General features: G+C 43.1%; 1 protein-coding gene across 1 annotated transcript; it reads right to left on the reverse strand.

Moving 5' to 3' along the window:
- Positions 1-47,022: 47,022 nt before the first annotated feature.
- On the reverse strand, positions 47,023-107,880 carry DICER1 (dicer 1, ribonuclease III). Its single transcript, XM_061181209.1, is given in 28 exon segments — positions 47,023-47,934; positions 48,289-48,364; positions 48,456-48,618; positions 51,114-51,382; positions 53,332-54,232; positions 57,252-57,407; positions 60,218-60,998; positions 61,992-62,167; positions 62,605-62,710; positions 62,989-63,171; positions 64,141-64,294; positions 64,495-64,708; positions 64,936-65,115; positions 66,822-66,961; positions 67,635-67,710; positions 68,691-68,823; positions 71,406-71,560; positions 72,154-72,396; positions 73,616-73,748; positions 79,485-79,957; positions 81,268-81,436; positions 83,302-83,462; positions 83,923-84,057; positions 84,994-85,124; positions 86,117-86,279; positions 86,928-87,047; positions 87,049-87,116; positions 107,645-107,880. Coding segments are annotated over 27 exon segments (5,784 nt in total). The 5' UTR covers positions 87,076-87,116; positions 107,645-107,880; the 3' UTR covers positions 47,023-47,768.
- Between the last annotated feature and the right edge of the window lie 31,470 nt (positions 107,881-139,350).

The raw sequence follows: 139,350 nt of genomic DNA on the forward strand, positions 1-139,350 counted from the left end.
CTGCCAAGAGGAGCCGAGGACGGCCGGGGCCCTCACCCCCATGACAGCCAGGCTGCCCTCTTTCTAAGCACTGGTTACTCTTCAGAAGGACCCCAAGCAGCCTGACAGGCTGGCATGGAGTTGCCCTGAAGGGGGACAAACAAAGGAAGAGTAAGGACTCCGAGAGCGGAGCCCTGATTTCCAGGGCTGGTTCCACCATGTGACCAGCCACGTGACCCAACTTTCTTCGCACCGAGCCTGACCGCCCAGCGGATCCACTCTACAGGAAAGAGCCCCAAGGCCGGGTGCCGTCTAAGTCCCCATCGTACACTTGGGATGCCCTTGGGTGCAAAGGATAGAACCCAACCCAAACTGATTTGGGCCAAAAGAGGGTTGATGGGTACCTGTAGGGGAGTTCAAGGGTGGCTCCGGTACCGGGCACAGGCTCCCTGGGAGCCCCAGGATGTCAGAGGAACACGCCCCTCGGGCTGGACTCTGCATCCCCCCTGTGGGTTCACCCCACGCAGCTCTGGATCCTCAGTCCACCAGTGCAGCCAAGGGGACGTCCTCCTTCCGGAAGGTTCCAGCCAAGGGCTCCCATTGGCCGAGCTGGGTCATGTGCCAGAAGGAGGCTGGCCTCTGCTTTGCCTGACCTGGCTCACTGTCTGGGGTCCATGGTGGGCTCAGCCCCAGCTGAACCCTGTGTACTGAGACCGGAGAGAGGCAGGTCCCCAAAGAAACAGGCTGCTGACGCCAGGAGGACCGACATGTGCGGGGTAGAGGAGGGAAGTGGGCTCACAGGCAAAATGATGATGCTTCCAGGAGGGGACACCCACCTTCACTCTTCTGTGGGGAGGAAAAGAATTAGAGGTGTCCTTGTGGAGAGGTGTGTGTGTGTGTGTGTGTGTGTGTTTGAAAGGACATGTGTGGGCGTAGTATGGGATGGGGGTGAGCACCGGGGCGTGGGGGCGGGGGACGGGGGAGGGGGAGGGGTCTGAGGGTGGCTGCAGGTGCCCATGGTGGGAGGAGTCTGGCCAGCCAGGAGGACACGAAACAGGGTCCTGCCACACCCCCGCCTTTCCCTGAGCCTTCCAGATGGCCCCGAGGACGCAGAGCCGCAAGTGGACACAACAGGCCACCCACATGCCTCCCCGCTAGCCAGACAAGATGGGCCACGCTGCCCAAGGCTACATCTAGGAGAGGTCTGCACCATGGCCAGCCAAGGGGCTTGAAGACAGAGCTGCAGTCCTGTTCGGCCCTGGGCCACCCTATGGCCCTGTGTCCTCATCTTCAGGACAGCACGCTCAGGAGGGGACTGGGCCATCACACATCCCATCCCAGAAGAGGGGCCCCGAGAGCAGGCGGCGCAGCGCTAGATCTCAGGCTCCCAGCCCAGGTCCAGCCCAGGACCTCTGGTCAGTCAGCTCCACCACTTTCCTACGCCCAGACCCCTCACTTTTTCCACTGAGGGTTTCAGCCTCTGCTGGAAAGACCAGCTCCAGCCTAAATCCACCCCTGAGCTGGAGACTTACCCTTTGCTTCTCTTTAAACAGTACCAACCGTGCCCTCGGGCTCTCCAGGTGTTTACAGGACAGGAGAAAAACCAAACAAACATTCTAGAAAAGGAATGTGGCCCAGGCTTGAGCAGGGGTTCCCAAGCCTTTGGTCTCCCAGATAGTTTGGGCAAGGGTAGGGGGAGCGTTTGTGCTCCTGGGAGGGGTGCTGTGTGCCTGTGTGCGTGTCAGGATATGTGGCAGTACGTGGAGGGGTGGGGAATGCCGGGTCAGTGGTCTCGGGACCATCCCACCATCTCTCGCCTCCTGACTTACCACTCATAGCCCTGGACCTTGACCCTAAGGATGAGAGTGACACAGAGAGCATAGAAGCAAACACTGTTAGTCAATTTATGGTGCCTGGCTCAACACCAAAAAGGATTTGGAGCAGCATGAAAAGATGCATAACATGTAATATAAAAATGCTGTGAAGAAATCAGCCAAAGGGAACCAGAACAGGAGGAACAAGATGAAGCCCAGAGTCAGATCAGGAAATAAAGATGAAACTGAGGTCCCGAGCACTTGGGCCGTGGTGGCCTGCAAGTTGGACTTGCACCTTCCAAAGAGCAAAGTTCTCTACAAGTCCTGTCACCAGGAGCCACAGTATTTAAAACAGATGGAAGTGGGGCTGCTCTGAGTGGGGGAGGGGAGCACTCAGGAGCCCAAGCTCCACCCTCTCCGCTCCCGCTGCCCTCACAGCTGCCCTGAGCCACCCCTCAGACCCCCAGGCTCCAGGTCCCACCATCTGGAAACCTCTACACTGGTTGGCTCTGTCTCCTGTGCGCTCACAGCAAATCGCTGGGGCTGGAGCAACCCAAGCTCTGCCTGGGACTAAAGGAAGAGAGAAATGTCCCCCTTGGGTCCTCACGGGACATGCTGCCATGAGCCGATCATAACATCCTGACAACGTAGAAGTGGGTTCTAGGTCTACTTCCCCGTCCTGTGAGGCCCCTGCCGTGCCAGGCACCTCCCCATCCCTTGAGATGGGCCCTGTCCTCCCCCCCGTCAGAGAGGAGCACATGAAGAGTGACAGCCCGGGACTCAGACCCATGCCTGGCACTGCCCCCTCTCTGAGGGCTGTCCTTGGGAAAAGAGAGGCTGGTCCAGCGTGTCCTCAAACCCCAGAACTGAGACCAGGAGGGCCAGCCATGTTCACAGTCAGGACCACCCACAGCCGGGTGTCCAACACCACTGACCTAGAGCAGCACAGGGGACCAGAGGCCACAGGGTCAGGGGCTCCCACCCACCCCGAAGCCCTGTGCACCCAGAGCACAGAGGGTTTCTCCCTCCAGCGTCCCTTCACCTCCCCTTCTACCCCACACATCTCGACACCCAAACAGGAGCTCGTGCCCTTGCTGACCTGGATGCTGACCTCTCTCTGAGGTCATCTGGACCCCGCCCTGTTCATTAAAGCACAGCCATGACTCTCCACCACCAGGGGACAGGGTGCAAGGGAGTTAGTTTCCTCTGACTGGTTGCCTGGCAATGGGCATCTTTTTTATGCCCTCTCTGCGGTGCACATGTCATTGACGGGAATTCCTCTCCTTTAACAATTTGCGTTGTCAGAGGGCAAAATCTGATGAGTAGCAAATGTCTCTGAGTTCATCAGTAATAACCCCCAGGAGATCACGCTGAGGAAGTTATCTGCCACCAAATAATAAAATATCTCCATCTACTTTCAGAAGCTTTGGACGGCAAAGAGAGACCGCCAGGGGACTCTGAAAACCTTCAGACAGGATCTGTCTGGCTCGTCCAGCCTAATTCACAGTGACTTAATACATCATGGGGAAGGGGTGGCGGGGCCAGGAAGCCTAGCACAGCCAGATTTCCTTGATATAAAATACCATCAACTGAAAGATTTAACAACCATTCAGCAAGGGGCTGGGGGGGTGAGTAGCCACACAGATGCAAGATGTACCCTGACTTCAAAAACGCTGCAAAGTAGGAGGAAAGAGAAAGATCATCCATTTCAAATGAAGGAAATATGGTAGATTGCTGCCCCTTTAGACCTGCAAAGTCTTTGTTTCCAGCCCCTTTCCCTGGCTCATGCTTTTTAGAGGTCCAGTAGCCAACGTGTAGTATGAATCACACACTCTAAAAATTAAAGAGAGAATGTTGCAGGCCCAACACATCAAAGGGTCCCAGGCAGTCCAATCCGTCCCCTCAGCCCCCTGTACTGCCACCCCCATGCCTCACAGCCACCCAGCACTGTCCATGTGTCCCCGGACAAGGAGACTCTCAAGGAAATTCAAGGAAAGGGAAGAAATTAACAAGCCTTTATGGAGCACCTGCCCCGGGTCAGGCACTTGCTGGATGCTGGCGTGACCAGGCTAAATGAGATCCAATTCCTGCCCTCAAAGAGAGGAGATGAGAAGATGATGATAACCCACTGAGTGCCTGCTGCATCAGCCACTGTGCTTGGTACCATGCACAGAGCATCCCATTTGGTCCTTGCAACAGCTCCTGTAGGTAACGATTATACCCATTTTACTGGTGAGAAAATAAAGGCTGGGTGAAGCTAAGTCACTTCAAGCACAGGTCGCCAATAGAAGGTGTAGCCAGAATCTGGACTGAGCCACTGTCCCCAGAGCTTGTCTGCGTTCTTTCTACCACCCCAAGTAGCCTTTTCTCCATAGCCTCAAGCCCAGAGCGGCATCGCTTAGCCCAAGATAGTGTCAGGCCCTGAGGTACCTCCACACACGGATCACATCTCTTCCACCTCCTGACTATCAGCCTCTCCAAGCTGTCCACCTGTCTTAACTTCCACTGCCAAAGACTTAGACCAGACCCCCATGGTCATGGTCCCAGGAGGCCACCATTACCTCCCAAAGAGTCTCCTGGCTTCCCTTCTCACCGCTGTGGTCCAATATCCACACCCCAGCAAGCACGGTGTTTGTAAGACACAAACCATACAACATGTCTCTTCTGTTTAAATGCTCTGAAGCCTTCCCCTTGCCCTGGAGATAAAATGCTCCACCTATGAGGACTCACATGATCCAGCCCAACCTGACCTCCACCCCCTGGATCATGCTTCAGCACTTCTGCGTTCCTTCTATTCTTCCAAAATGTGCACTTCTTTCCAGCCTTCGAGTCTTCGCACATGCTGTTCCTGGGCCTGGAATGCCATTCCCCTCCATGAACCAACACCTCTTCATCTTGCTGGGAAAAGACTGAGGCATCCACGCTACCCGAAGTTATCTTCTCTCCCAGATCCTGGCTCTTTTCCTTAAAGGCCTTATCACAAGGTATAACTATCTATTTTCCTGTTTATTTATTAAGTATCGTCTCCTTCACTGAGCCATAAGTTCACTGGCCTCTGGAATTGGGTCTCTTCTTCACCGTTGAGTTGCTCACAATGCACAGAGTCGGTGCCAAATAAATGCGCTGGTTGAATGTGCGAATTAGTGAATAGGAAGAGTGTTGCCAATCACCATGGTATGTCCTCTGCTGACCGGCACGAGGCTTGGCCATTCCTTGTCACTGTGTCTCAGGCAACTACCACCAACTGGGCAGACTCGACAATTTTGATGGGATTTGGATGAAACAAACCATGGTACGTCCACCCCATGGACTATGCCTCGGTCATAAAAAAAGAACCAGCTTGAATGGATCTCAAGGGCATTGTGCTAAGTGAAAAAAGCCAGTCTCGAAAGGTTACATACCATATGGCTCCCTGATATGACATCCTCGAGGTGACCAAATCATAGAGATTCAGAAAAGATAAGAGGTACTGGGGGGTCTGGCACGGGGAAGGTGGGTGTCACTATCCCAGGGAAGCAGGAGAGAGTTCCTTGAGGCACACGGTCTAGATCTTGATCTTGGTGGTAGATAAACGAATCTACAAATGGGATAAAATGCCATAGAATGATACACAAAGACACACAAAAAATAAAACCACGTGAACACATGTAAAAACCGGGGAAATCCAAGCAAAGCTTAGAGACCTGGTCCCTGCAATGTGCCGAATGACGTGCTGGGTTTGATAACGCACGTGAGTTGTCACCACTGGCAGAAGCTGGGAGAAGGGTACACAGGACCTCTTGGGACTATTTTTGCAACTTCTTGTGGGTCTGCAATTATTTCAAAATAAAGAGTAAAAAAAAAATTAAAATTAAAAAAGATAGAATTGACGTGTGACCCCAGACTCACTCTCCATACCCACCTTTCTCCCCCTTCCTTCCTTGGGACACCAGGTGACACCTGCTCCAGGGGGTTGCCTCCCAGCCAGGAACTTGCAGACAACCCAGAGCCATGGACCAGGCTCCCACAGGAGGAAGGGACTGGCCCCCTCAGGCCCACCCCCCGGTGTGGTTGGATAACATGTACGTGAGTCGGGGACCCTACACAGTGTCTCATTTTTGCACCAGATTCTGAGGGAGGATCCCATATGTTTCTGGTGTGATCTGAGGTCCAGTAAGAGAAAATGCTCCTCTGATTCTTTGTTGCTCACACCCGAAGCCCTGCCTCTACGTCTCAGAAGCAGCATTTGGGGAAATGGCCACATGCAAACCCCACACTGGAAACCTTCCCTGTAGACCCCTCCCCGACAATCTAGGAATGAGGAGTCTTTAACTGAACTGCTTTGTCCCAAAGAGGCCAAAGCTTTTATCTATCAACTGTGTCACAGGCCACAGGCAGAAAAGCTGCTGGTTTTGGTTGAGGGTGAACCCTTGCCTGTGCTGGCTGCGTTAGACCATAAGAGAGATGCACACGGAGGCCTGCTTGAGTTTGTGGCTCAGAGATGGCGGGTCTGGTTTGAGTTTGGTCCAGATTCTAGTGGGGAAAACTGAAAAAGTAAAAGTAAGTTCCCGGCTTGTGGCCACACAGAGAGCAGGGGCTGCGTCTACACTGACACAGGGCTGTGGGCACAGTGTTGCCTTAACCCTTGGCTAGACTGAGCACTGATGTCTACACAGGCAAAGTGCGGGCAGAGACGGGGGTCTCCGGGGTGAAGCGAGTGACTGAGCTGGCCTGGAGTAGGAGAATGTGCACCAGATAAGGACTCCATGGGGTCCTAGCACCGGCTCTGCCCCTGATTCACCATGTTACCCTCCATAAGCCCCTTCCCCACCCTGGGCCTCAGTTTCCCCATCTTCAAAGTGCCCTGACTTCTGAGGTCCTCTTCAGAGCTAAACATATACCTGCCCCAGGGTTTCTCAATCTTCACACTGAGGACACTTTGAGCCAGAACATTCTTTGTTGGGGGGTGGGGGGAGGAATAGTGAGCCCTGGAGTATGTTTAACAGCATCCCTGGCTTCTGCCCACTAGATCCCAGGAAATATGCCCCTCTCCCCCTACAGTGTGATGACCAAAAATGTCTCCAGACATTGTCAAATGTCCCCTGGGGGTAAAATCGTCCCTGGTGGAGAACCACTGCCCTAGACTCACGGACACTCAAATCAAGGAGGATTGGAGAGTCCAGACCTGCCTGAGGGCGGAGCCTGTATACCTCCTCCATCGGACCATCTTCCTTCCATCTTGGCTCCAACATCCTCTGCTCTGGGAATTCTGGAGCAAAGTCCTTCCCTCCAGGACAACACTCCCCAGTGAAAAGGGCTCTTTGAATTGAACTGTAGTGTCCATCACTGTTTAGGACCATCCAGAAGTGGTCTGTGCAATCCCTTGTGTTCCAGGCCACTGTCTATTTGAAGAGAACCATAATTTCCCTTCTCTTGTCCAATGCCACACTTGGGAGAGGGCAGGCACATGCTGGTGGGAGGACGGATGTAGAGGGGAAGAGGTGACCCCACTGGGCTCCGGGAAGGTGAGCCCGCCCCCCTGCTCCAGAGCCTGACAACCAGAAATGGCACCCGCCTAATGTGATGGACCTGCTGCCTCACTGCTAGGTTAACGACCGACCTTGGAGGGTCACTAACAGCCTCCCTAGGTACAGTGTCCTTACCTGCCCTGCCCTCTACATGGGTCGATGTGAAGCCCTAGAAACGAGTATAAACCAAAAACACTGTAGAAATGGGTGTGATTCTTTCAGGGCTTTCCTCTTTCCCCACAGACTTTTTATTGCATCTAAAATGCCCTGATCTGGGACAAGAAATAGTCACAAACTACCCAGGACGGATGACCCAAGAAATCCTTTATGTCAGCAGGAACAAAGCGTTATTAGAGGGGCTCTGCTTGAACACTCCCAGCCTGAACTCTATCCTAAACTCTGTCCTCTCGCCCTGCTCTATCTTTCTCCTTGGCACTCACTGTCCCCTGGCAGGGAGTACACATCACATTTCTATATCTCATTCCCCCTTCAATGTCAGCTCCATGAGGTGGGGTCTTTGTCTTGTTCACAGCCGTCTCCCCAGTACCTCGAGTAGATGTGCAATACACTCTTTTTTTTCGGTATTTATTTTCTTTATTCCCATCATGAGAATTAGTTCGTGTTTCCCTTGGTGAATTTTATTTTTTAAAAATTTTTATTGGATTATAGTTGATTTACAATGTTGTGTTAGTTTCTGCTGTACAGCAAAATGGATCAGTTATACATATGCACGTACCCACTCTTTTTTAGATTCTTTTCCCATATAGGTCATTACAGAGTATTGAGTAGAGTTCCCTGTGCTCTACAGTAGGTCCTTATTAGTTATCTATTTTATATATAGTAGTGTGTATATGTCAGTCCCAATCTCCCAATTTATCCCTCCCCCCACTTCCCCCCTGGTAACCATAAGTTTGTTTTCTACGTCTGTGACTGTATTTTTGTTTTGTAAATAAGTTCATTTGTACGGTTTTTTTTAGAGTCCACATATAAGCGGTATCGTATGATATTTGTCTTTCTCTGACTTACTTCACTCAGTATGACAATGTCTAGGTCCATCCATGTTGCTGCAAATGGCATTATTTCATTCTTTTTTATGGCTGAGTAGTATTTCATTGTATATATGTACCACTCTTGTTACATGAATGCAGAGACACTGAGTGAGTTTCCATTGGGGAAATGGCCAGTGGAAGGTGGCCAAGTGAAGATGAAGGACCCAGCCTGAAGCTGCCAATGAGCTGGGGTGGTGAGGATTGGGGTGAATAGGGTGACATTTAGAACATTGGTGCTTGGGGCTTGAGACACACAGGGACAGAAGAAGAAAACATAGAATGCTAGGGTTGGCAGCAAGCTTAGAGGCTCCAGCAGCCACTGTTATGCACACGGGATTATATATGTGTCAACTACTATGGCAACATACATTAGTACATGAATCAATATATAAATACAACTTTGAAAAGCATTTAATTTATTTTAATATATGTGTGTGTATGTACACAAACCAGATGATATTAATTATAGTAGAAATAGCTCAACAAATCATTCTAACAATTACTCAATGGACGGTTGATTCTTTTTAATTGAAGTATAGTTGATTTACAATGTTAATTTCTGCTGTACAACAAAGTGACTCAGTTATACATATATATACATTCTTTTTTAAATATTCTTTTCCATTATGGTTTATTAGGAATGGACGGTTGATTTTTAACAATTGTTGAGCGATCCTTTGACCTGGCTGTTACTAACTAAATGACAGCCCTGTCCAAGCCATGGTTTGACATGGGGAACCCCCTGTCAAACTAAGGCCCTGACTAGGGACTTAGTCAGCCCTGGCTGCAATCATGAAATACCCCTGACTGGGTGGCTTAAACGACAGATATTTATTTCACACAGCTCTGGAGGCTGCAAGTCCAAGGTGCTGGTAGATTTGGTTCCTGGTGAGTCCTCTCTTCCTGACTTGGGTGTCCGTGTACATTGTGTGCTCACAGGACCTCTCAGTGTGTGAGCAGAGAACAAGCTCTGGTGACTCTTCTTAAAAGGGCACTAATCCCATCATGCAGGCTCCACCCTCATGAGCACATCTAAACCTAATCACCCCTCAAAGGCCCCACCTCTTAACACCATCACATTGGGAATTAGGGCTTCAATATACCAATTTGGTGGGGGGACACAAACAGTCCCAGGGGCCTGCCATCAAGAGACATTAGGACCCTGGTGCCAAGCAGGTGGACAGTAGCACCACCTGTGTGACCGGACCACACACCCACCTGGACACCTGACCCCACGTGACCCCACCATGTCCCTGACCTCGTGCCCATCACTGTCCCCTCACCCCACCCCTGCCTGCACCTGTCCCTTGAACTTTGCCTCCGCTGCTTCCCCTGCCTGGGGTCCTCTTCTCCCAAGTACATACATGTACTTTTACGTGGAAAACTAGGTGGGTTTTCACTCCAAGGTTAACTTCCCAGTTAAACCTGCCCTGGCCACCCTCCCTGACGCTTTAGCATCCCCACTGCCGACAGCCCCTCTGCCTCGTTTTCTCCCTGCATGGGGCCCCAGCTGGCCTTCCATGCTTTGTGAGTTGGGAAGGAAGGAACAGAGGGTGAGGCCCTCCTTTGGGGAGCCAAGTGGACGCCATAAAGTGGCCTATGGCCGCCACAAGAAGGCTGCTCCCCAAGGACTACCAGGTCCTCCCTAACGAAAATAGAACAGGATTTTAAAGGAAAGCGGAGGCCAAAGGAAAGGAACGTTCCCGAGGGCCCAGTGCCTTCTGTCTATTATCTCTTTCATCCCTCCCAAGAACCTATGAGACAGGTGTTTTCACTCCCACGTTCCAGAGGTGAAATCCCAGGCTCAGAGGGTTGAAGCTCAAGGTCACAGAGTCATTAAGCAGAGTCAGGACCAACCCCAGGTCAGCCCAGCTCTGAAGCCCAGGTCCCCTCTCTGCACAGCCTCTGCATCTGTGAAGCAACGAACACACAAGACAGAAACCAAACCCTTTCGGCAAGGAAGCCTTCCTCTATTCATGTCCAACCCGGGGATCCAAACGGCCTGGATCTCAGAGTCTTCAGAGGGATGTTGGCGGCAAAGACCTGACACTTTGGAGCCACGAGCTTGCGTCGTCCCACCGAAAGGAACCCAGACCCTGTGCCCTGCTCTGTGTTCCTGCCCGTCAAAGCTGTCTGCTCCCATCAGGACAGGGCCCCTGACGTACAAAACCCAGGCCCTGCCTCGGGCTGGTTTCAGGTTTCTACAACACAGTAAATCGGCATGTTTTTATTTCTCCATCTGTAAACAACTCTCCATCTAATACAGTAACTGCTGTTTATACAGAGCTATATAAAAACAGAGGTCAGAGCACAATAAGATTATAGTCTTACTTCAATACATCCAGCCCATAATAAAATAAAATCTTACAAACCATCCAGAGGACCCGTCGAGGCATTCTTTAAGAATTAATGTCTGTCGTATGTAAGGATTCTAGTTGGGCATAATATTTTCCACAGCTGTCAGGACCTATTTAAAAGGCAATATCCTTTTGCTGGCATTTGATTTAGACTCTGTTTATACCATGTGGAGGATTGTTAATTCTGCGACATCTGACTCAGGGGTGTTTGATTACACTGAGGCCACCGCCAAGGGGACGACGCATGATGTGGTGTGAGGTCGCGCCGCAGGACCGCGGCCCCGCTCTCGCCAGGCTCCCCCTTGCTGACGAGGTGTACCTGGGGGGATGGGACCCAGCAGCAGGGAAATGAGACAGTCTGCTTTCCAGGCAGCGTGGGCGGGTGGCTAGAGATTTGGAGCAGGATGGGCAGGATGTAATCCAGTCACATGCCGGTGACAAGCCTTGGGCGAGGTCATTTGCCACTGGGAGAGTCAGTTTCCCAGTTAGTGAGTGGGGAACAAGCCTGTACCTTACAAAGCGTTATGGGCTGAATTGTGTCCACCCCAAATTCATATATGGAAGTCCCAACCCCCAGTGCTTCCGAATGTGACTGTGCTTAGAGATAGGGCCTTTAAAGAGGTGGTTGAGTTAAAATGAGGCCATATGGGTGGGCCCTAAGCCAGGCTGACAGGTGTCTTATAAGAAGAGGACATAGACACACATGGAGGAAAGACCAGGTGAGGACACAGGAAGAAGACAGCCATCTACAAGCCAACAAGAGGGGCCTCAGAGGAAACCAATTTATGCATGTGTTTCCTACTGCTGCTGTAATAACAAATGAGCACAAAAGTAGTGATTTAAAACAATACACATTTATTCTCTTACATTTCTGGAAGTCAGAAGTCCAAGATGGGTCTTACAGGCTTCAAAGCGAGGTGTAAGCAGGGCTGGTTAGGGCTGGAGACTGTAGAGAGAATCCATTGTCTTGCCTTTTCCAGCTTCTAGGGGCCACCCACATTCCTTGGCTTGTGTCCCCTTCCTCCGTCTTCAAAGCCAGGAGTGGGGCAAGTTCTAATCTCGCCCTCCCTCTGACTCTGCTTCCTTAGGCCAGCGCCTGGCTTTCCACTGACTCTGCTTCCATTTTTGCCCCTCACAGTCTCTCCCACTAAGCAGCCCAAATGACCCTTATAATATGCATTTGGATCCTGACACTCCACTCTCCAGGGGTTCAACTCCTGGGAACTGAGATGGCCTGGGGTGGCCTAACAGCCTCTCAGCCTCCAGCTCCCGATGCCTCTGGCCTCCTCTCTTGCCAGTCACCCCTTGCTAATGCTGTTCTCCTCACGCTGGCCTCCTGGTTCTTTCTGGATCATGCCAAGCAAGTTCCACCTCAGGGCCTGTGCCCTCTGCACATTTCACCCAGAGACCCTCACTGCCTGCGGGAGTTTGCAGAAATGCCCCTTTATCGGAGAGCTCCTCCCTGACCCTACTACCTAAATAACAACCCAATCCCCCCAGCTCCCATCCCCCCACAAATCTCTCCATCCTCCTCCCTGACCGCATGTTTCTGCATAGGATTTATCATTGTCTGTCGCACATTTATTTGCTGATTGTCTTCCCCACGAGGGTGTAAGCTCCGTGGGAACAGGATGTAGTCTGGCTGCATCCCCACAGCTGGCCGGCACAGGAGGCCAGGTACACACAGTCAGGGTTGAATAGACACCTTTGAGTGATCTGTGGGTGACGTTGAAACATGAGGAAAATCATTAAGTGGTTCTTGAACCAGCGAATGTCTGAGCTGGAAGGCCCTTCAGGATCGCCCTGTCCTGCCTTGCCCCGCCTTGCCCACCCAGAAACCCCCTCAGTGCTGTGTACAGCAGGTGGTCCACCTGGCCTCAGGTTGAAGAGCTGAATTTCCCCAGCTCTCCTAGGATTCCCACAGCGGCAAGGACAGCATGGTCATCTTTTGAATGTCAGGATTCCAATAAAGAGCTTGATATAGATTGGGCTCTCAGTGTACGTTTGAAGGATAGATAGATGGATAGTTGGGTAGATGGAAGGGTACATGAATGGAAAAAAGATAGTTTGGTGAATGGATAGATGGATGTGTTAGATGGTTGGATGGATAAATGGGTGTGATGCAGAAGATAGATGGGACCCAGGCTGAGCGGCAGAAATTTGTCCCCTGTGGACAGATTGTCCAAGATGAAGAGGAGGAGAAGCTGAGCCCTGCCCGGATAAAAGATAGAGACCACGTATTTCTCATTCTCGAGGTCAAGGAGACCTTCCTGACTATATGTGAACAGAAAGGCTCCTTGGACGTCAAAAACGGAGTGATGTCAACCTACCCGTAGACCTCTTCGCTGGAATCCATCTTGGCTAAGAGATGCGTGCGCACACATGGAAGGACCCTGACATAAACCAAATACAGACTCAGAACCAGACAAAGCAAGATGATTGGCCAAAGGAAACCTGGAAGAAATGTCCCACATAAGTGATTCAAACTACCACTAGGGCGCGACTCTCTCTCTGAGCCCACCAGTGTGTCTATCCACACATACTCTTTTTCACCCTAATAAACACTTTACTTGTTTCACTACTTCCGTTTCTTTGTGGAAATTCACTTTCTGCAAAGCTGACAGGCCGAGGGTCTTGTCACTGGCCACCAGTCTAGTGGCTAGGATTCAGCACTCTCACTGCTGCAGCCTGACTTCAATTTCTGACTGGAGAACTGAAATCCTGCTTCAAGCCGCTGCAGGCCAAGGCTACCTGGAATCAGGTGGATGGATATATGGTTGGTTAGATGGATGAATGGATAGACGGATGGTTGGATGGATGGATGGATGGATGGATGAATGGATGGATGGATGGAAGGATAGGTGGGTAGATACATGGATGCATGGACCAAAGGATGGATGTTTAGATGGATTGATGCATGGATAGGTAGGTGGGTAGATGGATGGAGGGATGAATGGATGGATGGATTGATGCATGGATACATGGATGGATAGGTGGGTTGATGGATGGATGGATGGATGGATAGAAAGATGGATGCTTGGATAGATGGATGCGTGGATGGATAGGTGGGTAGATAGATGGAAGGATGGATGGATGGATGGTTGGATGGATGGATAGATGGGTAGAATGATGGCTGCTTGGATGGACTGATGAATGCATGGATGGAGAGGTGGGTGGATGGATGGCAGGTTAGAGGGTAACAGGCATGGTTGGATAGATGAATGAAAATCAGGGACATAGAGCTCATCACCTCCGAGGCAGCCCTTGTCCATTGGAGAGAAGTGATGGACACAAAGCCCTTCCCTGAGTTGCACTGGAGCCCATTTCCCTGTGTTGCACTGGAGCCCATTTCCCTGTGTGCCACACTGCTGTTGTTCCAAGAGCTGTCTTCTTTTCATTTTCAATGGATTTTTGGGCAGAAAAAGAGAGTGGCAAGGTTTGTTATCCCTCCTCTGCTCCCAGCTAACACCTCTGGCAGAGCACCACCTACTGGGCTGTGGCCCGGTAGGTGCATTTCCCCCATGCACCATGGGCTCTCAAGGTCCAGCACAAAACTCAGGACATCATGCTGCAGTCACGTAGGATAGCAAGATCCCACCCCACACCTGCCCTGCTCGTTCACCCTGTGGTGACTCCATTCTGAAGCAAGTGTCCCCGGAGGGCCATAGGGAGCCATGGGAAGATGGAGCTTGTGAGCCTATAAAAGGAAGGCAAGGTCAGATACTTCACGCCTGCCCATTCCAGGAGATCAGCAAGAATCACTGGTGTGTTTTTTTTTACAAATGTATAGTAAATACCAGGCCCACATTCTCACCCACTTAACCTTCAGAACAGACTAGTGAGGCGGCATCACTGCGCCATCCTGCAGACTGGGGAAATGGATGCTGAGTTTAAGCTGGTCCGCCCAAGGCCACACAGCTAGTACAAGGTGGAGCAAGACCTGAACCCGGCTCTCCTGCCCACTCTGTCTCCACAGCGCCACCCCGTGGGGAGGGAGGGGCGGGTCACTAGCCGGGGCCTGTAGAAGGAGCTGCAGGCAGGACAATGTGGGCCTCCGTGGGGTCCTGATTTCTGCTCTGTTCCTCTGGAGATCTTTGAATATTCCAGACAGGGAGATTCCCAAAGGCCACCTGGTACACAGGGAGACCAGCACAGATGGGGAAACTGAGGCATATAGCAGGAAAATGCCTTGGCCGTGGTCACAGAGCAAGAACATGGCAGAGGTGGGCCTAATCCCACCAGAGGTGTTTTGCCCTCTCCCTGCCCAGACACCACCCGTTTTCCTGCTCTGTTCCTACTTGCTCTGGAACCTATTTCACCCCTCACAGCTCCCTGGCTTGACCCCCTTCCTGGGCCACGCAGGAGGCCAAGAAGCCTCCATTTGAGTCCATTTCAGGTTGCCCAATCCTAGGCTCTTACTACTATTGTGACTTCCACTCCCGAGAAGATGTCTTAGTCAGGGTTTTTCAGATAAACAGAACCAATAAGATATCGATATATAAATATGTATATATATGTGAATTAACTTGCACAATTATGGAGACTGGCAAGCCCAACGTCTGCAGGGTGGGCTGGCAGGCTGGAGAACCAAGGATGCCGATGTGCAGCTCAAGTTCAATGGCAGTCTGCTGCAGAATTCCCTCTTGCTGGGGGAGGTCAGTCTTTTGTTCTAGGCAGGCCTCCACATTAAGGAGGGCAATCTGCTTTACTCAAAGTTCACCAATTCAAACGTTACTCTCATCCCAAAACACCCTCACAGAAACATCTAGAATAATGTTTGGTCACATGTCTGGACACCGTGGCCCAGCCCAGCTGACACACAGAGTAACCATCACAGAAGGTCCAATCATCCCTGCAACAAGCGGCTGATCCTCACACAACAAGCAGCTCGAGCTAAGGGTCCACCGGCAGCGCCACTGCTCGCCAGCTGTGGGACCTTGGAGGAGTCATCTCGTGTGTCCACTGAAGATGGGCGTAAGAGTCCTGTACCTTGAGGCCGGGGCGGATTGAATGTGACGGTGTTGGTAAGAGCTCGGCGGGTGGCCAGCACACAGGGACGTCCAGGAGGCGCTGTTTCTCTGCAGCAGCCGCATGGCCCCCTTGGCTACTGTGCCGAGGGCCTGCCCTCCACCCTCCACGCCCCTACTCCTCGTCTGCTGGCCCTCTTTGCGTCTCACACCTGACCTTTGCTGAGCCTTTAGCTTGACCCCCTGCCCTCCTCCTTGGGGGCTGATCCGTCCCTGCTGACCTTCTCCACTCAATTCTGGATGCTTCAGCCACTAGCTTCTGATTCAGCCAAGACCTTTGGACCCCTCCCTGGCATCTATCCATGTGGCCACCAACACAGCCACCCTGGAGCTGATCCCCATTCCCCCATCACACACATACACAGCCAACACATACACACATAGGACACGTACACAGAGGCACCTAAACACACACATGGGCACATGACCCAACACACACACACACACACACACACACACACACACACATATGCACACACAGTCCAGAATTGGGCAGCTCTCCTCTCCTGATTTCTAAAAGAAAGCGTTTGGTGTGTGAAATCCCCTTTTATCTCCAGGTTGACATGCGAGCCAGTCACATCCAGCCCTCTTAGAGGGCTGTCATCCTGGACGAAATGGTTCTAAATATTATACAGTTCCGTTCAAAAGTTGTTTACAGAGGCCTCCTGTGTGCCCGGGCCAGCGCGGCATTCTGGGTGTATAGACCCAACGGTGAGAATGCGGGACGTAATCTTCTCAGTGTCATGATGTTACTTTCAGGGGTGATGTGCGAGGACCAGACGGACGCTTAGCACAGAAAAGGGGCCGATGGCCAAGGCACTTTCCTTCATCCCGCGGTGACTGAGCCCCTACCCACGTCCTGGGGGCTTGACTGACCCCTCTGAAATTTCCCACCTGAGGATGTCATGGTCCCAGCCATGAGCTGCCCCTTGGACAGGGCCCATGGGCTGTCCTGCCCCCAGCGTTGCAGGAGCCCCAGCTCCAGGCATGGTCCGTGACCGCCTCCCTCCTCTGCCCTGGGAATGCGTCTCTGCAGAGCCATCGCCCAGAGAGCAGCAGGGCCCTAACCCCACGTCATCGATGACCGAGCATCATGAGTGGCAAATCTGTACCAGGCCCAGGGACACTGAGATGGATCACCGTGGCCCTGTCCCCAGGGAGGAGGATGGTAAACAAATCCCCTTGGATTATAGGAGGTGATCTTCAAGGCCACTCTGGCTCTATTAGTCCTATACACAGGGAATGTTCTACATTCCTTCTAGACTGGCAGCAAGCTGTAGCTTATGAAACTTTTACAGGTAACTTCATCCTAGAAAACTGCTAGAAACCATAGTGACACAAAAAAATGTTGATAGAAGAACCCAGGGTTTGTCCCAGGCATGAATTAGGGCCTCAGATGGGCACCACAGTGTGTAAGAACCCAGCCTCTGAAGTCAGACAGACCTGGCTTCTAATCCTGGCTCTGCTCCTAGCAGGCTGTGTGACCTTAGGGAAGTCACTCGACCTCTCTGGAACTCATTTCCTTCATCTGCAAAATGAAACTGATGACAATCACACTGACCACAGAAAGAGAGGTGAGGGTGAAAACATCACACAAGAACTTACTGGCAAACTGCCAGACAAATAATAAGTGTTTCCTACATGTTTGTTGTTGTTATTATTATTGAAATGTGTTCCTGGACATATTTCACATACGAAACCCCATCCACTGCAGCCAGCCAGCCACAGGGCCGAGCAGCACACGGCAGCATTTTGCCTATAAAAACATTTTGGTGCAATTTTCTGACCCGCAAAAATATTTTTACAGTGAAAACGCACGTCTGGCTTGGACTGCTTAGTCTCACTGGCTTGCGTAGCTTCTCAGGAAAATAAACAAAAGTGAATTTGCGGACACCAGGGGATGGACTCAAGTCAAACAAACGTGGCCCTGGACAGCCCCCAGCGTGGCCCCTGCCTGACCCGGCTGAGCAGAGGAATCTCAGGCCAGGTCACCCGAGCCAGGCTCCTGAGAGGCCACAGGACACAGAGCCCCACAGCCTGATGGCGGCTGGGACCCCAGGGCAGAGCCCACCTCTGGCTTCTCAGAGGAGGTGACAAAGCCCAGAGCAGGAAGGGGACCTGCCCAAGATCACACAACAAGATTGAGTCTGCTCTTTTCTTTATTTGTTTGGAGATTTGATATTACTTACTGAAGACACAATGATTTTTTAAATTAATTAATCAATTAATTTTAATTGAAGTATAGTTGATTTATAATGCTTCAAGTGTAAGCAAAGTGATTCAGTTATACATATATATATATTCTTTTTCAGATTTTTTTCCATTAAAGGTTATTACAAGATATTGAATATAGTTCCCTGCGCTATACAGTAGGTCCATTTTGTTTATCTATTTTATATATAATCATGTGTATCTGTTAATCCCCTACTCCCAATTTATCTCTCCCCGCCCTTTTCCCCTTTGGTAACCATAAGTTTGTTTTCTATGTCTGTGAGTCTGTTTCTGTTTTGTAAATAAGTTCATTTGTGTCATATTTTAGATTCCACATATAAGTGATATCATATGGTATTTGTCTTTCTCTGTCTGACTTACTTCACTTAGTATGATAATCTCTACGTCCATCCATGTTGCTGCAAATGGCACGGTTTCATTCTTTTTTATGGCTAATAGTCCATTGTATATATGTACCACATCTTCTTTATCCATTCATCTGTTGATGGACATTTAGGTTGCTTCCATGCCTTGGCTATTGTGAATAATGCTGCTATGAACACAGAGGTGCATGTATCTTTTCGAATAAGGTTTTCCGCACACCAATTTTTTAAGGAGGCCGTTCAGATCACTGTAGGGAAGGAAATGCAGTTTGGGGAGATGGCCTGATGTCCCCAAGGTCATCATGTCCAGGGTCCAAGCTTCCTTCCTTCTCTCTGCTCTTGGGAAGCCTCTGCCTTGCCCTGGATGACTGTTTCCCAATCAACCTACTTTGTCCAGAAAGACAGTGGGAAGGTGAGGAATAAGCACAAGTTAGGACAGAAAACAGTTTCCAGCAACACAGTTTATTAAATGTGTGGCCACAGACATGCTAGTAAATGCCTCTACATTCCACCTTTGTCCTTTGTAAGATGCCAGGGACAGACAAACAAGCAGTGACAGCTCTGTACAGTGGAATACTACACAGCAACGAAAAAGAACAAACCGCCCCCCACAACACACACACCCCCCCGACGTGCTGAACCTCCCAGACATGGGTGGAGTGAAGGAGGCCAGGCAGAGAAGCCTGCTCAGTTTTGTGAAACTCAAGAACAGACAGAACTCTGGGGGTGATAGGGGCCAGAACAGTGGTTGCCTCTGGGTTGGGGCAGGGGCTGAGAGGACGCCCACAGGGGGTGGGCCTGAAATACCCCATATCTGGGTCTGGGTGCTGGTTCCCTGGCTGTTACATGTGTAACAATGCGCCCAGCTCTGCCCTGAAGTTTCCTGCACTTTAGTATTTGTAAACCAGGCCTCGACACAAACAATTAAAACAAAATGACAACGACAGAAGCGGCTGCTGTGGAGAGGTCAGCGGCACTGCTGACACGCTGTGGGGTATTTCATTTATTGTCTTGATCACTACCTCGAAATCGCACATTTTTCTCCTGCGTAGATTCCTTCGTGACTCAATTGTTCGTTCATCCACTCAGTGGCCCTTGGGCTCCGCGAGGGAATTTGGTGCAAGGCACAGCGCGACCGGGCTGGCACCTCAGCCAAACCACTCTGGCGCCAGTGGAGAGGGGTTGCTGGAGGAGCCAGAGGGGAGGCTGCAGTGCTGACGGTGCCGGGCAAGGGATGCAGGAGACAGGCACACCTGGCCTCTGCCCTCCTGGCATACGCCAGTCTCCAGCAGGTGCACACGGCACTGCAATCAGCACCGTGACAAGTGCTGCAGGGGAAAAGCAGGGATGCAGGACGCGAAGGTCAGGAAGGCCTGGTCTTGTCTGGGGTGCAGGAAGGCCTCCCGGAGGAGGTGGCATCTCAAGGATGAGATAGCAATTGACCAGAGGAAAAGGGGGGTGGGGGAAGGTGCGCCAGGTGGAGGAAACTGCATGGACAAAGGCCCTGCACGGGTAAGGGGTGCGCAGGGAGCACTGGCGGATGAGAGGGGTGTGGTGCCTGCCAGCGGGGAGTGTGGGCAGAGCAGCACGAGATGAGGCAGGGCCAGCTCAGGCCAGGCCTCCAGGCCCCGGCAAGGATTTGGGTCCTTCTTTGAAGATGGTCCAAGGGGCTGGGGCTCTGAGAATTAAGCAGGAGCCTGACTTGGTGGGAACTAGAGTTTTTAGCATCATTCTGCCCACCAGGTGGAGAGTGGCCTAGAGGAGGTAGGTCTGCACAGGACAGGAGAACTTTAGGGCCTATAAGAGTCGTCCAGGCAAGAAGGAGAGGCTGACCATGGAGATGGAGAGAGAACAGACCTCCTTTACAATCCCCAGGGCTTGGTGACCAGGCTGGGTGGAAGGTCAAGAGAAGGAAGGATTCCAGGTGACGCCCAGGTTTCTGCTTGGAGCACCTGGGTGGAAGCAGCGGAGGAAGACAAGTTTGGGGCCCATGAAGACCAGAATATTCTCCTCCCGACATCAGCCCTTGCAGACCCTGGTTTGGATCGGTCACCCCAATTCCTGTGGAAAACCCAACTGAGCTAGAGGCACTGGAGAAGCAAGTCCATCCATCCTGCTACCCTCCCCATCCCAGGCCCTGTGCTTCTGCAGCACCACATGCCTGCAAGTCACTGGACATCTTGGTAAAATGCAGGTTCTTGTTAGGTAGGTCTGGGCTGAGCCCGAGAACCTGAGGTCAAACAGCCGCTGCTCTTGGTCGCCGACCACACCCAGTAGCGAGGCGTTTGCAAACTCCGCCTGGGCTGAGCTGCAGGCTGGCCGGCCCCCCGCCAGGAGCACAGTTACCACCAAACAGTTTTCCTCTTGCCTGTCCCCACCCTCAGAGACAGGCCTTCCTCTTCTCTCTCCCACCCCCCTCCTTGGCTGTCCCCGGGAGTCCCAGTAGGTTGGCAGTGACATGCTCAGGACCACGCCCTCTTGGCCACTGGGTGTCTGCTAATTTCCTGCTCACCTGCTCCAGGAGCCCGGAGCCACCACAGGAGCACGACCAGGTCCTGCTGCAGGGAAGCTGAGCTGCGGGGCCCGGGGAGCATCCAGGTAGACACGGCCAAGTGGTACTAAGGTAGGTGTGTGTGGCGGGTGTGAGCCGTGAAGGGACCTTAGCACAGGCCTGGAGGTGGATGTGTGCGTCAGTGTCCTAGGGCGGCCGTAACAAAGAACCCACACGCTGGGAGGCTTAAAACAGCAGAAGTGTATTCTCTCTCAGTTCTGGAGGCAGGAAGTTCAACATCAAGGTGTCGGCAGTGCCATGCTTTCTCTGAGGGCTCTTGGGAAGAATCCTTCCTCGCTTCCTCCATCTTCTGGTGGCTCCTGGCAATCCGTGGTAGTCCTCGGCTTGTGACAGCCCAACTCTAATCCTCGTCCCTGTCTTCACATGGTCTTCTCCTCTCTGTGTCTCTGTGTCTTGGCCTGGCCTTCTCATCAGAACACCAGTCATGGGACTTAGGGCCCATCCTACTCTGGCATGACCTTGTTCTAACTCAATTACATTTGCATAGATCCTACTTCCAAATAGGGTCACATTATCGCGTATCTGATGTTAGGACTTCAACACATTTTTGAAGGGACACATTCAACCCACATCAGTGGGAGGACCCCAGAGAGTGTGTCAAGCCAGGCAGGAGCCAGGGGCCTCCCGGTGATGCCCAGCCAGGCGGCCCCAGCGGCAAGCGTGTCCCTAAAGTGTGCGGGCCGGCTAGAAATCTGCTCTCTCCGCAGCCCCTCAGGGCCACCGGGCAGTGAAGTCCTGGCCTGTCAACTCTGCTCCGTTGGCTGTAAACTGTTTGTAAGGTTTTAAATAAACAGCCACAGTCCCGAAGTCTGGTGGCTCGCCACTCATCAGGGCTCTGGCAGTTGTCAGCAAACTCCACAGTCCCAGACCCTGAAAACTAACCAACGGGCAGAGCCACCCACAGAGGCCAGTGAGGGGTGCCCGCGGCGGCCACCCAAACCGGGCACCTCCCACGGCCCTGCCGGGGCCAAACCAGCAGTGGGGACACCACCAAGGAGACCAGGGACGGCGGGTTCCTCTCTGGTTCAGACGCTGCCTGCAGGGTGGCAATTCAGCACCTCCTTGCCCCACCGGCCTTGGTTTCCCGGGCTGCACAGGGAGGTCCCGTTCAGCCCACATGGGGGTACCAGCAAAAGGCTCCATCCCTCGGGCGGCTGGTCCAGGAACGGGTCCCTCCCTTCTCCGTGACGGAAGTCGGGGGGCCTCGGAAACACAGATGCCCGTTTACCCTTGTAGCCCCAGGGCTGGTGGCATGTCTCAGCCAGGGTCACCCGCTGGTGGGTCCTGGGCAAAATTCAGCCCCCAGATGGGGTTATTTGGGCTACTAAATGGTGGATTTTAAGCATTTTTAGATAGTGGCCAATATTTTAAAGTGAGGAAATTTCATATGGAAATCTAGATTTCAAGCTTTTCATAAAATATCCCATCTGGCCGAGTGGAGCCAGCATCACCTCCCAAAAGGCCACAAGCATCCGCCCTTGTGCTGGGGTTTCCTTCCAGCAAGCTGAGAAGACGGTGGGATGGTTCTTGCGCCCTGTGCCTGTATCAAGTGGGAAAGGAAGACATCAGTTAGAAAGGCAATGTTTCCTCCTGGGTGTATATCCGGAAAAGAGGAAAGCTCTAATTAGAAAAGATACATGCACACCAATGTTCATAGCAGCACTATTTACAATAGCCAAGACATGGAAGCAGCCTAAGTGTCCATCAACAGATGAATGGGGCTTCCCTGGTGGCGCAGTGGTTAAGAATCTGCCTGCCAATGCAGGGGACACGGGTTCGAGCCCTGGTCTGGGAAGATCCCACATGCCGCAGAGCGACTAAGCCCGTGAGCCACAACCACTGAGCCTGCGCGTCTGGAGCCTGTGCTCCGCAACAAGAGAGGCCGCGACAGTGAGAGGCCCGCGCACCGCGATGAAGAGTGGCCCCTGCTCGCCGCAACTCGAGAAAGCCCTCACACAGAAACGAAGACCCAACACAGCCAAAAAATAAATATAAAAAAATAAATTTATTAAAAAAAAAAAAAACAGATGGATAAAGAAGATGTGGTACATATATGCAATGGAATATTACTCAGCCATACAAAATGAATGAAATAATGCCATGTGCAGCAACATGGATGGACCTGGAGATCATCATATGTGAAATAAGTCAGACAAAGAAAGACAAATATAATATGATATCACTTATATGTGGAATCGAAAAAAAATGATACAAATGAACTTATTTACAAAACAGAAACAGACTCACAGACATCGAAAACAAACTTATAGTTACCAAAGGGGAAAGGGGGGGGTAGGGATAAATTGGGAATATGGGATTAACAGATACGCACTACTACATATAAAGTAAACAACAAGGACCTACTGTATAGTACAGGGAACTATATTCAATATTGTGTAATAACATATAACAGAAAAGAATCAAAAAAAAGGATATAGGTATATACATATATATGTATAACCGAATCACTTTGCTGTACACCTGAAACTAACACAATATTGTAAATCAACTATACTTCAATTAAAAAAAAAAAGAAAGGCAGTGTTTCAAAAAGAGTAGTGGGATGGGAGGGACGGCCTACAGATTTTCTGGGCTCGTAGGACTCCTTTTCAACAGCCGCAGGTGTGCCCCGCATCCACGTGGAGACTTCCTGGATTACAGCCCACCAGCGCTTTCCCCGGCAATGCGCTTTCCAGACGGTTCCACCAAGGGCACCAGTCAAAGTGGCTGTTTGCCTAGAGGTTGCAACGTGGGCTCTGACTCTGCAGGAGCCGGAATACCAGCTCCACTCTCACGGGCTGTGAGGCCTCGGGCAAGCGTGTGACCTAAACCTCAGCATCTTCATCTGTAAATAGTACCTACTGCAGGCAAACGAGAGTAAGTGAAGACCACGCATGGAAAATGGGGAGCGGGCTAATTGGCAGCTATTTTTATTGTTGTTACGGTGTTTTTCTTGCTGTTGCTGTTGGTAGGCATCCCAGGTCTTAGTTTCATTCTCCCAGAAGCAGACTCTGAGATCAGGAGGCAGATGGTTGGTGGGAAGGAAGGATCCCAAGACACACCATGAGGGGGTGGCAAGAGGAGACAGGGAGGCCAAGGCAGCCAAGAAGGGTTGCATGATTAAGCCCTGTATCACTGTGGGCAACTGCCCCCCAATCTTGCTGGGGGCTCCGGGACCAATGCAGCCCACAGGCCTCACAGTGTCCACCCTTCTCCCCACCACCCGCGTGAGCCTGGGAGCTGTGGTATTGACACACCCATGCCTGTTGCTCATAGGTTGAGCCTATTCCCAGAGACTGCTCATCTCCTGGCCTGCATGGGGGTGGGTGGGGTGGGCTTCTGCAGCCAGAGAAATGCCCGTGCCAACATTTGGGAGTTGAGTGGTCAGACCCAAAGGACTAAAGGTGAGGAGATCTGGGCAGGACACCAACCGCATCTGCTAGAGCTCATGTTACTCTTTTACGTGGATGCAAGATTTGTATTCAATTCCATAATAGGTCCGTGTTTATTTTAATATAAAAATATTTGGAAAAATGTATATATTGGGCCCCAAGAATTGAGCAAAACTGGCATTATTAAAAAGTGCTTCATTTTACCCTGCAACTCTTTTAGACTCCCTGGCACACGGATAAACACACACATACACACCCCCCAAGATATCCATGACCCAGTTTGTGAAAATAGGACCAACCTCACCTCGTGTGAACCTCACACCAATCTTGTGCATTAGGCATATTTTATCCCCACAGATGAGGAAATGGAGACCGAGGGTTTGGGGTGACTGACTTGCTTAGACCTCAGCTAGCAAGTAGGTGAAAACCTCTGGAAGGTGGCCCTGCAGCTGCAAGACCGTCTGTCACACAGGCTACAGAGGGGGGCTGCCGAGACAGGTGCCCCAGCTAGGCTCAGAAAGAGGACCAACACCAAGAGCTCTAACAAAGAATTGGCAGGACCGGGGCTCACTGGATGGGGGGGAGGGGAGGAGGAGGGAGGGAAGGAGAGGAGGAGGGGGGAGGGGGGAGGAGGGAGGGAAGGGGAGGAGGGGGAGGAGGAGGGAGGGAAGGGGAGGAGGGGGAGGAGGAGGGAGGGAAGGGGGGGGAGGAGGAGGGAGGGAAGGAGCATGCCTCCGAGGTTTCCAATTTGGAGTACTGGCTGGACAGAGGTGCCCTTAGTTACGACAGGAAGCCCAGGAGGAGCGGCTTTGGCGGGCCTGAGAAGACGATGGTGCTTCATGAGCTGACACTGAGGGCCATCCGAGGGGAGAGTCCAGGAGATGGACGGATAGATAGGTCTGGAACTGGGAAGACTGGTGGGACTGGGGACTCAGACCTGGGAAGCCCTTGCCACTGAGAGTAATTATGACCGTGAGGGTAGAAGACATCACCCAGGGAGAAGGAGGAGAGGGCAGGGGAGAGCAGACCCCGGGGCAGAGGAGCTCCCACATTCAAGGTCAGGCAGAGGATGAGCCAGTATGATGACTAAGGGTGGTCACAGTGGCCAAGGGACAACCTGGATCAAAAAGGACAAGGTGGCCGAGGGCAGAATGTTAGGGTCCCCAGAGCCTCCCTGGGGCTGGCACACAGTCTTGCTCTAAGATGACTTTTTTTTTTATTGAATGAAAAATTCTTTAAATTCTGTAGTGCTTTACAATTTTCAAGAGTTTCACACACATGGTTTCATATAATCCCATAATTACCCTTTTTTCCCCCTACCCCTGTCTTGCCCCTCCCCTTTCCCTCTCCCCACTGACAACCACTAGTTTGTTCTCTGTATCTGCGAGTCTGCTTCTTTTTTGTTTTATTCACTAGTTTGTTGTATTTTTTAGATTCCCTATATAAGTGATATCATACAGTATTTGTCTTTCTCTGTAAGACGACTTTTTTGATTGAAAAAGTGCGCGAATGAATTGCATTTCCTTAGTGCTTTGCAGCTTGCAAAGTTCTGCTGTAGCTCTGGGCCCATTTGACCCTTGGAGGGGGCAAGCAAGACTGACCCTGGGGCTCCAAAAACTTTCTGTTGGTGGCGAACTGAACTTATAGGTGCTTCATGGGGTAATTTCTCCTGCCTTCAGCCAGGCCGGACACTTGGGCCCTTCCCTGGCTCCCCAAGGCTCTGTCTGGCCCTGAGGGCAACTAATCGGTGCCCTGGGCTTAAGCGCTTTCCCAGAGCCCCCGTCTGCCCCCCTCTCACGCCCCTAAACCCCAGGCTGGTTACTTGCACCGAGCGGGGCTATTTGGTGTGTGAGAGCTGATTGGTTTTTGACAAATCCAGCCTGGCCTCTTTTTAGCACCTACTCATCCCCCAGGGGCGGGAAACCTGATATTTTAATGATTTACTCCAGACCCTTTGGGGCGTGGGGCAGTGATTGTGTGAAGCCAAATTCCCTGCGGACGCAGGCTTGGGAGATGTAATTAGCAGGTGAGGACTCTCTGGGTTGGGAAATCAGGTGCTGTCAGCACACAGTGGGCTGTGCCGTTGTTAACCCACTTCCATTCCAGCCGGAGCAACTCTTCATCTCCCAGAAGCACAGGGACAGCCTTCCCAGTCCCAGAAAGAGAGAGGCTTTCAGGAGAGGGGGCTCTTTTGTGTCATGACCGCACAAACGTTTCCTCTCTGTTTCTGTTTGTTTGGCCCCCACTTGCCTGTTTTCCCCCAACCCTTTTTCTTTCTTCCCTAAAAGATTTTCCTACATTTTGCTGATCCTTTCTTTGGATAACAGAATCTCAGAGGAAAAAAGGGGCAGAAGTTCAACCTCTTTGTTTTATACATGGAGAAACTGAGGCCCAGTGAGGATAAAAGACTTACCCAAGGTCCTACAGTGAGTTAATACGATCATTATCATCGCCACCACCATCATCGCCATCATCCCTACCATCAGCCTCACCATCGTCATCATCAACATCACCACCATCATCACCACCACCACCACCACCACCATCAGCAGCAGCATCATCACCATCATCAACAAGATCACCACCACCATCATCAACATCACCACCATCATCATCACCTCTACCACCACCACCACCACCACCATCATCATCACCATCATCATCATCAAAATCACTACCATCATTATCACTACCTCCACCACTGCCATGGTCATCATCACCATCATCCCTACCATCATCACCACCACCACCACCACCACCACCACCACCACCATCATCATCACCACCACCACCACCACCACCACCACCATCATCATCACCATCATCATCATCAAAATCACTACCATCATTATCACTACCTCCACCACTGCCATGGTCATCATCACCATCATCACTACCATCATCATCACCACCACCACCACCACCACCACCACCATCATCATCACCACCACCACCACCAACACCACCACCATCATCATCACCACCACCACCACCACCACCACCACCATCATCATCACCACCACCACCACCACCACCACCACCATCATCATCACCACCACCACCACCACCACCACCACCATCATCATCACCATCACTATCACTATCACCATCACCATCATTTATTTGTTTATACCCAACATTATTTCAAAAAGGATTTAGGGCACCTTAGCCACCATGATCTTGGGTCTACAGACTCCTTCCTTGGGGGTCCTCCTTCCCCCATCTTATCCCCCTCTCTCTTTCTGCAGGTCTTACACTGCCTCTTCCTCCCCATCCTCCCTTCCCCACACCAGGAGATGCCTTCTGTCTGTCATCTAGGAACTTCCCTCCAGTTCTCCTACCCCCTTTCCAGTTATTTCACATGTATGGCCTTCTTTTCAAATCCCCTCTGTCTCTACTTCTTCCTTTTGCTTCGCGGATGCCGAAATAGAAGGATCCTGGAGAAGAAACATATAAAACACAGAGGATGGGGGCTGGAGTGGAAATGAAGAAAGTAGCACGTGGTGTAAAGTGAAAGGGTCCCAGGCAAGCTGCTTCTTCAGCTCCACAGCCAGGTAGGTGGGGACGCGGACGAGCCACTTCCCATCTCTGCGCCTCAGTCTCCTCGTTCAGAAAATGGTCTGAGGAGAAGGAAGGAAGGACTTTGCTGGAAGATCTGCAAGCCCCATGCAGTTTTCACATTGCACGACTCCAACAGCATGAGAAGGAGGGAGGAGAGAGGGGGCCCCTAGTCTGGGCGTTCCTTGAAGAGGGCAGAGGAAACTGTCATCACAGCCCCCAGCCTCTAAAATCTGGGCTGCATCTCCACACCCCACTGGGGGATTAGGGTTTCAGCTCCCAGCTCTCCTGACAGGCCATTCCTTTCTCTGGATGCCTCTCACTGGAGCCTCCTTATGCGGGACCCAGCGGGCTCACTCGTGGAGGCATCAGTGCCCTGATCTGTGCAGGAACAGCCACCCCGGCAGGGTCACCCTCCAGGCTGTGCCCTTCTCGGCCAGCTCCTGGGTGCAGAAATCTCCAGCCTGTATTCTTCCTGCCTCCACCCTCTCCACATCCTCTTCCCTACACTCCACCCTCCCAGCCTTGCTCTTTGCAGCCTGACACTTCAAAATGCAGGGTCCAACTTCAGCTGGATTTGGCCAGAAAATATGCATCCATCACAGCTGCGTCTTTGGAAGGAGAATGAAATTCACAAACTGTCCTCCAGGAGCCTCCCAGCCGGGAGGAAGGCGGCTCCACTCTCCTCCCCAGAGTGATGAGCGAAGGGACAGATGACTTCAATCTGCCTGGGGGGGCCCCCTTGAGCCCAGGGCAAGGGGCCCAGCCAAGGCCTGAGTTATGCCGGGCAGAGCAAGTCTGACAGGCCGGCCAGGCTGCCTTCCCCGAGGCGGCCTAATGAGGCGCTTCCAGTGAACGGCTGCAAGGAGAGGAGGCCAAAGCGCTGAGGATACCGGGGGACCAACTCAGTCCTGGAACAACTGACCTAGCCATGCCTCGTTCCAGCAATCCATCCCCAGCTCAGCCTGGCAGCTCCAGTCTGCTCGGACGTTCATGGCTCCCAAGGGCTGCGCCCTTTCGGAAAAAAGAATGCAAGGTGGCCCCAAAATAAATGGAGGTGCAGCCAAGAGCAGCGCCCTTCCCCTCACTTGGGGATGAAGGAAAGGGATGCATAGTCGTCTTCCAGACACAGATGAGACTTCAATAAGGATAGGCACATTTACTGCACACGCACTGTACCAGGCCCTGTGCTGGGCACTACAACTCCTGCTATGGTGCGGTCATGGTCGCTTTCGTGTGGTGAGGTCAGACAGCTGCTAAGCAGAACAATCTGGGTTCGAACCCAGCCCCGCCTGAGTCCAAACTATGCTTCTCCCTGTTATGTCATGTCGACTCCATCTCCGACCATTCGCTCCAAACAACCCACTCATCACAGCGATGCAAAAAACCGAAGTCGGGGGTAAGTGGCTTCCACAGATCACCCAGCAAATGGATGGGGCCTAGTCCTGTGTGGCCCGCGTGAAGGCGGGTGGATGGAGAGGAGGTGAAGGAGGAAGGCTGGAGCCAGGCAACGGCGGTGATGGGCCAGCTGAGGAGTGAGCCAGGAGGCCAGGGGGCGGGGTAGGTGGGGTCGGCGCAGGAAGAAGAGAGAGCAGGCGGAAGACGTTTGAGGAGGGCTGGACGTGATCTGAGCTGTTTCTGTCCAGAAATTCTGCCAGCTGCACGGGACAGGGATGGTCGGAGAGGAAGACTAAAGACGGGGCTGCGGCTTAGGAGCCATGAGGAGGGCCCAGGTGGGCCCGAGGGGAGGGCAGAGCCCGGAATGGTCATGGAGGGAGGGCGAGGATAGGCATTTCGAGGGAGAGGTGAGGACAGGAGCAGGGCAAGGTGGCCTGATGTTTCTGGAGATGGAGAAAAGCAGGTCCATCAACCCAGCAAAGAAAAGCAGAGGAAAAATGGGTCACCTGGGCATAGGCTGGGTTTGGGGAAAGCTGGGGAGGCGTTGGGAAAATCAACCTGGGGCTTAAAGTCAGGGCTGGAATGTGGATTTAGGAGCCACTCTGCACATTCAACATTCATTCCTTCATTCATTAAATATGCATTGAAAAACCTCCTGTTTCAGGCTCTCTCTGGACTAGACAATGAGGGAGACAAAGATGACTTTGTAATGGTCCTTGCACTGCAGGAGCTCAGACGCCCCCATCCCCGCAGCAGGGATGACAGCTCAGAGTCCTCACCTTCTCCTTCCTCTGAGACAAGACCCAGGACGTCCTCATCTCAACACCCCCCAGCTCGGTCCATCCCCCTCTCCATCACCCCATAGCCATAACCCCCATATCCATTATCCCATCTCCATCATCTCCTTCTCCATCACTCCCATCTCCACCTATCCCCGTCTCTATTCACCCTCCATCACCCCCACCTTCACCTACCCCCCAACCTCCATCACCCCCTTCTCCATCCATCCCCATCTCCATCACCCCCATCTCTTACCACCCTCATCTCCATCCATCTCCCATCTAGACTCCCCCATCTCCATCTACCCCTTTCCCCATCCATCCTCTTCTCCATTCACCTCCATCTCTCTCATCCTCATCTCCCTCATCCCCATCTCCATCCATCCTCCATCTCTACCCATTCCCATCTCCATCCACCTCCATCTGCCCCCATCACCCTGTCTCCACCTATCTCCCATCTCCACCACCCCTGTCTCTATTCCTCCCCCATCTCCATCCACTTCCATCTCCATCACCTTCATCTCCTTGGTCCAGGTGTGGGTTTCGTTTCACTGCATCACTCTCTGGTTGCCTCTGTGCATCACCTCCCCAAATGGACTGGCGTCATCTCTGTGGCAGGAGCCACCCCCCCCACACACACACACACACAGGGCCCATCGCACAGTAGAAGTGCAGCAACCAAATAAGATAACCTTGATTACTATGCTGCTTCGTTCCCTAATAAAGATCCCCACTGACAAATAATCATTGAACTGTTCCAAGTTTTGTTTTTTTTTAAAAGCAATGTAACTTCCCAAATTTGTGGCTGAAGATAGCTCTTTGGGATCAGCTCCCCCATTTTGTTTTCACATTCATTCAGCAACAGACGTGGCCACCCTGAGTACAGATACAGAAATGAATCTGCCCCCAAGTGGCTGCCAGGGGGATCCAGGAATGCAAAGAGTAAGACTGATAACATGTGACAGGTGTGTGTGGCAGGCATACACAAGGAATGGTTCTGCCAAGAGGAGGAATCCAGGAAGGCTTCCTGGTGGTGGTGGTGTGTGTGTTGGGAGGGGGTTCCTTGAGAGCTGGGTAGGGCCAGCCAGGTGGAGAGAGAAAGTTGTTCTGCAGAGCAGAAGCCAGGAAGTTGAGGCTGTGACTGTGGCGTGTGTGGGGAGGCTGAAGAGTATGGATTTGCCTGTTTGGGGGGTGGGTTGGGGCATCTGCCAATCTGTTCATAACATATGGACCAAGCCAGGCTATTAGCCTTATTGGATTCTGGAGTTTCCCAATCACATTGTCATTCCAAATCAGTTCTTCTGGGCAACATTCCCAGCCCTTAAACCGTCTGGCACGGATGCCCAATTGACTTCCGGAGTCTGAGCTTCCTGGAAAGCCCGCTCCTACCACTGCCTCAGGGTCCTGCCAGCATCCACCTCCCTTCCCAGGTGCCCCCGATTCCGCCTCCACCCACCTTCCCCACAATCCATCACTCCCTTCTAACTCTGGGACTCCTTTGGTACCTCCCTTGGGGTGCAAACTGTGTTCTGGTTGGTTAGTCGGATGTTCAAATATTTCCTTACCCCTTTGTAGGAGGCAGCACAGCATAGTGGACGAGAGTGCAGGCTCTGGAGTCAGAATGCTCCAGTGGGAGGGCAAGGGAGGAGTTGGAAAGCTTCCTGGAGGAGGTGACCAAACTATGTCTTGAAGGGTGAATAGGAGTTTGCAAGATGAAGAAGGAGGGAGGAGGGAAGAAAATTCAGGCAGAGAAAGTTCCAAAAGCAAAGGGTAGAGGTATGAGAATATTTGGCATATTCAGATCCTGGTAAGAAGTTGGGTGAGGCTAAGTATAAGATGTTTGGCTGACTAGGACACGGAGTTCCTAGGGGCTGGATCAGATGAACTGCCCATAGAGTATCTAAGAAGGCAGCCACATCCGAGGCCCCCAGCAGATGCTGGCCGTGCAGCCACCTGGATGACACGATACCTTTAAATGTCTCGACCCTCCAAAAAACCCAGGCATCTCCTAAAGAGTTTTCTAACTGACCCTACCAGTGAGGAGCGTTCTGGCTGGCCCTCCTAGCCTAGCCCTCCTTCTCCCCTCCTTTCCCAGCGCTCCAAGTCTGCAATCCTATCTGTCATCTTTTTTTTTTTTTTCATTCATTCACTCAGTGATCATTATCCTCCACCCTTCCGACGCTTCAGACAGGCCGTCCATTTAATTTTGTAAAACTAAACAGCATGCCGAGTTCTTTCAGGACGCACTCGGAGTGTGCTATGTTCTGGGGAATGTTTTTCCGAGCAGTGAAAAATTTAATTTTTTCCCCCAGCATCAAGATGTGTCAAACATAATTTATGCCTGGACATAATTCATCCCTAAAGATAAATATTGAAACCCAAGAGAGGAGAGACGGCTGCAGAATTTCCAGGGGCAGGGGGTAGGAAAGGGGGTCTCCCTTCCTGATCCCACCACTGAAGGGGTGAAAAAGTGTAAACTAAACGCAAGCAAGTAGCTAACTCCAGGTCTGGTCCCAGTCTCCTTCTACAACTGCTGCAGACTTCTTTTTTTTTTTTTTTTTACAAGCCTCTTTTGTGTCTGTTGAACTGTTGCTCTGTGTTGCATAAAATCTCTTGCCATAGAAGTCTTCAATTAAAGTCACCTGCTGGTCTTTGTCAGCTGAGCTTGATGCTGTCAAATCAGGCAGAGCTCCTTAAGCCAATACAAGTCATTAAGGAGGAGGTGAATTAGAGATCCGACATGGCGGACAGGAGCCATCCATAATCAATTGATATCTTCCTCTGCTGGAGGCGGGGTCTCGGTGAGCCCCCTCCCCATTCGCCTCATCCACCGGGGCCTCTACCCCTGGATCTAATTAGGCTGAGGCTCAGCAGGTCCGAGGCTGTGCTGAAAGGCCATCAGTAGGCGAGCCCATTAATAACTCGCCGGTGCCCTGCGTATTGTAATTGTCAGGCTGCAATTTACAGTAATCCTCCGATGCAAAAGCCTACATCGCCGCAGCTGATTGGAAATTCATACACCCATTTGAAAGAGAAAAACACAAGATGCATGGGTTAAAAGGCCAAAGCATGCAAGTGTGTGTGTTGAGTGACAGACATTTTAGTACTAGCCTGGGACCATATTTTAAAAGGTCACTGAAAACTCTTGGCTTGGGCCCTCTGACAAACAATGAACGTTCCATATATTTATTTGCCATCTCTTTGTTTTTACAGCAAGCAGAATAAATGAGTTAAATGACGTTGTGCGGGCCTGCATATTGTCAGCACAGGTTATAAGTCATTATTAAACTCCATCAAATCAAACCAAACCCGGTCAAGGCAATGAGACTAAAAGTTATTTGCATTCCTTCTGTCATAAAAAATCATATCCCCTTACTCAAGACTTTCGTTTCTTTATTAAATGCAGCCACAAGAGTATTTCAGGTCTGGCAATATAAGCTCAGGGAAACCTTCTCGGTATAACTCAGTGTAACTGCTTAGACCCGATTCCACTAAAAAGTCCCAGTTGAGTGTATCTGGGCACTCAATCAAGACATACATATTACTTTTAAATAAGATTAGCCTTTATATTTTGCTGCTTAAGTTAAAACTTTTCATGTCATTCTCTACTTTTATGTAAACTCCAACATAATTCTGTTTTAGCAAAATACTTCAAACAAATTAAAAACCTCAAGTCGAGCGTGTCCTTAACAAAAACTTTCTTAATGGCATCACAGTGTGTTTGCTGACACTAAAACACTTTTAAATAAGATGGATTTTCCCTCCATTTCCCTGCATTTGTAATTACTGCCGTGCAGAGCCAGGTTGCAATGGCAAAAGCAGTTATCTGTACTGCAGGTATTATTTGACCAATAACTTAACCAGTGACCTGCAGCAACTGTGTAAAAATTCGTCTGTCCCTATCTGTCTCCAATTGGGTTCTACATTAGCTGTGAAATGGAAAGTGATGGACGGGGACCATTTTGGGGAGGGGTACCAGGAAGCCAGAGGGTAGGTAGGTGGGGAGGAGGGGCAAATGCGTCCCACTGAATGGCCCTCATGTGGCAAATCACAGGGTTTTTGATCATGGTGTCTTTCTGAACCTGGTGAATGGTTGGGAGGAGATTGGGGAGTCAAAGTAAACGACTGGACACTGCAACCATTCCCAATCCAGAAAAGATGTCAGTGGTCATTATTAAGAGTGTGAGGATTTGGAAAAGCAACTGTTTTGAAAAGCGAACTATAAGCAACTTCAGTGCCCATTCAGGTCACTGATCAAATGAAAGGGAACTGAAGATGTGTCCATGGTGTCTTCATTTTTACATCCACTCAGTGTATTCAGTGGTACCTGCAGCCCAAAGCAGGTAATACTCCCCACATCTTATACTTCCACTCAGGCACCTCTGCCTGCCCGTGGCATGCAGCACACTGCCTGGGCACCGCACCAGGGGCTGCCCAGTTTACCCCCTGATTTCCTACACATTATCTCATTGAGGCTGCCAACGTCCCTCCAAGACAGGTAGGAGTTACAATCCCCATTTGACAGCACATCAAAAGGAAAGCTAAAGAGGTGAAGAGACTTGTGTAGGGTCACATCTGTGGTGTGGCAGGCAGAATTCTAAGGTGCCCCCGGGATTCCCACCCCTTGGTATACACACCTTCTGTAATGCCCTCGTCTTGAGCGTGGGCGAGACCTGGGAATACGATGGGACGTCGCTGTCATGGTCAGGTTATGTTACATGGCAAAGGTGCAAGGATTTTGCAGATGTAATTGAGGTCCTTAATCAGTTGACTCTGAGTCAGTTGATGTTATCCTAGGTGGGTCCAAGCCTTCCCCGAAAAGAAGGACTGACGTGGGAGAGAAGTTCTCCTGCTGGCCTTGAAGCTGCAAGCTGCCAGGAGCTCTGCATCTGCAAGAAAATGAATTTTGCCAACAACCATGTGAGCCTGGAAGCACCCCGAGCCCAGATAAGACCTCAGCCCAGCCAACACCTTGATTGCAGCCTCACGAGACCTGAGCGGAGGACCCAGCTAAGCTGGTGCCCAGACTCCTGACCCACAGAACCTGATAATGAATGCATGTTTTTAAAAAAGAATTAATTAATTAGGTTGTGCTGGGTCTTGGTTGCTGCGGGCAGGCTCCTTAGTTGTGGCTCGTGGGCTCCTCATTTGAGGCATGTGTGTGGGATCTAGTTCCCTGACCAGAGATCAAACCTGGGCCCCCTGCATGGGGAGCGTGGAGTCTTACCCACTGCGCCACCAGGGAAGTCCCGAATGCATGTTGTTTTGACCCATCAAATGCATAGTTATTTGTAGCAGTAGAAAACAAACATGCATGACTAGTAATGAACTCAGGGCCTCCCGCCCACCAACCTGGTAGACTTGCCCCAACATCTAGGCTGTGGCCATATTTCCACCCCAGATGTGTACTCCTTCCTCATATTTACAGTCTACACATCAAATATAAACTTACTTTTAAGTTGCTCTTATTCAGCCATTTTCTTATCCTAAAATATACTCTGAAGTATACTAAAATCCACTTCTTGATTTGGCTATTACTGTGAATATTACCAAAGAGCTTTCTTATAATTCAAAAAAAAAAAAAAAAAAAAAAACTACAATACCTTGTCTTTTTTCATTTCAAAGGCCCGCAAACAGCAGCCTTCTTGACACCAATATGAAATTTGCTTGTTAAGCCCATAAAAATTAGTACCTTATGAGTAAAATCATACCTTTAAAAACACCTGACTAAATATTTCATAAATGCAACACACACCAAATTCCTACAGTAGATTCACTGGATTTACAACCATCAAACTATATTAAACTTACAATATCAAGATTTATCACCTATTAAATGGAGGCTCATTTTAGTAATATCTCACATTTGATCCCAAAGGATTTCAAATACCTTTGACCCTTCACCAGGGCACTGTGCCGTAATTCACAACGAGGTAATCAAAACTCTCATTGTAATGCTGCCACTGCCACATTTGGGAATTAGCTCACCTATCAAGGCAAGGTAGCCAGATCTGGGAGAGAAGGCAGCTGCTCTACAGAGTGCAGAAATGGTACCAAGATCCAGCCCTCGGGGGAAAATCCCACAGAGAACCACAGATGTAGAGTCAGAGGGTCCGAGCAGGCTTCTGGGCCAATGGTGTTCAAACATGAGTTTTGGCAGTAGGGCCCTTTCTTTCCACACAATGTTCTAAGAAAGCTCAGTGAATAGAGCAGAGCCAACTGGAATGGCTCTGGCCGAGGAAAGAAGCAGGGACCTCACCAGCATTCCGCAGCACACCGGGGAGACCCTGCTTCCGCTCCCGTGGCCCCTCACCTTGGCTACACATTAAGATCATCTGGGCAACTTTCTTTTAAACGCAGATGCCCGGGCCTCACCCCCAGACATTCTGATTTCGGTGTGATACTAACTCAGAATCACTGGTTTGGCTGAATACCGCGCCCTCCCCCCCCCCCGCCACCTCACCTCTGAGGAACCTGAGACCATGAGATTTGCTGAAAGAAGTACAGGTTTAAAGCTCCCACCCAGAAAAATATAGCCTGCTCTCAGAATGTCTGCAGGGATGTCATTAGCCACATCGACATTATAAATCTGGGTTAAAATATGTGAGTTAATTTTGAAGACTTACAGTGATCACTCCCTTTAAATAATTCCTCAAAAACATTCAGGGCTTTATGAAATGGCCATATAACATGACCCACGTCTCAGGAGCCCCCCTGGATCCATCATGCCAAAGAATTACGTGGCCTATTAAAGAGCCTGCAAATATCCACGGTGCCACGGACCAACAGCTCCCACAGGGAGACATTCTGTGAGAACTTCTACTCATCCCTCAAAACCCAGCTCAAGTATCGCCCCTTCCTTCCATAAAGGTTCCATTCATCCTCCAGCTTTTTTCCACTTTGCCCTGGTCAGTGCTTCATCGGAGAGGACACGGGATTGAAGTTATTTGGTTACACACAATTGTCCCCACCATAAGCTGAGCCCTGAATGCAGCGTCTTGTGTTTTACTCATTTTCAAGGACGTCAGCAGCATCTCTGCATATCTTTACTCATCTGTAAACCGGTGGTCGAACCTCCTCTTGTATGAACCACAGGGACAGTGCTTAGACCAGTAAGCACTCAATAAATGTTATCTATCTTGTAATCTAACCTTGGCCACACCACTCCACATGCCACTCGCTTCCACTACCTCGTTTCACTGTCTTCCAGGCAATTATTCTCCAAAACTATCAGATTTCTTTCACATCTGTCTTTCCTCCCACCCCCACCCGACTGGAATATGAGAGACCTAACTGACTGAATCCCATTGACTTCGGGCACCCGGACAGGGCTTGACCGTAGTGGATGGTGAAGCCACATTCGCGGATGATTGCATAGCTGATGAGTCGAGCGAAAGAACAAGAACATGGCCTGGGCTTCTAGGAATTCATGATCTTGACCAGCCATGACTCAGATACCTATTACTTCTGCATTTACAAGTTCAAGTTTTGTGGCTTTATCAGCTGTTGGATCCTTTACTGTATAGAGAGGAGGCAGAGGCCTTGGGAGGCTAATGACTTGGCCACAGTGCAGGCTCCCGAGCACCAGCTGACTGGCTCCTTTCAGCATCCTTGGTACAGGAGGGTTAAAGCTGGATCACCCTGGGGGCGCGTGTGGGACTCAGGAATCCCCGATGCCTAGAAATGCTCAGACCACTAGCTGACAGTACCTCCCCTTTGTCAACAGAACTGGTTTTAGTGAGCTTTAGTTCTGGAAAGCCTCGATTTTCTATTTATAAACACAGCCTCAAGCTGGAATTCTGGCTTGTTAAGAGGACTGATTCAGCCCTTTATTCCAAAATAGGTAAATGTAAGTAAAAATAACTAACCACCAAACAAAACCCAAAGTGGCCTTACGGCTCTTAAGAGAACTTAAAGCTCAAACACACTTTCCCATAAAATCAACTTGTGTCCCACAGTGTCTGCCCACATTTGAGCCTGGGCTCGGGAGCCGGGGGAACACCGAGAGCACGACGCCCCCTGTCGTGGGAGAACACGGCTGGCCGTCGCCTTGCTTGTCTTCACAAAACAGCGTGTGGGCTGCGGTTGTACCCATTTAACAGGCCGGCCCACTGGGACGTCACAGCAAAACCAGAACAAAGTTCAAAGCTGTGACTCTACTGGGCTACCGGCCTTCTCAAGAACTACCTTAACTCATTTAGGTCAGCTTCATGCCGAATACTTAGTAGCTGCTTAATGCATATCCTGGACCAAGGCGTATCGATATGCTTGTTACAGCCCATCTGATTCCCAAGATCTGTGGCAACGACTGAAGAGATGCTGTAACAGGATAGGATGGAGACTTAGGGGGATGAGGGCAAAGGGAAATGAGAAACTAATACAAACACAGGGTTTTATTCCCAGAAAGCAACTACCCGTTGGTTTGGCCGTGGAATGTTGACAGCCTGTGATGAGGACGAGGCCTTCGTGCCCCTCACAGCTCTGTCCTCAGTACCTGGAAGAGTGCCGCACACAGACCGTGCCCACAAATGTTTCAGTGAACAGGTGACCCGTAGGCCTGCTGCAAATCTGGCTCTGAGTTGCCGAGTAGTCAAAGCAAAAAGAGAAAAAAGATCAGTTACAAGATCAGTGTCCATTCAAACCAGATCTTCAGGAAAAGCACAGGTTCTTCCAGACATTTCTCGACTGGGTTTTCAGCTCTGCATGAACCAACTGTGTCCGATGGACCAGAAGACCCACTCTTCACCCCAGACTAAGACACAATAGTCAGGAGGACCCAGGTCCCATTCCCCTTGGTGAAGACATTGTGCAAAGCAGGGATTCTCCCCACTCTCTTCTCTGTTGCCTCCACCCTCACCCCTCTCCTGACCCTGCCCTTCCTCCGTCTCTTGAAGAATCATTAACACCTGCAGATAGAGGGCACACAGCACTGGGCTGAGATCAGCACATACTGAGGTTCTCCTGTGGTCCAGTGGCATCTGGGACCCAGAACACATGGTGGTGGTTAGGACACGGTCCTTTCATTCCAGAGGCTCGCAGACGTGTGGAGAGGTGGGGCAGTGGTGTGAGATGTGCTGTGAGAAGGGTAGGGGGCTGTGGTGGGGACCTGGGCTGAGGGTGGGCTGGGTATGGGAAGATGTCCCAGGGGGCCAGGGGCCCGGCTCTGTCTGCAAGGAAGGGTCGCACTGGATGAATAAAAAAGGTGGGGAGAGGGCCAGGAGAGCTTTAGGCAGAGTCAACAGCACATAGAAAGGCTTCCCTGAAAGCCGCAGACTTGGGATGATAGGGAAGACAACATCCATCATCCTGAGATGGCCAAGGTGCAGCCCTCAGCAGGAGGCAAATGTCCTGAAGTGTGTCCTGCTCTAGGACTGTCAGGGACCAACCCCTGCACAAGTAAAACTCATTTTAACAGAAAACACATCCAACAGGAGCGTGACTTCGTGACTGCCAACTGCAAGTCACGTGTAGCCAGGACAACAGGACTTGGACTCACCTATGCCTGGGGAGCCAAAGTGACACAGTGAATAAACCCTTAGGGTCCCTTCCAGTTCACCAGCCGCACGGGCTGCTTGTCACCTTCATGTGACACTGGCTGACCGACCACAGGCTGCTGGGTTCCTGGGCACTGTCAGAGACACGGTTCACCAAACGCCCGCACGCTTGGCAGGGCAAGTCTTCAAGTGTGCTGCTCAGGATCCCGGTACCTAAGATCTACTGTGAAGGTGTCTGTGGTCTAATAAGTTTGGGAAATGCAGCCCTCTCTCAGGCCCAAGGCACTTCAGCGTAACAAAGGACCTGAGAAGCCCTGCAAAGAATCCTGTTCAACTATGTTTAACCCATAAATGACCAAACTTAGCGAACCATGGAACTTTTTTTTGCCATATCACATCTATGAACATCCCTGGAATCTACTCAAGTCTCCATCGCAAAGGCAGATTCAGGCACTGATAGGAAAGTGGGGGTGGGTAGGGAGTGTTACGAATGAAAGGCAATGTTCAGAACAAAAAACCCAGGGAACACTCAGCACTAGTAAGTGGCTCATCAAAAATTATTCCCTAAAAATGTCAGAAAAAAATTTCAAGACACAAATAGCACTCTAGTACTGCTTCATCACCTGATAACTTCCTAGTTATAGATTCGAGCTTGTGCACACATCAACCACCACACTCGGTCCCCCAACCACGGAAAACTGGGAGGAGGTCACCAAGATCAGGGAACATCCCCTTCACTTCGCACGGCATAAACGCCATCATGGGCCACACTTCTGTTGCAAGGGTGTGTGTGTGTGTGTGCGCGCGCGCGTGCGTGCAAAGAACACACACTTTGGACTGCAGCTCAACTTCACTCACTCATTTTGGTCCTGTTTTAATGGCACCTTACAGCATAACGGGAGTGGCTTCACTGAGGTAAAAGGGCTTTCCTTTCTTTTCAAAATACAGTGAATGCAAAAGCAGGAGGGAAAAAAGCAAAGAGGTTAAAATAAACGCTTATTTCTTGTTGGACCAGGAAGAGTGTTATTTAAAACGGGGAACCAACGGCTTCTCTTACCAAGACTACTGGCCTCATGCACAGCCCTTAAACAGCCGCTGGGCACATCCCTAGTTTTTCAGACTAATGTGAGTTGGGTAACAGAGTAATGGTAGGTTTTAACTCGGGCTCTCTAACAAAGACCATGAATTTCTCCTCAGGAGCTACTAGGGTTACATACAAAAGAAAGAAAGAAATCCCACAACTGCCGCCCATGTTCATTATGAGTCACCATCTGGTTTTCTTCTCAACGTGAAAAATCTATGACACACATACACATACATTCACATATTTTAATTTCACCTTTATCTTAAAGGAGCCACATAAATTAGGGAATTGTTGAATGATGGTGAAACACTCCCTTTGATTTAGGCAGATGGGTGTTCAAGGGCCAGCCCTGACTTGCTGTGACCTCAGGCAAGTTACTTCCCTTCTCTATGCCTCGTTTTTCCCATCTGTAAAATGGGGATTATAGTAACAAGGAGCGTTCGTTACGGGCTTAGGATGTGTGGGGCCCTGAGCCCAGCGTTTTACACCAACCCTCACTGAAGCCAAATGACTCTCCCTCATTGTAAAGGCAAGGACGTGGGGCTAAGGGTGGCTTAACAACTTGCCTGAAGTTGCACAGTGCCGGAAGCCAGACATCGTGACCCGAGTTCTCAGTGCGATGCACTATGCTCTACTTCCCTCCAAAGGCTGCCATTTCTGTGATCGTGGTGAGGAGTAAATGGCATAAAACGTGTAAAACATTTAGGACAGATCAGGCACCTCGTACGTGTTCAATAAATCTTAGTTATCATAGGTCCGAGAGCCCTTATTTGAAATCCTTGAGGCTAACGTGTCTTGCAATTCAGAATTTTTCAAGACAGAATTTTCAAGGGAGTAAAAAGGCAACCCACAGAATGGAAAAATGTATTTGTAAATCACGAACTTGATAAAGGTTTAATATCCAAAATATATAAAGAACTCCTTACAACTCAACAACAAAAAACAACCCAATTCAAAAATGGGCAAAGGACTTGAAGAGATATTTCTACAAAGATATACACATGGCCAATAAGCACAAAACTACAATAAGATATCACCTCACACCCACTGGGATAGCTATTATCAAAAATAAAAATAAAGAGTTGGTGAGGATGTGAAGAAATTGGGATCCTTGTGCACTGGTGGCGAGAATGTAAAATGGTGCAACGCTGTGAAAACAGTATGCAAGCTTCTCAAAAAATCAAACAGAGAATTTACCGTGTGATCTAGCAATTCCATTCCTGGATACATACGCTAAAGAACTGAAAGCAGGGATTCAAACAGGTAAATGTACACCAATGTTCACGGCAGCAATATTCCCAACAGCCAAAAAGTGGAAGCGTGAAAGCAACCCAACGCCCATCGGCAAATGAATGGATAAACAAAATGTGGTCTATATATTACATATACAACGAAATGTTACTCAGCCCTAAAGAGGAAGGAAATTCTGACACACGCTACAACATGGCTGGACCCTAACAAACAAGCCAGACGCCAAAGGACAAATCCTGTCTGATTCCACTTATCTGTAAGTACCTAGAACAGTCAAATTCAGAGACAGAAAGCAGAATGGTGGATACCAGGACTGGGGGACGGAGCAGATGGGAGTTAGTGTTTAACGGGGACAGGGTTTCAGTTTGGGATGAAGAGAAGTCCTGGAACTGGATGGTGGTGATGGTTGCAGAACAACGTGAATGTACCTAATGCCATGAAACGCTATAATTAAAAATGGCTCTGTGGTGAGTTTTCTGTATAGTTTACCACAAAAAGAAAAAAAGAGAAATAAAAAAGATCTACGAGCTGTCCCCACATTGCCTCGCACACGGGTCGGGAACGCCCCTGGCCGCGCGTCTACTGTGAGGGCACTCCCTTGCCCCTGGTGTCTCCGCGGGGACCACAGCTCAGTCCACGCCGAAGCGGGCTGCTACCAGCACCCACCGTTCCATCCAGTACCTACATGATACACTTACGGATCCGCAAAAAGAAAAAAGTTCACTTCCGTCTGGATCCTTTTCATGCACATCACAACCTGCAAGCTGATCTGCCTGGCCTGGCCTGGCCTGCCTGTGTTCCCTGTTCCAGCCACAGGAAGGGAGGGCGAGGCGGCGGGAAGGGGCTGTGGCTCTCAGGCTTGGCCTGAACCACGCAGTGAATTCTGGGCAGTAACACCAACGAACGCAAGTACGTAGAACTCAACCAGATTCCTCAGGATTAAAATACGTATACTTTTTCCTCCTTCAGTTTAGAGAAGTCAGAGTGAGGGGAAAGGAAGAGATTAATTTAAACTCTTATAAAGGAAAACTGAATTTTTTTTCTCATTCTAAGAAACTTATACTCACCATCTTGTTCCTACAGCAAAGGCATTCCTTTCAAGTGCTTGGTTTACTGAGTTACAAAAAGGTTAGGTCAAAGCTTGAAATAATGGAATTCTTTCTTAACCAATACTATATTGGAAGTGTGTCCTAAAAACCTGGAAGCCGAACATTCTGTCCACTTGACTTCAGAATAACCAAATTCACTTAAGGAATGTGTCAAATGTGTCATAGATAATCCAGGACCTGGAAAACATCAGTCAGTGTGGCAGAATTTCAGGCAAACACACTGGTATTATTTAAATCAGAAAAGAACAAGGCAATTGTTAGTAGATAACTCCACCAGCAGATGGGAAGCATAACTTGGTAAACAACGTTTTATCATATTAAAGTATGCATTTTCAGATGACCATGGAATTAAAACATTTTAAAGACATTTCTGCTACAACTATTTAAACTTGACCTGAATCAAAACAAGAAAAGAAAAAGACAAAAGGACACAAAGTGAACTGACCATAACTTTATTGGAGATTTACTTGGCTACAATTATTACAAAAAAAAACGACTAAAGGTAATTGTGACCCATAAGGTGCAGACTGCAAATTTCTGCAGCATGATTACTGTATGAATGACTTACATCATGTTCCTTAAAAACAGCTGCAGCATGTGATGGTAAATACTTTTTTGTCAATCAAATTATACATGTGTTAGTTTTACTTGATTTTAGTCATTCTCCTTCACTCTATTTACAGCAGAAAAGCCAGAAATTTCACTTCCTGTTCACCTTTGCATTTTTGCTATGTAACCTGCTGCTGCAGTGAATTCTGAGTGCATCTATAAAATTTAAATTGTGGGTGATGTCCAAATAAAAATGGACTAGAGAAAAAAAAAACAATTAACGATTAAAATATATTTACAAGTTAGCTTCAAAAGATCATTTTCACTGCTAGTGGAAAATACAATAGTCTCAATGCAAATTCCCTAGATATTGCTACTGGCGAATCCAACAACTTTTAAAATCATTTCAATATTCTTGGTCTTAAACATATCTTAAAAACTTCTCATGTACAATATAAAATAAAGAAATTTATTTGGAAATAATTAGGTTCCTGAAAAGTAATCAGTGGTTGAAAAAATATACCTATTTAAATGTAATTAAAATAACCATATAGGTAATAAACAAGACATGAGTTTCAGTTCCGCAGCTAACACAAACTGGTTCGGGGCACTAAAAGAACTTCACATGCAGTTGAAATGAAGACATCAAGGTCTCCGTTTGGTGGCTTAAATTTTGTGTAAAAGGATTAGACACCCTAACAGAGGAAGACAGAAAGTTTTAAATCAACTGGGCCTTAAGACTGAACTGTGGTAGGTCTGGGTCTCGATTAGTCTCTGCACTCTGCAGTTACACAGGCTGATGTCAGGTAATGACTAAAAGAGCCGACTGCTGGGTGAATAATTGTATTTATGAACTGAACCAACAGAACCAAAGTAGCCTCCAGTCTCTTGCTATTTAGGCAGGGCAATTTGAATCTTTCTGAGGGCAAGCTATTATTAAGAGAGGAAAAATATTAGTATTTTGAAAGATAATTACAGGAGTGTTAGAGGTCATTCTAAATTTAATCACTTCACATAATGTAAAAGAGAAAAGAAAAAAAAAGTAACAAACATCTTTAAAACATAATTAAGAGTTCAGTTAACAAATCTTCGTCATACTTTCACAAACAGTAAAAATGCCACAGACAAAAATGACCTATTTAAGTTGTGCAAGTATATGACACATTGCAGGCATTATAATTATCTTTTTCAAATTCGGTAAATCAAAACAGCAGCGAGGCCAAACCACATTTTTTCCTCTCAGTTAAGCATATTTTCCTTGAAATGAGGTAAAGCATGGTACCAAGTGCAATGCTTATCTGTGCTACATGAACAGAACAGAGGGGGGAAAAGCTATTACAAAACGCAGCATAGTCAGGACTGCTGAAAGTGTATTATAAAAAAAAAAAAAAATCAAAAAACATTTACAATGAAGGTTCATGCCAACTAACCTCCACACAATCATCGTAAGGAATTTCTGCAGTTGCTCTTCAAAACGCGCCTGCCCAGTCCTTCCCGCATGTGCTGGCCGCACAACCACACCAGGGGGGTTTCCAGATCACACTCAGTCTCACATGGCAATCATAGGAACAAAAGGATGACAGACAAGGTGGTAAAGTGGAGCGACAAGAGTGATTTTTTTCCTTAATTAATGGATGGGAAACATTTCAATAAACGAAACTAGGGGAAAGTTTACAGCATTAAAAATCAGCAGCACAAAAGCGTTCATAACCATTTCATATGTCTAACTCATAGTTTTTATTTTTTAACTTAGTAACCAGGGGATCACAGATTGCTTCAAAGCGTGAGTCACAAATTAAAATCAGCTATTGTCTGTCCTCCAACCAAAAAGATTAAAAAAGCAATAGCTAAAGTTTGCCGTTGATAAAACATTTTGAATGGTAGCAGGAAATCTGAACCCCTGAGACTATGTGACCTAATCTCATCCAAGTCTGAACTTTTTAGTATTAACAAAAAATACTCGTCTTAAGGTTACAAAATATATTGAGGCATTTTTCTCCCCATGGGAATTGTAACTGTGAAACAATCTGATTTTGGTGCCAGGAGGCCAGTGAATCCCTTAACACTGGGATTAGTGCATTAGACACAATGCAAGGCCCTAAGCTCCTGGCATCAGCTAGTTGATAAATTATCAAGAGATCTGTGATACAACTTTATCACAAATCACCCTCACAAGTGAAATTCACATCCAGCCTTACTTGTTAATTGTATACATTTACAGTTACATAATCCAACAATTGCTTGGTTTTAAATTGCCAGGAGATCTTACATGGAGGTTTCTTAAAAAAACCAAATAGAAATCTAAGGTTCCAAATCAGAATTAAATATCTTAAAAACATGTCCACCCAAACTGATTTGCTCTCAAGCGCATTTAATAATTTAGATCTCAACTGAAGTTTAAGATTGGAGACAACAAATCACGCTGGAGAAGCTTAACGCCCCCTTCACTCAGGTCTCCTTAGAAAGCAGAGCTGACAGTTTTCTGTGTGCACTCGCGCAGAGGTGTTTCTCTGGGGGTGGGTGGTGCAGATAAAGCAAGAAGTACAGTATTCAACTGCAATTTAAAACATAAATGCAGCATTACATGAGGCATCACGTTCAGAATGATGTGCTGGAAATTACTTAAGACACCTCTGCTCAGCTTCTTGAATTTCAAGCATAATTAATGGGGCAAATTGCAGCAAAACTCTACTGGTATGTTGGTGGGAGTGCAAGACTGACCCACAGCTTTTAAAAAGGTAAATTAAGAGGTATTATAGTTACAGTGCAAAAAAAAAAAAAAAAAAAAATTAAAATTTCAAGCATAATACATAAACATAGCACCAAACAGGGGAAAAAATGCATGCAAAAGAAAAGAACTGAGGTATTTAAATGAAGAGTGCCTACAAGTCTAATTAAAGAAACTTAGGCAAATGCCTAAAAATGCCTTTTTTCTTCCTTTTCCAAAGATGGAAACAATGAGCTAGTTTATCTAAATTAGTGGCCTAAATCACAGATGTATCAAAATTACGGCAGTTTATCGCAAACGTTAAACTTTCATGGCATTGACAGCACAGCTTTGGTAGGTGAAATATGCATGCAACACTCTGAAAAGTACAGTAAGAAATGTATGTGAGAAGACTAAGGGTAAGGTGCTCTGTTTTGCTTCTTTAAATAAGTAACCAATCCATTATAAAATCTGCAGCATATTTTAGGTGTGATATGTCTAAAGTTTATTTTGTTAGAGCAACAGCCTACAGGGCAAAATTATTTGCCACAAACAATTTCCATCAGCGGAACTACCTAGCAGGAGGTTTTCAGTAAAATTGGGTATTTAGCCAACGATTATTTTTATGATGGTATTTTAAAAACTCCATAGACTACCTATTCCGGTTTTGAAAATGTCTTCAGTACACATATGACAGAAATTCTCATATAATCCCGTCAAAAGTTAGGTTACAACTATACTAGTGGGTTGTAAGTATCACGCTTTCTCAAGGTCTAATGCATAATAACACAATGAAGGGAATGTAAAACAGTTTGTTCCAAAAAGATCAGAAATGAAAGAATATCCATGAGGGTTTTACTCTTAAGGCAAGAACCTCTTTTATGCAAGACAACATGGCATGAGAAAACTAAAATGTGATTTGCCAACATGCCAGCCAATGTTAATTAAAAATCTGTCCCTTACTGTTAAGTGCAACAGCGACCAGGAAACATCATCTCACACGCTATGACGTGGAAAGGAAAGACAACACTGGCACACTTCTCTCGCAAACTGCATCGCTCTACTCAGCTTATCAGCTATGCAGGACTGGCACTTCCACACACACCGTCGGGTGTCAAGAGCTCTCAACAGAACCCTGGGGGCTATTCCAGGTTTAAGCTCCTTGGCCTCCGAACACTAAGCAAAGCTGACAGAATTAAACTAAAACGAAACAAAACAAAACAAAAACTCTCAATAATTTCTTTGAACACTTGCTAAATGTCATCAGTAAAGCACTCTTGTGATTTAAACAAAGCAGAAGTGAGGAAAGAAGACAAGATTGTGTTTGCGCAAAAAACTAAAACTACAGTTAGTTCCAAAATTTTTATACATATGTTAAATGTTTTATTCTGTAACCTATCTTGTTATCAAACAAACTTTAAATTCTGCCTTCAATTCATTCCACTCACTATCAGTTTTAAATCATCCTTTTCAACTTAAATATTTTCCACCTTAATTCTGCTTTTTTTTGTTTTTTTTGTTTTTTTTTTTTAATTTTAAAAAGGGGTTTCAGCTGTTGGGAACCTGAGGTTGATTAGCTTTGAGGCTTCGTAGGGCTCTTCTTGCTGCTGCAGATTTGGCAATCCTGTAACTTCGGCCAACACCTTTGAATTTCCCCTTTCCTACTACTTCCACGGTGACTCTGACCTTGCCATCATAAGTTCTCTCAGCCGGGCTGTAACAAAGCCAAACAGCTTGAATTAGAAGTCAGAAGTATTTATTATTATAGTCAGTCAGCACCAAGTATGTACTCTCAGGCTGAGAGTCCCCGATACAAGCTGACACCGCACGAAGGAAACATGCGTTACGACTGCTGCATGCTACCAACAGGCAGGGCTGCCGCTCCTTCTCTAACTCAGCGTTACTTTACAAAACAAAAAGAGAAGTCAATCAGGCTACAAACAGCAACTGCATAAGAGCGTGTCCCAGGGTAAATATTTTTCAAAATCATTAGTTTATGGCATCTTTGAGAACTCTTCCCCCTCGTTTTTCAGTAAGTTAATTGTTTTCCCTGCGTATTTTTGCTTACCTAAATTTGGCGGTTTCTGGTTCCATCTCAAGCAATTCTCGCACAGGGGAACGGGGCACATTTGCAGAAAATTTTTCTGTAATCAGAATGAAAGAATGATGTGATTAATACCCTTGAGGTTGTTTTTAATTGTGATTCTGCTTCTTTCGAAGGGGAGCCAACTGTACCTATCAGCGGCCGCATCATAGGATAGTACACCTGCCAAACCATCTCCAGCGACATCCCGCTATCCATGTAAATGGCACCAGCAAGCGACTCAAAAATATCCCCCATGGCCTTTGGAACTTCAATATCCTCTTCCTTCTCTTCATCCTCCTCAGATCTCCTAAGCTATTATAGGGAGAAAAGCGACTTGTAAGCAAAAAGGCCACTTCGAAAGGCAGTCTACAGAGATGTGTTTCTTTTCTTGGATACGACTCTTACTATATCTTTAACAAGGGTAACAACATCAAACATTTATGACATGCCAATTATACTGTAATAGGTTCTTCACAAACATTACCTTACCTTAAAAAAAAAAAAAAAAAGAAAAAAAGCCCTTCCCTATTTAGTATTCTATATTCAACAAAGGAAAAAAGATTACTTCCAAATAAAAACAAAAACAACCCTAACACAAACTGGAAATAGTCAATAAATTGATGAAAAAAATTTTCAAATTTCACTCATCATCATAGAACTGCACACTGAAACAGGTCTACCCCCTGGCGGCTTGGCAAGGAGCAGGCAGAATACTCATTAGTGCAGCGCAAGCAAGGGTGTACACTGCTTTGGGGAGTGTAAATTGCCACTTTTTTCACAGGGAAATTCTATTTGGAAGATATTTTCCTCCAAGCTCCCCTTTTACTAAACCACTTACTAAACCATGTTCACTATGACAGAGATCCTGACACAGAGTAGGTATTCAAATTAATAGAATAAAAACTCACATATGTATCAAACGCCTTCTAAAAGTTCATAATTCTTTGATGTGGCAATTCCATCTCTAGGAATTCATCTTAAGGAGGTAACTGGATATTTAAGTATATTTACCGCATCCATGTTTATTACAAACCCTAACAAAAAATACCTTAACCGTCCAGTCGCAAAGGACTGTTTAAACACAGTACATTATAGCCAAGTACTCACTAGCGTGCAGCTACTGAAAGCTGTAATCCCAATTATTAATGATCGGGGAAAGTCATCCACAATATATTAAGTGAAAAGAATAGGGTATGGTACACTATGCATGCTATCATTTCATTGTATATTGTACATAACTTTATGTCTATGTACATTAGCAATAAAACATCACAAAATGTTAATTTCGGTTATTTGTATTTTCTAAAATACACACACATTTCTTGTGTGAAAGAGAAATAAAAAGGAGGGGGGATAGTAATTTCTAAATGGATGGTTTAGCCACACAAAGTTCTATATAATAGATGCTGACTACTGGAAAAAATCAGATACTTACTGTTGTAGATGGGAATTTTTAAACTTATCAAGTTTAATTCTCTCCTTTTACAAATGAGGAAACCGGGGCCCAGAGAGGTGGAGAGGCTTTCTTAAGACCAAACAGTAAGTTAGAGAAGCCAGACCATGACATTCCCAATCAGTTTTTGTAACTTCTATACATATGTTTATATAAACAAAGGGAAGGAAAAGAATGAACAAAAACTAACAAAGCCAGTAATGTCCAACTGTCATCGAAAGAGAACTTTAGGTTTAGCTAATTCCTCAACTTCTAAGCTTAAATATTTCTACAGAATGAGACTAGAAATAACACCGACTATATCTGAGATGGTTCTAATTCCTGGTCTCACTGCTAGCTGTGCTCCAACTCAGACCATTAATCTTGGAAGAGTATGCAAGGGTGAAAGGGGAGAGGAAGGGCACTGCCTACTGATTCCCCTTCAGCACATCCTCCATCCCGTTCAACGTGCTTGACCCTTCTGCCCTGTGGCTACACCTCAAAACCCAGGCTCTTCATTTCTCTCACAGGAAGCCAAGGAAATGCACTACTCCCTAACGACGGTTTGTGCGATTAAAAAACAGGAAGGTACAAATTAAAGAAAGAATAATTAAAATGGCTACCAGAGTTATGAATGAATTCTATGACTTATAAAAAATCTACAGAAAGAAGAACAAAGGGATCAGAATGAGGAGAAGAAGAAATGGAAGTGCTCTCCTGGGTACCCAGGTATGTGGATGGATGTTAGTGAAGGATTAGAGGAGATTAGAAAGATCTCAGCAAAATCCTTTCCTACAAAATTTCAAAATAGTTCACAAACACATTAGAATTAGCTCCATCACCAAAGAACCTTTGGCTGAACTTACAGTAGAAACCTCTCAAGTTCCAGTCCTTAAAAATTTCGAAGTTTTGTTTTTAAATGAGATTTTCCCATTTCAAGTAGAAGCAGAATATACATTTGTGATGCTTATCTGAGATATTAGCAAATACTTCTGACCTATTTTAAACAGAAAGAAAGACAGAACCAACCAGGCCGAGCTTTCACTGAGGTTAAAGCTTCTCTGGGGGCAGGGGGAGGGCTGCACCTCTCTGGCGTGCCTAAAATGCCGGGAGCCCGAATCAAGGACTGGGGGTGGTGAAGCAGCTGAAAGCCCCTTGGCTCCCTCTCCTCACCAGAATGACCACAGCATGAGTGGTCAAGTTGAAAAGGCCTCCCTGAAGACTGCGACCCATTCAGTTTTCCCCGGAAAATGCAGAGCGTGCTGGGGGCCACAACCCTGGCCTTCGGCGGGCCCTCTAGACAGCTATGTCGAGAACCCTAGTCGGAAGGCTTATTTTAAACACTGAATTCAACACATCTTAAAATGGCACTAACCTCGGAATCCATCCCTTGCATTTCATTCTTCTCGAGCTGAAACTGCACAAAATCATCGATGACGTGGAAGAGCTCAGGAGAAACTGCTTTAAAGTACTTGTGGTAGTCATACTTCACAGCCAACGATGCAAAGATGGTGTTGTTGACCAGAGCCGAGCGCAGGTCAGTCAGGACCCCTGGGGAGTGCTGCCGTGGGTCTTCATAAAGGTGCTTGGTTATGAGGTAGTCCAAAATTGCATCTCCCAGGAATTCTAAGCGCTGGTAACAATCTGCGGGAAGATCCAAAGTGAAGCCCTGAGCTCCGGCAAAAACATTTACACAATTTTCAAATAATAACTCAGATAAAGAACTGATCCCCCAGACCCACTGAAAAGACTTTTATTGGGATTCATTTTCATATATATTCTTCAGTGACAAAATTATTTGACATCATACGGAAGCCTCTGGAAATTAAATTCTAATGGCAAATTAAGCATATTTCTTACATAGAAATTGGGGTCATAAAATCTTTAAGTGGCCAAAAGACTAATGCTCGTTAAGAAAAAAGCATTTCCCAAGTGACATCATCATCCCTGAACCCTCTTCCTTCGGCACTGTGCTGGCCAGGCAGGTGCTGGGGCACCATTCTAAAGGCTCCATCACACATCGTCACCTAGCAACGAACGCCAGACCCTGCACACAGCCCTTCCCCACGCTCTGCTGTCACCCCTGCACACTGTCCACTCACACTCTGGAAAGTGTGGGAGTGATGCCATGCCTCGCCACTCCTGGGTTACATTTGCTACACAAGATGACAGTTAGTACAAGACAGTTTTCTTCTCAACTTGAATGAAAAATGTTGAATTTGACACAAACCAAGAGGCTGAGAAAGGAGAGTCGGGGAGGCGAGCAAAGACCTTAAGCGAAAATGATCGATGTCAAAATGTGAGAAGTTATCGACGCTGATCAACACCTCTATCTTCTCACAGTGATTAAAAAGCAGCTGTTCAGGTGGGATGAACTGGGAGATTGGGACTGACACATATACACTATTGATACTGCTATAAACATAGATAACTAGTGAGAACACACTGCATAGCACAGGGAACTCTACTTAATGCACTGTGGTGACCTAAACGGGAAGGAAATCCAAAAAAGAGGGGAGATACATACATATATATGTGTGTGTGTGTATGTATAGCTGATTCATTTTGCTGTACAGCAGAAAGTAATACAGCATCGTAAAGCAATAAAAATTAAAAAAAGAAGCCGTTCAACTGTGGAAACTGAGGCGGGAACAGAGATAGTGAGCTGCCCCCGCACAGCCGATGAGCTCAGAAGCAGGGGCCGAGGCAGACTAGAACCCAGGGCCCCTGCCAGCAGAGCGTGGTAGAAAAGGAGGCCTCGTTTCTTCTCCACAAAGAAAAACAGGTTTTAGTTTCACCAGTCTTTCTAGTCCAGGGTCAGATAGTTTTTCACTTTTGGTTTTACATTTTTCTGATCATCTTAACCTACACTGTTTTTCTTATACAAACTTTATACTCGGCTTTGGCTTTCTGAATTCAAGCGCTTATTACTCTGACACAGAAAAAAAATACAGACTTTAGCTGTTTCGAAACCTGAAGCCGATTTTGGTTTTAGGCGCCTATTCTCCCTTCTAGTCGAACGGATTGGGAGCCTATTAAATAAAGGAGGGAAAAAACACGGAGCACAGCGCAAAGCAGAAGGTGACAGCAGAGTCAGAGCAATGAAACCTTCCTGTGAAAGAGTTTCTTTTAATCGGTTCATCTTTAGATTTTAAAAGACCTTAAAGGGAGGGGCCTTTTTGTTCAGGAAGAACAATAAAAAGATGTGGAAAGACATCCAGAATATACGAATAAATTATTCAAGAACCAAAAGCAGCAGTGACCGGGTATCAGAAGGCCAAGGGGGTAGCATAAAACGGCAAAAACACACCAAAATACTAAGGCCCGAATCTGCCTCATTGTGCTGCATGTAAAATGCCAGAGACACGAGTAGCTAAGATAGCTCTGCTCCCACCTGTCAAAGTTAAGGAACAGTGTATGCTCCCAAAAAGAAAGGCTTCTTTCACTTTCTTGTGCTTCCTCCCCGCACCATGCGTACTAAGCTCTAAGGTTGTACATGCATAGATTATTCTTTCTACATTATTCTACAGAACAATCCAATTAACACAAGGTCTCATTTTCAGAGCAGTGAGCTTTGGTCTGGGGCTCCTTACCAGTGATAGTGTTGTAGTGGTAGGAGGCGTGCGTAAAAGCCTGTAGTAGGTAAGCCTTATTCTTGAATCTGTAGTTGATTTTCTTTTCGAAATTTTCAAAACCCGAGATAAGGTGACTCAGTGTCCTATCTGCATCTGGGTGATCAAACATACATCTCGGTGGGATCTCCAAACACCCATACTCCAAGTCTTTCAACACAGAGGAGCGGGAGCCAGCTCCAGAGGCGGCAGCGCGGCTCCCTGAAAGGTTCTTTTGTTGGCTGGTGAAATTCTCCCTGGTCGGGCACATGGCCTTTTCCCGATCAGTCCTCTTAATTACCGGGAGCACCTTCAGCCCCAGCGAACAGAGGAAAAGCTGAGCAGCCCTCTCGCCACAGCTGGTTAAATAGCAGCCCAGCAGGGCTTCCACACAGTCGGCTATGCTTTTGTCAGCAATGCACTGCTCGGTGTGCAGGTCGTAAGAAATGGACTGTTTCCCTGTGTCAACACCACAGTTTTCTTCTGATGGATTCCAGAACCCCACCACAAAGTCATCCTCTTCAACAGCTTTGCTAGGATCCAGATAGCACATTGCATCCCAAGAGCTATAGTCAAAATCCTCAAAATCTGATGAAAATGGTATACTACCTAAGGAGGACTTTTTGGGCATTTTCCATTCATAGGCAGAATCAGTGGCTGAGAAAGCAGAAAGCGAGATCTTCTTTACAAAGGCTCCTGACCCCATCAGCATGTTGTCTATGAACTGGATGTGCTCCTGATCGTACTCCAGGAAGTCATCTTCGTCATCCGCGTCCTCCTTTGGAGCCCTCCACATCAGGTCCTCCTCCTCCTCCTCCTCCTCCTCCTCCTCCTCCTCCAAGTCCGCGTCCAGTTTGCCATTAGCCAGCATGCAGTCTTTTGTCTGAAAGAGGGAGAATGGGGAAGGAGGGGAGACATAGCTGCTGTTTTTAAAAGGGCTTGAGACTCAATAAAAGCAAGGGTTATGGATAATTTCAAATGACAACCACAAATACTAAAAGGCAACTTTCAAATCATGGCCATTTGTTTTCAATTAACATAAAATAAGTTATTTAATCATATAAACAAAGTAAAACACGTTCTTTGAATGTTCATTTTCTAGGTTATAAAATGACCTTTATCCAGTATGAAGCTTTAAGTCAAGGATTTTATACATGGATATAAAGTTTAAAATTAACCTCCACAAGGCAAAACTTCAGCTAAGAATTCTAACTGTAGCAGGAGACACAAGGAAAGCTCTCATATGCTGATCACAGAGAGCTTCAAGTTGGCTGACAAAGTTCTAAAATGTTTTTTAAAAGATTTTCAAATTAATAAAATTAAATTCCAGATGTAGAAAAAGCATTATCTTTGCAATTAAATAAGAGAATAATATGTAAACAGATAAAATTATTTTCTTTATAACATTAAAAATGGACAGTGGGGTTTCATAATTAAGTTTTGGTCCCTATTTCCACTTCAAAGCTCATTCGCTACAATGTAAAACTAAACTACTTTGCCTGGAAACTAAAAGTGATCACTATGAACTAAGCTATGAATTTGAGAAATTATGCTTTTCCCTTTCGGTGAGCTAGAGTAATCAGGGGAACAGATTATAGCATAACTGACAAAAATAGAAGACAATTTAGACTAACATGAAACACAACAATCCAATTTCTGTCAGAAGATCTTTGCTAATTCCAATTTCTTTGGCAAAAGCTTATTTGTGAATGACAACCTTAATAATGGGCCAGGATTCAGTAATGATGTAACTTTTTTGCAATGCTAGAAAGATACCAAATTTCTGTTGTGCAATAAAAAAATAAATAAACAAGACTTTACTTGGGGGGGAAAGGCGGGAGGGAGTGCTTCAATGAGGGTGTGCTTCAATTTCGATAGTGACAACTTTGCAGAGTATTCTGATAAAAAGGTTTTCAAACTTTGTCAACCATTTTTTTAAATACTGCAAATATTCTCATTTTAAGCCAGACTCAAAAGAGATACAAACAGTGCATTTGTCTGAAAAGAAATAAGTGCAATGAGCCAAGCCATCCATATATCCACAACTATCTGTCTGTATATTTCAATTAAAAAGTTTACAAATTTTTTTCAAGAATAAGGAAGAAAACCAAAAGAAAAACCTAAAATGGTGGACACCTCTAGAAACTATTACCTAATAAAAATTACACTTTCCCAAGGTAACGTGAGATGTTTTTGACTATCTGGTCCTTAAGAAAAAAAGGCCAAATTTCAATTAAAAAAAAAAAAAAGACTAAATAATATTTTTAATTTTAAAAAATCCTTATCTATCTTTAGTAAGATGCTACCATAACCAGACACTGGCAAATCACACAGCAAGGGCTGGGTTTTATCAACAAATAAGCTGTGTGATCTTGGGCAAAGTTCATTAATGCCTTTGGGTTTCGGGGTTTTTTAATCTGCAAAATAGTGGGATTCTACCTCACTAAATGGTTTCCAAGAGCACTTCAAGCTCTCAAAAAAAAAAAAAAAAAAAAAAACCTCAAGAAAAACAAACACAAGCAAACAAAAAAAACAAAACCACCAGCATGAAACTCCTTTTACAGTTCAAGTTCACTTTCCACCTGAGTTATTCCCACCTTCAGCGTTTGTATGCAAAGTTTTCACTTAAACCTATTTGCTGAGGAGCGAGGCAGGTAGAATAGGAATGGATCCAGCATATGCTTTCCAATATCATATAATGGTCCATTTCAAGAAGTAGAAATTATTAAATGAAAATATAAACAGTATTTAATGTATTCTAAGAACCAAAGTGCCAGGTCATTTGAAATGTTAAGGAAAATAAGAACTTTGTATCTTAAAATAAAAAAATTTTTTTAAATTAAAAGGACACGCTAACATCACCTTTATGCTAAATTTTTTTTTTTAAAGCAACAATGATATTATGAAACAGGACTTATAAGGCAGGATATGTGTTACTGGAATGTTTTTCATAGAAATGCAGTATTTTCTCTGAAGTTCTCAAAATCTTACACATCTTCCTCTAAGGTTCTATCTATTTCTAAATTAATAACATATATCATTTTTCTAACCCAACTTGCATTAAAATATTCTCTTAATGATTTTCCAGATAAGTTCAATTTCTGTAGTAAGTCGAATACTGCATGAGTTAAAAATATACTCAATGAATAAGTAAAAATCAAAATAGAGTCACAGAGCATGCTACCTGGAAATGAAGTAACAACAAGCCAGTTTATCATTAATGCAAAATAAATGTCTGAAAAATGAAACTGCCTGCGAGATGGCCTCCCAGCCAACCACACTGGACAGACTGCTTCCACAGCTCTCCGGCTCGCAAGGCCCTCCAAGGTGCCCTCTGGTGGCCTCTGAGACAGGACAAAATGAAGCAGCTGCAGCTAACGTTTGGAGACTTAAAAGTCATTGGCAAGATTTAAACTATTTCCAGAAAACTACAACCTTTATGTATTTTTTTTTTTTAAGGTCACAAGAGGAGAAATAGTCCTGAGAAAGCCCTGAGCTGCAAAAGCAAGATTTTACTGAAATTATTTCACATACAGATTGGAGATCATAGGTCACTGAAAAGTCATTTCACTGAACAGAGCTAAGGATCTACAATAAATCGTAATATGTAATATTAAAGTGAAACGTTACAGGGCTTTGCTTTTTTATTTATTTATTTTTTTTTGAGTCACAGCATCAGATACCCTTTTGCCTTTGGAAAAGGAAGATCACAGAAATTGTTCTCTATCAAAATTACAACACTGTTCTAAATTCAATGAAAAGACGTCTGTTTAAAGGAATTAATTCAATATATTGAATTTCTACTCTATTATAAACACACCAGGGAAAAGAAACAAAAGATTAATAGAACAAGACTCTGCCCTTCACCAAAAAATAAATCCATCCAGTTACCAAAAACTTACTATTTCATCTTTTTCCCATTTCTCTGTGTTACTTTTGTCTTGATTTACTACATAACCAGGAGGAAGCCAATTCACAGGGGGATCAAATATTGACACCACCATGCGGCTGGGCAGCCCCTTCTTTTTTCCAAGCCGATACAGATTACAGTTGCTGACCTTTAGCAGAAAAAATTTATAAGACACTTATCCATAAACAGTCACTGCTGAAATTCATATAAGGCATTAACATAATTTTTAGCTAAATAGTCTTCATATTCCATAACTGGTCATCAATTATTCAGACTGTATAGTTTCTCTACCTCTTCATGATAGGAAATGTTAAATTCTCATGTAATCCGATGATATAAAATTCAAATTGTTAATTGGGACTATCAAAATAGAAAAGAATACAAATCCACATAAGTCCAAGATGTCACAATATTTTCAATGAAATAAAAGGAGGAAATACCATAAACTCTAGCTATAAAGTGAAAACTGGCACTGAACTGAGCTAAAATAATTTTATGTTCCTAGGGCCTAAGCTATAAATATGATTTCGACTGCAATGCTTTCTCAAATATTATTCCTTAGTTTTGGATGGCATTTCAAGATATTTTGTTCAACCATTTTAAAATAGAGCAAAAGGCAATAAGGAAAAACTCCGTGTTTACTGTCATCAATAAAACAGCTTTACTGTCTACCCTCTAGTCTGTTTTTCCTAAGGCCTCCATCTCCTCCTTAATTTACTCAAATCCATATTTCTCTCTCATTTTTACTTGGAAACCAAGGTCTAGAACGGTCAATCTCATTTTCGTTTTCTAAAAACTGGGTTCCTTTTTATTTAAGTACTTCATGAGCCTTTTCTCCACGTAACTCAATACCCCTGAACAAGCACCCACGTCGGAGAGGCGCTGCTGGGCAGCGAGACAGAGGAGCGGTCCCTGGAGCCCGCAGGCTGGGCCGGGAGCCCCCCATGACGCTCCCTCTGGGCCGAAGCCCTTTCCCACGCCGCCTGCACGGCTTAAGTACATGCTGGCTTCCCTTTCCACACCATGGGAACACAGCATCACAGATGCCAACAAGAGGGTAAAGTGCGACAGGGACGTGAAAGGGATAGAAATCACATTCGAAGTCGGCAGAAATGGTCCGCCGGATGGAAAAGGAAGACAGAGCTCAGCAAGGGCCCATGTGAGGCACAGGGTGGGGCAGGCCGAGCTCAGCCCGCAGAAACGGGGCGAGCAGCGGGGAAGGGGCAACAGCAGGTGTGTGCGCGGGTCCCGGGAAGGACGGCCAGGGGCGCCAGCCCGGCCGGGACACTTGGGGGCGGGGGGCACCCCGAAAGGGCCTTCACCACCGTGCTGCGGGAGTGACAGCGATTTCTGCAGCACGTAAGGAGTCAGAGCTTTCTGAGCAGACGGTGGATGAACTTTCAAAAAGGAAAAATAATTTCTTTCTTACCTAAGAGTATGCTGTTACTTTATGCTCATTCTCAGCCTCTGATACTTTCCTCCTGCAACCACCCCTGGGAAATCTCATTCGTTCTCAATTATCACTCTTACGAAGACTGTTTGCCCAGACTGCATCTAAGTCCTAAATTCTTAATTACCTGAACATTCCACTTCCTAGTCCATGAGGTCTAAAAACTCTAACCCCAACTCTTACTCCTATACTTCTGTCTTCCTCAGCACCAGCCCCGTCATCGCCCCAGCTGCTATGGCCGTTAGTACTGCATCACCCTCTCTACCAGGAGGCAGCAGAGAAGAGTGGGCAAGGCTATGCGCTCCGGCCTCAGCCACGCTCCTGACCATCCCAGACTAGCTGGATGACCTGCGCGAGCCAACGAAACTCCCTAGGCAAGAGTTTTCTCAACTGCAAAATGGGGACACGTCATCTACCGCTGAGGGGCACGCAGAGAAGACTGGAGAGAGCAGGTGTGTAGAACACTCAGTGCAGTGCCTAGTGTCACAGAGAACTTCAGAGGGAGGTCAGTGTAATGGTCAAGAGTGAGGTCTCTAAAGCCAGACTGTCTAGGCCGTGCCACGTACTTGCCATGTTAACCTGAACCAGGTAATCTCTCCTGCCTCAGTATCCTCAGCTATAAAATGGGGATGATTGAAGTATACACAATTACAAAAAAAATAAAACAAATAGAAGTATACAGAAGTAAATTAGGTAATTAGTATATGTAAGGTGACAAGGGTAGGTAGTGTCTGGCTAGAGTAAGTACTCGTAAGCGTCGGCTAAAATGCTTATTGCCTCTGAAATCTCACTCCCCTCAGTGCTCTCCTTGCTGCCAGACTCTACATCTGTCTCACTTTCTGCTTAAGCTTAGACTTCTTCAAAGGCCCAAATGATCACTCAGCTTGGGGAGGTTTTGCTTCTCAACTCATGCCGCATTCTGCTTCCAGCCTGACCATTTAACACGACCGCTTTATTAGTATCAATGGTCCCTTACACAAGAGGTACCCTCAACATGCACCTCGTTCAAAACAGGGCCGACTCCTTAGCCTGGCACTGAAGAGCCTCCATAATCCAGCTTCAGCCCACCCGCCTCTTTAAGTCTTTTCTCGGATCTGTCCACAGTTTATTCACCGAGTCCTGACATGCTCTGCCATATGTTCCCTGTTTACACACGACAAACGCACCTCTTCTGTTAATGCCTCCCCTGATCACAAGTGATATTCCTTCCTTCTGAGCGCTTAGCAGTTTTGTGTGTTACCTGTCAAGCAGGTGCATGGCGCCTTGTGACACCTCTTTTATCATCATTTAAATATTTATCTTCGTTACTTTTCTTCCCTCAATCTTACTTCCACACTAAATTTACTGTCACTCCCACGCGGGTACACAGGAGGCTCCAGCTGCCCTGTCGGGTGTGGCAATCCCTGCGGCAACACTTTCCTCCGCCTCTGAAATTTATCCCATGCTTGAAACCACTTTTATGCACGCTGAATAATATAACTGCTCAAAATCAAAGGACGCTTTCTTACCTTTTTGCTTCTCATATAGGAAAGGCGGCCCTCGTGAGCATCGGGATAAGTGCAAAAGAGATACGTGGTGATGGCATGCTTTAGAAAGGAGTCGCCAAGCATTTCGAGCCGCTCCAGGTTAAATCCATCACTAGCATTTGAAAGGGTCAAAGCCTGAAGAATAAGTCCAGGGTTTGGGCCAAGCGTTCTCGAGGAGTACCCGGGGGAAGGGCTCTGCTCAGAAGCCGTCCTGTCCGTGAGCGCCTTACCAGTCTCTGTAGTACCAGGCACGGCGGCCGTCGCGGGACTTCCATCTGAGGTAGATTTGTTAGCATTTCCATCAAGGTATTTATTACTCAGTAGAGTACATTCATCGCTGGGCTTGGGCTGGTTCTCATAATTGTATAAATTCTGAATGGGATATGAGGTAGTTGGTTGTACAGGTATTTCCTGCTTGTAGGAATTCAGATGGTTTCCTTGGCAAAAGTCTCTGTTAGCTAAATCGTAACTGCCATTGGCAAGATTTTTATTGTAAGAAAGACCATTAATTGCTGTAAGATCTGTTGAAACTTCAATTTGGAGCTTACCAGGTGACTCGAACAACGTTCTGCAGTTCACAGACATTTGGTCATGATTTTCTAGACAGGAGGTTCTATTAGCACCTTGATGTGCAGCATTTTCAGGGACGACAATTGTGCTGTGCTTACAGTAATTCTCATTTTCAGCTGAAGAGGAGTTAGCAACTGAGATGAAAGATTTGCTGTCAATAGATTTTTTCCACCCGAAGTCTAAGTTGGGGTATCTGAAAGACATTTTTATAACTTTTCATCAGATCCTTCAAAAAGGCTAGGCTTAGAGCAAGAGCAATTTGAGTAAAAGTTAAATAAATGAAGATCCCTATAAATATATTCCTACCTTAGAAGATAAATAAGTTTCCAAGGCAGGAATCAACACACCTGGAACTCTGCACAGTGTAACCATCAAGTGGGACATGGGTCTCTGCACAGTGTGGGGCTTAGCTCATGAAGCCTGGGGCCAGCCTACGGGACCTAGAGCCACCGACTGCGAGGGCTGGGACCCCAGGCCAGCCAGGTAACTAGCTGGGTAACCTGGGACAACTTACTTCACGTCTCTGTACCTCAGCTTCCACACCTGGAAGAGGAACTAACACCTCTTACACCACAGGATCCTAACAATGAAATCATCTGACATGAGCTACAGCATTTAAGCCAGTGTCTGACGCTGTAGTAAGTACTCAATAAATGTAGGTGTGATCATTGCTATCATTAAGTTCCTCATTTCCTGAACCATCTTGGTCTTGCCAACTGGATAAACAAAATAAATTTGAGTGATTAAACCAATAATTTCTTTAGAATGCAGAGACCTGACAGGTGAGAAGAAAATAATGAAGACAAAGACCACACAGAGGCAACTGCTCTTTCATGTACGTTTGATTGCATAAAAAAGGAAGCGTCTTAAAATGTCAGCAGTGGCCAACAACTGTTTTCATTTTCACTTTAACTGCCATCTCTGAAGGGGGAATGACTGTTTTTGACCTCAGGCTCTCCTCTCCAGCTGTAACTTCCCAAGAACGTTAGACTCATTGACCCAATGTATAGATTTTCACTTATGAGTCAAACGATGCATTTATTTCACATACTAGATAGGCATCCACGTTTTCTTTCTAATCTTTTAAAAATTATTCTACATACAATTAAAATGTGAACTTAATTCCACTCCTCTGCCAGCAGGACCTCAGGAGCCGAGCTCTTCTTGGCCCACAGCACAGGCGTACCTAAAATCCGCGGGCAGTGACCTCACTCCCACACCAGCGTCGCCGGCTGTCTGCGCTCTTAGCTCCTCTGCGGTCAAAAGGCAGTGAAGGCGATAAAGTATGCTGGGGAGACAAACCGCTTTTCTCCACAGTGATGCTGGAATTGGATGTATAGCACAAAGTTCTGGAACCAGTATCTTTGAGTAAGCAAAAATGTGGATAAATATAAAGTGTGGATAGACAAATAGAAAGCAAACACACAAGAGAAGAAAAAATAAAACTTAAGACCAATTTCACTAATGAAGAAAGACAAAAATCATAAACAGTAGCAAAAAATCTAAAAAATATTTTTTAAAATAATCCTTTAAGGAAAATGGGATTTATCCTAGGATTTACATGGACGATTTCATGATATAATTGCTATCAGTGGATCAAGTATAAAAGCCAAACCTCTCACACTTACCAAAAAGACATTCAAATGGAAGTCAGTACATCATATTAATTAAAGCCAAACAAAATCTAAGGGCTGGGCAACTTCCAAAAACCTCACGAATCACTCAATTCACTTGATAAAATAAAACTCAAACTTATCTTTCAAAACATTAAGTTATGCTAGTAACAATTAACTCACTACCTGTTTATTCTGCAGACTTTCCCATTTGGCTTTCCTCTTTTCAGCACTGCTCAGAGGAAGAGCTTTCCCCTTCTGATTCAAATGGCGAGGTGTCAAAAGATTCAGTCTATAAAAATTTCAAAATAATTTTATCAAACAGACAAAAACAAGTACACTCTCACAGTGGTTCTAAAGCTTCAGTGTGCCTACAAGTCACCTGAAGAGCTCAGTTCAACTGCAGACCACTGGGCCACACTCTGGGCAACTCTGTGTGCAAAGGACCTCCTGAGTTCACAGCCCACATACAGGTGGGCTGTGCGGACTGTGAACCTCCACATCTGCCTACTGACCTCTGGAAATAATGCCACAAGTAAAATCAAAATGTCATTTCTAGAGCTCCTTTACCTTGAAGATGTGTGGTCCACATCCAGCAGCGGCTGGTTGAGATTGGTCAGGTCAAGGTTATACTTTGTTTTATAATATTCTGCAAAAGTTTCATATTCAGGGGAAGGAAATTTACTCAGGGGGGTAAGATCAGTGTACACATCAGCTACATAAAATCGATGAGGCTGATCAAAATTGCGATATCTAAAAAAGAAAAACAATCAGTGACTTTCTGGTTTAAAACAACTGCTTTTAATATGGAAATGCAAATTATTTGATTTTAAAGAGTTCAAAAAGGTTAAAAACAAGTAACATTAATGAAACTTCAATTCTAAATAATACATTTCAAGTGGATTTAAGATGAGAAGAACTATATTTATATCAAGTAAAAACTGACTCCCCATTTTCCCCTATTTTACTACTGTCCTTGTGCTAAATATCTATACTTGGATAACACATGAAAGCTAAATGGCACCTTTAAATATCTCTTAATTTCATCAGTATAAATAGTATAGAAAACTTTCAATATCCAAACAACCAAGTAAATACTTTGTATATTACTAACGCTAAACATGAAAGACACTTGCCACATAAAATGTATTACTGTGCCATTTATGATATTGATAGGTTGGTGTTAGCTAACATTTAAAATATGGCTTTGAAGTACACAAAGAAAAAAGAAAACAAAAACAAAAACCAAAGACTGAATTGCAGCCAGTACTTTAATTCTTTAAAAAGTGCAATGTTTAATTTTATTGCTCAAAAACTCCATCCCCTAAATTTTTACAAAATAAGAAACAAAGCATAGTAATTTACTGTTTTCACTGCACTTAATAACACTATGCCTTTTAACAATTCTAATAAACTATTATTTACACCCAAATTCTTTAAGACTTTGGGGATTAAAAGGATGGAGGTTTTAAGAAGAAAGCCTATCAACATCATTCAGATGATCTGACCTTCACAAAGTAAAATCCCTTCATCAACAGTGTTTTAGGTTTTGTTTTTTAAGTAAGTAAACTGGAGAGAACAGGTCCACCATGAAGAGATACCTATATTTTCTATTAGTAGCATCAGTGCCAAAGTCACAGGTCACTTACGTTCCCCACATGAACAAGGGAATCTTCTGAAACGAAGTATCACCACCACTTAGCCTTCCACTTAAAATCTTACCTTGGAATGATAACTGCATCTTGGTAATCTTCTAATTTAAAAACAAAGGGAGTTTCTTTTGAATACTTTGTACTGGGAATGCCTATGCGAGCTTCAGATTTCTCGATATCTTCCATGAATTTAAAGTCAATGTCCAAAGTGCTGGAGTCATTAACTTAGGGAAGAAAAAGACCCTTTAGCTTGTTAAAATACAACAATACAGGTAAGATCTTTACTCAAGCTATATATTCATTATATGTGTCTAATTCAGAGTTATCAAAGATATTTCTGCAGTATATACAATAAGCTCATTGTTAAGCAACAGTTTCATTTTTTAGCTAGTATACAGAAACACTTTAGAGTCTGGGTCCTTACCAACATTAAGAGGTAGAACACAGTATGCTGAGTCAGCGTCTGTGGGTTTAAATTCTAGTGCAGGTTTTTCAAGCCGAAGAATATGTGAGAATATATACTGGTGAAGTCTTGTAATCAACTCAAGCATTTGTAGAGATAACGTGAAACCAGACTTCTTCAACTCAATAGATATGGTAACCTCTCCAGAGCGTGTGTACACAGGAAAGTGCGGAATCTTAACAAAAGAAAAATAATGCACCCCCAAGGTTAGCAAATGTTTCAGTCCATTACAAACATTTAACTTCAGAAAAGGAATGGTGCTTTGTATCAGGGGAACAGAAGAGATACCTTAATTTTAAAATATTAAACATTCTGAGGTAACAAAAGATAGTTAAAGTAGCTTTTCCTTTTTTAAAAAAGAACAAGACAGTTCAACATAAACAGTCATTATGAAATGTCTACCTGAGGTATGGGTTTGGCTGTCAGTATTCCAAAGCATCTTGTGGTATCCTCAGGGGGATAAAGCTTCCGCCTTCTAAAGTTGAGTTCATCAGGTAAAGGTGTCGTTAGAACCATTCCTATCACATACAGGTAACAAGGCTGGTCGGGCTTGGGGTAGCTATCCCTCAAACATTCTGGAATCTGGGATTGGAAAGAAAAATTAAGCATCAAGTTCAAGTGTATTAACCTCTTTCCCAGATGCTGGCAAGATAACAAATTTATTCCTGGCTTTACTAAAAGCTGATGAGAGAAAACTGAGAAAATATCCAAGGCAGGAGACCTCCTAATTTCTTAACCTCACTGGAAAGTCGGCACTTCTGGGTCTGCAAAAGTATACAAAACCATCAAACACTGTAGGGCCTTTCAACACAGTACTGTGCATTTGATCTATTTCTTTTGACTAGAGAACAAACTCTTTTCTTTCTTGGGTTTCTTAGTCTTTACTAGCTTGTAGAATACCAGAAAATAAAGGTAGCCAAATTTTTTAAATCCCATGTAATCCTGAAACTCAAAGATAACCTTTATTAACACCGTGATATACTGTATCATCTTCCAGACTTTTTCTGGAATAAATGTATACATTCCAGAATAAATGTATATAAACATATACACATATGTATTTTTCATTACAAATGGAATCACAAAACAAAGACTGTATCATAACCTGATTTTTATCTCCGGTTACTACAATGAGAACATCTTTCAGGGTCAATACAAATCAGTATCATTTTTAACGGCCATCTCATTGAAGGAGTAAACCATGACTTAAACTAAGATTGCTTCTAAACTTTCAATATTCATACAACCTCACCCAATTGTCTTGCAGTTTCTGAGGCTCAATAACATAAATAATTATGTCCACAGTTAAAAGGTACAGAAATGCTGGCTATGGGATAGTTATAGTTAATAGAATATCAGATAATACAGAATGCACCTATTAATTAAACAGGATGCAAAGCAGTACTATGCTTCTCAAAACACTTATTAGTGATAACATTCGTCATATGAAACTCGTCCAGTAATCTCTAGGATAAATGTTAGAGCAGGAAAATTGGATATGCGGAAATAAGCATTTCAGAAAATCGGATAATTCATGATTTTTGAAAAACTGACATGATTTTGAATCTTGAAAATGCTTAGCTGGGTGCAAACTTTTTAAAAAAGTAAAAACTCAATAAAACTGCAAAAATAAAACAAAAAAACCATACATCTAAGCCAAGATGAAAGTACACAGCAAATTTTTGCTTCTGTTTGGGGTTTTTATAAGGTAAAAATATTGACAAATATTTTTTAAATAAGTACTTCAGCCCAGTATGGTTACAGCTAGAACTACGCCACAGATCCCGCTAGACACAATACGTTGAAAAAACTAATTTTAACTCCAGTCAAGCCACATCCTAACTCCCGACAAGTAACTGTGCTTGCACCTGCTGGTGTGCCCCTCATCTGGATGGGCACTTGCCTGTTTTATCATACACACCCTCTATGTTTTAGCTCCAAACATAAGGTAAAGCAAGAACCTTGACACTAAAGTGAATGAAACAAAGAACGTCTCTTTAAATGAAATTAACGCACTCTGGATAGAATCTGATAGATGAGTCCAGGAATCCTTTTGAGAAGAAAAACAAAAGCAATGTCTGAAATGAGAAAGAGTACACAGTGTACACATCACAGCGAAGGGGCTGATCTGAGAGAAGCTGTGAACGAGGGAGGGAAACGAGCTGAGATCCACAGAGTGGGCTAAATTACAAGGGTTTTGGGAAGCCAAGCAAAGGAATCTGGACTTGATATAGCAAGAAGTGAAGTCAGAAAGGCTAGATTTTTACTCGGTTCTAACCAATACTAACTGCTTTTGGGTAGCACTGTCTTCGTTTTGTGGAGCCTGGTCTTCCTGGAACACTTGTCTCTTCTTCATCATGTAAATCAAGCTCTTCTTCGTATTTAACAGTCTCTTTCCCAACTGGCATCAAATGGTCATCCAGTTCGCCTAAGAAATTTAAAGAGAATTAACAAACAATCCTGATTTTGCCTCTCTAACTCATCAGTGAACACTCCAGAACAGCACTATGTTAGGAAGCAACTGGAAAAGTCATGAAAACTAAAGCGTCTGTGCTTTTAAAAATACAAAAGTAATCAGATGTGATACTTAAAGCCAAGTCTCTTTTGACATTTGTATATTCAATATGATCAGGATTATAAATTCTGGTCTAAGATTAAAAAATAAAAACATGAACAGGAAAATAGCACATGTCATCCCTTTACAAATGCCACTGGAAAACGAGTCTTCCCATGAAAAAAAAACGTTTTAATTTGTACACTAACATAGACTAATTTGAGAGACCGATACATTAAAACACAAAACACAAATGTTCATGATTCAACAGTTACTAGAAGACCTTTATGTATTTATATATTTAAAAGAGGTCAGGAAATGGGAGCAAATAAATTGTAGCTGTTAAGCTGTGGAAAACAGAGCTCCTCCATCTTACACAAGATCTTCAGTTACATCATACTTACATCTATCTTCACCAAAGCACACCAAGAGCAACACGTTCACAGCCCGCAAAATCCTTAGGCGCCTATAAAGCCCCTGATGTGCTTTTGTTTTACAGTGTTTTTAACTTTATTTTTATTTACATGTGCCTTTCAAACACTCTTACCAATTTTGTGCAGTTTTTCACAGCAAATGAGAGCTACGACTCTTTCAGCCAATCGTATACAGCTCATTGGGGGACCCTGAAAGTAACAAAAAATGTGCCCATTATATATGCATGAAGCTGTATTATCATTAGTGCGTAAAACATATATGAAACCTCTACCGCGAAATCTTTCAAGTTGAAATTTACCAGAACAAAGTTTCATTTTGAAAAACGTCAGCAAGTTTTAAGAAATCCTAATCTCCATATTTGAAGAGCCATCTTTAAAAATCCAGCCCAGGGCTTCCCAGTGGCGCAGTGGTTAAGAATCCGCTTGCCAATGCAGGAGCCACGGGTTCGAGCCCTGGGCCAGGAAGATCCCACGTGCCGCGGAGCAACTAAGCCCGTGCGCCACAACTATTGAGCCTGTGCTCTACAGCCTGCGAGCCACAACTTCTGAGCCTGCGTGCCACAACTACTGAAGCCCATGCGCCTAGAGCCCGTGCTCCGCAACAAGAGAAGCCCCCGCTTGCTGCAACTAGAGAAAGCCCGTGCGCAGCAACGAAGACCCAACGCAGCCAAAAAAAAAAAAAAAAAAAAAAAAAAAAAAAGCCTGCCCAGTAAAACCTACATAGTTATAACTAAGATTTTACAATTTTGATGAATTTAAATTTTAGTAAGAATTTAATATATCCGTATTGAGACTAAGGATAGCAGTTACACAAAGGCTGATTTTCAAGTCAACAACGAAATAACTAGAGCAACCCAACTGCATTTAATGAATTCTGTGTCACTGTAAGTATCTAAGCCACAGCTGAATGATTCTGCCAGAAATGTTTACAGTAGTAAGATCTTACAGGAAACTTCAGAAGTCATCTAATCTAATTCTGGGAGTCTACAAATTATACAGTCTATTGAAGATTTGAACATATAGTTGACTACAAAAGAGATTTACAAATTTACTTTTTAAAGTAGATTTAAAGCCAAATTTACCTGTAACTTGCATAGCCTTAGAGAAGCTGAAAACAAATCCATTAATGACATATTTTAAGGCACAATCATTTCTTTTTCTAAACTTACAACAATGGAGGCTCGAAGAGGTGAGTTAATTGGCAGATAAAGAGTTGAATAAAATGTACCATCAGGCAACTCTCGGGTTCTACATTTAGGAGCCAGGTGAGTAAACGGATCACTTGGTAATCTAGCACAGTATCTGTGAAGAAAAAGAAATTCTGATGCTGAGTCTACAACTGAGAAACAGAGGAAAGAATTTTTACTGATATTCGCATTCTAAAGTTTGATTTTTTTACGCCCCTCTTCCCCTCTACTGGATTGGTGTTTATATGTGGAGTCTGAGCTTCACTGCTTCAAACTTTCAATAAGATGGAACAGTACGTTTACATACATAATGGAACGTTCTGCAATAATGTTCTTTCTGTACCTGTGCTGTCTGACAGGGAGGCCACTGAGCACGTGCAATGTGACAAGGGCAGCTAAGGAACGAAATATTTTACTTTATTTAATTTTCATTAAAATTGAAATTTGAATATAAATAGCCATATACGTCTAGTGCTATGACTGGACTGTGCAGAAAGTATTGTTCAGAATCCGTTAAGGAAATAAATTGCCAGTGTTTGTTCCTTAATGATCTTCCATTTGCCAACAACTACTGGGGTCTATGCAAGGAAGGCATCAGACGCGGGCCCAGTGTTCACATAAAGGAGGGCAGCAGAGCAAGACAGCCACCCAGCAGCAGCACACGGAGGGCACTGCAAGCAGGGCAAGACGCCAGCCTCGAGGGAGCCGGGGCCCAAGTCAGGAGGGCGCTGGGACAGGAAGCCAACCCAGTGGGGGCCAGGACGCACGCAAGGAGGGCAGTGGAATGGGCAGCAACCCTGCAAGGTCAGGACCTGTGCAATGAGGGCACCTAAACATGGTGGCAGCCCTGCAGACTGCTACATACAGGGAGGCTGAACAGTCACGTAATTATTTGGAGGACAATGGGAATTCGATTCCTCACTATTAGAAAAGCCAGGAACAAAGATGGAAAAAAGGGAAGCTAGGATAAACCCTCTGGTGTCCTACTGAAAAATGGAGTTAACAACAGACACGTAGTCAGATACAGAAATAAGTACGAACGTGTATTTACATAAATGTTTATATAAATATAAACGTGTATGTGAACAGGTATAAACATTTTCTAGCTCCATCTACTAAACAGCCTGGTCGCAGTAATACTCCAGAGGCAATGAACACACCTAGTGTGCAGATCTTGGTTTCTAAACACAACTCATTCTCCACTAAAAGGAACCAGGACCTTTTGGAGAAATAGCCAATATCTAGGCTGGGGCAGGGAAATTATGAGTCTAGAACATCTTAGTTGCCATAAAATACAGAAATGGTCAAAGAATAATGGTGACATGTTAAAAAGACATAGAAGCTAGAATGAAGGGGCCCCCACCAGCCAAATTTTACACAATTTTAACAACAAAATAAATGATAGTAAAAGACTATAAATGACTGAATAAAACAGGAGCCCATTAGTTCACATTGGATAAAAAAAATAAAAGGAACAAATAAACGGAGAGAAGAGAAAGCTCTTCCTCACAGTAAAATGACAACTAATAAATACAGAAAGAATAATGCAATCGGAAAATCACCATTTTGCAGACATCACAGAAATAATCAATTCAGGCAAGAAATATCAATTGAGTACTTACACTGATGGGTGAAACTGGGAAGAGGAATAAATTTCATATAATCTCAAAATATCTCCCCATGAAATAGTCACTAATTATAAAGGGGAAAAAGGCAACTTTACAGTAGAGAAAGCTGGCAGACCTTACGTAAGTGATCAAACTCACCACCATAATAAGAGGACAAATAAACACTGAGTGACCCCATTAGAGAGAATGAAAGGAACGCAGCATCACTTCCATGATATGCTGGCCAAAAACACATAACCTGGGTCTAATCATGAGAAAATATCAAATAAATCCAAATTGAGAAATGACTGGCCTGTCATCTTCCAAAGTTGCAAGGTCATTAAAGTCAAGGAAAGACTGAAGAATGGTTCCAGGTTGAAGGAGACCAGAGAGATGAGGAAAATGGGTACAACCCACGATCCTGGACTGGACCCTTTCACTCCAAGAACATTCTCGTGAAACTTGAATGGGTCTCTCTGGGTGAAGGGTATATGTGAGTTCTTTGTAGTACTCTTGCAATATTTTAAAGTCTAAAATTGTTTCAAAATAAAAAGTTAAAAAGAAAATCTTATGTTTTCTGCTCCTTTATTTTGCCTCTGCACAAAATTTATCCTGATACATAATCTAGCTATGTATCTGCTTTTCTTAGTTCTCAGAAATGTTACCACCGACTCAGGACAAAGTAAAACAGAACATACTCCAAAAAAAAAAAAAAAAAGGTTAATTTATCATAATCTTCCATTACTGCTAATGGAAAATTCAACATCCACCAACATTCATGACACAAAACAAGTTTCAAGATTTATAAAAGAGTGAGTGTTGCAAAATTAATTTCAATCTAATTAAAATACGCATGCCTTCATTATGTCAGCCTTGCCAATGAGAACTAAACATTTATTACTATGCAACACTGGTTTTGCCTTCTGACAAAAAAAAGCAACTTCTTTTCCTTCTCTCATCAAAGTATCACAGGCCATAAGTAGAAAGACTGGTGATTGTTTGCAAAAGGTAAACAACACAATACTCATAGGTTTAGACTTAAATCTCGCAATTCTCACAGGCTTTCCATGCAAATGACTTGATGCCATACCTATTGATGTGGCCAATGGCCGTGTTGATCGTGACTCGTGGACCACCATCATCGGGCCTCAACACATATGGTGGGAAAACATCGTCATCATCCACAACAGGCTCAATGTCAGTCTCACCGGTATCAACTGACTTGGAACATTTGTTTCTCAAGATCTGAACATTTTAAAAACAGAATTTATGAGAACAAATGCTTTTTCTGCCATTAGTTGTCTGCCTCTGTACCTACAGAAGAAGCTCTCTTGACATGAAACATCTCTCCTAAATACACTTCAATACTCCATAGTTGCCTGCTGCGGAAAATTTCTCCTAATTAATCCTTTCCAGCTCCAATCATGTGGAGAAGTTCCCCATACAGGTAACAAGGCTTAAAAGGTACCGTACCTACCTACCTACCTACCTACACACACACACACACACACACACACACACACACACACACACACAAGTGATCCCCAGTCTTTCATGAGTATAGGGGCTATGTCATCACTCTCAAATCACTCTGCATCTCAGACAATCAACTGTGACTACACTGTCCACATAAACAGTACACTTTCCAGGTCTTCTTCCCCAATAATCCATATGACCATTTTCACTGCTATTTTACTGTAAAATACTGCTGGCTCTGTGTAATTACTCTCAACTTTCTAATAGTGTACACACTGCACACCTCTCTTGAGACTATTCTCTGAAGATAAAACTATTTCTATACACATAAAAACAACTTAAAGATAACACATGAATCTTACCTTTTCAATAGCTTTGTATGTTTTAAGGTCTTCTTCAAAACTTTTTATTTTGTCTGTATCTGCTAACATTACATAATTAGAGATCGGTGCCCTGGCTCTTCCCTTAGATTGAACATAGGATCGATACTCTGTGGGCAGATCAAAACGAACCACCAAGTTGCATTTCGGTATGTCAACACCCTCCTCCACAATACTTGTTGCAATAAGCAGGTTGGTTTCATGTGCTCGAAATTTCCTAAGTACCTGAAAAAAATCCACCAAGGATAGCAATTCTAAGAAATTTTCCAAAGAAAACAATGCAGTAAAATTAAGGGACAACTGTCATTTCTGACAACACTCTGAGCACGCTTAATCCAGGCCAGGCTAAAGATGATGACAACATCACACAAAACTCGAGACGCATGAACACATGACATTTTCAACTGAATATGAGTTGAAAAATCAAAGTGCCTTTCTATTTTACAGAAGCATCCACGGACAAATCACAGCCTTCAAGATGAAGGCGCTGGCTTCTTTAATAACCAAAGTGACCAAACGAATCCACTTCTGGAGTCCTGTTGCTATTCTGAGCCTCCGTAATGGGATCTTATGGCTGTGAGTTTGTGCCAACATCCCTCCAAAGGTGTCAAAACTCTTTCACTAAAATCCCTAAATCACCTGGAATTAAAAATTACAAGCAAAGCATTACTTATTTTCTGGCATCTTGGGACACATTTAAGGGATCAGAAATGATTTTTTTTTTAAGTGAAAAATTTTTTCATACTAGATTTAAGGTAACATCATTCCCCAATCCAGAATAAGTTAAATACGAAAGTAAGTTGGGTTTTAGACTGATCTGTCAGACTCTGGCTATTAGACTCCCCAAACTTGGAACATTATCAAAGAGCTATCACATAGAAATGACTTCAACGTGAATTATTCCGCTACTTTTAAGTTAAATAACAAATTTTAAATAAAAAGTTTTTATTTGCAAGCTGGAACACTATATTAAGTTTTAGCGTCTTTACAATGCTATTTCCTATATCAAAATCTTAAAAAGCATGAAAAAAATTAGGCCAAAATCTTTAAAATATATTGTTATTTTTAAAGGACTCAACCAAGGCAGGACTTTAAGTAGAAAACAAAACACTTTCTCGGAAAAAATTTCAGTTTGTTACTTCAGAGTCGTATGGCGTCACAAGGAGTTAAGTTTACACAGGCTTTCTTTTTCTATAAAATGTAGTTGTGTGCCATCAGCCCAATAAAGGAAAACAAAATGGGTGATGGCAATTAAGACACAGAACTGATTTTCCAGATAGATTCTCAACGTATGAATCACTATACAGCTAGCTTCTATATGAACAAGTACTCTATATATTACCAAAAAAAATGCAGAGGAACTATAAAGAAAGGAAGTTCCTATGGGCAGAGTTTGTATATGTTCTGAAAATAGTTATTCTACAATTATTTGAACTTAGGTTACCTCTTCCTGTTTTCGGAATTCTGCTTCCATCTGTTTGTTACGAGGCTGATTCTTTCCAATGCCATGTCCAGTTATAAAATTGCTGCTGATGTAAGCCAGCTCTGGATCTTGTTTGCCAGCTTCCTTTATCAATCTAAGAAAATTATATACATTTGGAAGTTAAGCACTGCTGAGGGAAAAAAATTTAAACTTTTGTTTGTAAGGTCTCCCTTAAAATGGAAATACATATCCTTTTGCCAACATACCTAACAAAATAGTCTTGGTATTTTTTTTTCAACTAGCTTAAAAAGAAATCACTGCCGCTCTTCTCTGCGTCGATCTGTGGACCAAATACTTATAACACCAAATACAGGGCTGATTTACACTGATGAATGAAATGGCCACAGTACCTCAGACTTTCTAATTTGGCAGTGATGACCTTCATAGAAATGTGGCCCAGGAGGGGACAGCACTAGGCAAAGAGAAACATGGATTCCTCATGTATTTTGGCTTTAGTCCAAGTCTTATAATGAAAAAACCACACACACTCTTTCTCAACGCACTTCCCCAAGCACACACAGAACTTGCAGCAATGGTCACGCCCTTGTCTCCACGGCCAAACTTAGGCAAAGTACCAAACACCCCAGAGGAATACTTCATTCTCCTCTGCATGTAGTAAGAGAGTTCCAGCTGTGCATGAAAAGAAGTGCGTTATTTCTTTTAGTTTTACCCCAGCACCCTGTACCACTGGAAGCGTGGCTCTAGGGAAAGGGATGCCTCCATCCTCTGCTAAGTATCTCCATTCCCAACACTCATGTCCCTGGGCAGGCCGCTGACCACAGTTCTGCACAAAAGGCCACTGAGCTTCGGCGCTGCAAGGCCAAGAGAGCTCCCACCCCAGCCTGTCAGGAAAGAGGACATACTCCCGAGCTCATCCCCCTTTCTGCCTGCACCTCTGTTATTAGCCCAGAAAGCCTGTCCCCTCCGGCGGGCCCTCCACTAAGAAACGGAAAAGAGCTACGGGACGGGCTCACGTTACATGGGTGCAGAAGGTTAACAGTTAGTGTTGCCATTACAGCTATTTTGGAAATATCCACATTCAAAAACTCAGCACACAGGATAAATGGTTCCACACCTGACCTAAGCGATTCCATATGGTTCTTCTGAAGTCATACAACATAGTATAAATTCCTAATAGAAAATTGCATTTTTAAGTCAAACCATTCTTTTTTTTTTCCCCCAATAAGTACATGAAACAGGCTAATATCAAAGCCCTGGAAGAAACCTTGAAGGGCCATCTAGAATATCTTCCTGCCTCCAAATCAGTAAAACACTTGTGTGTCTAGGTTAGTTTGAGTCTGCTCTATAGCTCGAGTACTTAAAAAGTTCAAAATCAGAAACTTCTTTAATATGTTCCAAGATTTGTTTAGTTATTATAAACTTATGATGTCAGTAACAGAAAACAGTGCTACATGCCAACAGCATGCCCCAAAATCTAAAATATGAAATTAATTATCTTAGAAATAATATGTACTTCCAAATTTTAGTTTATGTAAATTAGCATCAATTTGAACATAACAGAGGTTTAAAAAAATGCATTTCAAGTTACTCCTAATTAGGTAAAGAGTGTATTTTAATTTGCCTAAAAAAATAAATCTGGTAGACTTCAACTGGCTGAGAAGCAGAAGCACTGCAAGTGAATTTACTTCTCCTCAACGAGACTCTCATCAGTGCTGCCGGGAAGAGCAGAAACGATGTGCACATTAATAAAAAAAAAAAAATCTCTTGTAAGCAATAATTGAATTCTATATACCTATGCTGATAACATTTAAAGAGAAAAATTTCTCTATCAGATAAATTTAAGGAATCCCTGCAAAGTTATGGGCTTCCAGAGAAACAAAACAAGGTCTACTGTTGTCAGGGAGCTCGTTACTGAGTAACACACACAGTGCCTACAGATTTCACAGTACCACAGAATTGCTGGGACAGAGTCTTATTTGTTTCTTCTAATTTTATACTGAGTTTATGTGAGTTGTTCCACAAGCAAGCTGTTTGATAAAGAATGCTGTTCTCTAGTGCGCAGAGCTTCTCAAACAATGTATAGCAAAGAACTGGGTATTTTTTTCCTAATTTCAAACTCACCTGAAACCAAAATTTTTGTAAAATTCCACGAAAATTAACTACTAAGAAAATGTAACTTTAAAAGCATTAAAATTCAACGGCCAACTGTATAACATTGAGCAGACATAAAAAACTACGAGTTTATGAATATAACTGTAGTACATTCAGCAGACATAACTTACTCTTAAAGCTAAGAGTTTATGCTTACCCTCAATCTCTGTATCTTACTCAACGCAGCTGGCACAGACCCAAAGGCCACAGTGCACGTGTGTGCATACAGCCTCCCCAAGTACAATGTCAGGTGGTAAGACTGTCATTTTTATATACAGTGTCTCTTATTAACAACCCAGTAAGAGAGGGAGGTATTATTACTATTTTACAGATGAAGATGCTGAGGCTTTAAAAAGTTAAATAACTTGCACAAAACATACACCTAAAAAGTGAGTAGAAATAAAAGGAACCAGGGCTCCTTGGAGAAATGGCTGATCCTATGCAAGAAAAATACAAGATGAGCCTGGAACATCTTGTAGTGCCAGAAAGTAAGGAAGTGTTCAAAAAACAAAAGGATGAGGGCATGTCAAAGGGACCCAGGAGCTAACCTCAAACAGCCCCCAATGGCCCAGGGTGGAACAACTTGTACAAAAAACAGAAAACAAAAAACTAGTGTCAGATTATAACCGAAGTATAAAATAAACAAACATGAGTTCATAATGATAAAAGAACATGATTCAACAAATATAAACAGATAAATCGGATAAAAGAGACACACTTTCCTTACAGAAGAATTTCTGTAACATACATATATATAAGCCCCTCTCCAGGAATGAAGTTGAATCCCTCCCTCCCCAGGATAAACTAGATTTGGTGACTTGCTTCCGAAGAATTAAGTAAGAAAAGAGAAAAACAGTAACTTTACAGTGGAGAAAACTGGCAAACGCAATCATAATCACATGATGAAGTTTAACATCACCAGTGATGTTCCGTGTTAATACCATGAATCCCTCTGAGACGAAGTGACCAGAAGGGCACTTCACATCTGTAGTATTCTTCCAAATCCTAAAACCCAGTCTAATCCTGAGAAAAACATCAGACAAATTCAAATTGAGAGGCGTTCTACAAAATATCTGACCAGCACTCCTCAAGAGTATCGAAGTCATCAAAAACAAGGAAAGAAGAAGCAGCTGTAACAGACCAAAGGAAATTAGGGAAATATAACAACTAAATGAACTCTGGTACACCTTGGATTAAAAAGAGGACATTAATAGGGATTTCCCTGGTGGTCCAGTGGGTAAGACTCTGCGCTCCCAATGCAGGGGCCTGGGTTCAATCCCTGGTCAGGGAACTAGATCCCACATGCATGCCGCAACTAAAGATCCTGCATGCCGCAACAAAGATCCCGTGTGCCGCAGCTAAGACCCAGTGCAGCCAAAATAAGTAAATAAACAAATACATAATTTTTTTTTTTTAAAAAGAGGACATTAATGGAAAAACTGGTGAAAGTCACACAATACTAGTAAATTATACAGTGAAAAGAGCTCTAGACTTGGAGAGCGGAAACCACTTTCTGCCACTTGATACTTGCATTATTTTAGGCGGTCACAAACTGAGTGTTATTTTCCTCATCTATGATATAGTAAAAACATCTACCTTCTTCCCTCATGGAGTGTTCTGAAATTTTTAAAAATATATAAAGGTAAATTATAAATGATAAAGCCCTAAACACAAAAGGCAAAAGAAAAACTATAAACAGAGACTGTACACATACTACATTATATATAGAAGTAGCTGTGATTTATTTTTTTAATTAGGAGCGTAGAAAACTGCCTGTGTATTACAATAGCTTGTACTCCCATGAAACTGTTCACTGAAGAAGGGTTTTTCCTCCCATTAAACTGATGGAAGGAAAGAATCTGGACTTCAGGAAGTTTTTCTAAGCTTATTAAAAAGCTTACTGGAACAAGACCTCTATTGTATATTTAATTAGCTGTCCATAAAGCCAACCCTCAAACCGCTCCTGATTCATCATCCAACACTAAATTCCAGCCACACTTTATGAAAGTTGATCACAACTAATCTGATCCTCAAAGTCAATAGGAAGTAACATTGACTTCTGATAAACCTTTTCAGGCTAATATTCCTGCAGTGAAAGCGGATACATCTCTACACTTAAAAACGCATGCAGAAAAGAGGGGAAAGGAAGAAAATGAACCCCGACTTCTCTCCAAGCCCCAGAAAATTTATTTAATTCTTAAACCATCCTGTATGGGGGCAGGGAGTACGTCTGTTACTCGGCTTACAACTGTGCCAACACTAAACTTTTCTGACCCCCAAAATGCCTTTCCCCCATTCTAAGAAATAACCCGAACAGATATGCACTCCCTGGACTGCCTCCTGGCAGTCTTCCCACTGGAAAGCACTGGTTTTTAGTGTTCTGCCATACCCAAGGGCATTATGATTATACAAAGAACTGGAAACTAGGAGGTAGAATATCAGGATTCTAGAGTTGTCTCTGCCACTGACTGGCAATTTAACTCAGAGCAAATCACTTTTCCTCCTGAGGCCTTTCTCTTTTTTATAAAAGTAAGTGGGTTGGATTAGATAGTCAGTGAAGTCCCTTTCCAACCTTAAACTTCTGATTCCAATGTAATTCACTACCTAAAGTTATTTTACTTCATATTCATCATAAGGATCAGGCCCAATGACTATGAAAATTACCAGACTGAACACCGCCAGATGACTACCCCAGAGTCCAATTTCTCGTTACTCAAGTAAGTTCTCAAGGCCCCCAAACAGTCAGAAGCAGTTTGAAAAAAAAAATCCCAAATTACCTCAGGAAACAAAGCTTAATTTCTCCTCAGAGATCAATACTTGCAGAAAAGGCTCTTAGGGATCAACTTTGGCCAATTAATGGATCTTGTAGAAAAGTAGATTGAAGTGCAAAATAAGGACCCTTTTTGGCCCTTATAAATAGTAGAGCATCCATCCACAAGTCAAAAGAACCATACATTAAGTGACCATTTGACACAAATCTGAAGTGTAGCTCCTTGGCTGGCTGGGTCTATATTCAGGAAAAATACACTTCTATTGAAGAAGGGAGTAGGGTGGAAATTCACAACCTAATTGGCATTCGCTGTCACCTTTGCCAATATCCTCTGAATTCCTCCCTAACATTTTTATTTTCTTCTGATTCAGAAAATTTTAATATGTAGTCTATGAACCAATCCAAATTTCAAATCCAGTTGTTAAAAACTTTTCACTGCAAACGTGCCAACTTGAATCGACATCTGGTAAGGAAAAAAGCTAACACAGAAAAATTAGCCACAGTAATACCCTGATAAATTTTATCTTTAAGATTATCTGAAGGAGAAAGCTTGGTGTGAAAAGCTCAACACAATGCCTAACACATCATAGTCACAGGTTAATAAATATCTAACTGAATCTAACAATTAATATAAAACAAGGAATGCTTTACTTTAATGTAACAATTTTCCTACACTTGCACTCTATTTTAATGGATTAGAAAAGATTAGCATCCTTTAGGGGAAAAAACCTCAGTCATATCAAATCTAGCCTTTGGGGAAAGCTATTGTATATATAAACATCTTGTCAATCCCAGGATAGCATAACACATGAGTTATGATGATGGTGCCAAGTACAGGACACTTACATAAGCCTTCTGGTAGCTCTTAAAGCTATTACAACATATCACTTCACAAAACAAAAAGCTGCCTGTTCTACTATGGAAAAAATGTTAATCTAAGAGATTTACCTGTTTAAGACAACTGCTGTATATCTTCTTTCCACAAAAATAATTCCACACAAGATATTGGTAAATGGAGAAGGAAAATTTGTCTCTGGCTTTTCTTTTTCTTCAATTTCTTCGTCCTCCTCATCATCCTCAGAATCACTCCAAGACACGTAATTATCCTGATTCCTATTATTATACCACTCAACGCTCTCAAACTGCTGTCGCTCATACGGTTTATATTTGCGTAAGATTTCAAGCAGTTTTATTACTTTAGGAGTTACAAATTTCAGGTCAAGTGAGGCAGGTGAGAAGTGCTCTTCACATAGTGCATGGATTTTCCTTAGGAAAGTGTCTGTAAACAATAGAAATTTCCTGTGCAGCTCCTCTTGCTCGTGTTTGATGTATTTCTGTAGTTCTCTTACCATCATTCCAGCGACTTTATCCGCACACCAGGGTCCCAGAACTACCAGTACCGCACGACAGTCTGAGAGTATCTACAAAACAATGTAAAGGCCCAAATGCTAAACAATAATCATGTAGTTATTTTCACATGTAGTTTAACTGGGATTTAAGTTGTCTTTAGTCTGCCCTTTCAAAATAAATTTACCCCTCTAATACAAACACTGAGGTTAATTCCCCAAGGTTAGGGGGAAGGGCCAATGGTCTTTTCAAGCTCTACTTTTTCATATATATGCCCAGAACCATCCTTTTGTTTTCCCCAGTAAAAATAATCAAATAAGAGAAATTAAAAGATGCAATTGTATACAATTAATAAAGCAATTTTAGAACTGTGATTAGTCAGAAGTACAACTGAGTCATTTACTTCTAGGTAAATATGCAAAGAACTATGTAGTAGAATATACATATATATGTATATGCATATGCAACAGAGTATGTAATTTTATTTTAGGTATCAAAGAAAAGCAAAACAATTTTCCTTGAACTTTATCTATGCCCAGAGTGCCACATCTTACAACCCTAGCTCAGAGCAGAATATAAATCCACAGTTAAGGCTATAAACGAAGGAACTGCCAGTTCTGCAGGCAAGTAAAAGACACACTGGGTTGAACGTGGACTTAATGAGAAGACAAGTGCTGAGCAGAGCCTGGGCACTGCTGCTCCAGAAAAAAATCAGCAGGAGAGAATTAAGACTTAGATTCAATACAGTGTTAACATTCACAACTGGCTGCAAAGTCCTGGGACAATGGTTCTCAAGTTTTAATGGCATCGGGATAACTGAAGGGCTTGTCAAATCTCAGACAGCTGGACCCCACCCACAGAGCTTCAGATTCAGCAGGTCAAGGGTGGGGCCTGTCATCTGCATGTCTAAAAAGTTCCAGAGGGAAGCTGCTCATCTAGGGCCCACACTTTGAAGACCACTGTCCTAAGGAATTGCTTCTCAAAGCTGCACTCACTATTCAGGGATGACGAGCTCATATCCAGTTACATACAAAGAAAGAGCAGAAGAATTCATTCAGCCCAGGGGTTTGATCAGGAACTAATTCATCTGACCAAGAAAAAAAAAAAAAAAAAAAAAAAAAACTGGACTCACTTCTTATACTTAAATAATCATGACATCTCCTTAAACCAGGGAGGTCTATATTTAATAATATAAATGTCTGTCGGGTAATAGTAAACTCAACCCAATGCGATACATTCAATGAAAAATGTCCAGAGATAAGAAGGTAAGGCCTTAAACTAAAATGTATATAAAACAGCCTCATTAGAAGAATATTCATTTCAACATTAAAGATAAATAGAAGCCTTTTATTATACTCCCCATACTTACTTCGTATATGCTTACCTGTTTAGAAATTAAAGTAGAATCTCTTTCTTTTGAATGTACAGATATGTTACAGTCATTGATAAAATTAAGTGCTTCTTCTAATTCCATCAGCAGTCTTTCATAAAGCCCACTTCTGTCAGTAAATGGTCCACAGTCTACCACAATCTCACATGGCTGAGAAGTATATCTTTAACATCAGAAACAAAAGTTGTCAATACACAATACACAATAAATTCACTACAGCATTACGATCCATTATATATCTAAACCAAAAAAGAAACTTCCTATTTTCATTTGGAATAACAAGCAGGCTCACAACAAGCATTCCTAAAGTGGTCCTCCTTCTATCTGCACTATGTTTGCCTGTTAGGTCTCCATATGAATTTTGTTACTGCATTATTATCCCAGGTTTTTCATTTTGTTTTTTTGGTTTAGCCTTTCATCTTTTGCCCCCTTAGGCATCATCCAGAATGAGAAACAATGTTAGTCAAAATACTCAAGAAACTCAAGAATGATTATTTCTCAGAAGCAGAAACAGGGAAGGGGGAGGGGAGAAGATCATAGGGAGGAAGTGTTATCATTAAATTTATCCATTTCCATACTATTTGAAAACTTTTAGCATTTGCAAATGTCAATTTTAGTTTTAATGTGTTTTTAACATATCTTCATAAGGAAAGCTCCCCCAAATTTCCATCAATTACAATATCATTCCTTGGATCTTTCATGACTTTCATAATACGACAACCAGAACAACACATAAAATCCTAAAAGCATATAATAATTAATTAAGGAAAAGAAATACAATAAAGATATTTAAATACTACAGTTTTCATTATTCCCAAAGAGAATTTTTAAGAGTCACATTTTGAGAATTACGTAATGCCAGACTCAACAGATTACTTACCAGTTTTACCCAAACACTCTAATACCACTGCTTCTCCTAAAGACTTCAAGTAGTACAGGCCTACCAATCTAATTCAGGTCAGATAAAAGCAAAAGTACAGCCTTTCACTTCTACATCACAGACTGTCTTAGCTCAGGAAAATCAGAAACAGCATGTCCTTAAGGCCATGAGATTTGTATTTCACCCTACATTTGGATTCGTAAGTTTCATGAATCTACAAGTTACCTTTTCACCTCACTCCACAAAGAGAACTCTTTCCAAAATCCTACTAAATGACAGGTACACCGCAAGGTGTTTTCCATGTCAATGTAACTGATCATCAAAGAATCCCTTGAAACCACTAATGCCATTTTACAGGCTCAGGAACAATCAATGACTCACTTGAAGTCACATGGCTTACAATTAGTGGAGCCAGTACTCAAAACCCATGTGTGATTTAATTTCATAACCTGAGAAATAAGTCATCTCTATTATAACTGTTCTAAGAACCACCGCTTGGTAATCTTTAACCTTGTTAAAGGCTATATCTAATAAGGGTATTTTAATATGAACTGTATTAGTTATACTTATTTAAAAACCTCATTTATATAGGCTCACTTCCACCAACTTAGATCAAAAAGGCTGTTTGTGTCTGCACGTTTTAATGAAACTCGAAATAGCAACCCCTTCGAAAAGAGACAAACCTCAAAGTCATAAACATCTTCTTAGAAATTCACACCCACTTTCAAAACTAGAGGGTGTTTCCTATTATTTTAAAGCAGGTTGTAAAATATTGAATCCTGTAAATAAATAAATGCTCTTTCAAAGCATCATGTGGGACACATGGGTCAGAACAACGAAGTGTACATACTGACAGAAAAGGACACCGATTTCCTGAGTTCCCAGTCCTCGTCAACATCAGCAAATAGGATGGGCCCATGCTTATGCAACATTTCCTCTTAAGGCAGAAACACCTCCGTTACTCTCTGTGGAAATAACGTTAGATTCTTGCATTCGAAGATGACTGTCCTGATAAGGAATTCTTAGTCTTGCTCTTTCCTTTTAACAGCCATTTGTTCTCTTAGAGACTATCTGCAAGGCACTGAGACTGAAGGCCTAAAACTGTCATAGCAGGTCTCATTAAAGCCAAGTCAATACTAAGTGCATACCTGTCTAAGACCACCAAGTCAGTTGCAGTTTCAGCATTACTCTTAAGAATTTTCTCCAGTTTCTGAATCTTTTCTTCCAATTCCTCTGGATCACATTTCCCATTTAAAATGGAAGCAGTTAGTCCCAAAATACGAGGACATGATGGACAATTTTCACAGAGCTAACATAACAAAAGATACTGACAGTAAGGAATTCATTTTGCAAGGCCCTTACCAAAGAGACAGCATCCTAATAAAACATGTCAAGAAGACCTAACAAATACTAAAATTATCACTTATAGAATTACTGTAGCTTGTTTAAAAGGTCAGTTTATCAAAAAGGAACATTTAAATATGCTATGATGGATTATGTAATTCGCTTATGATAGATTATATAATTTATTGATTTATATTATGTTTAAATTTTTATTATAGATTTAGAACTTGTTATAAATGTATTACAGTTTAATGTTATAGGTTATAGATTTAAATGAACATTAATTTAATATTCACTCATTCATTCCTACACTGGAACCAAGTTCCCAAAACTGGTAACTAATACTGCTTTTGATCTATAAAAACATTGCTTATACTCAGTAATTTGACCTGCATTATTAAGACTGATAAAATCTAAAAGCTTACCTTCATAATTTCTCGGTAGGGGTGGTCTAGGATTGCAAGATGACACTCATCAAACACCAAAAGGTTAATGTCTGATAGTGATAAGTAACCATTTTTCAAAACATTCAAGGCGACATAGCAAGTCATAACGAGAACCTAAAATAAAACTGCTATCAGTATACAACACATGCCATTCACCTGCCTGGACACACTTCTATGAAATCAGATTATGGAACCACTGTATTTTAGGTGAAGATTAAGAAACTCATCAGTAAAAATTAAAACCCAAATCCTCAATGTATGGAAGCTCGTACTTGAGAACCAAGATGTAAAATTAGGAAAACATGGAAAGAGACAAGAAAAAAATTTTGATAATGGAGACCATGTTTTTATGATAAATCTACTAAATCTGCTTCAGGTTTTTAGGTTCCTACAGCCATAATTTTGACTGGTAAGACATATCAGTTTCATCAGGTCACAAAACAATTCGCACAGTTTTTCCCCATCAAACTGACAAGGTCTTCTGGAAGAAGATAGGGACTTATCATTCTGTGGATTTTACATGCTTTATTAATGAGGGCTTAACCCAATATGTAAGACATACTAGCAAACTGGGGACTGCTTGAGGTTAGTTAGGAAGCATCTCTTAACCACTTCAGATCCAACACACGAAAGGCCCTCAACACAAGCTGGCTACATGGAAACGTCTACGAGGAAGTCTTCCATCAAAGACGCTAAGATCTCAACCAAGAAATGTCTCCAGTTTCAAGACATTTAACTCAAGAGTAAACTTTCTGAAAGCAAGTTATCTGCAAGATGGAAACAGGTCATAGGAATTGGTGTTTTTCAAGCAAGTAAATCATACTGTAAAAGCTGTTTCTTTTCTATCAAATAAGAGCAATACAGGTTAGCAATTTATTTGGCTTTAGGATGAGATTATAGTACGAAAATGCATGAGGGCTAGCTTCTAGGCTGACAAAGTACAGAAAAGTAGAGTTTTCAAACCTAATTCAGACAACCAAGGCTACAGATCATCTTATAAACCAAGGACCTGTACAGATTTATTAAGTGAAAATTCTCCACAAGTCTTACCTGGTGCTTAGTAAACTCTTGGTTCCATTTCTCTTTTGTCCAAGATGCACTTACTTCCAGGTTTGAGTATTCCCCAACCTTGAGATCTGAGTGAGTTCTGACAGCTGACACTTGTTGAGCAACCTGGTTTGCTGATTACAAATATAACATGCCGTGTAAATATGAGAACTCTTCCCTAAATGGCTCTCTGGACTACTAACAATTGAACAGTTAAGGAAATCCTTATTATTATATATTACACCTAACCACCAATTTTTTAGATAGCCAATTTAAAATCATATTTTCACAGTTATCGCCAAAACACACTTATTAGACTCACCACCCCACCCTCTGTCATTCACTTCAGAGAGCCTTATACCACCTTCCTTCTTTAAAGGTGATTTTCCCCAATCTAAGAATATAATTTCTAGGTTGGAATGGCAACTACTCCAGATCCACCCTTCCTGTTTTCTTCAATAAAATCAGATTGTATCACCAAGAAATAAGACAGACTAATATGTATTTAAAGCACATGAGAACATCACATGCTGAGACAATCTAAAAAAAAAAAAAAAAAAAAAAAGAAGAGGAGTGACATGGTTATATTAGTACCTGAGCAGTTTATGTTCACATTTTATACTTTTTATTTTAATACCTAATCCCAAATACATAAAAACCAGTACTTTAAACTCTTACTGAATATCTAACTTTTAAGTTAAGCATCTAACTTTCTTTCTACAACTGGTATAGCAAGACCATAAATCAAAGTTACCTATTTCATAATCAAGCACCTTTTGATACACTTTGTGAAGCTAAAACATCAAAAACAAAAATAACTACTTAGATCAGATTATATTCCGAAAGTAATCCTTCAAAAGAAATGCAGAATCAGAATTGAACGCAATTACGTTTTAGAAAAAAGCTGAAGTTTAACACCTATGAAGTAAGATGACTAACATTTAAGAGAAATACTATAAAGTTAAGAAATAAGACAGAATGATATTTCTGCTTCAACAAACACATTATTCATCAACCTCTCTATACTTTCAAGAGTTTAACTTAATACCCACAGAAAAAATCTGCTTAACCATAAAATCTCATCCAATTTTCCTCCACACAATTTGATAAAATAATTTTTTATTACCAGAGTTGACCAAGAACACCGTCCTTTTGCCATTTCTGTTGAAGTCTCCCCTGATCTGATAGGACAGCTCTTTAGTGAGTAGTACTGCAATAAACGTCTTCCCTGAGCCAGTGTTTAAACAGACTATGGTATTATGATCCAGAGCTGCTTCAAGCAGTTCAACCTAGAAATACAGTGGGAAAAAAAGATTATACACTTCTTATCTAAGTACAGAATTTAGAAAATTGGATTTGTTTTAATTCAGAAAATTTCACTGTTTTCTAAAATCTTCCTCCAACAAATCTGCCCCTTCAAAAAGCATACGTTCTACATCTTTATATAAGAATAATAATCAGAGGCATTAAAATACCGGTTACACATAGCTGTGCTGCGTAAATGTGCCGAAACGGCATTTACAATTTCTTTCAGAATTATTTTCACAGGGACAGAAAACTTCTCTAGAACAATATGAACTGAAGTGACTATAACCATGGTTCTTCTGCCAGTCCAAGGTTGTTCAAACCAATCTCAATTCCTACCCAGATCATGAGGACAGACACACCCAAATAGATACTAAGGAACAGTGAGGTTTTCACAGGGAAAAAAAAAAAAAGAAAAAGAAATTTCACCAATAAAACTATCAAATCAATTACCCAGCAGATGTTAGAAAAGAAAAGGACTATTAAGTAAAAAAGTATCTGGAATGAGAAAATTAATCAGAAGAGGAAAAAAGCTTGAAACAGTAAAGGAGTTTTATATAAGTTGTGTCAACTATATGCTAATTTATTCCATTTTAGTGAAAATGCTCCAGTATTAGTGTTCTCATTAGTACCTGATATTTTCTTGGCGTATAAATGTTATCATGAATTGCTTCTTGTTGCCATGGCAGTCCAAAGAAAGGACCCATTGGTGAGGAAGCAGGGGTCATGAGCTGCAGGCCTGCCATGCTGAGGGGTTGCAAAGCAGGGCTTTTCATTCATCCAGTGTTTCTTTCATTGCATTTTTGTTCTAGCACAGCTTACTACAAAAGGGAAAAAGAATACCATTACACAACCATGCAGGGTTAAAAACAAAAGAAAGCACGGAAACAAGAGGAACATCAGAATATCATTCCTATGGGCCTTTTCAAACTCTTCATAATTGTTTTAGCTTTTTCGCGATCTAAGAGGATCGTTTTAAAAGTCAAGCATTCTGTACTCGCCAACCCAGCAATTCTACACCTAGAAACCTGTCTAAAAGAATTAGGCAGCTGCACAAAGAGGTAAACACATGAATATATATTGCTGCATTATTACTTAAGAACAAGAAATAACCTTAAAATGAATTAATCAAAAATTAGCTAAGTAAATTATGGTCTAGTCTTAAAATAGAATACTATAAATCCATAAGATAATACAGATCTGTATTTACTGACATAGAACTGTGTCCATAATATATCTTTAAGAGAAAATATGTACAGTATTGATGCCCTTTAAAATACATGTGTATATATACAAAACATGTAAATACATACGTAAACATATTTCAAACATTCTTTGTAAATTCTATGATGCTACTATTGATAAAACAATGAGAAAACTGTATGGAAGGCACTTTGCACTGTGCCTGCACACAGGAAGGATTCAAACGCCTGCCAACATTTGGTCATTTTATCAAAGGACCATAAACACAGAAGGTCATTCTTCTCAATTGACAACCTATCACAACTGCACAGCTGATCAACTATTTACATATGTATCTTTAAAATTATTCATATCCTAGATAAATTAAAACAAGGCAACACCATTCTGTGAAATAAAAGTTATTTCATGGTATCTAAGCACTCTTCTATATTGCATATATTCTTCCCCAAAGATAAAAATGATTACGTAAAATGAGAAAATAATAATTCAGTCTTTTTAAAATTCCTAACCTGCAGATAGAGGGTTAGGGTTTCAAATCTCTGCGTGAAAGTCCATCATCAGCAGAATTTACTTGCCTTGTAGAAGGGAATTTTCTCCCTTGTACTGCTTTGCAGTGTTCATTGTTATTACTCTATGACAATGGAAAGAAAGAATCCCCACTCTTTGTTCCTTGACAACAAAAACTCTGAATCTCTTGACATGTTAAATTTATAACCATTGTACAACACAGCGACTTAAATTGTTGCAGCTAATCCAACAAGAAGTCTCAAGAGTAGAGTCTCTTTTATGCATAGGTATAATACCAAATTCTGATTTCAGAGCTCAATTCAGTTGACAAGAATTCAACATCCAGCTAATACAAGTAGGATCTCAAGTAAATGGTACAGGGGCAAATGGCTGCAGGGCCAAGGACCTCAGCAAGGCAGGCGTGTCCGTGGACCAGACAGCAAAACCATTCTCATTATCCCTCTCAGAGGAAGATGGCAAGCACAGCATTCCAGAGTACATTATGAAAAACTATCAAGTCATTATTTTGCCTGGGTCAAGCAGAACTATGTCTTTCGTGAGAAATAATGTGCTCACTCTCTACTGAATCAAAGTCCCAACAGCCTTTCCTTTTACCCCTTTTACACTCAGCATTCACTTCTCTCAATTCTACAGGCCCACAGGATAAACACCCTCAGGTTGATCATTCAAGTTTCTTAACACCGCTGCAGAGAACCTGAAGCGGAAGGCTATTTTACCTAACTTCCTAAGATCCAGCAGGTCACACTGAAGGCCCAAGAGATTTGCAGGCACTTCCCACCTGCCTACTGTTCTTGGGATATCTCTACGGCCTCCTTATCCACGGGCTCCACACCCGCAGGTCGAATCTATCCTTGGCTGGATGAATCCAAAGATACGGAGGGCCAACTGTACTATGCAAGGGACGTGAGCATCCATGGATTTTGGCATCTGCAGGGAACCTGGAACCAATTCCCGTGGGTACTGAAGGACAACTGTACTTCTCCTTCATTACTCCAGGCTGCTTACTGGTAGGATGATTTATCACTGTTAAGCCTGACACCTCACTTTTCACCCAACCCAAATGTTAATCCAAGACCAAACAAAGACATGGTGGAAGGGATCAGGAAAGGAGCCTAAATCCTGGTGGTGGATGGAAATTTTAAAAGGAGAAAAGAGGGCAGCAATGTAAATCCCCAAACACACTTCTTCCACCTCCAGAAACCAAGTACAGCGGGAACCCTCCTTCTTACCACTGTCATCATTTCTTTTCACGTAGACAACATTCATAATAATGACAGTGACAGAAAGTAGTCTAAAAAGTAAATGAATGTTCTATTTTTAGAACAGTCTAAAAAATAAAGTCTAAAAAAATACTCTATAAATATTTAAATACTTAGTTAAAACTTCATTATAGACTATATAAAGTAGTTTAAAAATAAAGTCTATTTTTAGAATAGTCTAAAAAAATAGAAAAATGTTCCTTTTTTTGTTGTTGTTGTTCCATTTTCTTAAGGGGGAACTATATTCTTCAAAATTATCAGTATCAGTACAAAGAAAAACTATGAAAATGTTCCCGATTAAAGAAGACTCTAGAGACATGACAACTAAACGCAGTAACTGACCTCAGACTGGATCCTTTCCTGAGAGCAATGCCATAAAGACCATTACAGAGTCCACTTATAAGGCTGTAGATACAGCAATGTTACGTTCACTGAGTTGATAACCGCACCATGACTATGTAGGGGAGCATCCTTCTTCTTGGCAAACAGACAGTGAAATATTCAGGAGTAAAAGGGTCATGACGTATGCAACTCATTCTCAAGTGGTTCGGAAGAAGAAACTACACGCAGATATACAGAGAGAGAATGGGTGCAACTGATAAAGCAAATGGGGCAAAATAGGTAAAGCACATATTCTTTGTCCTAATCTTATTTTCTGTCAGGTTGAAATTACTTCCAAATAAAGAGTTTTAAAAAGTAAATAAATAAATATGACCCATTAGACTAGGATCTCCTTGAGTACAAGAGCTGTATGTCTCACACATATTTCTACCACCTACCGAACCAAATCACACCCCAGACGTGGCAAAGAAAAAATACAGGTTTGTAAAATGCAAATATTGTCCATGTGCGTGACATAAAAACCTTCAAACAGTTTCTATTTGCCTTTCATAACTTATATCACATTGCATATATTCACAGAGACACATCCATACACGACTTATTCTTTTACTGGCACACTGGCAAACATGCTCCACGAGAACAAGATGTGTGTCTCATTCTTTGCAGCTCTTAAATTTCCTGGTATAATGTACCATATGTACATTTAAATAAATATCTGATGAACTGAATCAGAGATTCATGAATGTCCACACAATACCATACAGAACAGAATCATAGTTCAAAAGATATTTCTACAGTATTTGGTTTGGAAATCCATACCCGCCCCACTCCTACTCACCCTGAAGGGTGGATACAAGAGAGAAAATTTGCAGGGAAATGGAGGACAGCAATTGAACCCTCCCCATTACATTTCCAGAAGGTCACAATATTTAAATTAATTTTCATTCACTTTGTACACAGTGACTGGCCCCAGCGATACACTATTTGAAGAAAGCAAATCCAACATTAAAAAACTCAACAAGTAATCCAATAATGTGAAAACTGAAAAACCTATAATTTTGCCAATTTTTACTTTCTTTGGCATGTTTAAATAGATTTTTTTTTTTTTCTTAACTTGGTCTTAATGAAAAGCTCTGAATCCCTGCTGGTAAGTGAAAGTTCTATAGTTTCACAGATTAACTGACTACGGTTAACTGCTTCAGCAGAGCCAACAGAGTAATCCACATGACTATTTTCCAATCACAGATTTCAAGTTTCTGGTCAAACAATTAACACTCATGAAAGCGGTGAGGTTGTTTCATAGCTTTCGTATGATTCATTTAGAAATAACTTAGTAAAACACATGAATAAAAACTCTCTTCCTCTTTCCACATACGATAAAGCCCAGATTTACCGTCTTAATGTTTGAGATCTCTGTGTTGCTGTTGTCTGAACTGCATTTTGACATTGTGATAGCAGTTTATTGGAAAATCACAGCATACCCAAGCTTCTGCTCTAAAAATAAATGCAAAAATAGCCAAGTTTAAGACTCCTGTACTTAAACTAAATATAAACGCATCTACAAGAAAGGCTTATGGATATGAAAAGCTGAATAAAAGGCCATTACTTTCTATTAAAATTTAAACAAAAGACATTTGGGTTATTTTAGGATACTAAGTCTTATTCTAAAAGAACAAGAGAATGAGCTATAACAATAGCATGCCTAATTCCCAGAGACTGGGGTGGGCGCGGGCTGCCTTGAGAAAAGTTAGAGGAAAGATTTAAAAATGAATACAAGGAAATCAAACAAAGTACATAAATTCTAAAGATAGTGATTAGGGAAATGGAAAAAATAAATAAATAAAAGGATAGAGATGTGTTATTTCCTAAATTCATATATACAAAAGAAGTAAAGAAGATCACCAGAAGAGGTACTTGGCTGGGTAATCCAAATCACCTGGCAGTAAGTTTTCACTACAAGTATGACATCTATCAGCAATTTCAATTTCTCAAAGGAAATTAAAAATACAAACTCAAAGAACAATTTAACGATAAACTCTTTTATAAAATTCATTTATGAATAAAAATTTAAGAAAACAGTTCAACAATGTCAATACTGTGGAGAAATTTAAATTTAGGGGTGGTCCTAAATAATCCTAAGAGATTATAAATCAAAATCAAAATTATAAGTCAAAAAGTAAGGAAGCGTAAAGTACTAAGATGAAAAGCTTGATTTAATCAACAAATGTTGCTTTTTTTAGATTTGATACCAGATTTCATTTATGCTCCTTAACTGCAATGCCTCTACTACCACAAGCTCAGGAAAAACAAATTGGCAGTGGTTTCTTTTCACTTATTTGTGTCTAGTCTAGTCTAGTCTATAGTGCGTGCGTGGAGGTTAAACTTTCTCATTTCATACACAAATTGGTTTTGCTAATAAGTTAACAAAGCAGAATGGGGAAACCTTAACACTACTTTAGCATGTACATATTTACCTCAAAATGCTGATTCTAAGTTCTTTCAGTTTCCAAGTCTGTATTAATTCATACCCTAGGTAACCTAAAAGCAATCAGAGAGAATATTTTAGAACATACAACTCATTTTTAAAAAACAACTTTAAGAAATTTCCTACTTGACAAAATTTTCTGATATTTATCTTATCAGAATAAGATCTCTGATAAAAACAATTTTTGTATTTATCTATTGGGAATCAAGAAAACAGTATATGTATGAAAGGGCTGCCCTTTAAAAATTATTATTTATTATGTTCTATTACAATTGGGAATTTTTAAAAGTTGTTAGTACAATCCAATTAGATATAAGGAGAATTCCTGGAAGTAAATTACATTTTCCCCCCAGTAAAATCTGGCTTTAAAAATACTAAAAGACTACAGTAAGTCAGTATCATGCTTTACATGAACTTATAACCCCTTACTCTCCTAATGAGTAAGTTCGTGTTTTCAAAAACTACCTCATGCTTTGACTTTTAATTCCATTCTGTACTGCCACCTAGTATGATGCAAATGCAATACACCAACTTGGCCTGATGTGTCACACTCGACACCTGTCCAATTCATATTCACCTTTTTTCTAGAAACACCGTAGCCAAAATAATAAGCTGATAATCCTTTAAAATTTAATGCAACTCCACTATTACAAAATTATTGTTGAGTTATCCAACTTACTTCCCTAGACAATTCTGTATAGAGATAAATTAGAAAGTTAACATGCCAAGTACAATGACAACTTATGTTCATACTACGGAGCCAATAGGTCAAGTTTTCTAATTTTAATTGATGACTACAATTTAAATTACATACATGAAAACTCATGTTTGATAGGTCCCTTTAAGATAACTCTGAAAAAGACATGCCACATACCAGATGCTCAGTCAAGTTCTAGTATAAACCAACAAACTTAACCTAATTAGCATCTAAATCCCGTATGTGGCTGTACTCTTTCAGACAAAGGCTTGTAACAACAGACAGCTAACCCTCCTAGTCTGAAGTCTAAAGGCATCTAGAGCTTCCTCGTGCATATTTTCAAAATTGGTAACAGAAAACTTCCAACTCATTCATTTTATTATGTGTCACAGATTCTGATACTACTAACTTTACAAATATTACTGTCCAGATTTCATTCCTACTCTCATGAAGCCCAAAATGCGCAACTACCATGAAGTTCCATAGTGAACAAAAGAATACACCCACACAACATCAATATTGTGACATTAAAACACTTTCAAAAATACTCCTGGAAGCTAACAGATAAAACTAAAAAACGTCTGAAGAACTTTTAGTCTCTAACACAGTAACAAATACGCTATGGAGATCCAAGATATTAATTTTAACTCCAACCAAAGCCTAAATGCTAAGAGCATCCGTGGCTATGGATATAAAATAACAGGTTTATAATACAGGTTGCTGACGTAAGGGCAAATTAAAAATAAGCGGTTCAATTCTCCCGCTTGAAAATAAAGGAAAGAGACTCCTTCCCCTCCTTTTTTTTTTTTTCAGAACTTCTTTTTCAGTCCTTTTCTGCTGTACTTGAACCTTTATAAAAGCCAAATAAGCCTCTAGCCAGTCTCACTTCTCAGGAATGTTTCCTTAAGATATGTCATCACCAAGAAAGATAATGCCCAATCTCCCAGTTTCCTAGGATGGCCTAATTTGGCAACTGACTCCAAATTGCAAAACCTACCACCAGTCATAAAGATATGAGAAAATTAGCAATTTTATCTTGAAAACATGGGTGTAAAGTGTTGTAACCACTTAGCTATACAAAAGAATAAGATTTCTGTCTTTGCAATCTCTTTAGTGGATAGCCTGAGATACACATCACATTCTGGTTTAATGCTTACTCAATAAAATTCTTCCTTCCCTTCTACTTTTTTGGAGAGATTTTCTGGGTTGGGAGATTTTGTTTTTAATTATATTTCCCCAACATTAGCTTTAAAAAAAAAAAAATAGTCTAATTCTCAAAAAGTATTCACGCCAAATAACAAAATCCACTTCTTGAAACTTAAAACAGTAGAGAAATCCTAAAATATACTGCGCAACTGCACTGGAGAGAGCAGTTTTAAAAATGAAGACAGAGCTTAAGTGCGCAAACACCCCCTCCCGTTCCTAAAAAGGAATCTGCACACAAGAAGGATCCAAAGTATTTACAAGTAACTCCCACCAACCTCCCTTTTCTAAATTAAAGTTAGAGGAGAAAGAGAGGCGGCTGTTTTAAGTTAATTCCTAACTCAAGCCGTTGCTCTCACCTCTTAATACTTTGGAATATAGTCATTCCCTCCTCACCGAGGCCCTCTGATGTGGGAGGGACACTGGGTAAGGCCACTGGGGATGGAGAAAGCAGTCTTTTCTTTCTCTTTCTTTCCTTTTAAGTATCTTTCATTTAAAATAATCTGAATGCTAGCAGAGTCCAGTGTCAGGAAGACCAAGGTTTATCAGACTCCACTACCTCTCTCTAAGGTTGTTTCCTTGCCTATAAAATAGAGCACCTATTACGAGGATTAAGTAATTAAACGCATATTAACCTTGGTAGAGCAAAAGTGCTCGTACAGAAAATGTTCAATATACGGTAGTTTTAAAGAAACCACACTACCATCTCTATCTACAACCACTGTTGTCATACAATTCTTAAGACTTTAAGGAACTCCTTAAAGAACCTAAAATGTTGTATCAATCCTAAGATTCAATATAAAAAACTTATTCTCATACAAAGTTAAAGTACTATACAAGATTTTATACAGTATTTTTAATCAGATGAACCTGAAAAACCACAAACTCCAAACTACCTAGTCATTATGAATTTACAGTACAATGAAAATCAAACAAATTTAAATCACAAAACATGGTATATAATGTAAAATAAAATTGAACACCTTTGTGTCCACTAGTTCTCTTTAAAAGCAAAAACCAAAAAATACTACGTGCTACTTCTGTTTGGCTCCCCAGACATCACTTCAAACATGACTGAACTGTTTCTTAGGCAATGAAATGGTACATAGCTGGGCAAGTAACCGTCGTCATCATCATCATCATCATCAGACAAGTTTTGAAAATACACAATGCAAGAAAAGAGAAAACAAAAAGATAGGAAATATCCAAGATACCCATTGTACATAAAATAAATATTTCAAGGATTTATCAACTATTATTTGGTGAATATAGATTATGAAAAGACTAAAGTCAAACCAAAGAGTGACAGACCAAAGAGAAAAGGGATAATAATTTCAAGAATTTAAACACTGGAATTTTTAGTCTTAGGTAGTTAAATACACAGCACAAGAGAAATATTTCCATTTTCACTTTTGTCATATCTGTCATTATTAATTAGAAATCCTTGCATATAAATCTAGCTTACAACATTAACACAAACTACATTCAGATATGCACCCTTCAGCATTACCATTTATAATAGCAAAAAATGTCCCTCCCACCTCCCCAAAAAACTCTAAATGTCTAACAATGAATGAGGGAATGGTTTGGTAAACCATGGATGGCTCACTTTATATGAACTACAGTTCAACTGAGCTATTAAAATGATGACAGTTTATAATAAACAAAAATGCTTATGTTATGGGATTCAATGAAAAATCTTTTATTTACAGCAAGATCTGATTGTGTCCTGAAGTTAAAAACGAAAGAAAAGAAGAAAGGGAGGAAGGGAGGAATGGAGGGAAAGAAAATTCCACCCAAAATTGAGGCTGGGATTACTACCATAAGTAATTTCTTTCTCCTTAAAACTTTTCTGCATTTTAAAATCCCCTACAATTTGAACACTTTATTACTTTCAGAACTAAACACACTCTTAAACTGAGGATGAAGACAATAAAGATATATGACTCTGTCTTAAGTATTGGGGGAAAAAACTCCCTTCTTAAGCCACTGAATGTGGTAAAATTTACCCCAGTTTCTATAACTTAAACCACAAATTCACCAGCCTTCTTTTCCTGCACTACTCTATGAACCAAACAAATTTCTGCATTTCTCTAAAATCTGTAACATAAACATATTATATTTACATTTCAATGTAATTATGCCTAAAATGAGATTTGTCCAAAATTGAAGTTGAATACAGGTCAAATACCATTTTAACAAATTCCATCCACCCAAATCTCCATATAGAAAGTAACTCTAGGCTGCCAGCCAATGGCCCACTTACTTGGAATACTTCTTAAAAAGACAACATATCAAAATGGCACAGATACCCGCCCCTGCCCTTCAAGTTACCTATAATGACCCTCACTTTGCAATTTTGTTTTCAGAAAGGTAAATATTTAATACATCACTAGCGTTCAAGGTGAGTTTTAAGGTTAATGTTTGATTCCAAGTTTCTGTACTTTACTCAAAAATATTGTTCAACAAGTGCTAGAATGTTACTCAATTCTACCTTTTACAACACATAAGAAACATCCATGAGGGAAAAGGGCCCACAGTTCTCTATGTCAAGCTGCTTTAAGATGCTACAATGTGAACATTTCACTACTAAAGAGAGGTCAGTTCTGAGACAAAATGAGCCTAAGAAACGTATGATGATTATGGATGGACGCTTAGTCAATGTTGAGTCAGGAAGCAAACATATCAAAGTTCCGGGTGAGAGGCAGAGCCTACACCACAGACACGTGCAACCACTCATGCTCTCTGTTTTCCCTGTAACTCCACGACGAGTGTACCACAGCCTCCACAGATGAGTAGTACAAAAAGTGATATTTAAAGTGGTTTTCCCCACTTAAAAAACTCTCATTGCACCTCCTGCCCCTTAAATTATTTGTTCATTCATTCAACATGTATTTATTAAGCAAGACATCCCTAATGCAAACTTGTATTCTGGAGAATGTGAGAACTTGAGCTCAGTTTTGAAGAATGTGTAGTAATAGCACTGGTTAGGGAGAAGATAACTAAGGACCTCATGGGGACGAGGAGACAGCATGTGAAGCAGCATTTAAACAGAAAGCAGGCAAGTCGAGTTGAGGGAGTTACAAGCTGTGTGTTGCAGCGCCGTGTCCCACAGGAGAACAGCAAGACCATGCAAGTGGTAGGATAAGCAGGGGCGAGACCATAAAGGGCCTTATACACAGCTCTAAAGGGATTAGAATCTCATCCTGTGGGCCTTTTGAGTCTCAGCATACACCAAGGGTTGTCACCTACTTAATCTCAGCCTAAGAATGGCTCTCTATCAAGGCCCATAGACAAGAACATCTGAACACAACAAAGTAAGAGACTCCTGAACTTTACTCTTTCCTTCACAGGGGACATTCCTTTTCCTGGTTACGATCCTTGCCTCTACGAATACAGCTTTGGCTGGAGCTGTCCCTGTCGCTGCGCTGAAATCCCTTGTCCCAGGAACCACCCACCCACCTAGTCCAACCACGGAAGAACCAAGATGGCTGGTCACCCCATCTCTAGCTCCAATGCACTATCCCCGACTGCCTACAGCACATTTCCACTTGGAGATCCGCACTTGGCTCTCAAAGGAACTTCTCCAAAAATTCCAAAAATTCAATTAATCTAAAAAGAAAGATGAAGATCTGCTACTGCTAAATACAATTAAAAAAACACCCCCTGGGGCTTCCCGGGTGGCGCAGTGGTTGAGAGTCTGCCTGCCAATGCAGGGGACACGGGTTCGAGCCCTGGTCTGGGAAGATCCCACATGCCGCGGAGCAACTGGGCCCGTGAGCCACAACTACTGAGCCTGCGCGTCTGGAGCCTGTGCTCCGCAACAAGAGAGGCCACGATAGTGAGAGGCCCACACACCGCGATGAAGAGTGGACCCGCTTGCCGCAACTACAGAAAGCCCTCGCACAGAAACGAAGACCCAACACAGCCCCAAAATAAATAAATAAATAAATAAATAAAAATCAATCCGTTTATTAAAACAGCATGGGTACTGGCACAAGAACAGACAATGCAACAGAACAGAATGTAAAAACAGACCCACACCCATAAGGTTACTTAATTAATGGCAAAAACAATACTGTAGCACAGTAGGGAAAAAAGATGGTCTTTTCAAATAAAAGCTAGGCTAATTATGTATCTAGGTGGAAAAAGTGTATCTTGACTCCTGCCTCACATCATACACAAAATCAATGCCAGCTGGATATCTAAATGTATAAAGTAAAATAAAGTTATTAGAAAAAAATAGAAGAATACTTTCCTGTTCTTGGGGTGAGCAAAAATTTATTATAAGAAATGAAATTAACAAGCTGGACTACATTAAAATTAAGAACTTCTGTTTAGAAAGTGAACTGATTAAGAGAGTGAAAAGCCAAGCCAGACAGGAGATATATAATCAACTGCTACAAAGCAATAAGAAAAAGGCAGACAAGCAAACAGAGAGCAGGCAAAGGTCTTCAAAGCACAGGATACCAAAATGGTCAATAAACTTCATCAGCAATTAGAGTAATGCAAATTAAACCACCAAGAGCTACTACCACACACCCATCAGAAGAGCTAAAATGAAGACAGACAGCATCAAATGATGGGGAGAACGTGGAGCTTAGAGAACTTTCACACACTACTGGCAGCACTGTACACTGGAAGTATCTGCTATGGCTGAATATACATGTACCCCCCAGTAACTCCATTCCTAAGTGTATGCCCAACTGAAATATGTACAAATATTCTCCAAAAGACATGCACGAGAATGTTCAGAACTGCACTATTCATAATAGCCAAAGCTGAAAACAAGCCAAATCTCCATCAACAATATAACAGATAGGTAAATGCTGACATATCACATAACTAAGTGCTATAACTCAATGATGCAACACAGAATGAATCTCACACACTTAAAATATTAAGTGAAAAAGCCAAACACAAAACCTTACCATATAATTTCACTACATAAAATTAAAAATAAGGAAAAGTAATTAAGTCAGAATGGTGTTTACTCTTTTTGGTGGGGGCTGGAGGGGAGAGAGGGAAGTGCCTGGGAGGGGGCATTGAGAAGACCTTATAAAACACAGGTCATACCTGTTCCTTGATCTGGGCACTGGTTACCGGTACGTTCACCTTGTGTGCCCCTGCGATACATGTACTTTCCTGTGTATCAATTGAAACTGATTTCACTTAAAGTTTATTTTAAAAGAGAAGTAAACAACCCTTAATATAATGTGTAAAAATTCTTCATATACCATGGCAAGTATGAAATATCAAAAGCTCCCAGAGTAAAGAAGGAAAGGGAGAAAATTTACCTTTATTGAGCACTTATATTCTATTATCTGGTTTAATCCACAAAGCAACACTAAGACAAGTTGTCATCTCCATTTTAAAGGGATTTGAAATAACTTGGCCAAGGCCATTTGACTAATGAATGGGAGAGGTAGAATTCTGCTTAAAGTTTTGTCTGATTCCTATTTTTATTTCCACAATATACAAAACACTATGGTCTCAAAGGAAGTGTCTATTTACACTGATCTGCCGGTCAAAATATGTATCTGGATATGTCCCTTTTCATCTCCTCAGGGGGTTGAAAAAGAATGGACCCATTTTAAGATTAACAGATGCCCACTGAATATTTTACTTTTAACTGAATCTGCATAAACACATATAAGTAAATATTGCTTTAATTATAAAGCCTTAGCAACTGAAATCAGCCCTGACTATGGATATTTCTCTTGGCCTTTCTAGTCTAGGTGCTCAATAAATACACAGTAACAGACTATATATCTCACCATTTTTTTCAGTACCTTTATTACATTTAGCTGAAGACTAAACGTGATTTACTGCTTGACACAGAAACTACATAATGACTTTCTCTAGTGAAATGAATTAAGTGCTACCTTAAGACAGATTATTATAAAGAGGGTTCAGACATAGTGAAATAAACTAGATAAATTAATATTATAGAAACCACAATGTACCATGTAACTTTTTCTTCACTCAATATAGAAAACACAGGTAAGCATTTTGCCAGAGCTTTTGCTGCTGAGGCAAGACACAGATTTCACACATGTATATCTGCATGTATAAGTGTCTGTTCTGCATGTGTACACGTGTGGGTGCATGCGTGCATGTCCACATGTATAAGCGTGTGCATGCTAAAGAGGCCTTAGGAAAATTATTTATTTCCCTACTCCTGGCCAAAATATGGACCCAATTCATATGTAAGAAAACTTCCCAGAATTCTCCTAATGTTCAGCAACAGAAAAGCTAGAGATGTACAAAGATTGATTTTAAATAGTAACAATAAATATTCTCCTTCAGAATTCTGTCATATGTCAACAAAACTTTTTTTTTTTACGAATTATCCCCAAAAGAAAGCACCCTTTGACAATGCTTCATTTCACATATTTTATTGAAGAAGGGTTGGAAACTAAAGTCCATGTATTATATAAGCAGTAAAGAATTACTCTTTTTAAGCACTAACAGCATTTGGAAATTATAGCCTTCCTTAACTCCAGTAGAATGTACACACTACATTTAAATGCCTAATCTAGGTTGTTCTATTATTTGTTCATATGTTTTTAATCAACAAAATTCTGCATTTTCCTCTGAACACCAAAATTATGTTTGGTCTAAGATAAATAAATTACTTGAGTTTATTATATGTAACAGGTACATATAAAGATTTTAAAATTAGGGGTTTTTTTCTTTTTAATGTTTAGCTATACAATATACAAGACCCTTGGAAAAGGTAGGTAATCCCGGTAGTGTTATATACAAAATATAATAAGCGCTTTTTTTTTTACGATTTTTTTTTTTAACGTGGACCACTTTTAAAATCTTTATTGAATTTGTTACAACATTGCTTCTGTTTTATGTTTTGGCCTTTTGGACGTGAGGCATGTGGGACCTTAGCTCCCCGACCAGGGATGGAACCCGCACCCCCTGCACTGGAACGCATAATCTTAACCACTGAAACGCCAGGGAAGTCCCGTACAAAATATAATAAGCTTTTAAAATTAAAATACGAAGGTGCCTATCAAACACTTTTTTCCTCTTTAATAGTACACGAGGCCTCTCAGTGGGGTACTTGCTCTTCATCATATTGATCAGATCAAGAGTTTAAACAGTTCCTATCAGACTCTCATTCATTCACAATCATTCACTAAGCTGTACTAGATGCAGAGATAAAAGATGAAAAGACTTAACTGTCTCTGAAAGATCTGGCCGTCCTTTCAAGGCACAATCCGACTTGACCTACTTTCCAAGCCTTACTTCCCATGGTTTTCACCTTACCTTTCCGGCTCAGAACAGCTCACAATTCCATCACCTACTTTCTTGTAGTCACTACATACAAACCTCAGTGCTCAGTAAATGCAGCCTCTCTTTTCTAAGTCTCACATGTAGTTTAGATTCAGCTTGAAATGGAGAAGTCCTTGAATTATACAGGTGCTTCAAAGATTACCGACTATAAGATATCCTGGAGCCTTACAAATGTTCTCATTTTAAAAGTGAGAAAACCAAAACTAAGTCTAGAAAGGCCAGGGTGACCTGCCCTTAACATATCTAGTTATTTAGAAGCAAAGCCAAACTAGAACACAGGTTTCCTAACCACTCGTTATTTTACATTGTTCATTCATTCCATCAATCATGTCTGCCTCAATTATCTGAAATTTTTTTATCCTTGGTTAACCTATTACTTGTCTTTATTTGTGTTCATATAGCCTACATCAGCATGTATGGATGGGGTTCAGCAGGGATCCCTGCACCTCCTATAACTGTATATAAAATTCTGAATATGCATATGCACATTTTTCTGGGGATAAGATTCATATCTTTTGTCAAATCAGGAGTCTCCAAAGAATAAGAATCACTGGACTATATCAAGTACATATGATATATATAGAAAAAGTTTATGCTGCTTCAAAATATAGATTCAAGGATGATGCATTTATTCATACATAATAGAAGAATGATAGTTACATAGGGAAATTTAGCAATACTTAAGGCACTATTATGCTTGGTGACTATTATACAGACCCAACTAAGGTAGCTGAACCATTTGATCCAATACAGACAATCCTCATATAGAATACTTGTCTGTGAAATATTGCACTCAAGCCCTCTTTTCTTTTTCATCTTCCATTATAAAGCTAAGCATAACATCTCAATATTCATAATTCTGGGGGAAATCACAATATCATCAAATCACATTAAGAATAGAGCAAAATTTCCCCTAATGTACATATCTGAAGCAAAATAATATCAGCTAAATTTTATGAAATGGTGGTTATGTGATAGAACTGGGTTAAGAGTTTAAAAAACTCATTTTTTCCTCACAACCTCAAGAACCAGGTACTATTATTATGACGGGATTTCAGATGAGGGAGCTGACTCAGAAAGGCTGTCAGACACCCTGTGCTCCTCAGCTATAAACTGGAGGAATCAGAATTTGAACCCTGGTCTCTCTAACACCAAAGACTTGCTCTTAAACATCCTTATAATGCTTTGATAAAATACTAATATTTAATTCTGCAAAATGGAAAAAGCTTAAAATACCACTAATCAGAGCTACCCACGAGTGATGGCAGTGTAGCAGGATGGGCAAGAGGAGAGGCCACGCGAAGCTCTGGGCTCAGCATGTTAAATTCGCCCTCTCAAAAAAAATCTCAAAATATCTCAAAGTCTACTGTCTTTCTCTTTCCCTTCAAACAGGGTTACTGATCTAACTCCTTAATCAAAGAACCTTTCTACATCATGTCAAAGATCAGTTCTTAAATTGAGATCCTTCTCTCATTATCTGAGTTCTTTAAGCACATTATTTTTAAAATTCTGAACTGGTTTGCTGACATACTCTAATCAAAAAAGAATTTCCAAATGTGTTTTCTAAATTCTTACTTTATTGCACACATTGAGCTGTCACCTGAAAAAGAACAACCACAACAGCTATCAGGGTTCTCCAGCTTCAGCAATAAGAAAGCCTACAATACCAGGAAAACTCCCAATTTCATAGCCATTTTCTTCCATGAAATTCTTACTTCTCTCCATCCACAATGTCTCTATGTACCTAATAAGTCCTCACTAATGAAGAATGAGGCAGCATGATTTGTCCAAAATCAGAATAGTAATGATCTTTTTAAAAGCCTTAATACACAAGCAATATTACTTTCCATAAAACTGTTGGCTTCTAAGTCCTTTAAAAACTAATATAAAAATAATTTATTCACTCAACAAATATGAGCACCCTCTTCATGCCAGCACCATTCTATTCTACCCTTACTATCCTTACCATTCCATGAACCTTAACACAGCACATTTAGTGTCACTATGAGCTTCAAAAATCAGAACAGTTAAGGCCAAAATTCAAGTCTTTCGTGTCTTATTTCTGGTAAGTCTTATGGACAGCCTCAGACAATGTTTTCTTGTGGCATCTTCTTAGCCACCTACTTAAAATGTATAGCAAATTTGCATATTAAAGGAGAACCAACAATTCACTGACAATTCTAGGAAAACAGGAAAGCCATTTTGTACTCAAAATTTATTTTAACAAAGGCCTTCTTACATGACTGAAAATTTCAATTTCATCAGCTGGACCTCAAAAATAAGGCTATACCACCATACAAGCAATCCTACTTTTTAGACCAACACACATTCCTAAAGACTGGCAGACAGAATCTGGAAAATCCTGACTGCCTATACTATCCAGAGAAGAGTACTTTGTGAATGGATTATTACTCGGCATCTGTCAAAAGCCTGAATGAGACAACTGATATATGACGGACATTGTCTGAAAGAGAAATTAAACTCTAATGAATCAAATCACCAGAACATGTATACCTACATTACTAAAGCTTTTCCATTATGCCTGAGGCCTTTATCCAGTTTCTCTAAAATGGCATGTGAAAAATATTTCTCCATCATTTATAAAATGTAAAACGTTTTCTCCATATATTGTTCATGTCATTTTACATAAGAATTCAAATGCTTATTCATCATACAAGAGAAAAGTCTGCTTTTCCTGATTAACTGCTATACTTCCTTTCATTAATCAATACCAACTATAATTAGTCCTGTTTCCTCTTTTGCTTTGACTAATAAAATATTAAAAAAAAAAAAAAAACTTTAGTGACATGCAGACGCTAATTATCCTTGCGCAGAGCTTCTCATCTAATTCCCTCCACACTCTACCCCTCAACCTTCACCACTATTTTCACGGTCCTCTCAAACACCTGTCTATCATAAGACCATCTCAAATCCTTTCTCAAAGGAGACAAATAGTAAAACATATACCTCCATCAGGCTTCGAGAATGAGCCGAACGCTTGAATGTCCAAAATGCAGAGCACAAGGATAGATCACTTGGCTCCAACTTACTATTTACACAAGTTAAACAGGGACCTGACCACTACCTTCCTCCAGCATCCAACAGAGCAGAGCACGGCTCCATGATGGATCAACTGAATGAATTCAGTCACTTGCCAAACACCGGTAGGAACCGAGATCATAAAAACAAGTAAATCCTGGGCCTCAAAAAGATTAAAGTCTTCTATTAACAAAAAGTTCCTATTTGTAGGGAAGTATAACCACCTGGAAAAACCCTGAGAAAACTCGTACTGCAATAAGTTCTGAGTCCAGTGTTCTGATGATCTAGAAACAATCTGACCACTTCCGGGTATACCCAAAAGCAGCGGAAGCTGGGGCTCAAACAAGTATTTGTATAACTATGTTCGTAACAACATCACTCACAAGGCCAAAAAAGTACAAGCAACCCAAGCGTCCATCAAGGGATTAATGGATAAGCAAAATGTGGTGCATACATATAGACTGAAACAGTATTCAGCCTTAAAAAGGAAGGATATTCTGACACATGCTACAACATGTAGCAACATGGATCTGGAAGATGCTATGCTAAGTGAAACAAGCCAGTCACAAAAGGACAAATGTTGTATGATTCTGCTTCAATTAGGTTCCAAGAGTAGCAGATTCATACAGACAGAAAACAGAATGGTGGTTGCCTGGGCCTGGGAGGAGGGTGGAATGGGGAGTTAGTGTTTAATGGGTACAGAGTTTCAGTTGAGAAAGATGAATAAGTTCTGGAGATGGATGGTGGTGATGGTAGGCAAACAATGTGAACGTAATTAATGCCACAGAAATGCCACAGAACTGTACACTTAAAAATGGTTAAAGTGGTACATTTTGTTATATTTTACCACAATAAAGGTAAAAAAATCTTAATTATTCAGATAACCAAAGGTCACCTGAACATTTAAGACAGAGTTCCATTCATTTAACAAGTATTAACTAAAAACTTACCTGCAAGTTACACAGGTTTTTCCCCTAAAATCCACTTGGAACAGCAATGCAACGTAAGGAAGACAGCCCACGTGCAAAGATTTTGAAATCAAACCATGACTCAATCCTGGCTCTGCCACTTCTAGATTCATAACTCTCTGAGTCTTAGCTTCCTTGCACGTAAAATAAGACAATACTAAGTCTGTCTCAGGGTCACAGTGAGGATTAAGTAAGAACACATATAAAAACACCTGAAACATCTTGGCACACAGTAAGGAGGAACTTCTTATGAATAAATGTTTTCCCTTCTCTCCTTTGCCACAAGTAATGACCACAGGATGTTAGGGTCACAAGGGAGAGAATGTTGATGAAATACCTATTTTCTCAAATGAAACAAGCATCTCACACATCAGACAGTGGCAGGGAATAAATCTCTCAATGCCATAAAAGTCATCCTTCTTTTAAGGCAGCACTACACTCAAAGTACTACCCACTATATACTACCACAAAATCACTATCAAATAAGAATCATGAGCCACATCAAAATAAAATGTCTTCTAAATCAAAACAATAAAATTCAGCAATGGCAAAACCACCTCACTTTACAACACATACACAGTGCCACAGATATAATACAGTAGACAGAACTTAACCTTTAATCATGAGATGACAGCATAAAAAGTAAAACAAGCCCTTATTAAAATAACTACAGGAAAAGAAGGTCTTTTCTCCCCAAATTAAACGTGCACATCTTTTCTTAAAACAGCATTTTGATGCCTTGAGTAAGTCCATTAACCAACACTGCCATTTAAATGTTCATAAAGATCATATTAAAAGCAATCTTTGTAGTGTTTCTAATCTTTAAAGTTTTATAAACTATGTCCTAAAATAAAATTTTGAAATAATTATATATGTAAGTATATACAGCATACATTACATATAATATACATATGCCACAGATAGCTACTAGCTAGCTTTAAAGACAACACTTTGCAAAATAAACTGATTACGGCAACCTAGTTCCCAAAGATATTAATACTAAAATTACTATTCACTAGCAGCCTCATTCAGCATCTTGTACCATCATCCACCCTCTAATAAATTATTGGAGCTCTGGGTTAAGATGGGTATTTTTATTTCAAAAATTTAATGTTTACGCCACTATATTTGCAATGGAGTTAACCTTTTATTGAAGCACATTTTTAAAAAGTACTTTCCGAGTGACTCCTAATTTGTACCCTATTCCATTCACTGAGTGTGCTGCATTTGAAAAAGAAGCAACACGAAGACAACTGAAAATCAGGATTGTGAAGATTCAGAAAAGTCAAAGACCAAACCACGTCAAGAAGCAAAGACTTCAAAGTAATATTCTTTAATCAGATGAGTATTTTTTAAACCGTGACAGTCACAACAATAGACTTATCATCTGGGTAAGTAACGTGTCCCCGTAAGCATAACTTTCTTCACAAAAGCACTGACTAAACACTCTACAGCAAGGAGCCCCACTCATCTCTGTCTTTGCAAATCTTCAGGCCATTAAAGATACATTAAGTGGTCTGTTAGTTCTGTACTGCGGGCAAAGCCATGGGGCAGCTCAGCTTTTCTGGAAAATCTACAAAAAATCTGCCGTGCCAACTTGAAACATACACTGATTTCCCCAAAGACTGAAAACCCTCAAGAAAGCCTCCTTTGCAGAGTCCAGGCGTGCTGGCACAAAAACACCGGAGAGGAGGGGCTTAAAGATGGCCTCGGCCACCCGTCCCTGGGGACCCAGATCTGGTCACCTGCCAATAAACACGAACAATCCTCGCCGGGCGCGCCCCGAAGTCTCGCGCTTTCCTGCCAGCGCGGACGGCCCGGCTTCCTTTCCTCCCGCCCCCTCGAAGGTGTCCACCCAGGAGGCCCAGCGCGGCCACCGCCACCAAGCAGGCTCCCGAGGATGCTCCCGAGACGCGGCGGCTGACTCCGTACCACCGTCGTGTGCGTAACCGGACCTGTCAAACCCCCGCTCTCCGCGGGCCGGGAGCGAGCTGCGAGGGCCCGCTCCACTCCGGGAGCGGAGGCGCCCGCGTCCCCGTCCGGTGCCAGGGCGACCACACAAAGTCCCTGGGAAGCACCGACTCAGGATGGTCGCTGGGGTCGGGGAGGCGCAAAGCCCGGCGGCGTGGACGCCCGGCCCGCAGGCCGCGCCGCCCGGGACCAGGCGAGGCCGCGCCATCTGCCCGCGCGAGTCTCGCCACCGCAGGCCCCGGGCCGGGCGCCCACGCGGGCCTCGGAGCCCAGGCAGGCGCGGGGCCAGGCGGGGCCGCTCCCCACCCCGGACACAAAGCGGCTCCGCGGGAGCCCGCCTCACCTGCAGCACGGGGCGCCGCGGGCCTTCGAGAACCATCGGACCCCGCTCCGGCGCGCGCGTCACAGCCCAGGCCTCCCGGTGCCGCCCGGCGCCGCCACCGCCGCCGCCATTTCCTCCCGCTCGCCGTCGCCTCGTCCCCGCTGTCAGGTTACTCCATTCACCTGGGCCTGAAGCAGCCTGCGCCGCGCTGCGCCGCGCCTCCGCCGCGACCCCTCCCGCCGGCGCTTGCGGAGACTGCGCAGCGCTCTGCTCGCCCGCAGCCCGCGCACGGCCTGCGGCAACGGCGCACAGCGGCTTGGAGAATACCACGGGTGCCCGCACCGCCCCCTCCGCGCCCCCACGCTCCACTCGCCCCGCGCCGGCATGAGAGCGAGTCTGTGATTGGACAGAGCGCGGCGGTGAAAGGTTAATCCCGGCCCCCCAGCCACTCAGGAGCCGGGAGACAGTGGACGCGAGCGGCGGAGGCCCAGGCGGTGTTTGCGGCCCAGAGCCGGGACGGGACCCGGACGTTCCACGGCCCGCCGCTCGGCATCTTCGCCACCATCTCGGGCCCGCGCGCGGGGGTTGCGGACGCTCGCTTGAGTCGGCAGAATCTGCTGGCTCTCGGAATTCGTCCGCCTCCATTGTTGCCCCTTCTGGCACCCACAGCCCCCTAAACGAGGCCCTTCCCCATGGTCGTAATTGTGCGCAGGGCTCGGCTTTCCTTTCGCCGCCCCCGCACCTTTTTTAAAGGACCGTCCCCCTCGCCTGCTTTTCCCCTGCGTTAGTGGTCCAGGGCCCTCCGCATCTGGGGAGACAACTAATCCCACCCCCCAGCCCCACCCCGGAACGGGGATAACCAGAAAATGAGATGGGGGCAGCGGCCCCATTTATGTAAATTGTTCATTTGCATAGGTCGGAGCCGTGTAGTTTATCTTGCAGCTGTGAATTAAAATACAGAGATCCAGTAAGTGACTGGCTAAAAGAAAGTTCTATTAATTTATCCCCAAATGTAGGCCTGTCTTCCGGATGACTCACCTGATAGATTGCTTTGCTCCAGACGCGCGGTGTGGTGGCAGCAGCCATGCTTCTGCTAAGAGTTAGCCCTTAGCGCATACTACGTGCGAGACATGTCTAGGGCGGCGCTGGTCCATACAGCAGCCACCAGTTCCATGTGGCTACTGAGCCCTTCAAATATGGCTAGACCTAATCGAGATATGATAGCTGGAAATCAGATGTATGTGTTCTTTACCAAAGAAGAATGTAAACCATCTCACTAATATTTATTATATTGATTACGTGTTGAAGTCATAGTATTTTTGACCTATTGGTTTCATTTTTTTTTCAATGTAAATGCTAGAAAGTGTTTAATGTCTTCTGTGGCTCGTATATATTGCTATTGGACAGGCTGTTCTAAGCTTGGATTGTTATGTGGACCCTGTGAGTAGATGCTGTGATTGCCCCCCCATTTTAACAGATGAAGACAATTCATAACCTCCAGCAAGTAAGCTGCTAATAAGTGAACAACTGAGATTTGAACCCAGGCGGTCTGGCTTCAGGGCTGGTATATTCAATCACTACGATGCTCACATTTTGGTCATATATTGGCAAGACGTTTCACATAAACAGAATGTTCGTGGGCAAAATTAGGAAGTAGTCAGAATGCACTTGGCGGACCTCCATAAAAATAACTTTTCTTATGTATATCCAGCGCTTATATTGAACTGTAGGCAGAAGACCTCCCCAGTAATATAAATAAAGCCTTTTTGGAGATAATCCTTTATGAGAAGGATGGCATCTTAGGGTGGGAATAGGCACTGGGGTTCACTACAGTGGAAATTTGTGGGCAGGTAAAATTTCCATCCCCTCCTAGAGTCCTCTCAGTCTGTCAAGACTAGCTGAGCTACTCCATCAGCAGGTTTGTCTGATTTTCATCCATTTTTTGAATTTTTAAAAAGAGGTACATATGTATGGTTCATTAATTAGAAAGCATAAAAAAGGTATATAGTAAAAACAATTCTCCCCACACCTGTCCCTATGCTCCAAACAGGTAACCACTGTTTCTTGCTCATTCTCCTAGAGAATTTTTTTATGCAGTACAAGCCAAGACATTCCTCATTTACAAAAGTGGTAGTGTGCCATACACATTTACTATACCTTGCTATTTTTTTAACTTAGTATATCAAGAATAGATGTCTATAGCAATGTATACAGAACTCCTCGCTATTTTTTTCGGTCCCCATAACATTTAATGGCAGGGATATGCCTATAATTTATTTAACCAGTTCTCTATTGATGGACATTTTGACTTCCAGTCTTTTGCAGTTAAACATTGATCCTCTTGGACCTGATTCAGTATATGGCGTGAGGTATGAATCCAAATTTTTTTTTTCCAGATGGCTACATAGTTTGCCATTTATTGGCCATTTGTTGAAGAGTTCACTTCTAGATTCTGTGTTTTCTTCCAGTGGTCTATCTATTCATGCTCCAGTTGCTGGTTTGTTTTAAATCTGTAGACATAAAATCTTGTAAGGGATAGTGTTTCACACTTTGTTTGGATCACAGGAAATCTTAGAGCTAATATTTCAGCACATGTTAAGCAACAGTACAGTACCATGTGGTATGCGTTTTCTGTGGGCTAATTTTTTATTTTCCCTTTTCCCTGATTATTTCCACAATTTGTTTTATTTTTTGTAGAACAAGCCAGGATATAAATATACCTTTGTTTAAGATATAAATATACCTTTGTTTAATATACCTCTGTTTGCATGTAACAGAAACCAACCTGAAGTAGCTTAACCAAAAGGGAAGAATTTATCATAAGGATGTAGGAGCTTCTCACAAAAGCTGCGAGCAGGCATACAGCTGCATCTTAGCAAAAGGCTAGAACCAGGAGTTGGAAAGCTTCCAGGAACCCAGAAGGTACTCTCTGTGTCCTTCTTCTGTGATTATTTTCTGTGTGCCTGTCTCATCTGTGCATCTCTCTCTAGTGACTGGTTCTCTCTACTCTTCCATCTACATAGGAGAGTATAGGCACCCCCATATTCAGCTAGGAAGTCAGCTCAGTGTGAGGGTCAGAGCCCAAACAAGGGGTGGAGTCGGTCCTGCAAAGTCAGGTGACTTATCATGTACAGGGAGACTTCGCAAAGAAAAACTATGTTAAGAATAAGGCGAGGGCTTCCCTGGTGGCTCAGTGGTTGAGAATCTGCCTGCCAATGCAGGGGACACGGGTTCGAGCCCTGGTCTGGGAAGATCCCACATGCCGCGGAGCAACTAGGCCCGTGAGCCACAACTACTGAGCCTGCGCGTCTGGAGCCTGTGCTCTGCAACAGGAGAGGCCGCGATAGTGAGAGGCCCGCGCACCGTGATGAAGAGTGGCCCCCACTTGCCACAACTAGAGAAAGCCCTCGCACAGAAATGAAGACCTAACACAGCCATAAATAAATAAATAAATTTAAAAAAAAAAAAAAAGAATAAGGCGAGCCAGATGTTGGAGAAGGGCGTTAAAATACAGAAAGGGGAACAGCAAGAAGGCTTGAGTGATTGGATCAGAATTGTAAGTATTGATGTGAATTCAAAGTTTTCAATATATATAGATATAAAAATAAATATACATGTGAAAGCATCATATATAAATAAGCCTGGAACAGCTTATTGTGCTAGAAACTATGAAAATGCTCAAGGAATGATGGAGAATTTCAAAAGGACAAAGCAGTCAGCTTGAAGGGGCTCCCGCTGGCCAAATATGGGACAATTTTAGCATCAAAATTAATTATGATAGTAAGAGATTCTATCCCATGGAGTAATATAGAAGCCGTGAGTCCACACTGATGTTTTTTAAATGAATAACCAAATAGGGGGAAAAGATAACTCTTGCTTAAAGTAGATCGCAACTAATAAATTTAGCAGGAATAATGGAATTAGAAAATCATCATTTGGCAATCATCAGACAAGAAATATCACTGTTTGCTAAATTTAGTGAGTAGAAGTTGAACAAAGACTGAGATATTTACATAGATTCAAAGCATCTCCCCATAAAATTCTTATTTAAAAAATGAGAACTTTACAAAAGAGAATCTAGCAGACACCACCTTACTCAAGTATTCAAAGTTAACTGACATACAAGGAGTCGCAGACACACACCCCACTAGTGCCATGTGGTGCAGCTATAACATGGGGCTTATTGAGGGAAACTTACATGCAGACAAGTGGCAGGATGCACACAATCCCCTGAACTTTCCTTATGACACGGCATAGTCCAGGCATAGCTGTTGTGTGTGTACCATGGTCAAGTTTCCAGGCCACAGTTCCAGCAGGACGAGGCCTGCCTTAGCCAGCAGCCAGATGGACAGACAGAGCCAGAGCCCAAAACAGAAAGCGTGCCCCACGCCCACACTGCATTAATATTTATATGTTAGCCTAACTGATGTTAGGGAATTCCTAGTTTCTCTAAATAGCAAGGAATTCATCAAGGGAAACCCCGTGTCCAGTGCTAGGAAATAAGCATACCAAGGGCAAAGGTCTGCTCAGAGGGTCCTAGGAACAGCTTTGCCTACCCAGCCCAATGTCTTGTCTCCCCACAGCCCTGCTCAGTGCAGCTCAGCCAGCTCTCACCTCTGCTATGAAAAGAGGGAAGGAAACGAGTCTCCAGAGACATCCAGATTTGTCTCTGAGCATTAATGTCACAGGGATGGGACAAATCGACACCTGGTGCTATAGCATCACTTCTGCAGTATTTCTGCCAAAAATGCGTATCTTGAATCTTAATAGGAAACATCAAACCCAAATTGAGAGATAGTTTACAAAATGACTGGCCTATAATCTTCAAGAATTTTAGATTATGAAGGTCAAAAAAGGACTAAAAAACGGTTTTAGAATGAAGGAAACTGAAGATACATGACAAGTAAGTACAAAGTGTAATCCTGGTTTGGCACTTTTTGCACTAAAAGATATTATTGGCATCACCGGTGAAAGGTGAATGGAGTCTCTGGGTGAAGGGCATATGAGAGTTCTTTGTTCTTATGTATTAGTCAGGGTTCCCCAGAGAAACAGAACCAATAGGATATAGAATAATAGATGGATGGATGGATGGATAGATAGACATAAGAGGAGATTTATTCTAGGAACTGGCTCCATAATACAGTTATGGAGATGGAAAACTCCCACAATCTGCTGTCTGAAGCTGGAGAACCAACAAAGCTAGGGGTATAATTCAGCCTGAGTCCAAAGGCCTGAGAACCAGGGGGCTGTTTGTGTAAGTCCCAGAGTCCAAAGGCCCAAGAACTAGGAGCTCCAGTGTCTAGGGCAGGAGAAGGTAGGTGTCCCAGCTCAAGAAAAGAGAGGGAATTTGCCTTTCCTTTGCCTTTTTATTCCATCCGGGCCCTCAACAGATTGGATAATGTCTGTGCACATTGGTAAGGGTGAGGGGTCTCTTTACTCAGTCTACTGAATCAAATGCTAATCTCTTCCAGAAACACCCTCACAGACACACCCAGAAATATCGTTTTATCAGCTCTCCGGGCATCCCTTAGGCCAGTCTAGTTAACACATAAAATTAAACATCACAAATTTTTTGCATCTTTTATGTTTGGAATTATTTTCAAATAAAAAGTGAAAATTAAAAGCAAGGAAAACTGTAGAAAGTTCTAAATAATTTGCAAAAGACCTTCTAGAACTAATACATGAGTTCACCAAGATCACTGGATACAAGGTTAATATGCAAAAATCACTTGTATTTCTATATAGCATCAGTAAAGAATTGGAAATTGAAATTTTAAAATATCACAGTGATCAAACACATGAAGTATTTGGGGATCAATCTAACAAAACATGCACAAGTTTTACATTGAAAAATACAAAACATTGATGAGAGAAAATAATGAAGGCCTAAATAATTAGAGATACCATGTTCATGGACTCAGTATTATGAAAATGTCAGTTCTACCCAAATTGATCTATAGATTCCAATCAAAATCCCATCAGGCTTTTTTCGGGTAGAAGTTTACAAGTTGACAAGTTGGAAGATGCAACTACCTGATTTCAAGACTTACTATGAAGCTGCGGTAATCAAGATAGTATGGTACTGATGTAAGGACAAACGTCTGGATCAATGGAAAATAACAGAACATCACACACACACAAAAAAAGACCCATACATATATAGTCAATTGATTTTTCCCAAAGATGGCAAGGCAACTCAATGAAGAAAGGATAGTCTTTTCAACAAATAGTGCTGGGACAATTAGACATTTAAAGACAAAGAAGAAAGAGAAGAGTGGGGGGATTGGAGAGGGTAAAGAGGAGGAGGAGGAACTCAAATAGATCATTGGCTTAAATGTAAAGCCTAAAAGGGTAAGACTTCTAGAACAAACCATGGGAGAAAATCTTTGTAACCTTGGGTTAGACAAAGGTTTCTTTGATATGAAAAAACTGTAAACCAGAAAAGTTTTTAAATTGATAAATTAGACTTCTCAAAATTTTAAACTTCTGCTCTTTGGAAGATGCTGCTAAGAAAATGAAAGGCAAGCACGGACTGGGAAAGATAATTCTGAAGTATGTACCAGATAAATTATTTGTATCCAGAATATATAAACAATTCTTACAACTCAATAATAAAAAAGACAACCCAACTAAAAAAAATGGGCAAAATATTTGAACAGAAGCATTATCTGTGAAAATATACAAATAGCAAAAACATAAAAAGTTCCTCAACATCATTAGTCATTAGAAAAATGTAAGTTAAAACTCCATCGCATACCTACTAGAATGGCTAAAAAAACTAACCTTATGGCTAAAAAGACTGACCAGAATAAAGAACAATTAGAACTCTCATACATTGCTGATGGGAATTCAAATAACCCCTTTGGAAGACAGTTTGGCAATTTCTTATAAATTTAAATATATACTTTCCACATAACCTAGCAATCTCACTCCTAGATGTTTACCTTAAAGAAATAAAAACAAATGTCCATGTAAAGATCTGTATGTGAATGTTATTGCAACCTTATTCACAATAGCCGAAAACTGGAAACAACCCAAATGTCTATCAGTTGGCAAATAGAGAAACAGATTGTGGTTCATCCAGAGAACGAAAGACTATGCAACAGTAAAAAAAGGAACGAGCTATTGATATAGGCAATGACACTGTTGAATCACAAAAGTATTATGCCAAGTGAAAGAAACCAGACACAAAAGGTTACATCCTGTAGAATTCCATTTATACGACATTCTGGAAAAGGCAAAACTATAGGGAAAGAAATCACATCTGTGGCTGCTGGGGGCAAAAGGTGAGGAGGAGGGGATTGACTACAAAAGGGCTCCAGGGAACTGAAGTACTAGTAGCCAGGTAAAGGATAGGGAACAGTCCAGGTAGAAGGAACAGGATGCCCAAAACCCAAAGACAAGGAGTTATGGCTCATTCAAGGAATTGAAAAGTCCAGTATTGACCCAAACAGAGAGCAAGAGATGAGAGATAGGAAAATGGCACCAGAACACAAAGGGACGTGTGTATCATGTTAAGGATTTACTGTTTCATAGAAACCATAGAAAAGTTTTTAAGCCAAAGGTGACGTGATCAGATATACATTTGAAAAAGTTAACTTCATTCAGCCAGTGTAGAAAATGGAGAAGAGCAAAACTGAAGTGTTCATTTGCAATAGTGTGAAAGATGTGGTAGCTTTGATGAGGTTAAGCTTAATGGGAGAGAGATGTAGCTGAATTAGACATATTTGGTAGGTAAAAATGTAAGTGTTTTACTCTCCCTTTTTATAGTTGTGGTTTCAAGACCATCAAGGCTCTATTTTCTAGAAAGTTGAAGGTGCAATTAGAACACTGCCAGGCAGTAGAGCTTTTCCCCTGACCAAAAAGCCTTGCTAACTGTGATTAAGATTAGCAGTCTTAAGAAGATACACAGATTGCCAACAAACACATGAAAGAATGCTCAACATCATTAATCATTAGAGAAATGCAAATCAAAACTACAATGAGATATCATCTCACACCGGTCAGAATGGCCATCATCACAAAATCTAGAAACAATAAATGCTGGAGAGGGTGTGGAGAAAAGGGAACACTCTTGCACTGTTGGTGGGAATGTAAATTGATACAGCCACTATGGAGAGCAGTATGGAGGGTCCTTAAAAAACTAAAAATAGAACTACCATACGACCCAGCAATCCCACTACTGGGCATATACCCTGAGAAAACCATAATTCAGAAAGAGTCATGTACCACAATATTCATTGCAGCTCTATTTACAATAGCCAGGACATGGAAGCAACCTAAGTGTCCATCATCGGATGAATGGATAAAGAAGATGTGGCACATATATACAATGGAATATTACTCAGCCATAAAAAGAAATGAAATGGAGTTATTTGTAGTGAGGAGGATGGAGTTAGAGTCTGTCATACAGAGTGAAGTAAGTCAGAAAGAGAAAAACAAATACAGTATGCTAACACATATGTATGGAATCTAAGGGAAAAAAAAAAAGTCATGAAGAACCTAGTGGCAAGACGGGAATAAAGACACAGACCTACTAGGGAACGGACTTGAGGATATGGGGAGGGGGAAGGGTAAGATGTGACAAAGTGAGAGAGTGGCATGGACATATATACACCACCAAACGTAAAATAGCTAGTGGGAAGCAACCTCGTAGCACAGGGAGATCAGCTCTGTGCTTTGTGACCACCTAGAGGGGTGGGATAGGGAGGGTGGGAGGGAGGGAGATGCAAGAGGGAAGAGATATGGGGATATATGTATATGTATAGCTGATTCACTTTGTTATAAAGCAGAAACTAACACACCATTGTAAAGCAATTATACTCCAATAAAGATGTTAAAAAAAAAAAAAAGATTAGCAGTCTTTGTCACAGGATTAAAATTTTGTTGTTATTTTGCTTTGTTTTTAACAAAATACTTAAAACAGCTAAACATGAAACTTAATCTACTCAAATAGAATCTTCAGTTAGAATAAAATGTGGGAAAAAAATATACCAGTTGGGGCACATTCAATATCTTTTTCATTGCCCCAGATCATAATTATATCATGTCTCTCTTTAGACTTAAGTGAAATTAACTCAGTATTTCTTGGCATCTCCTTTTTCAGGTTGACTTTTACTTCAATGATGTCTTTTGCCTTCACATCAATACTGAATCCCTGAGGCTTGTTTAATTTAGAACTAAAGAACCTTGACCTTCAGAGTATGCAATCTTTTGCCAGGAAGTTATCTAAAACTACTTTCTGCTTTTCCCAGTACCTTGAATAGTTCCCCTACAGAGTTTCAGTATCTTTTCACTCCTACAGGGGAAAATAAAACAACAGAAAAATTACAGCCATGGGTACTCACATCAGTGTCACAGCATTTGATTGACTTTTCCCACCAACTGGAATAAAACAATTTTCCTCTACCTTAGCATCAGCTCTTTTTCATTTGGAAAACACGTAATCTTAATTTATATTGCATTTTACTTAGTAAACAACATTCACGCGGTGTTAGTACTTCTGATAAACGATTTTCTAAAGGAGCTAAGAATTACAAAATCAAGTTTGCCCAGATTTTTTTAATGTGGTTAAACCAAACTACAGACTTTAAAATTGATTTTAAATAACTTTATCATTCTTTCTCTCTTCACTACCCCTCACCAACCTATTTTCTTAGACAAATTAAATTTATTATGGTTTTTCCTCTTAGTTCTCATCCTCACAGATTTTCTTCCATGCAATTCTCTTACATCTTCCCCGTGTGACATGAGCCAAGCAAATCAGAATAAAAATACTACCAGGGTAGTTACCTGCTGTGATCTGAATGTTTGTGTCCCCCAAAATTTATGTGTTGAAATCCCAAGTTGATGGGTTTTAGGAGGTGGGCCTATACAGGTGATTAGGTCATGAGGGTGGAGCCCTCATGAATGAGATGAGTGCCCTTATAAAAGGAGCCCCAGAGAGCTTGCTTTCACCTTCTACCATGTGAGGACACAGCGAGAAATCAGCAGTCTACAACCTAGAAGAGGGCTTTCACCGGAACCTGGCCATGCTAACACCATGATTTTGGATTTCCAGCCTCCAGAACTGTGAGAAATAAATTTCTGTCATTCATACGAGCCTGTGGTATTTTGTTATAGTAGTCCAAACAGACTAAGACTCTCCTATGTACATCCAGTATCTGGGAGAATTTTGACATACTGTATGTATTAGCTTGCTAGGGCTGCCATAACAAAATACTACAGACTGGGAGGCTTAAACAACAGAAACTTATTTCCCAAAGTTTTGGAGGCTGGAAGTCCAAGATCAAGATGTTAAGAGGTTTCGTTTCTTCTGAGGCCTCTCTCCTTGGCTTGGAGGTGGTCACCTTCTCCCTGTGTCTTCACATGGTCTTTCCTCCGTGTACCCACACCCTTGGTGTCTCTTTTTGTATGTCTAATTTCCTCTTCTTGTGATGACACCACTCATTGAATTAGGGCCCACCATTATTTACCCATTTTACCTTAGTCACCTCCTTAAAGGCCCTATCTTCAATACAGTCACATTCTGAAGTACTGAGGGTTAGGGCTTCAACATACGAATTTTGTGGGGACACAGTCCAGCCCATAACACTATACAATGCTTCTGCCATCAATAAGGTCTCAGGATGCACATAATTGACCCCCGGAATGCCATCCCGACCTGAACACTGGTGGCAGCCACCTCCTTTGCTTGTTCAGTGTCCTATTATAACCTTCTCTCTTACCTCATAATTCAGAGGAAAAAGAGAGGCTCTTAGGTGTGAATTCCCTGAAATCTCTGGCACCTAAAAACTCATTTCTTCCCAGATCTAGGGGCACCTCTCTCTATGTCATATACCACATTGCTTCTAGACCAGTTTTTTTCTGACACAGAGATCTGATTGGCTCGTCTCACTGCTCAAACTCTTCAGTTGCACCCCATCCAAACTTTTGAGCATGGCACTCAAGCCCCCCATGACCCAGCTTCGATCTGGGTTTCTGGCCTCCCATCCTGCTCCCTGATCTCCTTGTTGCCTAGGTTCCAGCAACACTGACCTCTTCGTGCTGCTGGGAAAACACTCTCCTTTCCAAAGGCAGGGTGTTTGGGTCCCTGTGTTTTGACTTATTAACGGAGTTATTCTCTAGGTACTTGCTGGAAAACCTTCTCCCCTTGTCTCTGTCTGCAGAGCTCCTTGTTCTTCAAAACTTTGCTTGAGTATCACCTCATCACGTCACTTCCCTGACTCCTCTCCTCCAAAGCGAGTTCATGCTTCCTCCTTGGTCCCCCAGCCCACTTTCCGCTAAGCCGAGCTCCTCAAGGACACAAATAGTGGTTCTTGTGTCTTACTGATCCCTGTATCTCCAAAGTCCACACACAGCAAAAGTAAAAAGAAAGAAACAGAGTGGGGGAGCGAAGAGGGAGAGAGAAAGAAGAGAATTCAAGTCTTTGCATGAGTGGCACTCACCACTCCCTTTGCGCTGTGTCTCCCCGCCTGAGCTGGCAGCCCCTTGGGAGCAGGAAGTGTGTCACATTCCTCTTTGTACCTCATGCACGTTGCACCATTCCAGGCACAAAGCAACAGCTCAGTAAAATCCTGCTGAACGAATGAACCCTGAAGGCAAAGACATCTGTCCTTTCGAAGTGACTGTCACTGAACCGGCTTTTGAACGGATACCAAAGAATATAGACTAGGCTGGAAGCAGAAACAAACGCATTTCCACAGGCTTCATCCGTGGCCGCCTCTCGTGAAGCCCCAGGTTTCAGCTGCAGGCTTCCTTCCTGAAGTAGACCCACTTTGCAGAGCTCCACCGCATGCTCTGTGGAACCATGAGTTTTTAGGGTGGTGAAACTATCCACGTCTTGTCTTTCCTGTGAGGTTTGGCGACTGAGCAGTGGAAATGTTTCTCCAATTTCCCACCCACGGTCTCTCAGCAAAAATCCAGTAGCGTCTCAAGACTGTGCGTCTTGACTCAAATTGACATTTCCTTGAGGCCTCCCCCCAAAATGAGCTGCGCCAGGCCCCCTTTGGCTGTGCCAGGCCAAGGTGAGCTATTTCCTCAGCAGTCCAGCATTGTTAGGAGTTTTGCTTTGGGAATGGCATTGCAGCTCAGATGTGCTGCAGAGCATCTTCTGGCGGGAACCGTTGCTGTCTGCTTTAAAGCCACAGAAGCCTGAACTGGTGCTGCCAGAAAGGCTGCAGCCCAGTGATTTGTTGCAGACACGCTGTTTTCTTAGTTGATTGTTCATTACAGCTTGTCTGTATCAATCAATTTTGGGAGGTGGCAACGAATAAAAACCAAAACTTGCTACCTTAATTGACAAAGGGATTTTGTTGGAAGGATACTGTTAAATCCCACAATATATCCCTGTTGTATCCGAAGGATTGCTGAATAATCTGGGGGGAGGGCAGGAAGCAGGACAGGTATGAGAACCTTGGCCGCAGAAGTTCGCACACCATCTCTCTGGCATTCTGCCCTGTATGTGACTTAACACCCACAAGTCCCAGCTCAAAATTCCACAAACCTGAGAGAAAGAATCTGATTGGCCCAGCTTAAGTCATGTGTCCACTCTTAGACCAAGTGAAAGAAACAAGGCTGTTGAGTCTCCCACTATGGGTGGGTGTCTTAGTTTCCTATTGCTGCTGTAACAGGTTACTGCAAATTCAGTGCCTTCAAACAGCAGAAATGTATTCTTTTACAAGTCTGGAGGTCGGAAGTCTGAAATCAGTTTCATTGGACTAAAGCCAATGTGTTGGCAGGGCTGGTTCCTTCTGGAACCTCTGAGGGGAGAATCCATCTCCTTGCCTTTTTCCCCTTCTAGTGGCCACCTGTATTCTTTGGTTCGTGGCCCCTTCATTTATCTTCAAAGTGCATCATTCTGTTCCCAACATTACACAGCCTTCTCCTCTTCTGTAGTCAAATCTCTTTCTGCCTCCCTCTTGTAAGGACACTTATAATTACCTTTAGCATTGACCCAGATAATCCAGGATAATCTCTCCATCTCAGGATCCTTAACTTAACCTCATCCGCAAAGTGCCTTTTGCCACCTAAGGTAACATTCATAGGTTCCAGGGATTCAGACTTGAATATCTTTGGAGGTCATTATTCAGCTTACCACAGTGAGGTAGGAGGTTTTCAGAGAATGACCGGTGGACAAACCATCCCAAAGATACCCACTACTGTGGTATCAACTGATGAAATCAAGTGATGGCTGTGCCCCAAGCATTATGCTGAATACCTTACATGCATTAATTTATTTGACCTTCAGTGCTGCTTTTAGAGTGGCCGTTATTGTTATCCCAATTTTGCAAATAAATTGGCTCATAGACAAAGACACAGATTATCAATAGAAGATTTGGTAATTAAGGACATAGACGCCAGTTAGTAGTGGACTTGGGATTTAAACCCAAGACTGACTTCAAGGGCTGAGTCACTAGACTTTTTACCCCTAGGCTATGCTCTCCCAAAGCCAATCCATAATGTTTCCAGGTTCATTGACATATGGGAGACACTGGGAGATTTGTAAGGACAAATTCTAAAGTGGACAAAGTTGTCTTCAACACTCTTTATGGCATTTTTTCCTCTCCAACAACCTTTTCCCAATACTTCATGCTGCTCCTTGGTAAATTCAATCCTTCCTCCAGATTTCCCTTCCCCAAATAAAAACACATGCTCCTGACTCATCCCACTTCGTTAAGGTGACTATTTAATTTATTGTCAAAACCTGGGCAATAGTGAAATAGGACACTATTAAAAATAACATCAGAACAATACTTGTAAACTGGCACTGTCCTAGGCAAGCTGGGTGTATAGTCAACACACACTTGTGTGTTCTGTGATTTATCTCCTCAGGGCCCCATTTGCAGACAGCTCATTGAAAGCAAGAAGGAAATAGGACACTGCAAAGTTTTAATAGATAATGATGGGTTATTATTCCCTCTCAGGGGTATGTATTAGTATTCTGAAAGAGATTTCTGGAATCACAGTGATTTTCACTCCAAAAGGGCAAATCACAAATGATAGTATTTCCAGTACTGAGAGAGCCTGGGGGCTAGGTGTGTGTTTGGGGTGGAGGAATGATGACACAGGGGAACAGCAGAAGGAAAGAATATTTTAGGTGGAGGTATTTCTATACATCTCATAAAAAACCACAACAGTAGAAACTCCTCTGCATTCCCTAAGGCTAGTCTTAGTCTTAGAGCTTCCCACCTTTGCTGTTGGCTATCTGATGCCCTTAATGGCAAGTCATCATGGGTCTCAGCAGTGGACCAACGGGAAAAGGCAGAGAGTAGGAACTGGATGAGGGTCGGGGTTTGTGAGAGTAGGGCACCTGTAAACTGGAGTCAGCGAGGTTCCCAGGATGCAAAAGATGTTGACAGGTCTGGGCTTGGTCCAAGAGGACTTAAATCTGTTGCATGGGGCCCAGTAGCAGATAAGATTCTCAGACAGCATCACGACTTCACATAATTTTCTAGTTTGTGATTAGATTCCAACTGGTACATGAGGATATTTAGATAATAGTATGGGGCTCCAAGGAATGAGATTGAAAAGGCTGAGCAAAGTATCCAAGTTCTAGCCTAGTTGGCAGGATCCAGGGCTGTTTTTGAACCTTTGCTTAGAGAACCAGGAGACAAACCAAGAACTTGGACAGAAGCCCAGAACCATAGATTGGGGGCAAACAAGGCTGAAATATGGAGCAAATTTTCAAATTGGTGATCAAACAAGGACTACTGACAAGCCATCCAACTTAGAGCGTTACCAGTTACAGCAAGGCAGGCAGGGCCCCCAGCTCCCAGCTCTCCCAGTGCCCAGCCTTGCAGCTGTAGGGGAGGAAAAATAATTTTCTTTCTACCTTCTGAGCTCTTGGCTGAGACCCCTGTACTAAAAGGCAGATTAACAAGAGAAAACAAATAGTTTGTTAAAACATGCAGCACACATCACGTGGGAGAAACCTAAACCAAAAGTAACTCAAAGTGGTGATTTAGAATTCCAAAGATATGGCATCTTCAATAAAAAATAATAAATTTGTAGAGAAATGACAGGACAAAGGAAAGCAGTTTCAGGCTCCCAAGGAAGGCAAACTTGGAAGGTGGGAGGGTAAATACATGGGAGGAAATGAATGGACTGATGCTCATTTGCAGAGTCCTCTGGTGCTACCTCTGCGCTGATAAGAATGTCTTCTTTCCTCCTCATCCAGGGAGGGTACCTTTCACATAGGAGTTTTATCTCCTGCTTTTAGGAAGAAAAAAGGAGGGTCAGAGTGTCCTTATACCTGCCGTTTCTTGAATACTTGTAATTCAAAATAATCCATATGCCAAAGTGGCATATTTTGGGGAGACATGTTCTGGTTTCCTTCACAGTGTAAGTAGCTTCCCCAGAGCCTGGCTTCTGCAGGACACAGTGGTCAGCAGCGCCTAGCACCTAGCACCCAGCACCTTCCACTGGTGGTTTCATAGTGCCTCCGTGAGGTACCTCTCCAAGAACAGCTTTCCCAAGCATCTAGAAGATGGATTTCCAGCAAGTTCTGCCAGCGTGACACCACAGCAGCTACTCTGACATCCAGTAAGCCTGCCTGCCCTCTGACAATTTCCAGATATCAGCTCTCACCCCTTTTTATACCTGCAATTCCTCTATCCTTTAGCGTTCTCTTCTTAATAGTCAATCCCTCGTGACACCAGTCCCTGTTATAGTTAATAATTCTTTATATTAAGATTTCCCTTTCAGGGACTTCCCTGGTAGTGCAGTGGTTAAGAGTCCACCTGCCAATGCAGGGGACACAGGTTCGATCCCTGGTCCGGGAAGATCCCACATGTTGCAGGGCAACTGAACCCGTGTGCCACGACTACCGAGCCTGTGGTCTAGAGCCCACGAGCCACAACTACTGAGCCTGTGCTCTAGAGCCCACGAGTCACAACTTCTGAGCCCGCGTGCCACAAGTGCTGAAGCCTGCGTGCCTAGAGTCCGTGCTCCGCAACAAGAGATGCCACCGCAATGAGAAGCCCGCGCACCGCAACGAAGAGTAGCCCCCATTCGCCGCAGCTAGAGAAAGTCCGTGCTCAGCAATGAAAACCCAACGCAGCCTAAAATAAATAAATAAATAAATTTACAAAACTAAAAAAAAAAAAAAAAATTAAAAAACAAATTCCCTTTCAAATTCCTCTGTGGTTTCTGTCTCCTCATTGAACCCTCATTAATACAGAGAGTATTGGGGCTTCCCTGGTGGCGCAGTGGTTGAGAGTCTGCCTGCCAATGCAGGGGACACGGGTTCGAGCCCTGGTCTGGGAAGATCCCACGTGCCGCGGAGCAACTGGGCCCGTGAGCCACAACTACCGAGCCTGCGCGTCTGGAGCCTGTGCTCCGCAACAAGAGAGGCCGCGATAGTGAGAGGCCCGCGCACCGCGATGAAGAGTGGCCCCCACTTGCCGCAACTAGAGAAAGCCCTCGCACAGAAACGAAGACCCAACACAGCCATAAATAAATAAATAAATAAATAAAATTAAAAAAAAAAAAAAAAGAAACCAAGCCTCCTTAACGCCCACCAGTGTTTCTTATTAAAAAAAAAAAAAAAATACAGAGAGTATTGATCACAGAGCCCGGGCATGTACTGAAATGGGGCTTGTGGTGCACTCTGTTAATGCCACCCAGTCTCCATTCTCTTATTCTATTAGTGAGGGTCCTTAAACTAGGTTCACAGACCCCAAAAAGCCTTTGAGTAGAATTCAGGGTGTCCATGCACCAGGCTGAGAAAAAAATCACATCTTTGTTTTGACTACCCTCTAACTGAAATTTAGCATTTCCTTCAGTTATGAATGTAGGTGATGGCCACAGTAGGATTAATACCGCCTGTGACTTTGTCACCAGAAGGAATCACAGGTATTTTTATATCACATTACGACTGCAGATACCTTGAAGTTTTGTTTATGCTCATCATGACTTTGAAGTTATAGTAGTGATTAAACCTGCTGCCATATTTGTTATCAATGCAATAAGAAACACGGTTGCAACTATTTTCACAATTATTTTTAATGCAAATATTTTAAACGTTTTTTAATTAAAAATTTTGTTTGAGAATTCTGTGAAGCAGTTTCATCAGACTGACAAAGGGGTCCATGGCATAAGAAAGGCTAACAACCCCTGCTTTAGAATGATAGAAGTTTTAGGGAGGCACATGGATAGCCAACTAAATGCTTCATTTCCCAGCATCCCTGGTAGCTAGTTGTGGCCATGTGACCAAGTTTTGGTTAACGAGATGTGAACAGAAATAATGTGTGCAACTTCTGGGTCAAACCTTTAGGTATGACCTCCTCTTTTCTCCCTTTTTTGGGACTAGAATAGGGTAAGGCATACAGTGGTAGGGAACCAGATCTGTCGTTTTAGACAAGATGATAGAAGCTGCATGTTGAAGATGACAGAGCTTCAAGATGGAAAGAGCTTGGAATCCCAGTATCTTGGAGCCACCATTGAGTCTAAACTTCGGTGAGAAACATAACCTTGTACCTTGTTTAGATCACTGGCATTTGGGGTTTTATTCTGGTAGAGGTATCAATATCCCAATACAAAAATTCTGTGAAGTCTGCAGAAAAATCTGAACAATATTAGAAACTGAATCTAAATTATTTGGGCTAAAACTTGCCCTCTTTGATGAATCTTGCTAGTTGAGAAAACTGCTCTGGAGATGGGGGGATGTAGGTGGCTTTACTTCAGCTGCTCCTGGGTGGGCAGCTGACTGACCCTTGTTCACTGTGGGTTCCAGTGTGTCTGGCAAGGATTCATTCCACTCCTCCCTCGGCTGAATCATTTGACCAATTTCAAGTATGACACACATTATATTTAATCCAAAAGAAGGGATTTTTTTCAAGGATTTAATTTTTTTATTGTTCCATCCATCCATCCATCCATCCATCCATCCATCCAACCATCCATCCATCCATCCATCCATCCATCCAACCATCCATCCATCCATCCATCCAACCATCCATCCATCCATCCATTTATTTATTCATTCATTCTTCAACAAAAGTCTTTGGAGCACTGGCCATATTCTAATATTCCCCTAAAGACTGGGGACACAATGGCAAACAAGTCCTAGTGTCTGACTTTGAGAAGCTCTCAGTCCAGTGTGAGGGCAGGAGATGAAGGTAAACTAGGTGTATTATTACCCTAATGCTTTGCAGTTGCTTTATGGGGCAACATTGAATAGACTCAGTTACCAAGGCTCTGATTTAAGGTTTAATGATCTTGTATGCAACAAAACAGGTTTTCTAGTGATCTCTGTAATTCTAGTGATGGTATTTTGCTTAATATAAAGAAAGCCAATTATATAACTTTCCTACAAAGTATCTATGAAAATGAGTATCTGAAAAAATCAACAAAAGATGACTTAGTTTTTGAGATAAATAAGAATAGTAATAATAGTGGTAATAATAATAGATTACGTGGATAGAACACTTTTTATGTGCCATTTACTGTGCCAACAGGTGGATCATAATCAAATGCCTGATCACTCCTTCTCTGAACATCCTGTCCTGTTTAAGACGTCACCCAAGTCCAGTTAGTGGCCTAGTGCCATCCATTGCAGAGGTGAATTTGAACTCCTTCTGAGATTCTGTTTCGTCCTCTTTATACTGTCACTGCCCTGGTTCTGATCCTCTATTTCTCTTCTGAACTCGTTATAATAGCTTCCCAACCAGTCTCTCTGACCTCTAGTCTTAACCCGCTACAGTCTACCTCCGCTTTGCTTCCAGATGACTGTTCTCTTGTCTCTGCCCTGCTGGGAAGTTCTCAGTGCTCCCCAGTGTTTGCAAACTTATCACCCTGGAGTTCAAGGTCCTGCAGAAGCTGGTCCCTGCTTATATATCTTCTTGCCCCACCACCTTACTAAGCTTCAGCCAAGCAGCCTACCCTGTTTTCTAAACGCATGATGAAATTTCACACCTCTGTGCAGTACTTCATGCTGTTCCTCTTGCCTGAAATGCCCTTCCTCTCTTCCTGTGCCCTTACAAAGCCTCCTGAGGTCACCCCATTCTGAGACCTGATGCCTCTCTGCTCCAGCCCCTACTCCCTACAGCAGAACGAAGTCTTCCTTCTCTCTCCTTTCAAGGCACATCGCATATACTTTTATTCTAGCACTTATTACAGGGTGTGGTGACCTGGCCCTGCGTGGAACCATCACCTCTGACCATGTCCTTTTGTTACCCTGAAATGCTGGTCAGCTGAGGGTAACTGAGAACACCATGGCCTCGCCTTACCCTCACCCCTAGATTTCCATTTCCCTCTCACCTCTCCAGCACTTTCCAAAAGTCCTTTCCCCTCTCGAGGGTCATTTAATTTCATCCCATCCCAATGACTGTGGCTTTAGGGAAAGCAGAGTAATTCCTTTTATATCTTCAAACCTCAGCCCTTCTTGGGCAACACAGGATCGGCAGATCACCAGATGTCAGCCTGGGCTAGAGGCTGCCTTAAACCTGTTCAACTGTTCAGAGTTCCTGAGGGCAGCATCCTCGTGTTAATTACGTTTATATCTCTCAGAGTCTTGCAAAATGCTCAGAGCATGAAATCATTTACAAAACTCCTAAATTAAACTCATCATGAAAGCAAACTAAGATCCGTAACGTACAAAACTCAGAGATATCCAATTCAAAGTATTTACAGTAGATGGAGCTATATATTTCCACTGTGATCTACTCTGTGCTTCATATATCATGTGAAATTTTTAACATTTCGGCAGTTACTAATCAGTTCTTTTTGCTTAAATAAATTAAAAGCCATGGGACTCACTTGCCCTGTTTATCCTTGTTAGCTATAAATTATTAGAAAATGTTATTGAAGAGTTTCCCTAAAAACTGTACTCTGATTAAAAGCATTTGGAACAAGTAACAGACATTATTAAAAGCCAGAGATAAACCCTAATGTAAACTATGGACTTTGGGTGTCATGATGTGTCATCAGTTGTAACAAATGTACCTCTCTGGTGTAGGATGTTGGTAACAGGAAAGGCTGAACGTAGCTGCAAGGAAACCTGGGAAATTGTCTTTACTAAGAGGCGAGGTGCTGAGCTAAATACCTACACCAGATAGTAAGGTACTGCTAGTAGTATGCCACAATAGGATGTTTTAAAACTTTTTATTATGGAAAATTTCAAGCATATAAAAGATGTATAATGAATTTCAAGGTACCCATCATAAATCTTCAACTGTTAGCCAACCTTGCTTCATCCTGCTCACTTCCCCACACCCTACAGTTTTTTTTCTGGATTTAAAAAACAATTGTGGTAAAATACAGTCCCATGGTATCTACTGGGGATTGGTTCCGGGATCCCCATGGATACAAAACTTCACAGGTGCTCAAGTCCCTTGTATAAAATAGCATAGTTCAGTGGTCCTTTGTATCCGTGGATTCTGCATCTGTGGATACAACCAACCACAGATGGAATTCAGTCTGCAGTTGGTTGAATCTGCAGATACAGAAGGCCAACTGTGTACGTACATAAAAGCTGGATTATCTTTAGCATGACATCTTACCCATAAATACGTCACAATGCCTCTCTGGTAATGACTTTTAAAAACAGAATCATCTGCCATTTTTATACATTACAATATTAATAATTTGTTAATATCATCTAATTTCCAGTCCATATTAAAGTTACCCCAGATACCAAAAACGAACAAACAAAAAAACCCCACCAGGCTTCTTATAGTTGTTCATTCAAATCAGAGTCCAGACAAAGTCCATACACTGCATTTTGTTGTTATAAGTCTCCTTTATCCTGTAACATCTCCCCAACATCTGCTTTTTAAAATGTCATCAATTTATTAGGGAGACAAGGCCATTTTTCCTGAGTATAATATCCCACAATAAGTTGATAACGTCTGTTGAATTAGGTCCTCAGGAAACATTCTTTAGAACAAACCTCTAGAATTTTCTGGTCCAAGGGCATGAACATCTGTGTGGCTCTTGCTCACCACACTTACAAGCAGAAGTGTTTCTTCAGTACCTACTTAACTGCCACTGGTTAGGTATTATCCTGTCACATTCCTCACAGCTTGGTGAACACCAGGGCGCATTTGAAATTGTATGCTAATTTAGCAAGTGTTAAATAATACCTTTATTTACATTTTACAAATTTAACATGCTTAAAGTAGCACTTGTAAGTTACGTTTCTTTGGTTGCCCTTTCCACCCGCGTATTTATTTACAAGTCATGCTCTCTCTTACGTGACTTGATTGTTCGGATTCTCTAATCCTGTAATGCTGCAGCCCTCTAACCCCTCTAGGTAATTCTGTAGTAACTCCCTGTTATAATCATGGCTGTTCCTCATTTTTTTTTAAAATTAAATTTTTTAAAAAGTTAGTAAACTTTATTTTGTAGAGCAGTTCTTGGATTAGGGAAAAATTGAGGAGAAAGTACAGAGGTTCCCATATACTCTACTCCCCCTTCCAGTTTCCCCTATTATTGACATCTTGCATCCATTTGTTACAATTGATGAACCATAGTTTACATTAAGTTCACTCTTTGTGTTGTATAGTTCAATGGGTCTTGACAAATGTATAATGTCAGATATTCACCATTAGAGTATTGTACAGAATAGTTTCACTGCCCTAAAAATCCCCTGTGTTTCCCCTATTCACCTCTCCTACCCTTCCCTGTGAACCTTGGCAACTATTGTTCTTTTTACTGTCTCCATAGTTTTGCCTTTTTCAGAATGTCATGTAGTTGGAATCATACAGTATGTAGCCTTTTCATTCTGGCTTCTTTCACTTTGCAATATGCATTTAAGAATCCTCCCTATATTTTCATGACTTCGTAGCTCATTTCTTCACAGCTCATTTCTTTTTTTTGGTTGTTCCCCGTGGCTTGTGGGATCTTAGTTGCTCGACCAGGGATTGAACCCGGGCCCTCGGCAGTGAAAGCATGGAGCCTTAACCACTGGACCACCAGGGAATTCCTGCTCATTTCTTTATATTGCTGAATAATATTTCATTGTCTGGATGTACCACAGTTTCTTCATCCATTCACCTCTTGAAGGACATCTTGGTTGCTTCCAAGTTTGGGCAATTATGAATAAAGCTGCTATAAACATTCATGTACAGGTTTTTTTGTGGACATAAGTTTTCAACTCACTTGGGTAAGTACCAAGGAGCATGATTTTTGGATCTTATGGTAAGACTATGTTTAATTTTGTAAGAAACTGCGACTCTGTCTTCCAAAGTGGCTGTACCATTTTGCATTCCCACCAGCAACAAATGAGAGTTCCTGTTGCTCCATAGCCTTGCCAGCATTTGGTGATGTCAGTGTTCTGGGTCTCAGCCATTCTAATAGGTATGTAGTGGTATCTCATGTTGTTTTAATTTGCAGTTCCCTAATGACATATGATGTTGAGCATCTTTTCATATGCTTATTTACTACCTGTATGTCTTCACTGGTGGGTGTCTATTCAGATCTCTTTCTCAGTTTCAATTGAGTTGTTTGTTTTCTTATTGAGTGTTAAGAGTTCTTTGTATATTATGGATACAAGTCCTTTAACAGATATGTTTTTCAAATATTTTCTTCCAGCCTGTGGCTTGTCTTTTCATTCTCTTAATGCCTTTTACAGTTAAACTTTTATTTTCAGATAATTGTAGGTTCACACGGAGTTGTAAGATGTAATACAGAGAGCTCCTCTGTACCCTTAACTCAGTTTCTCCCAATGGTAACATCTTGCACAACTATGGTACACTATCACAACCAGGATACTAACATTGATACAGTCAAGATACAGAACATTTCCATCACTGCAAGGATCCCTCGTGTTACCCGTCCCTCATCTTTTGAATGGTCTTTCTATACCTAGAGAAATTCCTGCCTATGGAGTCCTGCTCCCAATATAAGAACGAGAACTCTTATGAGAATTGAAGCTAGCATATGGCATGGACACACCCATGTAAAACTGATTTGGAAGTGGGCAAAGTGAGAAAACAGGCTCTTGTATTGCTGCTGGTGTGGTGGTGATGGGGGCAACTGGCTTTGGGGGAGGCAACCATGGTGGGGGCCTGCAAGGTTGAGCTCCTTGTGTTGAATGGGCAGCGGGGGGCAGGGGCTGGTGCCTTTCCTGAGGGCTCAGTGGGGCAGGACCCCTGCAGAGATTTTCTCATCAAATTGGGTATTGTTCTCCAAGCTTTAGCCTCAAACCTGGTTCTCTACCCCTCCCAACAATTCTATGAACAAGCCCATATCCTTTTATTTACTTATTTAGTTTATTTTGGAGGACTTTATGGTTAATTATACAAACGGAATAAATAAACAACACCCTCCCCAGCCCCTCCCCAGCATTATTCCTACTCCATCCCTATCATCTTAATTTACTTCTTTCTGCTTAATCATCCAGAATAAATTTCTTTTGCTTGGAACTAAGGCTTCTCACTGATCAATTTCCTTAAGACTCAGGTTCCACTGGACTCCAAGAGACAAGTGAATTTTCAAGCACTTGTGTTTACAGGAGTTTTGCTACAAAAATATCTGTGGAAACCAAAATAAAGCAGATGGCCATCTGAGACTGCATACCAGATTGTTTATATCAGTGCGTTAACCCATGAGACAGGCAGCAAACGAACATAGCCAGGATACAAAAGATGCTGAATTTCGAAGAATAATCTTCAGCATGAAAATCTCTCAGCCCCAGCCCTTCCTCTGAAGCAATCATCAAGATGTATGTTCAGCTACAGTGGAAAGTTAGATTTTAGGGACAGAGACGTCAGGGTTAAAATTTATATATTGTCATCAATTGCCTGTGTGCCACCTTGGATGAGGCACTTGATATTTCTCAGTCTCCATTTATTTCTTCATCTATAAAATGGGGAGGATAATAATCTACCTTCGGGGTTATTATTGTGAAGGTTGAAGGAGAACATGAGCGTGAAGTGTCTGACAACCTTTCTGGTTTATGATAGATACTTAATTAGTGGTCATTATCATCAGTTGTTCCATTGGGAAAATAATGAGCTAAATCCATTTCCCAAGATGGATAAGAGGAGGCTGGAGCAGACAGTCCTCCCCAGGATTTGTTCTTTCTTTCTTTATCAACATATTCTTCTTTCTCACGGGGCAGCAAAATTCCTAGCTATAGAACTACATTTCCCAACCTCCCTTGCAGCCCAGGGCTGGCCATATTTCACAGTGTCTGCTAATGGGTTTTACATGAGAGTCTGTGGGGTCTATTTTATTTTCTGCTTGTAGTTTCCTTTTACTTTCTTGGCACAGAGATGTGAGGCTGGGGCTGCAGAGGCCATCTTGTGACCAGAAGAGACCATGATGGGGAAGCCACATGCTACGATGACAGAATAGAAGACGGAAGAAACCTGAGCCCTTGGTGACATCATGGAGCCACTGCACCTCAGGACCAACTGCTTCAATGTCCTGTGTGAGAAATTAACCCTGTGTGGTGAAAGCATCGTAGCCAGATTTCCGTAACATGCAGCTGAATTTAGTCCCTAAATGATGTGGAGACCACATCTACCAGGGCCATAGACCCAGGGATGAATTAGGTTTTTTTCCTTTTTTAAAAAAATTAATTACTTTATTTATTTTTGGCTGCATTGGGTCTTCGTTGCTGCGTGCCAGCTTTCTCTAGTTGAGGCGAGTGGGGGCTACTCTTCGTTGCAGTGCGCGGGCTTCTCATTGCAGTGGCTTCTCTTGTTGCAGAGCAGGGGCTCTAGGCACGCGGGCTTCAGTAGTTGTGGCACGTGGACTCAGTAGTTGTGGCTCGCGGGTTCTAGAGCACAGGCTCAGTAGTTGAGGCGCACGGGCTTAGTTGCTCCGCGGCATGTGGGATCTTCCCGGACCAGGGCTGGAACCCATGTCCCCTGCATTGGCAGGCAGATTCTCAACCACTGCGCCACCAGGGAAGTCCATGAATTAGTTCTTAATAATGACTTTGAAACATGAGTTACAGAATGTGCTAGGGAAGGGGAGGGCAGCCTAGACTTTTATCCCACTTATCACACAGTTGCTAAAAGTGAAAGCTACTACTTTTTGATAGATTTAGAAAAACGAAACATTTTCCCATAGCATCTATGTAATGGGGTGTCCATCTCTGGTTACAGGTCTCATTGGTCCCTGGAGTGCAATGCCAGCTACTATTTCACATGAGGTACATAGGAGGACATTTCGGGATTTGACCCCCTCCCCAGTTTGTGTCCAGGCCTCCCTGAGTGTTTCAAAGGTGAGGAGAAGTCTGGTTTGGTTCAGTCCTGTCTGGTGCCTTGATGATCCTGGAGGATGCAGGCTTACTGAAGCCAGGCGTTCACCTGTGTCTGCAGGGTGACAGTTGGACAAAATCTCCTGCATCTCTGGTAGCCACAGGCCCTAGACAGTGCCTTGCCCTGGCAGGATGTAATTCTTCTAGTGGCGGGCCAGCCTACTTGCCAGAGCTGTGTTTGGTGAGGGAGGCTCATGGCTGGACCGGTCCAGGCTGGTTGGGACAAAACTCCTATGACTCCTTCATCAGCCACTTCCCAGGGCACTTGGGCAGCCCTGGTGGGGATGGGCTTGTGTGGTGTTGGCTACCTCAAGTGGGTGCTGCAGTGGGGCCGCCCCTCGTCCCTCCTCCTCATCAGATCAAATGACCTTTCTCAGTCCAGCTATACCATCAGTCAAATAAGAAATACCACAGGCCTTTATGAAACTTAGAGGGATACCATCAAAACAAAATTAGACCACATGTCTTCAAGTGCCTTGTACTCTTTGCAAGCAAACTGAAAATTATTAGAAAATAAACCAGTCAGCTGTGACCTAGAAGTTTAGATAAGTAGTGACTATTCATGAAAAACTATTGTGCTTGCATTGAGACAAAAACAAAGATGATAATTTCCCTTTAGAAGGTAGGAGGTGCAGGTGGTTTCAGGCAGTGCTACTCATGGGGCTTGTCTCTGGCTTCCTGCAGGTCCCTGGGCCTCTACGAGGTAAATTCATCTTCCAGGGATGCAACAGGATAATTTTTTGTCTATTGAATCTAATAATAAAAAATTAGGACTTGTATTCTTTATGTCTTTTTTTTTTGGTGGGGGGGGTTATTTATTTATTTATTTATTTATTTATTTATTTATTTATTTATTTATTTATTTATTTTTGGCTGTGTTGGGTCTTCGTTTCTGTGCGAGGGCTTTCTCTAGTTGCGGCGAGCGGGGGCCACTCTTCATCGCGGTGCGCGGGCCTCTCACTATCGCGGCCTCTCTTGTTGCGGAGCACAGGCTCCAGACGCGCAGGCTCAGTAGTTGTGGCTCACGGGCCTAGTTGCTCCGCGGCACGTGGGATCTTCCCAGACCAGGGCTCGAACCCGTGTCCCCTGCATTGGCAGGCAGACTCTCAACCACTGCGCCACCAGGGAAGCCCCTATGTCATTTTTTAATATCATTTTTGGGGTATTTAATTTGTGTTGTATTTTACAAAAGTTGGTCTATGATAGATTGGAAATAAATACATTTTAAAAAAGTCCTTTACCAGATAGCTTGGGAAGGCCTAGATTTTGATTTTAGGGAACTCTGTGCTCAGATGGGCGGGGCTCCGGTCCTCGGTGTTCACCAGGCTCCGTCTCTGGGTGCACATTCCTGCAAGGGGTGTCGTCTGGGACCCTCCAGGGTCTCCAGGGACTGAGCTAATGTTGGTATTTCTTAGCGAGTAATTTCACATAAAATGGCACCTATGTGATTTGAAAGCGAACTGTACCCACCCCCGCCCCCAAACAGACAATCAACTTACAAGATGAAAGACTACACTCAGCCTTTAGTTTCTTTTTGTGGTCACTACAGACCGGCCAATATAACCCAGTAGGGCTGACTTAACACAAGGATTCTCAAACTGTCGGCAGTGGTGAAGCTCTCTACGTGAATTAATTCTGCCCCTTCATGCCAAATCTCAGTAGCTGGGACATCGCTGCCCAGGGCCAGAGAGAAGTGTAGGGTAGAAACGCTGCTGTCCAGCTAGAACATTGAAGCTGTCAGGACATTTCGAGGGTGATGGCAGTGGCACAAAAGAGTCTGCCAATGATGAATATTGGGTAGGAGGGGGTTGAGTTATAAGACAAAGATAATTGGAACTTTAGGACTCTGTTGTTTAAGGGAGAAAGAAAGAAGGATGCTCTTCTAATATCATGAACATTTGTCTTTGGGTTATTTCTTGGGTATTTTCACAGACAGTATCTCATTTCAGGCCTTGCCTTGGGGCTGTTATTGCTATTTCACATTTGAAGGAACTGAGGCCTGGGAATGTTGAGACTTACCTGGGGTCCCTAGGAGAGCTGACCCTGATACAGGGTGGCCAGGGAAGCTCCCCTGTCCAGTTTTCCGCCGCATGGCAGGATGTGGGCCTCAGACGGGAAACGGCAGCTGCTCTCTCCCTCCGGGCCTCTGTGAGCCCTGTCTCGGAGCAGCCGTGGACCCTGTGCCTCAGTTCACGTTCTCTCGGGGGCCATTTCCGGGGGGGGCACAGAGGGCAGGCTGACGTGATGGGAAAAGTCTGGTGGCCCCATGTTCTTATTCTAACTCAGCTGGGCAGCATGTGAATGAAATCATTTTTCCCACCCTCATTTTTCCTGCCCCCCTTTTTCCCCACCTTCATTTTCTTCCTGCCCCTTCTCGTGGGCAGGATGTGACCACCACCCCACGGGATGTTTTGAAAGATTTGTGATCGTGCAATGAGTTTCTAGTCCAGCATCTGGGAGCGCGCTCCAGAAATGGTAGCAGCGCCCATTGGGCAATGTTAATCATGATTTTTTAGTGATACCATCTATCCAGTGGTGTGATTTTTCTCCATGTTTTCCAATGCAATTAAATTCTAGTTAAATGTTCATGCTTATTATTTTAAAAAAAAGAAAGAAAGAAAGAAACGGTAGCCGCCCTCCATAGGCATCACTTTCCTCTCCGGCTCCTCAGAGAGCTCCTTCCAAGGATGGACTTGATCTCATTCTTGTCTTTATCACCGACGCCGAGCCCCGTGGACCCAGAAGGCCTTCCATACAAGACTGTGTAAGGAAGAAACTGCCCACATCCGGCCCAACCTGACAGGCAGGACTGAGCCAAGTGTCACCAAAGCTGCTAGTTGTCCTACAGCCCTCTTCCTGTTAGCAATTCACTGAGCAGAGTGCTTGGTCCAAGGACCCACGTCCTGCCTCCCTGGCAGCTGTGACCAGGGACTCAGCTCAGGCAATGGGATGAAAGCTGATGTGTGGTTCTTCTGGGAAGTCTTACAGGCGGGGGGGCCCACTTCTGCCTCTCCTTCCATTCCACAGCACAGGACACGGATGTGTGGTCTGGATGGACAGATGCCATCTTGGACCACGAGGACAAAGATGATGCTCTAGGGAGGATGCAGCTAGAAGAACACTGGGGGCCGCGGGAAGGATGAGAAGCTGTCCAGCCAACCTGGATCGATGGCCTCTCTCTCAGAGAGACAAGAGTAGAACTTCCATTGGGTGTAAGCCACTGCTTTTGTGGGTTTTCTGTCAGAGGCAGCTAAAACTAATCCTATGTGTTAAGACAATTAATGGAAAGAAAAATATCACCCCATCTTCCTTTGAGCTTTCTGTAGTATCGCCACCTTGTCCAAATTAAGACTCAAGCCCCCAAGTTCAAACATGATTATGCACAGCTGGTTACAGGCTTCAGCGATCCAAGTGCAGGGTCTCTCTTCCTATCATGTTACCCTCCCGCCCCCTTTTTAATATGATCAGATAGTTCGATGTGTTTTCACCCTACACTTTCTCCATTCAAGCACGGACCAGCTTCTGCACATGTCAAGGGAGGTTTATGATGGGCCTTCTGGCATCTGTGTTCGAAAGATTAAAGACAGCAGGGGGAGAGGAGGGAAGGCCCACCTTGGGGTGGGGTGCAGAGCTGGGGGCAGTGACAGAGCACCCCGTCTGGGGGCTCCTCGGGAATGGCCTCCTGGTACACCGGGGACCTGGGCTTCCAAAACCCATCAGGGATCCCCAAGCCTCAAATGCGACATAGCAGCAGAGCAGCTAGGGGCCATCGGGGCTGGGCCATCCCGGGGTTGGCAGGTGATCAGTCACCCCCGGGGCATTCCCCACACTGTAGGACCGTGTACACTTGGGAAAGGAGACATCTACCAGTCATCTCAATTTAGCGTGGCAAGTTCAGACTTGAAACCTCTCCTCCCATGTCTCCCCTGTCTCAGCCCAGAGCACCTCCACCCTTCCTGCTGCTTAAGCCAAACTTTGGAGCCTTTCTTGACCCTTTCTGTCACACCCCAAACCCAATCCATTAGCAAATCCAGAGGGTCTGCTCTCGTAGCATCGATATATCCAAATTTAACCACTGCTCATCACCACCACGGTGCCCACCTTGGTCTGTACCATCGTCATCTCTCTCTAGTGGCCTCCTAGCTGGCCTCCGTGCCCTGCCTTTGTTCCCCAGTCTACTCTCATCACGGCAGCCAGGGTGAGCCTGCTAAAATGTAAGTCAACATGTGCTCAAAACACTCCAGGGGATCCAGCTCACTCAGGGTGAAGGCCAAGGTCCTTGTAACATCCAACACAGCCCTACCTGACCTGCCCCAGTAAAGTCCTCACCTACTTCTCTCCCCTCTCACTCACTGTACTTTAGCCACAGCAGGCTCTTTGGCGCCCCCTAAAAACACCAGCCACGATCCCACCACAGTGCCTTTGCACCTGCTCTTCTCTTTGCTTAGACAGCTCTTCTCCAGTTATTCTAGTGACTTGTCCTGGCATCTCCTTCAAGTCTTTAGTCAAATGTCTCCCTCTCAAAGAGGCCTCTCTTGATTATTAACACTATATCACCTCCCCATCCACCCCCAAACTGGTGCTCCTGTCCTGATCATTCTTACAGCACTTATTGATAGGTATCTGACATACTGTATACGTTACCTATTTTGTTTATGTCTCTCTCCACCACTGGAATGTAAGCTCTCCAAGTACAAGGACTTTGGTTTCATTTATTACTCTATTCTCAGCGACCAGAACAGTGCCTGATGCCTAGTAGGTACACGATAAATACCTGTTGCACCACTTTTGATTTGCTTTCCCTCCTTCCTTGCCTCACTCTTGCTGCCCTGGGATTGCACCCGCGCACCCATCCCCCCGGCAATGAGGCATAAGCACATAAGGTTTGACTCAGGCTCTGTTTTCTGGAAGACCCAGGCTACTATAGTAACTTGTTACAAATCACACAGTCGGGTAAGAGACAGACCCAGGATTCAAACCCAAGCAGGCAGCATAACTCCACAGCCATAGAGCCACCATCACTCCTACAATAACTGCCACCACCACTACCATTACTGTTCCTTCTTGCAGATTTACCTGCAAAGGCTCAAGACAAGTTAATAGTTAAAAGGGGTAGATTCCCTACAGTTTCTACAATTCTACAGCCAATTGGTGTCACTTTTACCTGGCAATAGTACTCTTTGTTGGGACAAAGGAAAGATAGAATCATCTCTGGTTGGCAAAGGCATGAACATACATGGACATAAGAATTATCAATGAGCTGGTCAATTCATGAAATTTATACTCAAAATTTTTCTTAAGGTTACATGTAATTTTACGAGACCATTCATCATAGCACCAAGCCTAATAGTCCTTAATAGAAAACAGTCAAATAACAAATACTCCAGTTAATTTCCCACAGGTATAAATTATGCAAATAGTCATTTATATCTTCATTTACAATAGTCAATAAATAAGAGTGCATGTTCATACAATTTTTTTTACAAAGATACCTTTTTTACAAAGCTACAGCTATGTATGTACTAAATAGACAAAATAATTCTTGTACTACAAAATAACATTTTGCTTTTTTTCAATAGTTCTCTCAGAGCTCTCAGTAAAAATATTCAGACATTATCAATTAAGTCCTGCCATGACATTACAAGAAACTGTAGCATTAAATCTGTTAAACGTATTACAGACCTTGAAAAAATAAATACCTATCATCATCCAATACAATACACTTTGAACAAACTCCTGCTTCCAGGTTTAATAATTGGTCCTGACCATGTATGGTAGGGAACAACCATCCTTCCTCTTTTACTCTTTGTCTTTGGCTGATGTTACCAACACCAATGCAAGTGATGCAGGTAGCTAACTTAGGGTGCAATTTCAAGGAGACAGGGTCTCTGCTTCATGGCACCCCTTCCCCCAGTCCCACTCCCACCTCAGGGACATTCTGTACAAACATGCCAGTCTTTGGCTTCAGGGATCCAGTGCTAGAATGCAAGCAGCCTCTGATTCGAGTGGAATTTCTGTGTCTATCTATTTCGAGTCTACGAGGGGACGGGGAAAAGATGGGAAGGATAGAAAGGTCCAGTTGTTTACATCTATATATGCCTGCAGCTGAACTTGTGAATTTCAAAGTATCCAAGAAAATTGCCTCGGATGCTGACTTAATTTAAAGAGACCAGTTTAGTTCTGGGAGTCCTAGGAAGCAGGTCTCCCACATTCTACTCCAAACTTTCACCCCACACCTTCAACAGACTACCTTTTATTTTACCAAACCCTTTCCAAAGGCACCTTTCTCAGATACTAAAGCTGGAAGCCATGCTCTAAGCTTTGGAATTCACTTACAAATGTAGAGGTGCATTTATTCTAAGCAAACAGGCCACTTACTGAGATTAAAAAAAAAACAAACCTAATTTGCTAACCTTTGGATTTTTAAACCTAGGAAAGACTTTAAAAAAGAGGTCTTCCACCTTTCCACCCAGAGAGGTAAATGAATTATTCATGGTGTCACAGCAGGTGGGCC

Source organism: Eubalaena glacialis, chromosome 2, assembly GCF_028564815.1.
Source record: "Eubalaena glacialis isolate mEubGla1 chromosome 2, mEubGla1.1.hap2.+ XY, whole genome shotgun sequence".
In the NCBI taxonomy this organism is placed as follows: Eukaryota; Metazoa; Chordata; class Mammalia; order Artiodactyla; family Balaenidae; genus Eubalaena; species Eubalaena glacialis.